This window comes from Cantharellus anzutake, assembly GCF_015039405.1.
Source record: "Cantharellus anzutake strain C23 chromosome Unknown EI90scaffold_88, whole genome shotgun sequence".
NCBI classification, from domain to species: Eukaryota; Fungi; Basidiomycota; class Agaricomycetes; order Cantharellales; family Hydnaceae; genus Cantharellus; species Cantharellus anzutake.
Window position 1 is genome coordinate 1 of NW_024067038.1, and position 141926 is coordinate 141926.

A 141926-nucleotide genomic window follows, 5' to 3' on the forward strand; every position below is an offset into this window, starting at 1 on the left:
GTGCCCTGACAGTGTGCTCCCTCCACTTCCCCTGGACATGGCCATCCCGTGCACCATACCCATTACTTGCACCGTCGTCAAGACGAGGATTCATCCATGAATGACGCTGATGTCTGTCATATCCGTGCATACCCGACCCCGACCCGACTTCCGGACCTCCACCGTCTTCACCTCCGGAGTCATAACCTACCGCTGCCGTTCCGATACTCACCTTCGGTCCTGGCAACACACCTCCTCCTACTACTCCGCTCCCCCTTCACAACACCTCCACCCTCCTGTTAACCTCCTATGCTTCCCCCGTCCGCTCCGATACTCACCTTCGGACCTGACTACTCTCCTTTCCGCCACTCTCTCCTCCCTCCGTTACTCCTCCACCACCCTTCCGCCAAGTTACGACCTTCTACCGTTGTTCCGTACTTCGCACTCGGACACCGCTCGTACCTTACTCCGAGCCTCCGTCATAGTCCCTACCTCGGACTTTGACTCCACCTCGGCCTTAGTCCATTGCATTGGTGACCTCATACTACGTAAACACCATTGCCAATATTCCTCGGACTTCCAACCCCGCCTCCGTAACCTCCATAAGCTCCGCAACCCCCGAGCTTCGCGGACCGCCTTCGGCGCTCTCGCCGCCTGTAATGTATTTCTCGCATTTTCCCTTCATCCCTATTTGGACTACTGCTTCCTTCTATTCTAGCCAGTTAGTCATCATCCCCACTTCCCCTCATCCTCCTGCCCCTCTGGGCCTCGCCCTCTCTACCTCCTTTCGGACGTATCACAGGTCTTGCCCTATGACCTTCGGTACCGCTCCGCTCCCTCTACCCTTTGTTCCCGTTCGGACGTCTTCGTTCCGATTCGGTCACCCTTTGTTCTCTTTGTGCTTTTGCCCCTTCCATTATATATATCGGCGCTTGTACATACTCGTCTTGGTTTCAGTCCGAAATCGACCTGAAATGCCCCCAAGAGACTTCCTGCTCACCTACTGTGAAATTAAGGACCAAATGGACAAACAGCAATGGCACAGCGCTCCGCTTGAGTCGCTGAGGCCAAGGTCCCTCCACGCTAAGTCTCCGATTCCACTCCGGAGTCGTCCGTTTCCGCCCCATTCTAACAATGTCAAGACTTGTCACTACAACAACAACTATCTCAGCGACGATGTTGCTGTCGATGCAGCAAGGTCCATGATGACTTGTAGGACCACGTTGAAATCACCCATCCGGCTCTGGCCCATCCGGGTCCGCGCCCATAAACGGATGAGGAACTGATCCCTCATATCCCTACCTTCGTCAACGACAGGGCTGTCATTGATTATTAACTTTCTTACTTTCGTCAATGACAATGCTGTCATTGATTATCTGCGTTGTACCTTTCCTCTTTCGTCAACGACAACATCATTGATTATTCACTTTCCTCTTCATCGATGACCTCCACTGTCAACATCATCACTGTCAATGATGGTATTTAATGAACTCACAATGACAAGAAAGTCGTTTCATTGTCAACAACTCTGTCGTTGAGATCTGGGTGCATATGTTTCCAGCAGAAACTCTAAGTGGGCTTCACCTACAAACTACTATTATAGCCTCCTGCAATGAGTGTGCCCCCATTTGCATACATCTTTTTGTATGTAGAACATTAAAATTTTATTTCTTTAAAATGCTTGTTTTCCCCTTGTGTATTTGTGCTTGTACCCTGTCTGTGATTTAATATCACAAGGGAGGAGGATGTGAGGCCCCGGCCCATGTCTATATTCCGCCCACAACATCAATTTGTTTTGTTGTCTGATAATTATGTCGCGACACTAATTTAGCGTCGCGGAAGCTTCTCTATTTATTTGTGCCGAGAATGCATTAGAATGTATATAAACCCTCAGGGTAGCTGTAAAAGGCAGATCAGCCTTTACTTCTACCCCATTAATATACAGCCCATCAAAGCGTATACTTAGACGGACCAACTGAGGCCTGAGGTGAACGGGGGAACGGAACGTACTGTCCCCAAAACAAGTAAGATCCCTTTCACAGAGAAAGCTGACAGGGCGGATGGGTGGTGGGGACGTTGTAGGCAGGCACAGCCGGTACCATGCAAACAAGCCGATTATCGCGATTCTACCACCCACGTCAAGCACCCCACTCCCGAAACACATCTACCATTGTTCCATATATTCCTTCCACGTTTTTCATATTTCTTCCGATTTTTTCAAGCCATTCCGACCATGGACAACCATCAGTTTCCAAATTGGGCAACTGTCACCCGCACCGCTTCCTCCATATCTCCATCAATTCTCCACCAATCCGGACGAATTTGGTATCGTTGGAAAGCCTTGTTAACATGAGTCGAACGATGTTACGAGCGACGGATTTGGTTCAGCGGTTGAGGCGATTGCCATGTTTCTTTATTTCCTTAACAACGTCAATATTTCTTTGATATTGCTTTTTTCTTATTTGTTCCTTGTGGATCTGTTGCCGTCCTAAACCCGTCGGATCATTCAGATTTCCACGTATTTCTTTCATATTTATAGTTACCCTCTTCCTGTATTTACAAAAAGGACTCCCCCAACAGAGAGAGGTGCTCCCAACAAGAACATGAAGTTCTAGCAGACATTACCAGCGCCCAGAGCGGCAAATACGAAGCCAAAGAGGCTCAAGACATAGTGCAGGGACAGAGTTCCCATCAGTTTGATTTCTAGTGAGATTTACGAGTTTTCTCATTTTTATCACATCGCACCCAGACCATTTCTCCTCCCCCCTTCCTCTTCATCCGGACCTCCCCTGAGCACTCCCAACTCTGTGGCCCCTCTCTTTCTCGTTAGGGTGGTAGATCCCTTGCCCCTTACAACATAGGAGAGTGATCGCAGATGGGCACCTTTTGCAGGGCCGTGACATCAAGCCTGAGGACTTTCTCAATTAATGTGTGTTGTAATGTAGGGATTCCTGATAAGGCAATCCACTTACTTCAGCGGTTATACTCGCAAGACCAGAGGTAAGCTAGAAACTTTTCTGATGATTTTGCTCAATGCACATCTGTGCATATTTATACATACACGAAATGTATTACAATGATATTATACGTAAAATAAACTGTTGTGCAAGTGCGCATATGCAAGCACAGGCAAATGGGAATATTCTAGTGATTTCCCACAACAATCCAGAATGCCCCAGAAGGTTCCGGTGACTCGTGACTTCAACAATGTGTGCCCAGCAGGACTTACTGTACTCACACAACCAACAACCGGTTCCCACGGCCTCCAGTAATTGCCGGAGGCACCCAATCAATTCAGTTGTGTTGATTTTTAATTCAATCCAAGACCTTCGTGTGACGCGTGACCGGTTGTTGGTCGTGTTAGTACAGTATCACAAAATCCCTGCCTCAATCCTGAGGACTTTCTCAATAAGCGCGTGCCCAGCGGGACTTATCGCAAATTCTTGCCTCAAACTCGAGGACTTTCACCAACAGCCACAAAACCAGGGCTATGTACCACGAGAGTTAGGCGGATTTCCTTAATACCTCAGGTGTCCAGGCGAGCTGCCTGGGCTCATAACCTGTAGAAAGTACCAGGTCAACGGCGGTTGGACAACATATAGCAGTTAACTCTTGAATTATATAGAGTAATATAAACATGTGTAAATACATGCGCTGAGGGCCCTTCCTCCAACAGAAATTCCAGTCGTGAATATTGCAGCCTTGTAAGTCCAACGGAATTTTGCAGCGAACAACACAGGATTAGTACAGCGAAAATCTTCCTCTAAACGCAGTGACTGACTAGCCTAACCTGGTAAAATCACCTGACCCCTTGCTGTTGGCCATCAGAGTCACTATCTTGCCTTTCATCTCTCTTTTTAGCGCTGCACATCCATACCTTTGGATTGCTTGGCCCGTTTCAATTTTATTGCTACTCGAAAGCCGAATCAACAAGGTGCTCATGGGTCAAAGACATCAGCTCTATGTGGTAGCGCGGATCGGTGGGGCATACCGGCGCATTGTTGGATTGCATCATCAGTGGTACTACGGTAGGGTCTAATCGCGAGAGTTTTCGGGCTCTTTTTTTGTCCCCATCAATCATATTACCAGGGAAAGCTGCACTTGAAGGCGCCGTACGATTCATGAAGGCATGCCAACATCCTTTCAATATTCATTCCATACTTTCGGAATTATATCATGTGGACCTCGATTCAGTCCCTGAAGACCTGAATCCGTGCCCTTTTATAGCGTCACTGCTCTGGGGCTGCATATCGAACCGCGTCACTGCATCGGCACCTTCTCTGGGATGTCAGAATACGGATATGATCTCAGACAAGGGTGGGAAAGCCTCTTTGCGCCGCTGCTAGGCTCTCTACGAAATCTTATCGCCCTTTTCCAGACAATAATGATGGCATCACCGTATTCGACATCACAGACCCTTCCAATCCACGCTACTGCTTCGTTAGTGTCAGTGGTCTTGAGGCGGCGATAATCGATAAATGCGATGCATTCGTACCTCTGACTGGGAAAACTTATGGGAGGGCTTATTATCCATCCGGGCAGGTCCCCAGGACCGCTGGAGACCGGGGATGGGAGCAAGCAGTGGCTGCCGCTATCGGGTCGATTAAGGAGTTTGAAACAATTCCGTACGAAACTCTGAAGCTTTGTTGGCCCCACGAGTTTGGTCGTAACATTCCTGCCGGACACGATGGTGGATTAAGTGGGCAGCGAGAGCGAGCTGTCCCTCCGACCCTATCTCTTTATGCCCTCATGAAAATCCCATGTACAGAATGGACACAGGTCCCAGAGCAGGTGGTCAGGGCTTGTGCCAAAATTTCAGGTGCCCACAACCAATATCCTGAGCCACTCACGCAACGCCTGCTGTCGGTTCTCAAGGAGGGAGTGCTCGATCTAGGCGGCATCTCGATTACACTCACAGAAGTCATCCAAATAGTCCATGGTATCCCTTTCTTGGCACAGAACACTCTTTATCTCAACCTCTCGACCTGGATGAATCCCGAGGGAGGATTGGTAAAACTTTCTGATCTTGCAGCGCTGAGACAATGCTTCCCCCAGCTCCTCTGCGTGAATGCCATAGGGAATCAGCATTTCCATGCCGTATCAGTCTCGGAATGGTACGAAAGCGATTCTCCCTCGTTTGTCATATTTCGGTACGAGAAGCAGTTCGAGTGTAAGTTTGTCATTGTGGACTTTGCTTACTATTGAGCTGACACGGCGGGGCACAGTTGGTTCTTACAAGCCTCTTAGACTCTTCGGATCTCAGGCATCTCATCCACCCCCATTCCGCATTCTTACTCGGTTAAAGCCCTTATGGCCCGGAGAACAGGATTATGTCTTACGTTTTGGACAGCCATTCTTCCCCCCAGGACCAGTGATGTTCCGTGTCATATATCACTTTTTGAGGGCATTCGATGATCCGGAAGATTATGACCCTCGTAGTCTAGTGAGGAGGTGCATCATGCGGTCAATCCTAGCCATCGTGGATGATTCTGCGATCCCAGTTCTGATGCCTGCTGTGATTGTCGATCACACGCTTCCATGCACGGGTTGGACACTTGTGATGGACGACCCATTCCAGAAACTGGGGGGAAGAGATGATGCCTGGAAATATGCCTTTGTGCGGTCTACTTCAGAAGCTAGCGAACCCGAAGTTATGGGATTCGAAGGCTTTCTGTTGTCACTTGGTACCAACAAAGCGAACGACTCAAAGACGCTGAAGATTGTTACGGCTCTTCAAGATATATTTAAATCAATGGAATTACTTGCAGGAAGTCAGGTAAAGTGTCTCCTTGCCCGTCCAAATGGGGTAGGGGAGCCAGATAGAAGGGAGTAATGCATTCCGTGACTGTTACTCTTTTTCCACATCGATCTCTTCCCTCCACCATCCCATGGACTTGGGGTATATTACTGCGACAGTGTGGAATGTTCATGCCCAAGATCTTGACTTGCTAAGCGTGTAATCATCTCACCGCTATGCAGATGAGGTACATATGACATAATGGCGCCATCGGAATTAAGGTCCCTTGCAAGGTTCTGCAGGTCGACCACCTTTGTGCAACGTTCTTGCTCTCTTGCTGCCCATAGCGTCGTCTCCTTAATTACCTGGCACTTTTCAATTTTAATTGCTACTCCACAATTGAATCTGCGAGGTGCTCATGGGTCAAAGACATCAGCTCTATGTGGTAGCATGCATCGGCTTACCAGCGCATTATTGGTCCGCACCACCAGTGATACCACGGTAAGGGTCTGGTCACGAGAGTTATGTACCTTCCTGTTAACTGTGTTATACAGGGATCCGGGAGAAGGCACCGCACGATTCATGAGGGCATGCCAACACTCTTTCAATGTTCATTCCACACTTTCCATAATGTAAGGTCTCAGTTGATTGTGAGGAAGCTGCGGGGCTCCTTACTATTGAAATTTATGAACTAGCGTCGTGTAAGCGCTGGTAACACATTTGCACATTGTTAGTTATTACTACAGTGTGCAACAAGACTAAGATTATCTCACCTCAGTTCTAGATACGTGAACTGAGGGGAGAGAGAGTGAGAGAAATTTCGTCATCGTGGCTTTTAAGCCATCCATGACAGTGTGAGTTGTCCATCAACATAGACTCCAAAAACGGAAGCATCGGGCAATCTTTCAAGGGAATGTCCGTGCGCAAGAAATATGGTCCGACGGACTCAATGGACGGTCCACAGCGTACCAAGAAACAAGAGATTTCAACACTTAGGAAATCTCATTCGTCTTTTAAAGTTGGTATAACCGTATGTGATATCATAGACCCTTCCAATCCAAGCTAATGCTTCGTCAATGTTTGGGGGCAGTAGTAGAAGAATGCGATGAATTCATACCTCTGATCGGGGAAATTTATGTGAAGGCTCGTCATTATCTGGAAGAACCCCTCAAAACCGATGACGATGGGCAAGCAGTGTTGGGAGTAACAGCCCAACGCCACAGGCGGTCAGGGGAAAATCCACTCGGCTGGAAAACCTGGACCGTACAATCGCATTTTTGGGGGGAAGGCGTCGCGACGCCATAGTAACTTAAGGTTACAAGTGGCGCTGGGGCAATGTGCCCTTGTTCCTTTGTTCCAGTTCAGTTTCACGTTTCTCTCCTTTGTCTAGCATGTAGCCCTTGCTGCTTTGGCGGACGACGCAAGCGGCGTGAGCACTCATTGACTATGTATTTAAGGACTCGGCCTGTAGATGCGGATACCATACTACACGGTATCCGACTGCTGTCGCCGGTTCTCATGGAGGGAGTATTCGGTCTAGCTAGGCGATATCTCGATCAAACTTACGGGAGTCGTTCAGGCGGTCCATGTTTTAGCGATATGTTGCTCAGTTCCATAGTACGCGAATTGGGGAAAGACGTAAAGGGAATTTTCGCGCTTTATAAGCGAAGCACTTGCTTTGAATGGCGCAGCTGCCAACAGCCATAGCAGCGAGTTTACCAAGAAAGGTAACACGACGCCACAGACTCAACTCCGTGAGTCAGGTCACAGCGTACGTCGATATCTACACCATAATATCCCTGCTTTGTCACGGAAGACTCTTTACCTCCCTCTCGACCTGGGAGATCCGGAAAACTGTCTGTCTGGTCTTGGATGGTACGAAAGCAATTGTCTCTCATTTTTCATACTCCGGCATGAGACATGAGATGCCCGTTGTTGGACTTTGCTTACTCTCGAGCTGATAAGGCGTGGGGGCGACAGCCAGTTGCTACGAGCTTCCTTAACTTTATAGTTCTCAGGCATCTCGGATACCCCCATTTTGCATCTTCATTCGGTCAAAACTCAGGTGGCCCGACAAACAGGATTATGTCCTACGATTTGAACAGCCAGTTCCCCCCTTAATACTAGTGATATTGCAAGGAATTTATGACTATGTGAAGACTGGACCTCCGTGACCGGGAGTGGCACGGGTCAACCCTGGATAATCCCGCGATTCCAGTTTTCTGGTGCCTGCCAAGGGGTGTCGGATCGGCGAATGCCGAACACATGGTATGGGAGGGAGGGTGTCATCAAGGTGTGACGAACTTATTTTTGGCGGAAATTTTAGATTAGGTTATGGAGTGTATGTACAATGTAAATTGTTAGTCGGGTAATATCAAAAAGGGTGAATCAATATTTGCGTGGACGTTTGGGGGCTCTACCAAAATCGTGGGATCCACAATTCCACCCTGGGGAATATATGATCCAAGCCCTTGACAAGCTCGATGAAACTAACGAAAATAATGAGTATTTGTTGTCAAAGTCGAAGTATTCAAGTTGACTGACCCAAACTGTCTCACATCCTGGCTTCGGACAGCGTACGACATTAGACCCATTAGTGATTTCATCCGCTGTAACTTCCACATCACAGCACCTGTGGAGAGCAGTCACCAGCTGCTGTACCAAGCGCATAGGACGCCCACTTTGATGCACAGCAGGTAGGCTGGTTTGGATAGACTCGTTGGCAGATAACAGCGGGCCCGGGCTTGGATGGGGGACTAAGGGATCAGGGGGCAAGGGATTGGTATCATGGGCTTGTTGTAGACTATCTTCAACATTGGAATTCATCTGAGAGCTCGCTGCACTTGACCCTTCTAGATCGGTAGTCCGGAGAGCAAGTCGGGTGCTGTGAGCTTCGGATATCACAAAATGCGGCTTACGCTGCTTCCGACGCCTCACTTCCATGCGGTTTGCTGTATGGCGATTGTCCCAGAGTACCTTGAGTCCTTCTATTTCAAAATTAGTGATCGCAAGCTCCATAGGAGGGAGCGCAGGGGAATGCTTAGCGCGATAGTGAGCATCCTGATTGTATCTCCAAACTGCACTTGATCCTTTTGGACAGCGAGAACATTTAACTGGGACATTACCACATGGGTTGGCTTGGGATGGGGTGCTCGCAGGCCCATATGAGAATTTGGCAAGCCTAGCACAAGTTGACTTGGCGAAGTCGACACCGATTGTTCCCTTTTGCATCCGGAGAACAAACCGGCTGGGCTTGAGACAGAGACCAGTAAATGTAATAACAACCCCAGGCTGGATGGCGCAAGGGCACGTGAGATATCAAAAAAAGAATTTTTGATTTCGAAACCAACTAGAGAATTTTTTACCACGAAAATATCGGGGAAGAGTGAAGACCCTTAACTCCCTGAATCACGTGCGGCCGTTACTCCCCGAGTTTGAATTGATATTAACACTTTATAGAGAAATAAATTTGCACTGTGGTATCGGTGTCACTGGTTGCCTAGTGGCTAAATTGTTGTTCGGTGTTTGGAGTATTGAATGTGCTGGAGTTCGATTCTCTGCAGTGGAATTATACTTTCTTTTGCCTGCCTGCGGTTCACAAGTTGAAGTTGAACCATGATGATGCAATACTTATACAAAGTCATAGAAGGACCTTAATATCAATGAATCGACTTGAATGGGGAGGCCCAAAACAAATAAACAAACAAACAGACAAACCAACAAAACAAAACAAAACAACAACGACGAAAAATAACCCCAAGCGGGATTTGAACCAAAGCACCCCCATCCGATATAACAGACCAGCTACAGCCGAACCACTGGGCAACCAGCACAGGCTATAGCAATGTTGGAAATCATTTTCCCATAACACTTAAAATATCAATTCAAACTAAGGGAGTATGATCAGCACGTGATTCAGGGCCGTTCTCGCTTACTCCCTGATATTATCAAACAAATATCGGATTCAAACTCTGGGACCAAAAATAAAATCTATCTTCTTCACGTGCCCTTGCGCCATCCAGCTGGGGTTGTTATTACATTTACTGACAGAGACCACAAGGCTCACTAGAACGGTCGATGGAAGAGTCATAAAGGACATGAGCAGCAATGTGTGCAAGGAGTTTTGGAGTATTCTCGGTCAGCGCATGACAACGTGGGCATGAATTGGTGTTAGTATCCGAGGTTTCATGTTCCATTCCTTCAACTTCGCATGCAAAACACACTCTCCCTGTAAACCAGGTCAGAGAAATCCTTCTCAACCATTTTGTAACAGCGCACCTTCAATCTTATAAGGAAAATCCTCTGTCAGATGGGTTTCAACAAGTCCACGGATTTCTTCTGCTGTGAGACTTTGAAACATTTTTGCAGCAAGATCGCGCAGCTCACTGCTTTGGAATCCATATGCAATGGAACGTGGTAAGGCATCTCCATGTTCCTCAACAAGTCCTGGACTAATCTGTTGCAGATATCTTCCGGGAACATTGAGGCTCGCGTCATTTCCACTTGCCCACTTCCAATCACCCTCCTTCCCATCTGAAAATACGATATTTGCAGGCTTCAAACTGAGGATTTGGATGCCAATAGACACTGTACTTTCGGGGAGAATATCTTTGTCCACATATGTCTGAACATTTCCGTCCACTTTGATTGAATTGACCTGAGCAATTGCCAGGAAGGGGACTCCCTCACATTGTAGGATGGTTGCAACGGCATCCTGAACAAGGATGCAATGTGCTTCTGTGAGTGTACCATCTCCAACATGATGGCTTAGGATCGGTGTAGGTTGGGCAAATTTCGAGATGTTTGCCACCCTCCTCAATCGGTCCGTGGAACCTGACTCGCTTGAATACTTTGTGAACTCGCGCAGGACCCTTGCCTTGTGTACTCGCTTCCCATCAGGCAATTCGATGGTACAACTGAGCCCAATCTGGCATGCACATTCTTCATCTGCTAAATCCAATAACCCGAACATCGATGTTCCAGATGGGATAAGGCTTTTTTGACTTGGAGGTTGTGTTTGCGACATTTGGGTGAGCTCTTCTCCGTCGTCATCATGGTCCCCATGTGCTACTGATCCGAAAGGGTTCAACAAGTCGGCCCCCATTTGAGATTCCAGATTTCTGAACTTCATTGCCGGACTAAACTCAGCAAGATCGTCATCATTTTCCACAAGAAGACAGCCCGCTTTCCATGCTGAGGCTAGGTGCACGTTGGCAAGATGTACATTGCCTTTCCATGAGGCTGGATTGATGTGATCCACTTTTTGTTCAACACCCGCTGTGTCACTGATCCCCTGAAGCCTTAGTCGACATGGTCCTCGGTCCCATTCCAGGTGTTGGGATAATATCGCATGACATTCCACTGCACCAGAGACACGGTTAGAAAGGCTGTAAGTGCTAACATTCACGTTATAGCCATTCTCTGCCCGAATGAATCCAAATATCCATTCTAACCTGTCGGTGCCCAGAAGGACAATGAAGAATTTCCCATCCGGATCTTCAAGCTTCGCTTTTGCAACACAAAAGTAAGCATTTTTGACCATTATCTGTATGTCCCGATAGAGAGCCGCTGGGATGTATGCTGAACGCATGTTTTCATGCATGAAGAATACATATGCTACATGAGCCGCAGCACTGAGGCATTTTAACTGATCATGTAGGCTAAGCTCGACATTGATATATGGAAGTATGAGCCATCGGAGCAGCTTTGAATGCCGGTTCAAAGCAGTGCGGTCCTGGCGGTGAATGGGGTTATCCGTGGATGAAGGAGGTGAGAGTGACCAAATTAATTGCATCAAATTAATCATTGTTGTGACATCTTGCTTGTCTGCCACATTGAGAAGGTTATTGATGCGGTTTATGGGAATGCTTGCTGATTCAAGTTGTCTTCGGAGGAGTGAGGGTGTAATTTGGGTGGAACCGACTCTGATACCTTTGGGATGGAGGTGAGCATGCCGCAAACGTTTCATGACATGTTTGTAATCCTTATCGGATGTGATATCATCATCTCCAACCATCATGTTTAGAAGGTGGAGGTCGTGAAGGAGTGGGTATATGGGTGAGAATGCTGACAAGGGGGACTTTTCTGTGAGAGCTACAAGTGCTTTCCCACATCGCGATTCCCCATTGGATGCAAGACAATACACCCGGCCACCTATTAGAGACGTCTCCTCTTTGCATGCTCCCCATGCCAACCGAAGGAGATCTGCATGTTGTTCAGCTGTCTCGCTTTTGCATGTTGCACTGATGAGAAAGGGCCGTGCAATATATTCTTGGTGGCTTTTGGTGAGGGCACCAATTGCTCCAACTGTTGCCTAATCCCGCTGTCATCAGTTTCCCGCCTATGCCACCAAAACCTTCAACTTACCTCTGTCCCTAGGTGGATGCGCTTCTCTGACAGCTCTTCACATATAACTTGAGCATCATCCAAGTTGTGGAAGGTGTATGGGCAGGAGCTTGAATGTTCGCGGCAAAGGCCAATGACAGAATTGGTCCAGGGACACCAGTCCAGCCCTTCTTTGACTTTTATCTCATCAAACATACAGACAAGTCCAACTCTCCCTTTCCCTGTCAGAGTGCAGTGTTCATAGGCTGATTCAATGTTCCGTGTAAGCTCGTCCAGTTTTGGGAAAACTGCGGATGCAAGTATTGAAGTTATGCAATGTTTTCGGACTGTTGTTAGGCCTGGAGTCCCTAGGGCAGCGTGTGCAAACTCGGCAACTCTTGCTCCCCCTAGTCGATACAGCACAATGCTTATTAGGTGTTCTTCTTCTGTGTAAGCTGGACGGTAAGTTCCTAATGTCGCTCTTGTGAGAAGCTGAATTATCCCTCTAATTCCGTGCTTGTTTCGAAGTGCAGACTGCACAAGAATGTTGATATGAGGGACATTGCATTGGCTTACAGCCATAGCGAATCTCTTGTAATCCAAGTTTGATGTGGTGAGCACTTCCAGTTTGTGGTTGCGATTGAGACTGCCCAATTTGAGTTCATTAATTTGACGATCTTTTCGTCTAAGCAACTCTATGAGTCTCCTCATACCCAAGTACTTGTATGGAGTACTCTCAGGGACACCCTGGGAAATGCGGTCCTGTATGCATGCAATGGGCAGCTGCTGCTTCAATTTTCGACATTCGTGGCAAGGATTCCCATCCCTTGTGCAGGTTGCGGAGTAAATCGTGAGCATCCCATTGTTAATGAGCACAGTCATTGACATAGCCAAATGTTCATACTCTAGCCATGGCCACTCTGTGAACGGAGTCTGTCCTTCAGGCACTGTCACCTGAAATCCAGAGCAATAGTGGTGAGGGCCCAAATGTGTGAATGAATGCGGGCTATCCGAGGCTGAATCTGAATCTGAATCCAGTATGATAGGTTTCAAGCGTGCGCCTTCTTTCACTTGTGGCAACACAATTTCCGACTCGGAGTGGTTCCATGTATCACATGGCATTGGTGAAGAGTTCTTGGGGAACCTATAGTGGCCAAGTTGGATGCACATCTGGCAAAGGATGAGTCGGAACTTACAGTTTTTCTACTTCATTTAATAGAACTTTAATCCGTGTTTCAAGGAGGACCTCAGACACCAACCCATGGCCAACAAAGAATTGCAGTGTGCGACAAAGACCTGGTTGTTGATGTGGCAGCCCGACGCCACATGAGGACAAAGGGGAGGCGGAGCTGCAGGCAAAGCGTTGCCATGTGGCAAACCCTTAGTCGCACAAAGCGCCGGAGGCGCTAGTTTCACCTTTGTTATTCGCTTTGTTGTATAGTTAGATAGACATAAAAGAGCGAGGATTACCTGAGTGCGATGCTCAACCCCGTTTGACATCGCACTCTAGGTAAGTCCTCAACCTTATAGATTGTACATAGTTTACATCTTGCCTAACATAAAACCCCGTTTGACATCGCGCTCTAGACACCGCGCTCTAGTCTTCCTCCCGCTGATTTACAGGTTATCAGCTCAGTACAACTCTACCCCAGCACTGCGCAAAGCCTACCGCCCGGCACCGCTGAACTGTTGTCTGACACGACTGCCCACATCAGCAAAAAATTGTTATGCTCCTGAGTGCTCCGGAGTATCGAGAGCACTGGGAGAATCAGGAGGAGATTGGCCGGTCCAGGAACAGCCCATTTCCTCCGGAGTTGGCTAGGTACTCCAGGGCACTCCCAGGAGGGCCTGGAGCATTGCTTTGTGCACAAACATATCCAGTAAATACAATTTAAATGCTTCAAAGTGTATAGGGGTGAGAAGCTTCTGGGAGCTCCTGGAGCATTTGAAAATGAAAAGGAAAAAAAGAGGGAAGTTCCCCCATGAATACCTCCTACCACAAGACTAACACAACAAGACACTGCTTAACATTTAGATCAAACACTATACTATATATCAAGGACACTGAGACTCACCAATACACAATCAAAATTTATGGCCTGATATATGATTAATCTGGCAACTTAATCACTTTCGGGCTGGCAGAATATGGGGGAGGGGGAAATGGGGGAGAATGAGGGGGGAAATGAGGGGGAAATGAGGGGGAGAATGAGGGGAGAATGAGGGGGAGAATGAGGGGGAGAATGAGGGGGGGGAATGAGGGGGGAATGAGGGGGGGAATGAGGGGGGAATGAGGGGGGGATATAGAGGGAAATGAGGAAAATTTGAAAAATAGGGACTTCTAAAAAGTTGAAAAAAATAATTAGGGAAAAAATCAAAAAAATTCAGGAACTGTAGTGCCTTTGAAGTGCTTTCAGGATATATAATTATTTGCAAAATCGAGGAAGAAATGATGGAGAAAAATGGAAAATACTTTCGGAGACCCGAGAAATAATGAGAACTGAATTGATGGGAAAGTCTGAAAATTGAATAGGGAAGTGAGGGGAAGCCTTGTAGCATTGTTATTTTCTGCTGTTCTAATTTTTCCTGATTGTTCTTGGTCTCACTCCCAGCTGCTACTGGATACTCCTGGATACTCCTGGAAGCTCCTGGGAGGGTCCAGGAGCAGCTAATGGAAAATACTTTTGGAGACCCAAGAACTGAATTGATAGGAAAGTCTGAAAATTGAATAGGAAAGTGAGGGGAAGCCTTGTAGCATTGTTATTTTCTGCTGTTCTGATTTTTCCCAATTCTTCTTGGTCTCATTCCCAGCTGCTCCTCAATACTCCTGGAAGCTCCTGAAAGCTCCTGGGAGGGTCCAGGAGCAGCTGGGAGTGAGACCAAGAACAATCAGGAAAAATCAGAACAGCAGAAAATAACAATGCTTACAAGGCTTCCCCTCACTTTCCTATTCAATTTTCAGACTTTCCCATCAATTCAGTTCTCATTATTTCTCGGGTCTCCGAAAGTATTTTCCATTTTTCTCCATCATTTCTTCCTCAATTTTGCAAATAATTATATGTCCTGAAAGCACTTTAAAGGCACTATAGTTCCTGATTTTTTTTTTGATTTTTTCCTGAAAATTTTTTTTTCAACTTTTTAGAGACCAAAATTTTCCTCCCACTGCTCCTGGCACATTACATACTCCTCACCACTCCCAGCTGCTCCTGAACCCCCTCCCAGGAGAACACTATTGGCTCCAGGAGTGCCCAATCTGCTGTTTTGTCTCCCACATGCTCCAGCCACTCTTGATGCTCCGGAGCATAACGGACTTTTGCTGATGCAGTTCTGACTTGCCACACCCACCGCCCGGCACTGCTGAATTTTTTGTCTGAAACGACTGCCCAGTTCTGACTCGCCGCACTTCTATTCTGGTTGTAACACCGAAGAACCATGACTACCGCCCTGCTCAAAGATTCTGCCATTGACAAGGCTGTTCTTACCATCCCCAAACTAAAAGGACGAGATGACTGGATCCTGTGGTCTGGGAACCTCGAAATAGCCATGGACCACACCTGGGACTTCATTGAAGGCAGCAACACCACAGCTCCTGATGCGTCCAAAGTAACTGAACACCAAGATTGGGTAATTGGGGATCGGAATGCTTGTCGAAGGATCTGGCTCTCACTTGATGAATCAATCCAACGCAATGCCTTTCCACACAGGAAAAGCTCCGCTGCCGTCCTGTTCAAGGCCCTCAAGGATGAATATGAGGACTCTGGATCCACAGCGGAATTCTATGCCAGACAGAGCTATGACAACGCTAAGCTCAGCGACTACAACTCAGTTTCAGAATACCTGACAGCCCTTATCAATTTTGCCTACCTGGTCAACAAGGAAGTGACTGACAACGAGGACCGCATTGGAAATCGTTCGATCGCCATGCGCCTCATCCATACACTCCCACCCTGCATGCATACACTACAAACAATGCTCCTCGATACTCCTCTTCCAAAGGGTGTGAAGTGGAACTTGGATGATCTCAAGAGAAGGGTACAAGCCGATGAACGTCGCGCACGCGCAGCGGGAGAGAACCTGGGGACCAAATCCGACTCACTCCAAACCCCAAAGGCACTCGCTGCTGAGGGGGAACGACCTAAAGGGAAGAGGAAGGACCCAAATGACCCCATCTGGCTCTCCCGGCAGACTTGCTGGAAGTGTGGACAGACAGGCCACATTCGTTCTAAATGTACCGCAACGCAAGAAGAAAAGGATGCGTACCGGGAAAAGAAAGCCGCAGAACAAAATGGCAGTGCCAACGTTACTACTGTCAGTACTGTCAGTACCATGCCAGCAGGCATTGAGATGGCCATGTGTGCCACCGCATTGGGGAACGAACCTCCCACTGCCAGACCTAAGAACAGTGTTAGCTCCATTTGTGCTGAATACATCACTGACACTGCCCTGGTAGCGGACAAACCCACGGATACCGTAAAAGCGTGGATTGTGGATTCTGGCTGCAGCAACCATTTCTGCCCAAACAGGACGGAATTTCTTGATTACACACCTTTCACTACCCTGCGACACATCCGGCTTGGCAATGCCAGTACAATCCCCTCACTTGGACAGGGAACAGTCTTGATCCCCTGCACCGCAAACGGAAAGATTGTCCATCGCAAAGTCTTGGAAGTACAGTATGTGCCTGAACTGGCTTATGGTCTTCTCTCCTGCCGGGTCTTGATCTGCCGTGGAATACGAGTAACCTTTGATGAGGGAACCAACACCTGCAAAATCTCGAAGTCTGGAACCTTAATCGCCGAGTCGCTAACAGAGTTGGGGCCATTGTTCTACCTAAACCAACCACAGTTGTCATCTCCCAAGGCCTCTCAGCTAGATAATGGACCAGCCGCAATGACCACTGCACCTTCTTTTGACCTCTTGCACAAGCGACTGGCCCACCCAGGGAAGGAATCACTTCGCACCATGATCAAGGAAGGGGCTGTGCTCGGTGTTGATGGAACCCGGAATGAGTCTGAAGACTTTGATTGCGAAGCCTGCATCAGGGGGGAAATGGTGAGGGGTTCTTTCGCAAAGGGCCATGACATTGCGACCACACGCTTTGGCCGAGTACACTCGGATATTTGTGGCCCGATGGAAGTCCTATCACTTGGGAAGAAACAGTATTTTTGCACGCTGGTTGATGACAGGACGAACTTTACCTGGTTTTATCCCTGTGCGCTAAAGTCAGACTTTACCCCTTGGTTTGCCAAGATGGACACCTTCTTTGCGAACCAGTTTGGGACACATGTCAAAATACTGAGGACCAACCGAGGGGGAGAATATGTGAATGGAGCTCTGGAGAAGTATTGCGCAGAGAAAGGAATCGGTGTGGAGTTGACGGTCCCTCATACCCCTGAACAGAATGGTGTCGCGGAACGGACAAACAGGAGGATTCTGGACAAAGGGCGTACCCTGATGAAGGATGCACATGCACCCGATTTTCTCTGGGCAGATGCCCTCGCGACTGCTACCTATGCAATCAACCGCATGGTGGATAGTCGCTCTGATAGAATCACCCCTTTTGAACGACTCTATGGAAAGAAACCCAATGTCTCTCACATGAGGGTTTGGTATGCCGATGTTTTCATCCATAGACCAAAAGATCTAGGAGCGCTAAAGCTGGGGAGCACGGAAAATTGGTGAAGTTTTTGGGCTACCCCGAAGGCTGTAGTGGGTACAGGACATATGACCCGATCACTCACAAAGTTGAGGTTGTACGTGCGCCAATTTTCCGGGAAGAAGCAAAGGCAGCAGCACGTGTGTTCTTCGAATCGGCACAGAGTGACTTGGACAGCGATGCGGAGGTGAGTCCTGAGAGTCGTTCGACACCGGCAACCGCCGAGGACTCTCCTACAAGTCACGATGGTCCAGTTGACACAGCACCTGATGCATCACATGTTCCGCCTGTCCCTCCTACTCACCACAATCGACCAGCCAGGGTGCGTCGTCCACCACATCGTTTTGATCCATCCGAATACGGACCACATGGCTGACGAAAGGAACTGATTGCCAATGTCTACGAGGATCTCTGGAATGACGTGCCTGTGGCAGCAACTGTCGAGCTTGAAGATGTCCTGGACATAGCCCTAGATGAGGTCCATCTGACCAGCACAGTACTAGCTAACAATACAGATCTCCCAGATGCCCCATCTTTGCGCGAAGCACTTGCTGGGCCTGAATGTGATCTGTGGCACAAGGCCATTCTGGAGGAACTGGCGGCGATTAAAGAAGCCGGGACATGGAAGCTCGTTGAACCAACGCCTGATATCCGAAACGTCGTTGGGTGCCGTTTTGTCCTGCAGAAGAAGCGGGGCGCCAACGGGGAAGTCACTCGCTTCAAGGCGTGGTTGGTTGCCCAAGGGTTTAGCCAACGTGAAGGTATTGACTATTCTGAGACTTTTGCCCTGGTTGTCAAATCCGCATCGTTACGAGTCTTTCTTGCCATTTGTGCTCGCCATGGGTGGAGAGTCCACCAGATGGACATCAAGTCTGCATACCTGAATGGCACCCTATCTGAAGATATCTACATGCGGCAACCCAAGGGATATGAGGAAAAGGGGGAGGAACACAAGCTGGCCAAGTTGAAGAAGGGTCTTTATGGTCTAAAGCAAGCAGGAAGGGAGTGGTACGCCACGCTACATGATTTTCTCATCCAACTGGGTTTCCAACGGACACATGCTGACCATTCTGTCTTCGTCTTCAAACGAGGTCGATCAATCATCATTATCCCAGTATACGTCGATGACAAGCTCCTAGCCGGAAATGACGAAAACCTCCTGACATCCATCCAAGACTCAATAAGCTCGCACTTCAAAGTATCTAGTTGCAGTGAGGCCTCATGGATACTTGGAATTCGAGTCCACCAGGACATCGCAGCAGGGACACTGTCAATCGACCAGTCCCAGTACATCAAGGACATCTTAGCGCGTTTCAAAATGACCGACTGCCACATTGCCCTTACACCACTACCCACGAGAGCTCAATACAAACCCACCTCCATGGAAGACCACTCTAAGGTTTCCTCATACCCTTACCTCGAAGCGATTGGCTCACTAATGTATGCCGCTCTGGGAACTCGACCAGATATCTGTGCTGCTGTTCGGGCACTCTCTCCTTTCGTGGCGACATTCGGACGTGAACATATCAAGGGGATCAAACATATATTCAGGTATCTTGCGGGCACTATGAACCGGGGGATAGTATACACAGCAGGGGGAGGGGAACTCGTGGGGTACACGGATGCAGACTGGGCGAATGATGCAATGAACCGGAAGTTGATCTCAGGAAATGTCTTCTTGTTGTCTGGGGGAGCAATCTCCTGGATGTCGAAGCAGCAGACTAACATAGCTGACTCATCAACATATGCAGAGTACATCGCAGCAGCGGAAGCAGCAAAGGAACTGGTGTGGCTGCGACGACTTCTCGAGGAACTACATGAAGGCATCGCCAGGCCAACAATCTTACACATTGACAATCGCGCTGCAGATCTACTTGCTCGAAATCCCGTCAACCATGCTGCCACAAAGCATGTCGATGTACGATACCATTTCATCAGGGAATGTATCGCGGATGGGACAGTCAGCCTCAAGCTTGTAGGGACCAACGATATGACGGCCGATGTTCTCACCAAGTCCCTTGCGAAGGTGAAGCACGAACGCTTCTGCCTGATGATGGGGATGGAGTACGCGGCCTAGAGAAGGTGTGAACGTCAGGCTGTGGGGAGTGTTGATGTGGCAGCCCGACGCCACATGAGGACAAAGGGGAGGCGGAGCTGCAGGCAAAGCGTTGCTGTGTGGCAAACCCTTAGTCGCACAAAGCGCCGGAGGCACTAGTTTCACCTTTGTTATCCGCTTTGTTGTATAGTTAGATAGACATAAAAGAGCGAGGATTACCTGAGTGCAATGCTCAACCCTGTTTGACATCGCGCTCTAGGTAAGTCCTCAACCTTATAGATTGTACATAGTTTACATCTTGCCTAACATAAAACCCCGTTTGACATCGCGCTCTAGACACCGCGCTCTAGTCTTCCTCCCACTGATTTACACTGGTAAACCCAGATCACCATGCTTTATTGCGAATGGGATAAGACCTTGATTAGCCGCCCAGCTACCACAAATTTGATTCAGCTTGCGATCAAGCCATTCATATGGCTCCTCATCCTCCTGTCTGAGATTGAGAAGAATTGCCTCAGGATCGCCGCATAGTACTGCCACAGTATCTTCAACCTTGGCCACTGGAACAGATTTTGGAAGCTGTGCAGCAACAAGGGTAAGTTTCGAGAGAAGTGTCATTGGGGCTTCGTGTCAGGGCACACCTGCCTGACCCGGCTCCACCCGGCCCAACCTGACCCAGTACCCCGCCGGTCCACCCTTCCTTACCTCCTCCCCCTTTCCCTTCTTCCCCCTCATCCTCCCCTCTTCAGTCTCTCCTTATCTTACTTCTCCTTTATTCTCTCTTTATTCTACATGGACGACTTTCTCTGTATCAATGTACAACTGACCCATCTGCAGCGTGCCCACCATGTACCCAGCCCAGGCACCTCGGGCGACTTCCCGCTGTGCCCAGCACACGCGCCTGCACCGGATACCCTCGGGATCTCCCACGGAGACACCCGGGTGGTTACGGCTGTGTGCGAGGGTGACGTGGCATCCGTCATGTGATCCAAGCCGCATGTATATAAACGAACCTGAAGTGGGAACCGAAGAAGTAGCCTTCTTCTCAACTTTCCACTTCAGGTAAGTAGTACAATATTTCTCCTTTAATAATAATAACAACTTTCCACTTCAGTCTAAGTGGCCAGGGACCACTGTCCCACATCGGGCCTGTCAGTACGCATGCCCGATCCGCCCCCCGCCAGGCTCTCGGTCCCGGACGCTATACCCGGACCCCCTCAACCCCAGACGAGTCCCTGACAGCAGAAGAAGGCTTCAACTTCATCTCCCCCGCCTCCCCTACCTCTCCTGCCATGGTGACGGAAGAACAGTACGATGACCTCCTAGCCCGGTTCCAGGAACTGCAGGCTATTGTGGAAAACCAAGTCCTTAACCATCCCCCACCTGCTCCTGCGCCTGCACCCGCGCCTATCCCCGCACCCGCTCCCACACCCGCCCCCAGACCCAAGCCACCTAAGGTCGCCCTCCCCACGCCCTTCTCGGGAGCCAGTGAGGACCTGGACCGTTTCCAAGCCGAATGTGGAATCTACTTCCATGTCCGCGCGTCCGAGTTCCCCACCGCCCTCTCCCAGATTCTCTTCGTGTTGTCCTACATGAAGGGAGGGCCGGCAGGAGCATGGGCAACGCAACGCACGATCTCGCTGTTGACGGCAGGGTCCCCGGCACTCACCATGGACGAGTTCAACACGGAACTCGACGACATGTTCCAGGACCCAAATCGGGAAGCCACCGCCCGACAGAAGCTGGCGGCCATCCGACAGGGGAGCGACTCCGTGGACAAGGTCATCCAGGAGTTCGAGATATTAGGGCCTGCCTCAAGACTGGGTGACGTAGGGCTGGTCGACCGCTTCGAGCAAGCGATCAACGCCCGGCTCCGCGAGAGCATTTACCGCTCCGCCCTATGCCCACCACCTGGGCTGAATGGAAATGCGAGGCCACCCTCCTCGACAACCAGTGGCGACGTTTCCAGGCCACCCAGCCACGAGCACCCCCACCTAGACCCCCACTCCCACCAACCAGACCCCCTCTAGCCACCACCCCCCCTACGCGCGGCCCACACCCACCACCTTGCGACCTATGCCCGCACCCGCACCCCCAACCCCCGCAACCCGTCCCACACCAGGAACAGGTCCACAGCCAATGGACCTCGACCGATCGAGGACTGACCAAAGACGGAAGGGGTTGTGCTACAATTGCAACGCCCCAGGCCATGTCGCACGAGAGTGCCCGCACCCTAAGGTCCACCGAGTCCGATGCCTGCATCCGGAGGACCTACGAGCGTTGATGGAAGGGCTGAAGAGGCAATTGGGTGAGGGACCAGAGGCAGAAGAGGGAGAGACGGGGCCAGACCCCCAGGAGGAGGATTTTCAGGAAGGCGACTGGTGAGGGATGCACCCCGGCCGCCTGTAGAAGATAACCCGTGTAAATACCGCAACGTGCGCGAGTCAACGCCACTGCAGAAATTCCATCGAGTTATCGCAAAGAAAAAGAGGAAAAGCGCATCCTCTACCCACAGAAGTGAGAGACGCCCAGAGCTAACACCCGAAGTAGTGGTGTCTCCACCCGCCATTTACGTCCTTTCCAAACAATCCCCCAGGTCACTCAACCTCACAGTGACGTTGACCGCCCTGACCTCTCTCGCCCCCGTATCAGTGTCAGCCCTCCTGGATTCAGGGGCCACCGGGAACTTCGTGAGCCCTGAGTTCGTCCGGAAGCACAGGCTCGAGACCACCCCGCTCCCACAGCCCATACCCGTCCGCAATGTCGATGGCACCCCGAACGAGAATGGGGCCATAACAGAAGAACTGGAAGCCCTCCTGACATTCGGACGACATACAGAACGGGCCCGCTTTGCAGTTGCAAACCTGGGACACCAATCCCTCATCATAGGGCACTCGTGGTTGCTGCATCACAACCCAGAGGTGGACTGGGCACGACAGAAGGTCGTCATGTCCCGCTGCCCATCCTCCTGCAGGGGGTCGCGAGTGGGAGACGACCAAGACCTCACGGTAGAGCCCGGGGACGGGATCTATACTGCGATCCTCCCCCCGGGGTGGGGACATGACCTGAGAGCAACCACGACGCCATCCCAGCGGATGGCCCAGGAGGCCCACGACCCGGGGGCAGAGCCCGTGCCCTTCGAGATGTTGGTACCAGAGCACTACCAGGACTTCCGGGACGTGTTCTCTAAGGAAGCCTTTGACCAGCTACCCCCCCGGAAGCCCTGGGACCACGCCATAGACCTGGTGCCAGACGCGAAGCTACCCAGAGGAAAGACCTTCCCTCTCTCGCGACCCGAGCAGAAAGAACTGGACGAGTTCTTACGGGAAAACCTGCAGAACGGGCGTATACGCCCATCCAAATCCCCGATGGGGGCGCCAGTCTTCTTTGTCAAGAAGAAGGACGGGTCGTTGCGCTTAGTCCAAGACTATCAGAAACTGAACGAAATCACGGTCAAGAACTCGTACCCGCTCCCCCTCATCTCAGACGTTCTCACCCGCCTTCGCAATGCCAAGTACTTTTCGGCCCTGGACCTACGTTGGGGGTTCAACAACGTCCGGATCAAAGATGGGGACGAGTGGAAGGCAGCGTTCGCGACCAACCGGGGGTTATTTGAACCCATGGTGATGTTTTTCGGCCTGTGCAACTCCCCCGTGACCTTCCAGACCATGATGAACGACATCCTTCGGGATTTCATCGACCGGGAAGTCGTCATTTGCTACATGGACGACATCCTCATCTTCACCGCGACCCTAGAGGACCACCAGAGGGTAGTACGGGAGGTCCTGGAGACGCTGCGAAGGAGGAAGCTCTTCCTGAAGCCCGAAAAATGTAAATTTGAGCGGACACGGATTGAGTACTTGGGCCTCGTCATCTCGGAGGGCAACGTGGCGATGGATCCTGTGAAAGTCCGTGGAGTTCTTGACTGGCCGGTCCCAACCAAAGTGAAGGAGGTGCAGTCCTTCCTAGGGTTTGTGAACTTCTATCGCCGGTTCATCAAGGACTTCTCAGAGAAAGCACGCCCCCTCCACAAGCTGACCCGGAAAACCCAAGCCTGGAATTGGGGCCCGGATGAGGACGGTGCCTTCCTAGCCCTTAAAGAAGCCGTCACTACTGCACCCGTCCTCTCCTTCCCTTCAGACTCCGGCCGCTTCAAGCTCGAATGCGACGCTTCGAACTTCGCAACCGGTGCAGTCCTCTCCCAGCTCCAGTCAGATGGGGAGTTCCACCCGGTAGCGTTCATGTCCAAAAGCTTCACGGACGTAGAACGCAACTACGAAGTGTACAACAAGGAAATGCTGGCGATCGTCCGAGCCCTTGAAGAGTGGCGGCACTTCCTAGAAGGCGTTGAAGAGAGGGTTGAGATCTACACCGATCACCGCAACCTGAGCTATTTCCGGACGGCCCAAAGGCTGAATCGACGCCAAGCCAGATGGACCCTCTTCCTCTCCCGCTTCCACTTCACCCTTGTCCACCGTCCTGGGAAGCTCATGGGGAAGCCGGACGCACTCTCCCGTCGTGCTGACCACCCGAAGGGGAGAGACGACAACGAGGGGCTAACTCTTCTCCAACCCGCCTGGTTTGAAGCCCGCGCGACAGAGGCAGTTTCGGTAGAAGGTGAAGAGGCGGGTATTCTGGGAAGGATACGTGAGGCAAGGGACCATGACGAGAAGGTAGTGAAGGCCATGCGAGAACTGGGTGAAGGGATGTTAAGGTCGGACGAATGGGAGAAGCAGGGTGACCTGATCCTGTACCGGGGAAGGGTGTATGTCCCAAAAGATCCCCAGCTCCGCCATGATCTGGTACGGCTACACCACGACTCACAGGCAACGGGGCACCCAGGGCGATGGAAAACCCTGGAACTTGTCTCCCGTGACTACTGGTGGCCCCGGATGGCTGAGTATGTCGGACGATATGTACGCGGATGCAACACCTGCAATCGCGTCAAACCCTTCCCCTCACGAAAGGTTGGGAAACTTACCCCGAATAAGATCCCCACCCATCGTTGGCAGGTCATCTCAGTGGACATGATAGGGGAGCTCCCAGAGTCCAGAGGATATAATGCCATCCTGGTCGTAGTAGACCGGCTGTCCAAACGCATCCACGTGGTCCCCACCGTGATGACTGTGGACTCGGAGGGTATCGCACGACTCTTCTTGGAGCATGTCTGGAGACACCATGGGCTCCCGGAAGAGATCCTCAGCGATAGAGGGAGCACCTTTGTCTCCCGCTTCTCGAAGGAGCTCGCAGACCTCCTAGGTGTCAAGCTGACCCCCTCAACGCCCTACCACCCCCAGACGGATGGACAGACGGAGCGGGTCAACCAAGAGATCGAGGCCTACCTCTGGGTGTTCATCAACCACCGCCAAGACGACTGGGCGGACTGGCTCCCGCTAGCAGAATTCTCCTACAACAACCGCGTTCACTCCTCCACTCACCGAACCCCCTTTGAACTCGACACCGGCCAACACCCCAGGATGGGGACAGAACCCACGCGCACATCCGAGGTGGAAGCCGCCGATGCATTCTCGTCAAGGATGATGAAAATGCAAGAGGAGGCAAAGGCAGCCCTAGAGCATGCAGCGGACGAGATGGCACGATATTACGACCGGGACCGTGACCCGGCCCCTAAGTATCGAGAGGGTGACCAAGTCTGGCTCAATGCCTACAACTACACGACCGACCATCCGACTAAGAAACTGGACCACAAGTGGCTTGGCCCCTTTAAGATCACTCAAGTCATCTCCCCGGCCGCCGTTAAGCTCCAGCTCACCGCCCGACAGAAGGGAATCCACCCAGTTGTGTCCGTGACGAACGTCAGGCCACACCTCCCAGACAGTATCGCAGAAAGACCCGCTGACCCACGCCCAGGCCCGGAACTGGTAGAAGGAGAGGAAGAGTATGAGGTCGAGAAGATACTGAACTCTAAGTGGCTACGCCGGAAACTCTGGTATCTGGTAAAGTTCACTGGCTGGCCGAACTCTGAAAACCAATGGCTCCAGCGGGACCACCTAACCCATGCCCCCGACCGAATCGAAGAATTTCACAGGACGCACCCCCAAGCCCCAGGGAGAGAAAGGGAGAACCACCTGGCCGCTTCGAGGCGAAGCAGCTTAAGGGGGGGTGATGTCAGGGCACACCCACCTGACCCGGCTCCACCCGGCCCAACCTGACCCGGTACCCCGCCGGTCCACCCTTCCTTACCTCCTCCCCCTTTCCCTTCTTCCCCCTCATCCTCCCCTCCTCAGTCTCTCCTTATCTTACTTCTCCTTTATTCTCTCTTTATTCTACATGGACGACTTTCTCTGTATCAATGTACAACTGACCCATCTGCAGCGCGCCCACCATGTACCTGGCCCGGGCACCTCAGGCGACTTCCCGCTGTGCCCAGCACGCGCGCCTGCACCGGATACCCTCGGGATCTCCCACGGAGACACCCGGGTGGTTACGGCTGTGTGCGAGGGTGACGTGGCATCCGTCATGTGATCCAAGCCGCATGTATATAAACGAACCTGAAGTGGGAACCGAAGAAGTAGCCTTCTTCTCAACTTTCCACTTCAGGTAAGTAGTACAATATTTCTCCTTTAATAATAATAACAACTTTCCACTTCAGTCTAAGTGGCCAGGGACCACTGTCCCACATCGGGCCTGTCAGTACGCATGCCCAATCCGCCCCCCACCAGGCTCTCGGTCCCGGACACTATACCCGGACCCCCTCAACCCCGGACGAGTCCCTGACACTTCGGCAACTGATGTTGTGGGGCTGCTGGAATTGGCTTGGTGATTAGGGAGAGAGGTGGGAATCAAGGGGGGAGAATGTGCTGGGGAACTGGGAGATAGTGGCAAGGGGGGGGCCACTGTTGGCCGAACAGATTGGGGCTTCTTGAAAAAGGACTTCATCAATGATACTTGTGTATCTATTTTAGTCTGGTTTTTCTGTAATTCCTGGGCTTTGCGGCAAGCTTTCTTTCCTCTATGATTCAGCATATTCACAAGGCCACCAGAGCCTAGTAGGACTTCCTTCCCACAATCCGGACACACATCGCTGAAGCCTAGTCCTTGGGACTAGGCACACATCCGAAGTTAATGACTATATCATTACTGAACATGCAAGAGATACCTTCATTAAGTTGGTTTCCCTGGTTTAGATAGCTAGCAAAGCGAAGAAGAGCACGAAACAACAGTTCACATATTCCATATTTGGTCATCGGCATTCCCCGGCACTATGGCTACTGCCGATTGAATTAGGCATGGGAGGGAGGGTGTCTCACGTGGTGCCAAAACTTAAAAAGGGACGTGGTGTTTATGATTCATGTGATTGACACCCCTTGGTGCCTGCGGTGATTGTCGATCACACACTTTCACCGACTGGTTGGACACTTGCTGGATGGCTCACATCCGAAACCGTGGGTAGAGCCACCTCCGCGCATGCACTATGTTTTGCACACCATCTTAGATACTCAAAACATCTTAAAACTAATGGAAGCGAGGAGTCCTCTTTCAGGACGCAGTTGGGATCTGAACAAAGGGGAGCAATGCATTCCGTGACCATTGTCTTCCTAACGAGCACTCCGACATCAAATAAACCCTTTCTCCACCTCAATCTCTTCCCTCGTATACCTTAGGATATATTACTGCGACGAACTTAAACGCATTAAAATCCATCACATAGGGGATTTTCTCCAAGCAGCCTTCGAAGGGACCAGGTTCCTTGAATGATTGACCCCGTTCTACCACCAAATGAGAGAAACCCATTCCGCACGTTAGCGCCCCTTCTCAACACCAGTTCTAAACAAAGAACGATCCACGAAGCAAGTTGTCATCAGCAGCAGGACTCATCTGGTCGATAATACTTCAGGTGCCTAGAATTGAAGGCTAGTCGTGGTAGGCAGCTAATTCTCCATGCGAGCGCATGCCGTCCTAGAGGACGTAATCTGCTCCACCAACCGAAGTTTCGATACCGGAGATATCGCAAACCGCGATCGAGGAAGATGAATAACGAGGGTTCGTATTCTGCGAGTTATGGAGGGTCCAAGCAGATTCCGATGCCGTCGTTAAAATCCCTGAACACGTTGAGCCCCGAACTCCAGTTTTTAACTTTGAGTTCGAACCACCTTCAGTAATGATTTATGGCTTCACGCGTGGGGCCACGGCGTCGTTCTTCAGATTTATCCGTGTTTCCAAATATGGGTCGATCGTCTGATCAAGAAACGTTAATTGCGACTGTTTATTCTATGGACGGGGAACGCCCACATGGTAGGTCTTTAAATGTACGCCTTTCCGGTCTCCTCGTTGACAAGCTACCATGCTCGGCCCCTTTAGGCGTACAGTGAGACGCCGCCCGCGTTGGAACCAGGTCAGAAGAAACACCGCGGGAAATCATTGCGGGATGCACACCGGTAGAACGCATGCAGCAGTTTGGAAGTGTAAATTACTGCTCTTTGCAATTGTTTTTCGAACGAGCTCAGCCGGCGCCAATTGTTTTGAAAGCGCGGAAATGAATTGAACTACCTAATTGAATTCCGGAGTCGGGTGTTTCCACGTCGGCGCCCATCAGCTGAACAGTCGTGCAGCCTACTTGTCATATCTGCCCTTATCTTGAGGACTTTTGATACAACGGACAGTCGATCAATTCAACGCCATGTCTGTTCATGAATCACCGTGGCCGTTGTCCTCTAGAGCGAGTCAGATTTCCACTGACTCGACTTACTTTCAAGACCACATTTCGGATCATGAAGTGCTTACACCGAGTACAACAGCGACCTTTGGCACGACTTCCATACGTATAAATCCAGGGTCGGAACTACCCCATCATCCACCCTCTTCATCAGGGTCTCCCCCACCTAAGCCACGCTCTAGGAAAAACACCAGCACGAGCGCGTCAACTAAAGCCCCAACCGCAGCCCCCCCTCTTCTTTCATCGTCCAAAGTGATAAAGTCTACACCTCTTTCTGCTTCCCGGCCTGAAGAAATATGGAGGGAGATTTTGAAGACCGCATATGGGCGAGATAAAGCATTTGTGAGATTTTCTCACCTGCGACAGTGAAATTGACTTGTTCCTTATGTGATCCTCATGTTACAGAAAATCATACAATATACTATGCGGCTCATTCTGATGGTTCATACGCGCACTGCCTTCCTGTTCCGACAGCCGCGCGGAGGAGAATTAGCACGCAGACTAAACATTTCGATTGGTCACCTTTCGATCACAAGGTGCACTGTCAACAGCACTTCTCTTCTCCGCCCTCCCACTAATAAAGCAACTTCAGGAAATGCCTTATCATGTTCAACTGGCTGACGCCTCTGACTCATATTGTATCGCCACCCGAGTCCAATATCCCATTCGCCTCGGCCGCAACTATCACGTCCCCGACTCTTATGCACCGTTTCCTCCATGCTCCGCCACCCGTTTTGCTCGATTTGTTCAACGCAATTTCCGACGATGTTTCGACACTCTCCAAACTGGGGCTTCTTGGCGCGAGAATAGGCCACCGAGCTGGGAGGTTAGCCGATTGGTTCTGGTTCGCAAGCACCCTTGCTGGACTTGTCGAGGTCGGGGCAGAAAGGGCGATGGTTAAGGGGATGTTGCATGAATGTCGGTAACATGAGTTTCTTTTGATCAATGAATAGGCAACTGATCGTCCTCCCCATCAAGTGCAAGAGCGGATATACGACGCTGGATTAGAGATGGGAACAGACACTGCCGAAATTGAAGAGGATGAAGCGGAACTCAAGAAGCTCAAAGCACAGTATGGGTGGTTGCAAGTCACCAGGATGAAGCTCCTGATGGATCTTATTTTTGTTTGTGCGTTATTCATCTATTAAGCCCATCCCTGCTTGCTCATCCCAAAACTAGCCTACGATGTATTTAAATTGCAGAAAGCAAAAGATTCTGTCAAGACCTACGCAGGACTGGCATCTGCTCTTCTTAGGTTTGTGTGCTCTCGAGAGCCCCACGTTCGTGAACCTGATTCTCACATCATCACCAACAGCACGTGGAAGATGTATGACCGACATCGCAGCGAACTCGACAAAGCAAACGCATAAACAAGTCGAACGTCAGTACCTGACTATTCTCTGGTTATAATATTTGGTGATTTCTTTGCTATTATACGATTCTTCGAGGCCGTTGTGTTCTTGCATCCCTTTACTCTCGCTTATTACAGAGACACATTCATTCATGTAGATAGGAAATGCAAGCGGGGGACGTTGGACAGGGAGCATGGCACCTCAACCATAGATGTTTCCCTGAAGCAGTCATGTATGAGGCCCCAGTCAAGACGGTTGTCCGTATTGATGAATGCACTCCAACATACGAAAATCATTTCGTGTCCCCATCATAGCCTTTACGATGTGCTAAACCAAGTTCAACGTCAGTTTGCACTGAAACTCCACCATCGCTTCACGTTGATTGGGGAAGATGGCGTCGCCTGGGAGGCCGGGGAGGCTTGTGACTGTAGAATCTCGATGTGTTGCTTAAGAGAAGCAATTTCTGCCTTGGCCTCCCGCACGTATTTCTCATGACCCAGATAGTTGCGAGTTAAATGCAAGGACTAACATGTAACAACAATAAGTGAAACGAGTAACTTCCACAGCCAACACCCATAGACCTTACCATATACACAGCAGACCCAAGAATGAATATAGGTATCATAGCAGGGACGAGCTCTCGGTAGAACGTTGCATGCTTGGATGGTTTTTTGGTCGCAGGGTCCAAACTATGATTCATAGAGGCGTGGGATGTGGATATAGATCGATGAGATGAGGGGTCTACATGGCTTGGGTGTGGAGAGCGAGGCGAGGACGCCCTGAAAGCCCCAACGACTATCCTTCTCATGTCGCGGTGGCTGTTCAGCCTAACGACGTCACGCGCGCAACACCGTGGCGCCTATTCATCCCCGAAGAAGCTGGGAAGTAATTCTGACAATTGTGTTTCACCCACCCACATTTTCCCTCCCTGAAAGAAGGCGGCACCAGGTATTGCGGTCACATCGGCGATATCTTCACTCTCTGAGAAAATTCATTCGTCATAATCAGCAGGCCATCAGTGACCTTGCATCACGCTAAAAGGATGGATGGATTCGGTCTCTACACTTCACTATCACTTTTTTTTGGGAATATTCCGCCTAGTTTCTGGGAAACTCTGGCTAGTTTTGATATTTACGTTTACTTTACTTGGAGAACTGTTTCGGTTGGCCGCGAATAACCGTGTTCCCCGACCCCTGCGTACTAGTACCCCAGCCTGGAAACTTAGAGCTAGCTTTTCGGCACCCACCCAGCCTAGGTACCGCAAAGGACCGTCATCCCACCCTCTAGTACTGTGGAAAACATCGGTCCTTTGCCGTCATTCGCCATTTATAGTCTTCATACAAATGGAGATCTACTGGGAGCTCAAATAGTTACCCGTGGAAAACATTTCGGGGTCGACTGCGCGGCCAACGACGCAAGCAACTTTCTGTAGCTTGTTTGGATCTTAATAATGAAGTCTTGACGTTCAGAATTTACAGACTTCTCTGCCACCTGACCTTCACCTTTCCCTTCTCTACTAGTGTCTGGCCCATCTTGCGGCTGGCTGCTGAGCAGACCCTCCAAAGGAAACAATGTAGCTTTGAATTTGCTCGAGTATGGCAAACCCAGCGGGTGCATACGGCACTACCAGAGGATGGGCAAAACCCCTTTTTGCTCACTCTACATTTAAATCCCTTATCTGCATCGTGGTCTTCCCAAAAATGTGCGCAAGACGCTTTAGATAATTCAAAAACCGACGTGAGTTGTTATTATTACGTTAGGACGAAAAGTCCCTCGTGCCCATTATTTTACTTTCGTCCTTCTTTATTCGCAAACCACATTGGGAGATTCTTCATACGCTTTCGGATGAACAAATGGCTGAACATTCAACTACTGACTGGAAAGTGTCTGGATCTTCTAGATGAAATCCAAGTCTTTGCTAGAACTTTTCGTCTGCTCATTCTGATCACTTCCTTTCTAGACATTCGCCGCCACGATTAGCTAGCGAGCAGCTGCATGAACGATGATAATTTTCCCGAGTCATGGTCGAGGATTGCATTGCTGATACTGCATACTTGCTGCGCTGAACAGTCTTGGTACTTAAAGGAGCCAACAGCGTCAATTGACCCATGTTAATCGATCTACATAGAAACTGCGATCGATTCCTAACCATGGCATCACAATATATGACATCCAATTCTCCACATTCTCCACCACTCTCCCACCAATTCTACGCATGTATGCACCAGTTACCTGCCATTTCCGCTGATTCTCGCCCAATTTGTGGACCGGTAACAATTCTCAGCACAATGAAGAGTTATTTTCAAACAAAACGATATCAATTCATAACCCCCCTTCATACTCATTAAAACAGCACAACTCGGAAAGCTCGTGACGAATAGAAGATATCGAGAGATAGGTGGAAAAAAACGGCAGAGCAGAGACATGAGAAACAACGTTTATCCTCCCATGCTATCTCGGCCGTTCTTCAGTGGTATAGTGTCCGGCTGGTTAAAGGTAGCTGGTATCTGGGTCGCCGGTGCTGGAGGGGGCACTGTCGGTATGGACTCAGTAGACTGCAATATCACTGGAGGATCCGAAGAAAGGGGCGGTGTTGGAGGTGAGGATGTAGCTGGCGGTGCTGACTGGACAAGAGAAGGTGGCATGGCAGACGTAGGTGGCACGGCAGACGTCGGCGGCGACGTCGGCGCTGGCGACGCAGACTCATTCAATGCCGCCACCATTGCCTTGGCATACATCTTAGGATGAATTGTCCTACAATGGGACATCCATTCGTTCGGATCGTCCCCGACTCTCTCAGGCTCTTGTCCTTGAATGACCCGTTTCCTGGGAACGCAAATTGAGACAAACAATGCGTCTTGCTATCGTGCAAACCAACGCACCGGCAAAATGTACATTCATACTCGATTTTGGGTAAACCAGACACTTGTTCGAACATGTGATTAAATAATCGCAAGAATACAGGCTTCGACGCCAGCTCTGAAGAAGAAAGTTCGTTGGGTTTAACTTCACGACCTATAGGCGAGGTAGCGGAAGGTGTTCTCGACATGACAGTCGCAACGCCCTCTTGCGCCACTCCTTCTGCAACGACTGGAGATGTCAGGGGCACTGACTGAACAGACGGCGTTGTACTAGGAGTGTTCCCTTGTCCAACTATTCGAGCAGGTTGGGGACTCGGAGCCGTCAGAGAAGAAGCCTGAACAGATTTAGGCGCAGAAGAGTGAGCAGGAGCAGGAACGATGGTTACTGTTGGTGGCTGCTGGTTGTTTTGTACAAACGCTGCGTTTAAGTGGGTGTTGTGATCTTGTGATCGTGGCAGATGGGATAGAGGTTGATGGGGGTGAAATTGAAAGGCTGAATGGCGGGTTTGGCCTTCGGATTGCTATAATATAATCAGCCTTGAACGAAAGGCTTTAAGGGGGGCAGATACCAACCGTTGTTTGGGGTGTGGTAGGACTCTATTGACAGCGACAGTCAGGTACGCTGGACGGAGGAAGGCAAGCTCGCACTTACGTGAGCATGAGGACTCATGAGGAGCTGTTTCTTCATCTCTGCAGCAATATTAACGTGGCGGTACAGGGACTAGGTCGGCGCCGCATGATCCGTCAGTATCAGCTCACTGACGTCACTCTCAACGTACCTCCTCAGCCTTACGAGCCCGATCTCCTCAGACGAATGAGTGATACCTACTGTGAGAACAGAACATTCAACTCACCGCTCGTCGCCGCAATCTGATTCCTGAGGTTGCGATTCTCGTTAAAGATGAGGTTGAACTGATTCTCCCAATGAGATGCTCTCTTCAACGCTTCACCCTCTTGATACGCAGTCTTTGCTTGGCGCTGAGTAATGTTCTCAAGCTGAATTTTCAGCTCAGCGCTCAGCGCTCTAACTTTGTCAAGTTCCCGCGTCGCGTGATCTTTGGACGCAGTCATTTGCGAGATTTGAGTTTGAAGTTCAGTGCAGCGTCCCCTTAGCGCAAAGACCTCTAAAATTATGGATAATTATTGGAAGGTTCGAGCGTAAACGGAACGACGAGACCTTTGGCGGAGTTTGATTCCTGCATTTGCATGAACAGACTTTCCAAGATGTCCTGCCTGGCGCGATGATATGCAACGAGAGTATAGAGGCCTCCATGTGTCTATGCCAAAAAGGAACTGTCTAAGACGTGCCAAAGAGCGACTTGTACACAAACAAAGCACATACCAGGTAAGAACTCTCGTCCAGCACGAGTGTCATATATCTGGCCACTGCATCTTTCGCGGGAAGATATTGGCACAGGCATGACTCAAGTTCGTTCTAGGCAGAAGCATGTTTGGGAGCACCATCGCGTTGGGGGTCTTGCACCTGTGCTTACAAATTTAATTCTGGCCTCATTCGGAAACCTTTCACGCCACGTCGAGCTGATGCTACCGGTAAGCGACGCCAATAATTTGTGGGCCTCTGTGAGGCTTGGTGCCTTTGCAAGTGCATCGAGAATGTCACTGCGGTGAGCGCAGAAGTCGATGACAATGGAAAACAATTTGGTCACTCGATCACGGGCGGTAGGCTTGAGCCACCACAAAGGTTGTGCTCTTGGATCTCCACCAGAAAAAGCCTGATTAGATGGTGCAGTGTGACGTCCATCGTTGGACATAGAGCCGAGGCTAAAGTGCAGTTTGCGGGTTGAGGCTGCAATTCAAACCCTCGGGGTGATGCCGAATGTGTGTGACTCAATTGAATTGCAAGTCGAAGGGCGGAACAGCTGCCTACATTTGTCAATCAGAAGGAGCAACGACCTATATTGACGACAGCTATAAGCAAAGGATGATCCACTACAAGCTTAAGTAAATATCATTTGTAACATTTGTAGCTTCACATACAGTAATCAACGTCGCCAAATGCAGAGCATCGCGTGGGAGCGGAGATGCTTGCTAGCCCAGCCAAATGAAAAGGAGCCAGGTGGCCAACCATGTACATAACCCTTTCATAAGAATATGCTAAGCTTGGATGGGAGGCTTACTAAGCTAAGAAGACAAGACAAACTACTTCATACAACCTGCAGCCCCTCAAGCAGTAGTCAGCCGACAAGCCCAGTAACGCCTTGTACGGAGGCCCGTTCGACTCGGAGATCCGGGTAGGCCAACTTAATTACCCACCTTCCAGCCGAAACGGCATATAGCATTCTAGACGGGAAAAGGGGGTGGTCCGATAGCATCGAGAGACAAGAACATCACCTCCCACTACCAATTGCGAACCATCCGAAAGTTGTAGAGCGAAAGGGGACTGGCGTCCGGATTGGGTACAGATGTTATTATACTGTTATCAACGAGAACACAACGTATGGGAGCCAGGCACTCGACATGACAAGCAGGGAATCAATAACCGCAGCGACAAAACCCCCGACGGTCATGGAAAAGCCTTTGCTGTCTCAAGAGGAGTCTTGAACTCGCCATTTCCTTCGATGGTCGATCACGATTACAAACCTCGTTACTACAACGGAAGGCCATAATAGGACAATCGCCAGTGTTACCACTGTGTGGATTAAAAATAGGCAGCCCCCAACCACCTTGCATGGAGGCAATACAATGCGCCCATCGTGGTAACTGTGTATATGTACGCCAGCACGGCAAAAAGGAGAGTTATGGCTTATGTCAGAAGGGCTAAAAGCCGCAAGCCCACTGCGAGATCGAGCGGGTCCAACGGCCTCACCGATGGATTAGAAACGAAAAAGTTGCGCAAGAGCGCGATAATGTTACCATTCAGTAATAAAATTACCCTGAGGGCCATTCATATACGTGAATGCAGCCTGCTAGCAGGCTGCAAGATGTTGCAGCGGCAAGATGATAAAACAAAGCCGAGCCAAATGCCTAAGACGGCTCTAACGAGCATCAATCACGGAAGAATTGGCCTCACCAATAATGGGGCAATGCGCAAGATCTTAGACTTCTCAAAACGGGTTCCGCCATGTCCGCCGTGTCCGTCAGGGGTCGGGTTTCCGCAATCCGATGGTGCTGCCATCAGAGCCATCAGTTTCGCGCAGCAGTGTATCCAATTTCACGCTATAAAATCCAGATACTAGGCAGCCTCTTTCAGAAAGGTCCCTTCAAGAGGATCATGGAACCGAAAAAAGTTGTGTCCAGCTTGCGCAAAGAGGCAGGTGTTGAACACGTGGGGGAACCAAGTGCAATATTGACTCTCTGGCATGACGCTGATAATTAGAAAGAAAAAGAGTGCATCGATCGAGGGCATGTGCGCTTGCTTCCCCCTCATCAATCATCCCGAGAATATACGAGATGTTGTATGTGCTTACGGCCGTAGATGGCCCTTAAGCAGCACTAATGAATTGGGTGGAATCTCCCGAAGCGAACAACAACAACAACAACCACGCACATCACGGCCTCCGTGAACTGACCGCTCTTGCTTAGCTCGTTGTGACCTTTGACTGGGGAGAAAGTCTTTCGATATTTCCGCTTATCGCGGAACTGGTTAAAGATGCAATCGATCATAGCTCCTAGCTATAGGCAAGTCTGTCCTATTTTACGATCACCAACTGGCCATTTGGTTTTTTTTTTCCCACTCTTGGCGCCCTCGCTTCCATACAGGTTCCTCTCAAGACATGTGTGGACTACTTAATTGCTATACCCCATTGTAGCTAGGTGCTGTTTTCTCTCAGGCAACCAAGGACCCTGCGTCATCTCCGAGGACTTGCAATCATTAAAGGATCCTCTATTGTATTGCAGTCAGATCACCCACCCAATATATCGCCTATGTACTCATATCCCTGCTGATGGAACCAGGGTTTTTTACTGGGTCATTCCTTCCAGCATCTCTTCTTGGAAACTACTTCCAAACTATGTAAAATCCCAACCCCCAAGGACAATGTTTGCCACGGAATATGAGTCTCCGCTTTTCGCTGGGTGTGGCAAGTAATACGCGCATGTGTGTACTTGTTATAGTGTTGCATGGGAAGTATGTTACCCGCAAGCCGGGACTGCAGAACACTTCTGCCAGCTTTGCTCTCCCTAAATCTGCCAACCTGTGAACGCATCCTCAGATCGATGCGCCCTTCCCTGGGAGAATCCAGTCCCTACGCAACGGATTGAGATAGCTACCATACACGTGGACCTTCACCGCCAACGCAGTACAATATTGCTGTTCTATTATTCGCAAACTTTCTCCCCCAATCTTTACCCAGGCCCTCTCCCTGCTGCCTCTTTCTCATGCTCTTGGAGTGATACTATTGCTCACACCTTGCCTGCATTTAAGCATGGTTAACCATAACGTGCTAGAAAGAAATGTCGGCTCTTCGGCCCTGAAGCTCCACATAAGCCCAAAAAATACTCTTGAGCGTCCATCTCACGCGACGTGTCTCATTTGTGACGCACACGACCACTTCCAATGATCGTGTGTAGAAAGCCACTGTCATTTAACGATCTCACAGTGCGAAGCGAGTGACCACAGTCTTTGTTCACTCGCTTTCCTCTTTTTTACCTACGGTCGGTTCCGCATCCTAGGTTCTCATCGATTCGTTCATGCGAATCTTGCGATACATGGCAAGCAGTAACTACGACTTTTCGGTTGCTGGGAGTCTTCTCATTCGGGCCGACTGATTGTTTGATATGATTACTCCATGGTACAATGCGTGGAGATACCTCAGGCAGGTGGTTGCCTGTTAATTTCTTCGTTCCTCGCCACCCAACGCATCCTACGCCCCCGCTAGCATAAGTCCCATTGCAGAATTAAATTATGTCCAATGCACTGCTGGCAGTCTTACCTGTCTCCATCATTTGTTCGGAGTGGCGAATTGGATGTAGTGTATACGATCCCCCTGTATCTGACCCACGCACCCAATCAGGCGACTCCCTCACTCCTTCCCACACAACCACACATACCCACACATATGTCACACATGCGGCGTTGCCACCTAGTTACTCCCATAGTCGGCATGTGCGACCCCCTCATGCGGTTAACTCTCCTTGTTTGGAGATCGGCTCTTGCTCTTCTAGGCCCTATTTCATTTCTTACGTTTTGTGAATTGACCCTGGACCGCTTTGATACTACAACGGGAGCGTGACTGGGCCTGATGGTGCTTGCGCGTGTGAGAGAGAGCACGAGAGACCATTAATACTGTCCTGGAGGATGAAGGGAGTGAGAACTTGACTAAATGTGTATTTGTTAAACCCACGGTGCCAACACCAATTTGGTCACATTGTCGGGATAATACAAACAACCTGTGCTTCTTCGAAGACACAAATGCGAGACTTGGATCCAGATTTCTTGGAGCATCGCCGGCATCCCGACGATAGACATCCCCAAGCTCACGAACCCTAGCTTTCCGCCGCTTTCTCACAGTCACGACACCCCTCAGTGTCGCTAACGGCATGGAATAAGGAGTCCGATGTACCTCCGGACTTGTACTCACTCCTTTATCATTACCAAAACCCACAGTACTATGTTCCTGCACGGATGCATATCCGCCATTTGATTCCAGCATACAGCTTTCATAACCGTGCACTCATGCACTGCATGGCAATTATTGGCTAGTGGAACCCGAGTTTGGGCCACACGTTGAGGCCTTAGGGCCCATTCCTGATCCAGCCACGGTCGTCATCAACTTCCCACCATAAATATTCCAATATGACCACTTTAGTTCTAGTCAACTCTCAGGTCCAGTTTACAAAAGTAGATGTTATCCTGATCTTACTTGTTTATCCAGTTCGTCCGCCGTGTGATCCGTATCACACTACCACATAGGTCTTTGGCCCAGCCTCACGTGTAGCGCAACGCATACTGGCGACTTCATAGAATAGCCACAATAAGACAGGGTTGTTTTATCGCTGCATTTCAATATCCGCTGTCGGCCGACAGTTTACTCGACGTACACATGCATAGAGCTCATTCATATCCACGTTCCAATAGGGCACGTTGACTACACTATTATCTTGCGCAGTGCCGAGATATCTCCCTTACATTCCGGGGGCGGGTGCAACTGCTTACCAACCAGCCGGATCAATAATCAACCCATGAGATTGCTTTGGTACAATATCGTAAGTAGTACAATACCTACTATATAGCCTAGGTTGAGCAACACACATCTCCGATTGCAATGGTACGTCTATCGTAGAACCCGAGCAGGTTGAGGTGCTAAGTTATTCATGTGCGATCAATGTTTGTCCTTGCAGCAGCAGTTGTGAAGCTGATGTGTCCACCATACGGCCATCAGATTGTACCCGCTCCTCGCGAAGCATTCGAGGTAAGGATCAGGGCTCCACGACTGCACTTAACCGACAGTGACCGCTGCCATACGTGGCCATGGCTCATCCCATCCAGTCGCATCGACTGTGTAACTCGCCCGCCCGCTTCCGATGATGATAACCCTCAATCTCAACCAAGATGAATTCCTTATCCCGTTTTGAAATGCTCGGCATGGAATGCCTGCACGCACTTCTGCAACTGGCAGAGCACGCCATCAGTACGAGGGTGGGGTGGAAGATCTATCTTCCGCTGTTTTCCAACAGGCACTAGCCCCCTCTCTCACCTTCACCTTCCACAGTAAGAGGTGTTGCCCACTTTCTATGACTCTCCTTCTAATCCAGGGAGTTTTTCCCCCCCGGATCCAAGATGTCACAAACTCCAGCTACACGACCAGAGTTGTCAACCCAATTCGATCACTCCATTCACCCGCTTCATTCAGTATAAATCCAATTCATTTTTTTAGTTGTTATAATTCATTCATTTTTCCTCCATTCATCCAAAATTTCCGCCAAAATTTCCAATTCACTTCATTAGGGTAAACATATCATCCAGAGAGACGAAAAATATTTTAGGTTCCATGTAGAGGAAGGATATACATATGTAAAAGTTAAAAAGCAAATTTCGATTTAAACTGTCGGGTCGATTGGGGGATAACGATTTCGGAATTGTTCAACGATAACATGGCAATTGGATTGGCAACTGAAGCTTGACCTAAAAGGATTCATTGAGTTGTTGTAGGATGTATTACATAGTTGACATTTGTATACATAGCGAACTCAGATGACACATTGTCGTGACAATCACGTTCACAGACCCATGGGAGTATGTCACTCGTTCCGGCCCGCACGCTGGACGCACTGGGATGGATAATGAGACTCTAGTTCTGATTATAGCCCGCTCACATACTCATACAAAAGCGCGCGACGCATATCTATATTGTTGATACAGAGTGGGAAACTTAGCTTCCAAACCAAGCCAAACGAACGAGTGACCCGGTGCGGAGCGGCTCTGTTCAAAAAAGCAAACCACTTGCGATTGCGCCCGGGGTAGCTTCTTGCACCCAGTTGCACGCACGCAGCTGAATATTGCACAACGACCCCATTGCAGGACCCTCAATTCAGGGCTGACAGGGAAATTTTTGAAATACAAACGATTGAACTCCAGCTTTTTTTTTTGCTCCTTTTCCTACACGATTGATCTTGCACGGAACCATGTTGCATACTATATAAGCAGTTACTAAGTACGTTCCCCCCTTTTTTTGCGCATGAAAAGGGAGAGCGCGGAGAGGGGGGAGGCTGCGAGGAACCCGTTCAATTGGCCGGTTTCGTGAGTGCATATGCATATTATTCGGGCAAACCTGACCAGCTGGGCAAACGAGACATGAAATCAGCGGTCAAGAGTGATCACCGCCGATATGTACTCTTCAACAGGTGCCCATGCGCCTTCATTCACAGAACACCCTATCTGCCATCCAGCCACTCCATACTTGTACGTCTTGGAATCTTTTAGGAAAATGATTTACATTTGCCATCTCATTCAAAGATAGGAGGCATTAAGCTCAAATGGCTGTGAGTTGTTCGGAGCTCCCCAGCGCAGCTCGGTGCTGTTGTACCCCCAATAATGATTTTCCTTCCGCTTTTACTCGCTGATGGCGAGGACGAAGAAATTTTTGATAAATGACTGAAAAGGAATCGAAGCCAGATCCACTGTATTGATACAATTATTATTATTTTCCTCCTTTCCGGACGCGAGTTCTTTTTTCAAACCCTTCCTTCTGCGCCTTCTTTGATCTGCTCAACTGACATTTAATTTGCTTTTGACAGGAGCCCCGGGATAGTGACGCGTTGAGCAAAACGAGCTTCTGGGTCCTCCTGATCCGTGCTAGCGTGCCAGTAAATCTACGAGCGCTATGCACGTGTTGCTCTCAGTGTGGCCCAAGCGTTTATACCCTAGTTGCACACAGAAATAACTGTCGGATTCGGGATCGTCGAGGGGACGTGCTTCATACTGTACAGTCTGATTTCGATAATTGAACGGTACTAGCTAAGCACAGCTTGCCCAAGAAGTACCACTTGTACCATGCGCCTCCGCCTGTGATCGAAACCAATGCTATGCACACACTCTCACGCATTTCTTGGAAACCCTCTAAGCCATAGTCCGTGGCAAGACTACGCGGATCGTCAGGGTAAATGTGCAAATGCTTGCATTGCATTGGTTATCGTTTCGGGGACACACAACGAGGCGTGACTTGGGCAAATCTTCACTACTATAGTATAATGATAACCACAGGTGTGGTAGAGTGCAGTGTAATTCGCTTGCTCTAGCATGTGCTTGTGCTGACCAATCTGAACGGTTTGATTTACAAGGCTTTTCATTATTTGGTGCAAGATCCGATCGACATTCAACTTTCGGCTGTGTACACTAGTACATGCAAGTCCAAATACAAACACACGTTTGCATGGTTCCAACGTGAGTGCTTGACAGTTATACACATACAGCTGAACGTAAATCACTTTCCCAGTCTAGCACATAATTCAGTATGAATATCTCTCTCCTGGAATGATGATGCCACAGCCATAGCACAATCGGTGTTGAGTCCGACCCAATGATGGGGAGGCGTAAACAAACGGAAAAACGCGGAAAAATCGGAACACGTACAACATATCCCCAACGTCAGATAAAGGAAATTCCGCTAATAGATACATATGCATGCGAGTCTAGATTTGGAGATGATCACTCGCCGGACTCATCACTTTCTGATGCACAAAACTTTCTTGGTTCCCAAAACATTCAGAATAACTCCAGAACAATCCTTTGACTCACTCGTACTCTCACTCGTGTTTATCAAGATCATGAACATGACCCAAACCTATCAAATAGTTCCAGGCTCCCTGGTGCATGATCCATTTTCATCCGGTGACTCGAGAATTGCCGAGGCCGAAGTCCGCGGTCAACGCGCGCGATGATCTACAATATGCCAGCTAGGTATAATGACCAAAATCGTGAATGGTAGTAACTAGTCTATCCAGCCGCAAGGAAGATATGGATATGGTGCCAGAGTCGGCGGAGAGATGGGAAGCCCGAGTGTGCATGGAGGGAGGGCGCGAACAGAGGCGTCCAGTTGATTTATGTAGCTGTGCCTGCTGACTGTTTATGGTCTAGACCCGAAACCAAGGTGATCGAGCGGAACAAGTCCTGAGTGGTTCAATGACAAAATCCTCAAAGGACAAGCCACCACACCAATCGTAAGACCGTAAATTTCACTAGATGTAAGGAATGTAGGTAATTTATGTATGTACGTAGCTCTGCCGCAGCGGCCACTGAGGCCGCGCGTTGTAGCCCGTGTGCTCACGCAGTCAAACTAAAGCAGCGGTGACGGTGCGGAGGAGGCGCTCGGAAGGTATGATGTGGCCCTCCCCCGGTCGATGTCCGAGGCAAGACATTATGATGCAGGGTGTCACGTTAAATTCACCACACTTGATCCGCTTCCGATCTTCATCCAGAGACGTACGTATGTCAGCATGCTGAGAATGCATACCAGTCCAGCTACGAGGCATCATTCAAGCCTGCACGTCGACAAGCAAACCTTCGGGTACATCGCCGTGCGCCGCACTATGGCCACCATCAGATTACATTTCATTTCCACCTCTCCCTTTTTATTATATTCGGAAGAATTTCCAAAGTTGACGCTCCGCCCCCAGGCATAGCTTCTTCTTCATATATATGTATGAGTGTGATCGAGGCTGGAGGCGCGCATGCGCCAATCCACTCCACTTCCTTGAATATAGATACAAATATATCCAAGCAGAGTAACAGCCTGTGAAAAGAGGCCGTGGGCAAAGCGGGTCGGTGTTAGTGCATGTACCGTTGATCGAAATGGTAAGATGACGATTCCGATGCGTCGAGAAAGAGATGGAGTATCATATTGTGCTATGGAACGCGAAGCCTAGTAGTAGGGTTAAGGCTTAAGCTTGGGTGGTAGTATTGGGACATGGGAGATAGCAGTCAGCGCGGAGGCCTCGAGCAGGGAGTAGAAAGAAAGCCGGATCCACAGTGCGGTACCATTTCGCCAGTGAGAACTATCAAGTACATTGCCAACATATGCATGTCGCATCGTTCTGGCAATCGACCCGTGTTGTCTCAGGCAAGCTATATGGAGCTCCTCGTAGTCACCCATACATATCAGTTTGCCAAGTTGAATAGCCAAGTAAAGACACCGTAATGAATCCTTGCACATCCATGACAAAATCGGTCACCTGTGGGGAACACTGCACCATCAGGGAATGCCGTTGGAGTACGTTCGCAACCTCCCGGTGATAGTTCCATACACGACCGAGTGGGCAAGAAAAGCGATCATCGGCGTGAGCAGGTCACGGTGGAGCAGCCAAGTGCATGAAATGAATTTGAGTAGGCGAGTGAACAGCTTGATGGTGTCTTTAATGATGGGAATCCATAAAATATGGAGGTATGCATGCATATATTGATTAGCCGTCACTCTACATGGGAATGATTGAGTACGAGGACCAATGAATCGACGATGAGCTGAGAAAAAACTTCAACTTCAGGCCTTGAGTGTCACTAATTCGCCGGCGTCCCGTCGATCGATCATGCTCGATACTTGGTCATAGAGTCGCGGTCATGTTGTCGTATCATGAGTTCGTGGACCAATCTCGAGATCTTCTTTCAAGTCTGATTTTCTTGTTCTGCCTAGTCGCTAATATGGTTGATCGTTGTAATCCTAATTACGAAGGTAGCTAGCGCAGCCTTTCAGTCCTGCGCATGTACGTAGTTGATGTGCGCGGCATGAGAGTGGGCAATATCAATATTTGCCCAAGTGGCCACACCTTTCGAACGAGATCGGCAGCGAACGGGGGCGTGTGATGTGATACCATCACGGGCCTGCTCTCTCACTCTCCCAGATGTGACGTATCATCATGAACAGTAGCGGTAATTCCTACCCTTAGTTGACCAGCTTCTCACGAGCTTGCATGATAAAACCTACGTAACAGCCGTATTAATTGTCGCTCAGAATGAAGTGAAAGCGCCCAAAGGAAAACAGCTTAGAACACCGACTCCATTCGGTATCAAAGGGAACAAACAACCTTGTACTTTAGTCCAAAACCGAAATAAAAGCAGAAAAAGAAGACGAACAAACGGCCACCAGTGTTCATTTGAATGCAGCCCACCGGTAACAGCTGTGAGGAAAGAACAAGAGCGAGGGAATACTTGATGATGTCGAAGATGCTTCGCACCCTTTCAAATGATCGAGATCGAGGGGAGTAACTATCTGGTTGTTATGTTAACGACGGCGATGATGAACGATGAATGATGGATGAGTAAGTACTGCTGTGTGGTGATGATGCGAAGAGACAAGATCGAGAGCAAGCAGTGCAAGTATGTACATGAATAGGTATGTATACCATGTGCCAAGGGAAAAGATGTATGGGAGCAGAAAGGCTGAGTTGAAAGAGCACTAGTAAAATGTGGAACAAGGAGCGAGCGAGCTGGCAGTCTAGGGGCGAACGGTTGGACATGAATGCAAAATTTACGGTCTTAAAAAAGAAAAAGGAATAGCCAAATGGAGGATGGGGGACCGTGGGTTGTTGTTGGTGAACGGAGTCGAGAATTACTTCTTTTGAGATTGGTTTGAAGACCGGGGTTAGTGAGTGACTTGGCGTCGTTTTTGTATCCAGAACTTTGCGACAGCTAGGGCTTTTCACAAAGTGGTTCGAGGGAATGCTTTGTGGTTCCGCATTGTGGTAGGGGAAAGACGAAGGTCGAGGAGACTTTACGGAGGGGACGGGACGAAGTGGGGTCGAAGATAATCGACTAAATACGTGCAAATAAAATCAATTCGACAATGCGGGCACGGCGAGGTAGAAGCATGCATCCAAGAAGGTCAACGTGGGCCACGAACCCAAAAAGAAAGAGCCAAGGAAAGCAAAACACATCCTATAGAGGTAAACAAAAAAAAAAAACAACAAGGAAATCCGCGAGGGTGGTTGCTATAGGTCTGAACAAGTGGAACGACACTAATGAAGAGGGAAAAGTTTCGCAAAAAGGGTCAAATGGGGACCTCAAGCAGTGAGGCCGATATTGGTCTAGACCCATCTCCAACTGCGAAGGATAAGCGAGACAAGGGAACAAAGGGCACATGAGGATCCTTTTCTTTGTCTTCGAAATCATTTCCAATTATCACCCCCGCCCCCCACACTCTCAACGGCGCGAGTGGCTGTGGTGTAAAAGGAAATGGCTTACTTACAGTGAGCACCATAAGCATGTGCATGCTCAGGCTCCTCGAGTACGCTTTCCATCCCGTGTCCGGCAGCCGTGCTAGGCCTCGAGGAATTTCCATACGCTCCATAGTGTTGCTGTGGTTGCGAATCCGGTGGACCCGAAACGCTATACGCAAACGTTGCGTTGGGCGAAAGAGCGAGAGGCGAGTGAGCCGACGACGCGTCTGATGTTCCCGTCCCCGGAGGGACATACCCATGGCTCGACATTGTAGTGTGATGACCATGTGCATAATGAACAGGCGGTGTCAATCCCGAAGTCAACACTTCCATTCCTGCATTTCGTCTGCTGTCTGGCGCGGTAAAAGGCCTTCCCGTTCCCATCCCCATTGGAGTAACAGATGACGAGCTGGACGAGCTTGCACTTCCGGTCCGCTGCACTTGCGATGGATAAGGGGCCACACCGGCTAAATCACTCCGACCCCTCGGTCGCCGAATGAGTCCAGGGCCTTCTAAACCGGTTGAACTCGATGGCCTGTGCGTATGGTGGTAGTCGTTTCCATACCCACTGCTAGTCATACTGGATACGCTCACAGAAGAGTAACCGGTGGTAGGCCGACTAGCACTGTCGTCAGGTGAACCAGTTGCTCCCAAACCACGCGAGAAGCCACCGTTAGGGGGAACACTGCTAAAAGGGGAAGGATATGATGAATTCGGACCGCTTGTCGAATGCCCTTGGAGTTGTTGGTTTTGTGGGAGAGCGGGCGATCTGCTCGGAGTCTGAGTAGCGAAATTGGATGAGGGGTTGAGTAAAGCGGAGAGGCTAGCGACACCAGATGAAGGGCTCGTGTTTAGTGGGGGTAGTTGGGTCCCTTGAGCGTCGAATCCATTCCAAGACTGACTTTGCGGCGTTATGAAGCTCGAAGACGAACTATAGCTTGGTCCATTGATGGGACTGGCGGCTGTGGAGTCAGATCCATATGCGAAGTTGCCACCAAAGATCCCGGCTGAATCTCCACGAATCGGTTGCTGAGTAGATGGCTGATACACAGATGGCAAATAATTTGCATCATCTGTTGGGGTAATAGGGGGATGATTGTGTCTGCTGGCACCATTGGTATTGTTGTTGTTATTGTTGTGACCATATCCTGCCGCAGGGTATGGAGAATACGATGCGGGAGCAGGCGTACCTTGGAGGGAAGAAACGTCAGGGGGAATGGTCAATGGGGGAAGAGCATTGCGGCCATATGAATGGGACCATGCTTTGCTATTTTGGGGCTGGGAGTAAGGGTTGGAAAGGGCGGGGGTGGATATAGGGTGCAACGTGTATGGATTGGCATCAGCAGATGAAGCAGGTAATTGCGAAGAAAATTGACGAGGGATCTGTTGTGGTTGAGGGGACGAGACGTTTGGATGCATGGCTGCCGAGGCTGAGAAACCCCGTGGTCGACCATTTGTTGGCAAACGAACAGCAGGGTTGGTCAACGGGGGTGCAATTGGTTTGCTGATGGAGCCGACCAGTGGTTTGTAAGGAGACGAAGCTGTGGGGATGCCTTCCTGTTGCTTTTTGGCCTTTGGGATGCGAGGGGGGACGCGGCGTTTGAAGCCAGCGATCACCTCGGGGGGAGAATGACGGTTCAATGTAGGGTGGGCTGTCATGATCGGGGAGGCGGCATGTAAGAATGCAACGACATTTAGCACGTTCGACGTGGAATTAAGACTCACACCAAGTGGAAGCATCAGGGTCGTCTATGGCAGGATCTATGTTGCGAAGGTTGACCTTGCGCATGAACCCATAAATCTAGGGGGAACAGAGGGAATTGAAGTTGATCTCGGGCAAATAATTAGAGGCGGGAGACTAACATACATTAAGTTGTCTGGAGAAAGAAGCGAAACGAGATTGGCGGTAAACGCTTGGAAGAACATGCAATGCCAACTGTTCAGGGCGTTCCACGATGATCTGTTCACCCTTGGCATCCCAGCGTATCATATGATGGTACTCGGGTCTCTCGAGAAGACTATGGAAGGGAAGAGATATAGCATAAATAAATAGAACAACGGCAGGGACTCAACTCGTAAAGCTTGGTGAGGAAGGTGGTCTGCATCTTGCCATCGAGCCTGTCGGATGACTGCTGCTGTGGCTGCTGCTGGGGATGCTTGTTTGGGTCTGAAGAAGCATCGTCGGAGAACTGTTGAGGCTGCTGAGGGGGATCCATGGGAGGCTGGGTGGGAGTGATATGGTTGTTGGCGAAGGAGTTGGAGGAAGATGAAGAAGAGTTGTACATGATTGTATAAGAACTGGTGTCAGTCGGAACCATTCGGCCAAGGAAGGGTGGATTGCGTGACGTGAAGACCTCAGTCATGGGGAGAGATATATAAGTCGACGCCGTCGACGACGGAGACGATGAGTTGGGGGAACTTTGTGTGGAATGGTGAAGGAGTCAAGTCAAGTAATCGTTCTGCATTTTTGTCTGGTTATAACTGCGACTTACCGGCGGTCTTAATTCAATGGTCACGGATGCAAAGCCCAATTCAATCACTTACAGGGTTGATTTTTTTATTTTGAAAATAAAAATAAAATAAAATAAAAAGTTGATGAAAATAAGATTGAGATTTCCATTTTGGCAATTGGAATAAGATATTCCTATTTTCCAATTTTCTCATTCTTCCACTTTCCTATCCACTTTTTTTCCATACTTGGACGATTTTGCGCAGATGGCAAACTTCCTTTTCTGTCCATCCAATGCCATCAACTCCAAGCAGCAGAGGCTCTGCTTTGCAACGTTCACCGGACTCAGCCTTCGTCGCTAAGCCTTTCCCGACAGCTAGGCTAAAGGCACTTTAGAACTTTGGCCTTCTTAGAGTCCTAAACTAAGTAGACTCAGACCAGACTCCGCAAAATCACTAGTATCGCTCGAAATAAGCAGTACTTGTCCAATAATATTGCGCTCTTAGTGTTCCCCTGCTTCCGGGAAAGTGAAAGGAAGTGAGTCGATGGGGGTGATGACAATGGACCACAAATGAACACCTACTCGGCCCGGCCAAACTGGCTCTCACACCATCTGCTGTGCGTTGATCTTTTCCGAACGTCCAGGATCCACCATTCCCGGCTAAAGGGGCATAGTAGCTATGATTAAACCTTTGGTACAACTTGCTGCTAGCTTTCCGCGACTACGCTTACTCCGCATCTGCCCTGCTCAGCGCGCGGCGCCGGCGCGATATGACCGATGTATGTAGCTTGGCTCATACCGGTCTTTGCTGACCAATGTGTGCGCAAGCCTCCATCGATCATAAGCAGTCCCCAAATGATTTCTCATGCGACTTCTTTGCGAGTGAGTATGGTTATGGTGTGCACACTTACATGGATATTACATCCGGGCACCAGCCCAAAATCATCTATCATCCTTCCATAGTCACGGCTGAATTCCCATACCAAGCAACCTATGTCTTCACCTGTCCACATAACTTCCGAGAAAAATCTCCATATGGCGGGAGTCTTCTACCCAGAATTCCTGCGAAGAGGGCTCGGATGGATGAATGGACATGCCTCATGGACTCAACTTATACGCAGCTGTTTGACTTGGTCCTCATTGAATCATGCATAACTCGGTACGACACCCGTTCCTTCATTCCCCGCCGTTGCACTACGCCTCAGACTCAGACATCATCACATACCGACAAATGCACCTACAGCTTTCTCCCACTGTTGAGCATATTGCTTAAGGCTTTTCATTAAAGCACCGTCGTTATTATCCCAACTCTGTCCGTGGCAACCGTGCAGCAGTGTGCACCTGAACGGACCTTCACGCATAATATGTCGTAGCAAATGACAGTTCGGTTGATTACTCTCCCAGATTCGAAAGGGGAAGAGGGATTGATTTGTTGGTCAGATAGAAGGGCATGAGTCTATGACACGCCGGTGTGACTCTCCTCTGCAGTAGGTCAAGGCACATACGTATGTCTGACTGGCGTATAAGGTCGAGGAGAGTAGCTTATGCCTTTCTCTATGTTTGTTGTGTCGCACGTGTCTACACGTCCTGTTGCGGGCGCTTTAGCGTTGAATTAGCATCAACGACCAGATATTAGGAAGAGCTTCTGGCAAAGATTCATCTCAAACTGCAACATCACTCCCCTCCCCCAAAAATTGGGAATTACACATATACACATTCATCGCTCAAACCTTTAGCTCTTATCTCGTGTGATGCAAATCCAGTGACCCGATCACTCCACCGCACACCATGGTTCTTCAACTTATATACACGGGAGCCTAAAACTTTACGCATTAACACCTATCGATCACACCCCAAAAACACGCCGTACACACGCATTGTGCACACAGCCAGATCATGATCACATCCCGTGAACCGATAACCAAACCCATCAACTTCATGCATAGCCCCGGGCCCTAAAGGAGCATCACTTTAGCATCATGAAAAATACGTGTACTGTACACGTATCTTCGCATCTAATGCCAGGTGGCATCAACCACAGAAAAGCACTATAAACGTGGGTCCTGCCTATCTTGTTATCGCACCCCCACAATCGTGGGAAGGTCATGGCCAATAAAGAGATGAATTTGTTTCGTCCTTTTTTATAATACCTCCCCTACCTTTTTGTTTCCACACGAAAGAACCCTTTAGGCCCCCAGTTTCTGACAACCGTGGTGCTACACAGGAAGAAATTGAAGGGAAACGGGATCGCTTGGCCCAGGCGCCCGCCCGTTTTTCATGTTCGACTTAACCAACTCAATCAATACACGTATTATCAGCTTGATCCTGGACCCCCTCCATCCATAAGATCGCACTCACGCCATCTAACTATCCATCGATCTGTTCGCCTGTCCATCCAGCCATTCACCCAGGCAGAGCTCCCCATTTCTCGTGCACGCCGTTTCCAGTTTCCCTTTCTTAGCTAAGCTCAACTTCCAAGAAACAAACAGCCATAATTCGTGGCCAGATCCAAGCGGGGTAGAACACTAGTAGTAAATGAGATCTAAGCCCTCCTCGGATCTCATCATTTTTCAATAGGCGAAGTTGGTGCATTACCCACGCTCAAAAAGGCCAACTGGGTGAATGGGCGGGACAACAATAGACGTACATAGTTTTAGAAATACGGTCCTGTGGGAGAGATTTCATATTAAATCCTCACTACCAGGAGAGTTGCTAGTACGTACTAGTACTACGCACGACCTGCGAGCTAACTGTTAGATACCTGCACGCTGTCCGGACCCAAAACCCTACTTACTATACAGATAGGTGTCTGGGTGGCAGCTACTATAGCTACTATAGCTACTTTCGTACAGCGCCCAAGTAGTATATATACAGTCTGTAGCTCCTATAGCTAGTACCATTCATAGTAGTATTGAAAACGCAGTGCAACAATTGATTATCTTTGTCGTGCGCATTCAAGTGAAACTACCGCATTCAATAATACCCTACACTCTATCCACGAGCACCCCATCCCCCCGCCGTCTCAAACGTGCACACATACCCGCTTCCCTGCCCTTCAACCCTCTTGATGATAGGGAACCAACGGTATATCTTTGTTCGTTTCCGTCCCCAATCCCCATGCAAGGTACCCTGTCCATTCTATACAATGTTGATTTGCGCCATAAAAAAAAGTTGATCTAGGCCATGTCTCCGCCCATGTGTGGTCGGCTGCAGTGTGAATGTGAGCGTGGTGTAAAGAAGAAAAGAAAGGGAAAGGGAAATTGCAGTATTACACGTTCTACTTTATGCACGCCTTTTTCCCTTTGACCACAGTACCACATACATGTATCTCACTGCTCATCCCACAAACCCAAAAAATAGTCTTCTTCCCTTTTCCCCCTTTCCCCTGTGAGGGCTCCTCCCTATGATCCTGCCTTCACCCTTACCGTAATATTCCCTGTAACAGTGCCAACAATACCACCATCAGGCTCCCGGCCCCTTTTCGTCCATCAGTTCTCACGGGGCCGGGTTTCCCGCCATTGTGTACATAATGACACTTGAATACTGACACAGAGCCACAACACATCCCATGCAATTCCAATGCGAGTAGCCCCCTACCTCGCGCCCGAATTCACCGCGTGAGCAGTACTATGCAGTATTTCCAGGCAGTCTCATTGAACGAGGCCGGGAAACGAAACAAAACACATGAACAAAGCCCCTGTTCTCTCGTCCCCACTCACAATTTTCGTTTCGTAGACATAGATGAGAGAGTGATATGCGACCGAAAAGATTTTACCTGTTGTACGTAAACTCCGTTTATCTCGGTTGTTGATCTGTGCTTGCCCTTACGTTCCCTGACACACAACCACTCTCACTCGTTCACTCACCCTCACCTATCACACCCAACGGGTATACACAAGAGAAAGGAAGATTCTCTGTGTTGTCCCACCCGCAAACCCACATATATACCTGTTCCAGATAATTGGAGGACGTATGGAAATGATGATATCTCCTCCCCCACCCCCCAGCCTGAAGCGCTGACTAAGCGAATTACTTTAGGAATGTTGTGGGCGTGGGTTGATGAAACACGTGAAGTGCGAAATGTTCACGTCTGGAACTATTTCACCGCAAGCCGCGTGAGCGCCGACACCGCCGCCGTGCATTGCCAATAGATTTGGAGAAAGAGAAGGACAAGGGGAAATATGCGGCTGTTCCTCCACTCAGACCGTAAAATGGGAGAACAGTGACCGATCCCTTTGGGCAATATATATTTAGGAGCAAGAACGCGAGAGATTTTTTCCTTTCGACCCTCCCAGGATGACAACCAAGTTATTGAATGGACGTTGCACGTTAGAACAAATCATGATTGAATCGGATTATATAATGTTGATTGTACGAGTCTTGCTTGGCGGGCAATTCTGAAGAGCACGCCAGAAAAGGCTATGTCTCCGAAACCAGAGGTTCAGTGGGGCACGTGGAGGGTCACTTTCAGGCAGTTATTGTTACGACCCATCTCGGCAGCAGCTGGAGTTCGCCAACAGAAGCGAGATGAAAATTCCGGTGTTGCTCGCAGTTAGTAGAAACCCGTAGATCAGAATACGGACCATATTCCGGTACGGATGCGCGATGTTTCCCCCCTGTCATGAAGAGTGTGAGTTCAGGACGAAAAAATTTGGGACTGACGAAAATCATTTGTTTGATTTTTTTTCTCAGGCAAGTTGTTGAGTATGGAGAGAAAAAGGCTGGTTGGAGGCATGGTGACGGCACACTCATTGAAACCGTTCGGCATCAGCAACTTTTCCCGGACAAATGAACTACTTATGAGAGTCCAATGATTGCTGAGAGATAAAGTACGTAAGCGCAAAGGGTCTGGAAAAGCTTTCGTCCACCGCGAGTTCACAAAATGGATCAAAGATTCGAGTACCACCGCCCCGAGAATCTAGGGAAGTGACGACACGCGGATGTCACTAGCACTTGGGGGTCACCAGAAGGGCACGAGCCCCAGCGAATGGGTAATGAAGAAGCGCGGAAGCATTGTCGGGAACTGGTTCGCGATGACCAGGAACCTGAGTCAGTCGATGCATAGTCGACAACAGCCGCGCCTCGAAAGGTGCTTGCAGGCTTCTAATGGGGCAGAAGGATGGATTTGCACGAAGTGCAGATGAACCCTACTTGATCGATCGATCATGCCAAATTCGCAGTTGTCAATGGTACCAACAATCTGGTACGAATCCCTTGGGTGGGCACGTGCACAGGCGTGCATGTCAATGATAATCGTTATCTATTGAAGCGTGTAGGATCCAGTTGCACGCCTGAGACAGTGGGGGGTTCTGGATTCAAATTGAGCATAATTGAGTTTTGCGTGACTGAAGAAAAAGCATAAGATGATCTGGAGCTGTATCGGTTAGCTTTTGATAAGCCAGGCTGAAGCCTATGAACAAAAGGAGCAAACGAAATACGAATGCAAACATTGCAAAGCCTCATATGGCTGAATAAGCAACCCAATGGGAAAGACGGATCGGCGAAATGTACCTACATGATACTCATCTTTACTTTCCAGAGTCATCGTTAGCAGAAACTGGGCCTTTTGCTTACTGCGCAACAGTGGATTCGTCTTCAATGAATGAAGTAGCTGACACTCGCTCTTTGGATCGGACCAAACCGGAGACGGTGGAGAAAAGGGGCCAATGTTGCACTGGCAGTGTCTCGTGCCGTGCTTGTGTGACATGTCGCCTGATGGATGACCATTGCAAGCGCCTGTCAGGGGGAAGACCTTCATATTTCAATACAAACCACTGAGGCGGAGGCAGCGTCATTATCAGGTCGCCGAACTATTCGAGGCCAGGGGATGAGACGGAGGGTGAAGCATAATACCAGGCTCGTTGAAATTGCCAGACATGGAGCGAGACGAACTGGATCATGATCATGCAGCGGCATGTAGCAGTTATGTCGAGAATAGATGACGAACTGATCACTAAGCGCTCTGCGGTACCAACGATATTCCCAGTCATAGAGGCTGGAGTCCTGCCTACGATATTCCAACGATCTCTTCAAAAACCCGAAATGATATGACGCCTTGACGACCCCCAGGCGTCAAGCCGCAAGGTATTTGCATCCGACATGCATGTGAACGCCATTCAATTCATTCCAACCTTTTGCTCCCTCGATGGTGTGCCATTTTGGCTGTAACTTTTGGCGTGTGGAACTCACAAATGTTTTGTTTCATGTAGGCCAACGCCTCAGCTAAGAAGACAGCTGCTCAGAATGAAGTCGCAATCAAAAATCTTCAGATTGGCATGCTCATTGCAAACGTGAGTGTGCTGCAACATTTTTCTTGTCAGACCGTGATTTGCTTCGTCCACAGATCTCCTATTTCCTTCTTCGCCTGATTCTCCCTTACCGGACGTTCCCGCCAACATGGCGCCAACTGACACTGTACATTATGACTGCCATCCCTGAGTTTGTACTCTTCCGACATCTCATATCTACTGGGTCACCGAAACGGGAGCCTAATACCGGAGCCTTGATCGCCCCTGGGGAGGATTTATCTCAGGGGGGCATAACCGAATGGTGTTTTGATGTTATCTACATTACGTGGCTTTGTCAGGTTGGAAGTGCGTTGATCGGCGAGTTTGTTTGGTGGCTCTATCTCTCAGTGAGTCTGGTACACACGCGTCCTGGGGCTTTTCTCATTATTTTGGGCGCACCCGAATACTCTTCAGATCCCACTGTATGCGGGATTCAAAGCTTGGAGTACCTTCCTTTCACCATTGATTGCGTCTCGCTCGCCCCCCGGCTCAATAGTTCAGTCCTCGAATGAAGGAGCGGTAGAGGGAGCCACAAACTCGGCGGATGGCCTCAGCAAGAGACAAATAAAGCTACAGAAGAGAGCCGAGAAGCATGCGCAATCTCAAACCAAGATGAAGGGAAGACGGTGAGGAATCGGTAGAGCCGTATTCACGCAATGCACTTCCTTCTACTATTATGTTCTGTCTTTGCTTGGCAACATGAATCTTCGCGGTTTTGGTTCTGCGATGGTTGAGTGATCTTAACGATTTCTACTCTTTCGTCTTCTTGTCCGAGTGTCCCAGAGAGAGGTTTGGTTGGATCCTATCACGTATTCCTTGTTTCTAGGAGGCAATCACTGATACTTCAGTGTCTTTGGGGCCGAACTTAGGTATATAACCTCACCAGATCTTTTAGTTCCGGAAAACCCCCTTGGGTCTTCCTGTCCCAGATCAGCTCGATAAGGGGATCCTTTGAATGATTTTTGTTTTCAGTGGCAAGCCAGAGGCGGAAGCGTCCGCTGGCTTCTGGCGTGTCGTGAGGTATGGGAGTAATGGATTTCAGAACTGGAGGTGGAAAGGTAAGAAAGAGCTCCGTCTGGGTCCAGCTGGCACGGTGTAACCTGCAGATGGCGGGCAGGGGGATCATGAGAGTGTGGCAGGGAAGTTGATCATGGTCCGGTGTGTAAGCAGTGAGCAAGTACTCATTTATTGAACTCACCATCGGCACTGCATTTGGAAGAGGAGGGTGGAAGCACCCGTTATTATTTGAAGCTTGTGATTCAGTTAGCAGAGCATTCGAACACTTACTTTGTGGCAAAACTCTATCACCACACTCGGGGTAATCAATGGTACGTCTGGTGGCACAAATGCATTGGGTTCAGGGATGTCCTTGGTGGAGGGCTTGGTGTCTCTATCCGTTCCCGGTGACCCTAACTCTGCTTGGCAAGTTTCGCAAGTCTCGCAGGACTTCTCGACAGAAGCCATTGGTGGTGTGAGGAACGTTGGAAATTCGAACTGTTGAGGCGATGGTCATGTGCACAGTTTTCGCTTTGGGCAGACGTTTTGTGTGGCTACCTCAAAGTCTCTTGGAAGCCAATCTAGCTATCCTGCATTATCTCAAACTCGCGGGCCTTTTGACTTATGGATACCTTTGTTTCCCAGGTAATCGTGCCATTTGTCGAGACTCTGGAATTTCCATGCCCTGTTCCGCTGGAACTTTGCACTGTATCACGTCTATTGACTAGCTTAACCAAAAGATTGACCAGATCCCAAGCGTGGATATGCCCTGGTTGAACGATGAAAATAATTGGCCAGTTCTGCAGTATTGGCAGGCTCAGTTCCATCATTCGCGATGTGGCTGAATTGGGCGCTTGAGTTCCGTACCATGTTATCGACGGCATGATCTCTGTTGCGCTGACGAGGATGGTCAAAGGAAATTGTTCTCATTGCGCTCAGGTGGCTACAACTCGTGAAGATGAGGGAAGACGGAGAGCAGGACCCTTGCGACACCGGCGATCTCTTCTCTCGCCGCCAGGCCATAGTCAGGTGCCACAAATGTATCCAGGACTTATGTATGAGCATTCCTGTTGATATCGTGGCAGTCACTCGAGGATTCTGGGGCTGTCGATAGTTCATATTAGTGCATACTAAGGCATGCATGAGGACCTCTTGTCTTTGGGCCCCGTGTGGCCTTGTATAGATAGGGACAACGAACGCCAGTTCTCTGGCCACAATTGTGCCATGACCAAGAAGCACCGTTATTAATCGGCTTCTTCTACTATTCTCTCGGCCATGTTGCACACCAAGGGATCTGGGGTCTCAAGGGGCTTGTACTATCCCTGAAGTCGTGCCAGGAACCATCTTCTCACACACAAAGGTCTTTGTTGTGAGCTTCGGCCTCGTTGGGACGATCAGAACAGCCGCACAACCCGTTGATGTTTATGGTATGCTGCTTTGGGTTCGCATGGGAACCTCTCCTTGGATTGGAGCCTTTATTGGTCTACGAATAGGCCACTCCTCCACCTTTTAAGAAACGTCCGTTCATTGCTCTTATATACGGTACCAAAGTTGTAGTATTGACATTTCTTTTCGCAGTCATTCCGGATTTGCTCTTTCTGCTAGTATGTGTGGTCCTGGTGCATTACGGCGTGCAATGACGATATGAAGGGCTTGTGTTTCCAAGAATTGAAGCCAATAACGAGGCCTCGACCCTACAACTAGCCCGCCGATCACGAGTGATGGGGACAGGAGTGGAACGTGTGGCCGCAATCGACTTCATCAGAAAATACAAAAACATTTCTGTGAGATGATTGGGGTGATCATTTCGGAAAGGCATTCATAACGTATCGGACTGATAGTGTTGCGGGTCTTTCTTTCTCGTTCCCTGCAGTCGATGGCCAAACTTCCATTCACGGGGTAGTCACGTATGTATTCATACGACTACCTTAGGCCAATTCCCCTCGGCATTCATACAACGACTATTTCTGGTTGTGTGCATATATCGGATTGGGTCCGTGAAAGACGATGACCATATACTTGCTGATTCTTGAATCATATGCATCAGCGCCGACCTCCGAGCAATTTTAGGCATTCCTTTTAGAGATCAAATGCTCGTTGTTTTAATGCAGCCCAGTGAACTCCTGGGGATATCAGAAACATGTTTTATTGCAGCGTTGTGGTGCCGCTTCCTGCATCTTATATGCGCGGACGGATCAGGGAACAGGCACATTGTTTCTGATTATACTATCTGAATCGCATGAAGCCACTTCATTCCAGCGCTCCAATGCCTGATGGCTGCTGGAAGGGAATTCATACTTTCGTGATAGCATTGCTGTGGTTGTCCAATATCGCAGTCTTCCTGCTTCTCCGAGTGTCACATGTATCACTAAGGGACTCTATGTAGACCAGTGCTGTCCGTGATAAGTAGCTCATTCGTAGTGGAGGTTGCTGGACTGCCGGTAGGTGTTCCTGGACTTCATCCCTCTCAGTGGGCTCTTGAAATCCTACTAAGTGCGTAGGCCCCATCCTAGTGCACCGGGAGGGGGGACAGGGCCAAAACGCTGCCTGGTGAGTTTTACAGCCACCTGAAATTGTTCCTCCCTGATTCTGCAGTCACCCCTTGGGGTTTTCCGTTACTGCTAGCTGTCTCTCCGGAACTTGTTTTCTTCCCTAGTTTAATGACTTTGCGGTCGTCCGAGGGAGCGTTCTTCTGACTGTCGAGGAATATCCCTACCCCACGCCGAATCCGTGAAGGTGAGAATCACCTGGTTCAATCTTTCATTCGCAACTGGTTTACATAAATACTGATCGCCCATCGAGCAAGTGAATTTGGGCGTATCAATTGCATACGAAATTGTGACACCACGACTGTTTTGTTCTCACTTACTACCATAGTGGCAGGGAACAGCGTGGCTCACACCCACCGTATATGCAGAACCTAAGAAGAAGTCCATGCCAACATCCTACACCCACCAGATCTTACAACTCGTAGCTTTGTGTTCTGTTTTTGAACATATTAAGGCCTGATAGTAACCTCAAGGATCGGTTGCATTGTCTTTCACGTCGAAGGGAATGACATGAGTACATAACTCTTTCTGATTGATCACGTCCGCGGAGTTAGGGTCATGCTTTCAAGTATTTCCCTAGACCGATTCATTACTTACATTTGACCCAGCGCGGTGAAAGTAAACCCGCCGGTTTTTCGATACCGCTGCCATTTATTTCATTTGACCACTGCGTTATCATTTAATCTGGGAGCACGCATCCTGCGCAGCATAGCCAAACACTACGCGCACAATAATGTAATAACCTGATGTGGCTCGGAGAGGCTGTTTGTCCACATGAGAGGGTCCCAACTTTGAGTTCACGACACACTGAATGCAGTATTTCCCAAGCCCCTCCTGTCAATCGCCAGTTGACATATCACGCATATAAAACCGTAGATCCCGATCGGAAACGGTAATTTACAAGGATGGAGATTGGGGAAGGAGGAGGGCAACGCGAAAAAACAAGGACGAGGAAGAACAAGGAGGAGAAGAACAGAGGTTACAAAAACAAGGGAACAACCGAAAATAAAGAAACCTAGAAAAACTAGAGTAAGCACTCGGGATCCAACCCACCGAGAGTAACCGGAGGTCACAACACCCCCCCTGCTCAGTGAGACCGAAACGCTTACCGGAAGTAAGGGACTCCGAGAGAAAACTACGTCAAAAATCGCTTTTCAGGCTAAAAGAAATGAGACTAAAAAAGAAACAAAGAAAACGCCTTCAGCAGAGGATGAGGAATAAGAGGGCCAGAGCCCAGAAGCATGAGCGGACGAATAAACACGTACGGAATTCGTCCGAGGAAATCGACCCAGGTATGCAGCGGCAATAAAACCTGAATCGGCATGACTGTAGCCTCGGAAGACACAGTATGCGTAAGGCCGACAGCGGGTACGGCGCATAAGATGAAGGCATCACCGGGTAATGTGCCAAGCGCGAAAAAAGAGCGCTTAGTCCAACCGCACACAAGTCTAATTTAATCTCGTACCTCCATTAAATAACAAGAGGTCAGTCCCTGGTTAAGATTCTCGCGGCCCGGCACTATCCTTGAAGGCTTAAGCAATGGCAAATTTACTCCGCTCAGCCAAGTCTGGCAGTGACTGGGGAGAGAATGAACTCTATGTTTTCAATATTGGAATAGCCAATGAAGACACATATGAGTTCTTTGGGCACCCCCTTCCAGACCAACTCGATGTCTCACCGGTAATCTTGAGCAACATTGATGAACCGCCCGACGCAACCAAGGCAGACATCGATTTTTTCGCATATTTGGAGGATGCCATTGCCGTTCCTCCTGATGAAGAGTCTTTCGTGGATGATTTCGCATCTATTGTTCTTAAATTGATGGGATATGACTCTGGTCGCCGTATCATTCACCAACAGAAGGAACTCTCTTTTGAGATGTGCGGACAGCGGGTGTCTGCCAAGACGGATGTTTGTGTTATGGAATGTGGGGGAGCCGCGAGGTATTTATTGCTTGTACAGAAGGACAAAGAACATGATGTCCAGCCATGTCGTTTTCAGCGCCTAAATCAACCCAATAGCGCCATTTATCCAGCGTCAACCCAGAACCTCAGCTTGTGGCCGAAGCGTTTTATCAGAATAACAAAGGACGAGAACGCATAGGTCTTGCCACAATTGCACATGCTGTGATTCCCGGCATCACGATGATCGGAAGGGCCCCAACTTTCTTTAAGATTCCTGTCTCAGAAGCCCTGGTCAAGGCAATTGTGACCGGCCAGTACCCTGCATTCGCTATGACTGTGCAGAGACTTGTGCCTCCTGTCCCAGATCGTTTGAACTATATGATTCAAGGCATGAAGCCCTTGGAGAATCGCCGTGTCGTTTTTCAGTGTTTCCAAGCTTTCAAAGCATTGGTGTATCAACTTGCTGGCTCTGTAGCTTGTTATCAGCCGGCAGGGGTCTGAGCGCGATATCAAGTCGATAGTTAGATATCGTGCTCTGGCCAAGTCGTGGACCCTTATGTACCTATTTGGGTGCACAACATGAAGTTAAGAGAAGTCCTTTCCGCTGCCTGAGCGGGTGGTTACGATATGTGTGCCCCGGCGCGCCACGTCGGCAATAAGGTGCCTAGTGGCCCGTCCTCGTCACTGCGCTACGTCGGGTTGCCATGTCAACACAGCTTGCACTAAGGATTTTTTCTGGGCCTTAAACCAATCAACGTGCCACTTCTCCAATCACTCGTGAACTCTCTTTGGATCAGATGAGTGTGTAGTATTACGGGCTGAGTCAGAACAAAGCATGTGCTCTCCACAATAGAATAACTGGTGGACGCCGCCTGACGCGGCAGGTCCTGCCATTCTTCCGTCCTCCGTTGTTGCAAAATATATATGGGTTGAAGATCCAACTACGTATAAACACCCCACCCTTCCCCTGTTACAACATATGCTGTTGTGTCCGGAGGGTGCGCGACAATGTCTCCCTCCAGCGTTACGCTTTAGGTTTGTTATAAATGTCATCACAGAGGAGAGCAAAAAGGTAAGTACATCATGAAGATATATGTCATAATCCGGAAATCGGGTGCAAAGGTGGACACACACAGGGAAAGGGGCAGGCCTGATGGGAATTTGGTAACAGTCACCAAACAGAATATGCGCAAGTAAATGGTCACGAATATGCGACACAGTGCAAATGTTGAAAGAAACACCGTGGTTTTCGGCAAGGGGAATCAACTGGTGAGAAGATGCCAATTCAGCAGGTGGTGAAAGGCTGTAAGACCAGGGAGCGAAGGATATTCTGTTAAGAGAAAGAGCAAGAAGAAATTGAGTTACTCACTGGTGACGTCGGTGGAGGAACGGGAAGGTAGTGGTGGTCCGGAAAGCATGAGAGAAGCAGTGAAGTGAAACAATAGTACAAAGAGGAGGAGAGTACTTACAGCGCTTTTGAGGGAATCTGTCTGATAAAAAGTGAAAGGGGTATCAATATGTTTCACAGGAAATCACCCTCGGAAATTGGCCATTCAGTGGAATTTTTATTATCAATACAGTTAAATTATATTGCAATACAGTACGTTAGTGCCCAGCTATTCTGTGTTCCTCGTTGAGTTTGAGTTGGGGGAACACAAGTTGAACACCTCTGCAATATTGGGGTTGAGCTTGAATGGCTACAAACTGGTCAGCACATGTTTCTTCAAGCTCGTCGGATCTATGGATTGACGGGTTATACATACTGAGAAGAGACTGAGGGAGGGCAGGGGGGTCAGTTATGGAAATCCTAAACATCATGTCCCTTTTTGGGATATAGGGCAATGTGTGAGACCCCCCCCCCTTCAATTCAATCGGCAGTATCCATCATTTCAGGAGATGCCGGTTCCCAAATTTAGGAATTTGGTATGGAGCAAGAATTGAAATCCCAATTCATCCAAAAACTTCTTAAATTCCTGTATGGGCCCAGCAAGCACTCCATCTCAAATGAACACATGTGGAAATGTCCCAGTAAAGTGTATTGAAATTATGAACTAGCTGCATATAAGCACTCAGTTTAAAGTACATGAACTACAATGTAACTACAATGTAATTGATAATTACCTAACCAATCAGACCTTCGCCACCAGCCAACCCTTTTCTGTGTCCAGCCTCTTGCCTTCAACCAGCCCTTTGCTGCTGACTGACCTTTTTCTGCTGACCAACCCTTGTAAATGTGGCATTCCAAATATGGCAACCCGCTTCAGCAGTTCACTTGCAGTCCAGATGTAAAATATAACTAAAATACACATGGCACTCCAGTGCCCATATTTATACTCCTCAATAACATTCCAGGCTCTTCTATGCCCAGCACTTATGCAAGTGCCTAGTAACCTGTAGAATATTCCCGGTTTAAGTAGTCTAATCATGTGACTTGTATTCCAACATTCCTTCTCATAACATACACTCTTCACTTAACAATCGATTTCTCACTGTACATAACTTAATCTAAAATGTCGTCTGAAAATAGGTTTTGCCCTCTCTCATGAACCCCCCCTGTACCCTGTGTTTGGCATTTCCCAAAATGACACCCCTTGAGGGAGGGGGAACAGATTCATGTGAGGAGAGATAGAATGAATGAAATTGTTGAATGTAACTGCTCCCTCCTGAATATTGACATGGAGTATGCCCTCAACACTGAGGGTAGGGAGCATAGAGGTGTTATGGTTTCAGCCACGAAAGCAAGCTGTTCTGCAGTATGATGCTGACTTGTATGTGTCAGGGGATGTGCGTGCTCATGCAAGTTGCTCCGATAACCTAGTTGTGATTAAAGCCAGGGGAAATGTCATATCCATACAATCCCAACCTCCGCTCCGGGCTCCCGGAACTCCGAAACTGACTCTGGAGCCCTACTTCCCTTCTGTCACCTTCTCCTTGCCAACTGTCAGGGGACAGACCCCGGGTCCCCATGACCCCTCTCTCTATAGCCCACAGCCCTGTGTGTAAACAGCCTATCCTAAGGCACAACCTACTGTGGGTAAGAAAGTGTATAAAAGATAGAAAGGCAAGTAAGATACACTTGCCTACTGTGGGTAAGAAAGTGAGAAGAAGGTTAACTTCTCACTTTCCCACAGTGGCCCAATATGGCAAAAACTTCCAGGGATACCTGGAAGTCACATGAGAAGTGGGGACCGGGCCCGGAGCATGCGGCGCATGGAGCATGCAGGGCGGAGCACACATGCGGGTCTGGGTCCGGGCTAGTCAGGGTGTGTGCCCTGACACCAACTTCCAAGAGGTTATCCCACCTCCAGCTCTGACACCACCTTTGGTCCGACTCTGGAACATTCTGGGTCCGACCTCAACCTCGACACCTTCCAGATGAGAGCACACAACACCTATGCTCCCGACTCCGGAATCCTGTTCGCATCTCTGTCTCCGGAACCTCCGGTCTTAGCTCCGACCTTGGACTTTGACCCCACCTCCACTTATACCCATTGTATTGGTTAGCTCATTCCATTTAATTACGTTTGCCAATATTCCGGAGTTTAACTTCCAAGTTCGGACTTTCTGGACTTATTTCGGACCTTGCAACTATTGCATTGCTCCATTCAATTCTGCTATACTCCCTCATTCCTATTTGAGCTGCTGCTTCCTTTCTATTCAGTCAGCTGGCCATTCCCCACTCTGTCAGGGCACACCTGCCTCTCCACCTGGTCCGACCCCACCTGATCCCACTACCCTCACCCAGTGTCCCCATCCTCCCTCCTCCCTTCTCTCTTCCCTCCTCTCTCCTTCCTCCTTTCCCTTCTTCTTTCTTCTTTCCTTTCTTTCTCCTTCTTTCCTTTTCTACTACACAGATGACTTCCTTGCTCGATGTACCATTAACCAGGCTGCACAACATGCCCGGACCCTGTCAGAGACCAGGTTCGAGATGAAGGAAAGTCTCCGTGGCGGAGGGCTTCGGCCTCAGTGACTTATGCCAAGAGCGCTGTGCCTAGTAACATGTTGTAGGTGGGCACAGCCGGTACTGCACAAACGAACCGAATATCGCGATTTCCCTACCCCTGCACATCTTCACTTCACTAAACACGTTGTACACATCCTCATATACTATTCCTACCCTTCCATGATTTTTCCCTATTTTTTCAGACACATTCCCAGTCCCCACAGACCAAATTCCCACGCCCACCCAGCAGCGCAGCCACACTCAGACTGGATTTCACTTATCTCAGCAACCACTGCACCGATTTGGACGATATTGGTACCGTTGGAAACGTGTCATTTAGGAGTATTAGGATCCATGATTAGCGGGAGTTCATTGGCGATGGATAGAGTTGGGTATTTTTTGGCTGGAAATCATTTATTGCTTTATTGTTTTCTTGATTATTGTTTTCCCTTCTTTTTTTCCGATATTGTTTGTTGCCCATATGATCCACCTAAGCACATGGGACTCATCGGATATTTTCCTTCATTTTTATTTGATCATTTCTCATATATACCTGTACATGAGGATGTATCTACTTTTCCCCTGGGATTAGAAACCACCGAGTTTGCCCCTCCCAAGCTAGTAGGGAGTAGTACGACATAGAAGAACATCAGTAAGAAGACCTCTAGATCAGTCCTCGCTTTAGTGTCACCCAGAGAGGTGGGGTGAGAGATTGATTAGAGCCACCCACGCACCGCACCGGACCATTATCACCATTACCCCCCTTTTCCCTGACCTGCTGGATACCAATCCGGTCCCCGTCCTTTCCTGTTTTCCTAGTGGGTTAGATCCCTAGCCCGCTTACAACGTCCGTGCCCTAACTTACTAACTGACAACCAGAACTGAAGGGGGGTAACTCTAGTCGATTTTACTGAAGTGTAACCTATGTACAAGTTGGATATATATATGGTTACAGCGAAGATGGGTCCGCAAATAGCGGAGCCGAACGGAGCGGAGCTAACGGGGTTAAACATTAGCCGACTGAATATTACCGACGAGTCGGGTCGCGGGGTTAACAGAAAGGCAGGCGATAACCCAGAAACGGAAAGGAGGGATAGGCCCGAAGGTGGGCTCTGCAGGGCAGGCAAGTGTATTGCCCAGCGGAGGCGGGAGTGCGCTAGCGGACGTCGGAGCTGTCCGGAAGTCTTCGGGGCTCCGTACTTAGGGAGGCATAGGTAATAAATTGAAAGGAGGGGGTGGTGACCATCGAGGGGTACCGAGAGGATTGCAGAATATGGGAGCTCCGAGGTTAGTAAAGAAGGAGCGGAGGGATCGGAGGGGCCGGAAGTTGATGGCCAGGAATGGATATGACAGACCCAGACACACCGGGTGACGCCCTACACACCGGATGCTCCTGAGATCTCTTACAGAGATACCCAGGCAGATACAGCTGTGCACGTAGATGATGTGGCACTCCCCACATGACCTTCGACTGCATGTACATAAACACAGCCTAAGTGGGAACTGAGAAGTAACCTTCTTCTCACACTTCCCACTTTAGGCAAGTAGCTTACATTCCCCTGCTAATAATAATAACACACTTCCCACTTTAGCCTAAGTGGCCAGGGATGCCCTTTTGTGCCGGGCCCGTTAGTATGCACGCCCATGCTACACCCTACCGGGTCCTCAGTGCCGGGTGACACACCCGGGCGCCCTCGACCCCAGGTTGCTCCCTGACAGCAGAAGAAGGTTTCAACCTTACTCACCCTCCCTACCATGGTGACGCAAGAGCAATATGATGACTTGCTGGCCCGGTTCCAGGAGCTGCAGGCCATCATGGAAAGCCAGGCCCGGAACCGGCCCACATACACACCTGCACCCGTGCTGCAAGTGGGCTAGAGATCTAACCCCCTAAATGCGAGCAAATTCGTGGGGAGGAAGTCTGGGATTATCCTAAGCTCATCCTAGGTTTGGTCCGGGTCCTAACAAAACAAAAACAATCACAAAACTCGCTGAGAATTACATACCCCTGGTCCATCTTGGACAATCGTCAGGGATTTCCTTATAATACTCAAAGAGTCAAGCTTAGAATTTCTCTCTTTTTCTTGGATCTCTCAGTGCTACAGTCTCTTGTAGTCAAAAAGGGAGGTCTCTTTTCTGTCATATCCATCCCCGGCCATCGACTTCCGATCCCTCCGATCCCTCCGATCCCTCTGGTCTACTTCCGCTCCTTCTTCACTAACCTCAGAGCTCCCATATTCCGCAATCCCCTTGGTACCCCTCGATGGTCACCACCCCCTCCTTTCAATTTATTACCTACACCTCCCTAAGTACGGAGCCCCAAAGGCTTCCGGACAGCTCCGACGTCCGCTAGCACACTCTCGCCTCCGCTGGACAATACACTTGCTTGCCCTGCAAAGCCCACCTTCGGGCCTATCCCTCCTTTCCATTTCTGGGTTGTTGCCTGCCTTTCCGTTAACCCCATAACCTGACTCGTCGGTAATATTCAATCAGCTAATGTCTAACCCCGTTAGCTCCACTCCGCTCGGCTCCGCCATTTGCGGACCCGCCCTTGCTGTAACTATATATACTCAACTTGTACATAGGTTACACTTCAGTAATAAAATTGACTAGAGTTTACCCCCTTCAGTTCTGGTTGCCAGTTTAGTAAGTTAGGGCATGGACGTGTTACTTGGCACAGCGCTCCTGGCACAAGTCGCTGAGGCTGAAGCCCTCCGCCATGGAGACACTCCTTCGTCTTGACCAGGTCTCTGACATTTTCCATTCCTACATGTACAAGCTTTTAAACACATGGAATGGCAATAATGTGGAAAAACAAATGAAAGAAAAAATATAAAACAAAGGATTGTTGTTACGGGCACGTTAAGTACAGCCAATAAGTCCAACGGCCGACGTGGAAGTTCAATAAAAAGAAACAGGAGTGATAAGTGGGCCATATCCGCTAATAATTGCCATTCTCCACCAATTTCCACCATCACACTACACTCATCCATCTCTTCCTACCTGTAGCATCCTTTCCTGACCTCTCCATTCGATTCCCCAGGTTTGCAGCTTTCTCTCGATACTAAATTTCTCCCAAATGGTTGAGATTTGACCGAGTGGTGGGCATGAGAATTGTAAAATTGGCCCGTGCACAGGGTTAGACGTCCCGAAAAGTGTTTGCGAGAGTCCCCGTGTCAATTGGATCTTCATATGCATCCTTTGTGATTTTTCTGAGTTTTTATGAGCACTCTGGAGTGCATTTTGGCTGTTTGTTTGCTTTGGTACAGCTTGTGGTTTCCATATTGGGCCGAAAACCAGTTTCGCGATCTCCCGAAGTATGGATCTCGGCTCCACCACATGGGACTTTCGACACTGCCACCCTCACGTGCCTTTTGACATCATGTGGAACCTGTTAGAGATGGGCGGAAATGGACGACTCCGGAGTGGAATCGGAGACTTAGCGTGGAGGGACCTTGGCCTCAGTGACTCAAGCGGAGCGCTGTGCCATTGCTGTTTGTCCATTTGGTCCTTAATTTCACAGTAGGTGAGCAGGAAGTCTCTTGGGGGCATTTCAGGTCGATTTCGGACTGAAACCAGACGAGTATGTACAAGCGCCGATATATATAAGGAAGGGGCAAAAGCACAAGGAGAAACAAAGGGTGACCGAATCGGAACGAAGACGTCCGAACGGGAACAAAGGGTTAGAGGGAGCGGAGCGGTACCGAAGGTCATAGGGCAAGACCTGTGATACATCCGAAAGGAGGTAGAGTGGGCGAGGCCCAGAGGGGCAGGAGGATGAGGGGAAGTGGGGGTGATGACTAACTGGCTAGAATAGAAGGAAGCAGTAGTCCAAATAGGGATGAGGGGGAATTGCGAGAAATACATTACAAACGGCGAGAGTGCCGGAGGCGGTCTGCGAAGCTCGGGGGTTGCGGAGGTTACGGAGGTTACGGAGGCGGGGTTGGAAGTCCGAGGAATATTGGCAATGGTGTTTACGTAGTATGAGGTCACCAATGCAATGGACTAAGACCGAGGTGGAGTCAAAGTCCGAGGTATGGACTATGATGGAGGCTCGGAGTAAGGTACGAACGGTGTCCGAGTGTGAAGTACGGAACAGCGGTGGATGGTCGTAACTTGGCGGAAGGGTGGCGGAGGAGTGACGGAGGAAGGAGAGAGGGGACAGGTAAGGAAGAGTAGTCAGGTCCGAAGGTGGATATCGGAACGGATGGAGAAAGCGTAGGGGATGACGGGAGGGTGGAGGTGTGGTGAGGGGGGAGCGGAGTTGTAGGAAGGGTGGCGAGTAGGGCGATGTTCGGTCCGAGATGAGTATCGGAATGGATGGAGAAGGGGTCGGAGAGGTAAGAGGAGGGGTGTGTTGCCAAGACCGAAGGTGAGTATCGGAGAGGCAGCGGTAGGTTATGACTCCGGAGGTGAAGAGGGTGGAGGTCCGGAAGTCGGGTCGGGGTCGGGTATGCACGGATATGACAGAACCTCACGGTAAGATGAGAAATTGTCACCACCATTGTTCCACAACGGCTGGGTCGATCTGGACGAAATTCGGGGAATCCATATTTATGATTTTTCTCTATTTTCTGAGCTTTTGATCGTCTTCTGGCGGCCAGTAGTGCCAAGTGTAGTTTTTGGGCTGAACCAATTCAGTACCAGCACATTATGTGCAATTGTACCCCGTATTAAATGAAATAAAATATTCTTATGCACCATTGGCATTGGTAGGTGATCAGAGCATATGGGAAATCCTTAAGGAACGTAAAACCACAAAAATACTGGCGGTGTAGGGTATAGTAGGTTATCCTGCCTACAGCACCCACCCTCAGACCACCTAAGGTTGCCCCCCCCACCGTCAGCGAGGACCTCGATCGCTTCAGGGCTGAGTGCAGAATTTACCTCTATGTCCATGTGGCCGAATTCCCCAGTACCCTCTCCCAAGTCCTGTTTGTCCTCTCTTACATGAAGGAAGGGACTGCAGGGGCATGGTTGACACAGCGCACCATGGCACTGTTGGCAGCAGGCTCCCCTACACCCACCATGGACGAGTTCAACATGGAACTCGATGCCATGTTCCAAGACCTGAACCGGGAGGCCACAGCCCAGCAGAAATTAGCAACCATCCGGCAAGGGAGCGACTCTGTGGACGAGGTACTCTCCAAAAGTGTAATCCTGCGTCATGAAATCATGAGGAGTCATGACATGTCACGAAATTTCATAACCCCTCATGACATGTCATGACAATTGAATTGAATAAGACATTTTTTACATTGAAAAATTTGGATTTCATGAACCGTCATGAACCATCATGTGCTGACAAGGTTCATGACTGCTGGTGACACAATATGGCATGATGCCTCATGGAGGTTCATGAGTGGTCATGATGTTCATGAACCTTCATGACCTTTCATGACCTGTCATGAAGGTTCATGGAGTGTCATGGAGTGTCATATGTTTATTTTGACCTTTCCCCATCATGTAAAATGCTATAATGTCCCATGATGCATCATGGACATTCATAATGCTCCCTGAACATGTATGATGAGTCAATGCATGAGATGTCACAAGCACTTATGAACTGTCATGTGACAGACCTTATTTGTGACAGCACTGACTGATCAACCTCCAACTCATGGACTTGTGTCAGCACTGCACTGAACTGTGCTTTTCCTCCAGCCACCTTTGCTGCTTGGTGTCAGAAACAGTGCTTGAGGGTATTCATGGGAAGTGGAGCAGAGTATGGCAGTGTGAGTGATCACTTAGCTGATAGGTTACTCCATTGCAAGGCACCAGGGGGTTGGGATGTTGGTTTCAACAACTCAGGGGAGTGTCAGGGCATACACCCTGTGTGAGGCCCCAGCCCATGTCTATATTCCGCCCACAACATCAGTTGATGTTGTGTTGTGTAATAATTATGTCGTGACGCTAATTTAGCGTCGTGGAAGCTTCTCTATTTATTTGTGCCGAGAATGTATAAGATTGTATATAAACCCTCGGGGTAGCTGTAAAAGGTGGATTAGCCTTTACTTCTACCCTGTCAATATACAGCCAAATCAAGCGTATACTTAGACGGACTACTGAGGCCTGAGGCGAACGGGGGAATGGAACGTTACCGTCCCCAAACTAGTAAGATAACCTTTCACCCTGACCTAGCCCATACCCGCATCCACACCCAGACTCACACCTGCACCTGCGACTGCACCCAGCTGTTGCACTCCCCATGCACGCCCTGTGCTGGATGCTCAGTGCGGCCGGATGGCCCGGACCTTGGGTCTCAGGCCTCATGTGACTTCCGGATATCTCCGGAAGTTTTCGATGTATTGTGGCCACTGTGGGAAGATGAGAAGTTAACTTCCTTCTCATCTCTGACCCACAGTAGGATTGTGCCCTGGATAGGGCTGGCCAGACTTGAGGCTGTGGGCCATAGGGGAGGGTCATGGGGACCCGGGAGTTGTCCCCTGACAGGGAGTGTTGTGCCACACACTCTAGGCTATCCTGTATTTCAGGTGTAGTGGAGGGAACTGTCAGGGGATGACTCCTGGGTCCCCATGACCCTCCCCTATGGTCCACAGCCCTATGGTGTAACCAGCCCTATCCAGGGCACAACCTACTGTGGGTAAGAAGGTGAGAAGGAAGCTAACTTCTCATCTTCCCACAGTGGCCACAATATCAGGCAAACTTCCGGGGATACCCAGAAGTCACATGAGGGCAGGATCCAGGGCCGGATCATGCGGTGCATGGAGCATGCAGTGTGGGAAGTCCGTGTGGGAAGTGTAGCAGGTCCAGATGCAGGTCCGGGTCCGGGCTAGTCAGGGTGTGTGCCCTGACAGGAACCTGGTGGTGATGTAGGCTCAAGTGAAGACAAAGTCAGAGGTGAACTATGGACAAGAGGACTTGGGGGGTATTCTAGTTGACATTCAAACTGGGGTACATAGGTAGTATACAATCTACAATGCATAAATACAAAAGGGAGAACAGAAGAGGGGCTGGTCAGTCTGGCACCTGAATGGGAGGCAGAGTGGTGAACATGACAAACTAAATGAGGGATGAGAACCAGGGAGACATAGAGTGAGAGAATGAATGAGAGTGGAATGAACAATTAAACAAAGAGGCAAAGTAGGGAGGCAACTGACAACCTGGGTGCCAATATAGTAGCATCAAGTGTCAATATTTTACTTATTGATTCTTCACCTGGGTTCTTGTCTTTGATTCAATTTAACAATCCCCACTCATTTCTGCACTGGACTGACTGGTCCTTCCCATGATTTCTCTCCCTTATTTATACCTTCTAAATACTTTCAGGGACCTTAGTCTGGAATCAACTAGAGCAACCCCCCTCTTGTGTGATGCTTTCATATCACTTTCAACTTAAGGGTAACATGTAATTAACCATTATGCCCCCAATTGTCATTGTTGTACCAAGAATCCTAATCTATGATCAATCACAATGATTCTTGGGAAGACTCATAGTGATTCATGAAGGTCCATGAGGGTCCATGATCCTTTATGAAGCCCCATGAAGGCTCATGACACTTCATGACACTTCATGTAACCACTCAAAACCTGCCTGGAACCACTTAAGTCATGAGCAATCATGACCCCCCATGCAGGTTCATGACATCTCATGAAATTCCATGATGGTTTGTCATGAACCAGCATGACTGTGTATGACACTTCATGCTGCTTCATGAAGTTTGGTGACTATTCATGAAATGTCATGACTTCCATGACAGTTCATGAACTGCCATTACACTTTTTGCAAGTTACTGCCATGGACAGAGTCATCCAGGAGTTCGAAATACTGGGACCTGTCTCACGGCTAGGAGATGTAGGACTGGTCGACCGCTTCGAGCAGGCAATCAACTCCCGGCTCCACGAGAGCATCTACTGGCTTCGCCCTATGCCCACCACCTGGGCTGAGTGGAAGCGTGAAGCCACACTCCTTGACAACCAGTGGCAGCGCTTCCAGAGGACGCAGCTGCGCATGCCCTCACCCGGACCCCCTCCCCTACCAACGCCACCTGTAACTCCTGCAACCTGCCCCAAGGCAGAGACAAGCCTGCACCCCAAGGTCCGCCAGACCCAATGCCTGCACCCTGAAGACCTTCGAGCCCTGATAAAGGAGCTGAAGGGCCAGGTGATGAAAAGGCCAGGAGCAAAGGAAAAGGAGCCAGGGTCAGACTTGAGAGGATGCTCAAAGAGCCAGCCCACAAAGGATGCACACCGGACACCTGCAGAGGGCAGCCTGTGCAGACGCTGTGACGCACATGAGTCACCACCAGCACCAAAGCTCCACCGAGTCATTGCAAAGAAAAGGAGGAAGGATGCGCCCTCAGCCCGTAGAGGCAAGGAAATCACAGAAGCGGCCCCGGAGGTGGCAGTCTCCCCACCCGCTATCTATGTTCTCTCTAAACACTCCTCAACCTCTCTGTGAAGCTGACCACCCTCACCTCCCTCGCATCTGTATTGGTATTGGCTGTTAGAACTGTGCAGATTCGGATGACTCCGGAATGGAATCGGAGACTTAGCATGGAAGGACCTTGGCCTCAGCGACTCAGGCGGAGTGCTGTGCCATTGCTGGTTGTCCTAGGGGTCCCTAATTTCGGATCTAGCAGAGGGAAAGTCTCTTGGGGGCATTTCAGGTCGATTTCGGACTGAGGTTACAAGTTACTAGGTACATTGTATATAAGGAGGGGTCCGGAATCAAAAGGAACAAGGGTAGGACAAAAGGAGACAAAGGGAGATGGAAAGAGGAGCAACACCGAGGGTCAAGTGTTTGACTCAATGGTGTTTCCCAAAGGAGGAATGAAGGGCCAAGGCCCAAGAAGGAAGGAAGGAGGATGGGAGTCGGGAATGGCTAGCTGACTGAATAGAAGGAAGCAGCAGCCCAAATAGGAATGAGGGAGAATAGCGGAATTGAAATGGACAATGCAATAGTTGCAAGGTCCGGAGTAAGTCCGGAAAGTCCGAACTCGGAAGTTAAACTCCGGAATATTGGCAAAGGTAATTAAATGGAATGAGCTAACCAATACAATGGGTATAAGTGGAGGTGGGGTCAAAGTCCGAGGTCGGAGCTAAGACCGGAAGTTCTGGAGACAGAGACGCAAACGGGATTCCGGAGCGGAGGTCCGGAGTCAGGAGCATAGGTGTTGCATACTCATCTGGAAGGTGTCGAGGTTGGGGTCGGACCCGGAATGTTCCAGAGTTGGACCGAAGGTGGTGTTGGAGCCGGAGGTGGGATAACCTCTTGGGAGTCGGCAAGGAGAAGGTGACGGAAGGGAAGTAGGGCTCCGGAAGTCAGGTTCGGAGTTCCGGGAGCCCGGAGCAGAGGTCAGGATTGTATGGATATGACATCGGCACTCCTAGACTCGGGAGCCACTGGGAACTTTGTGAGCCCTGAGTTCGTCCGGAAGTACAACCTCGAGACCACCCCACTCCCTCAGCCCATCCCTGTCCACAACGTCGATGGCACCCCAAATGAGAACGGAGCAATAACTGAGGAACTAGAGGCCCTTCTGATGTTCGGACGCCATACAGAGCGGGCCTGTTGTAGGAGAAATAACGGTCACACTATGGAAACCCATTATGGAAATATGCCAGATAAATCACAAAACCTCATACGACAAGTAGATATGAGAAAACAGAAGGACACGAATTTTTACGAATTATTATGACTATACGCAATAAATTGAAAGAAAGAAAAATAGCAAAAATACTTCAAGCTTACCATCAATGAGACAGAATTCCCAGGGGAATTTATAGCAAATATTAAAACAAGAATTAGGACAATCGACCAAGATTTGACTATAAAAACAATCAGAGAACCTCCATGGAAACTACTTTCCCACGTCCGCACACATAGCCAAGGATGGAAGTACCACGGACAAGGATTCCTCAGGAACTAATGCAAAATTCAAAGTCGTGTTTATAATAGGAAATGTAGATGTTCCCCAAATGGACCCAATGAAAGTAATTACAGGGAAAACTATCCATAAATGACGGAGATATAACTAAAACTCCTGCAAAACAAGGACAACGCTTAAAAAGCAAGCGCAAAGAATAACCAGTAACGGCCAAGACGAGCTTGATAGCCCATTAAAAAGGAAGGGATCTAATCTCAATCCACCCAAATTTTCATAATAAAAGGATCACGCATTAACGAGATATCCAATAACGGGAATAGCAACATCAAAAGTCCAAGCTCAGGGAAAAAACGATGTTTACAAAGGATCCATAATTAAAACATACAACGAAATTTACACGGAAATTATGAAAAATAAGAAACTATCGTTATGCATATTTTCAGCCCAAACGGTCCAGCCGTTGTAAAGTTATACCAATGATGGGAATATAGAAATCTGCATCATGTTTAATGACATGTGAGGGTGGCAATGCGAAGGGAACTGGCCGTCGGAACCGAGATCTGCACTTCGGCAGATCGCGAAGACCAATTTCCATCCAAATAAGGAAGAGCCCGGTCAAAACAAAGCACGGAAAGTGCAAAACAACCTTAGATCATGAGGGAAAAATCTGAAATAAATCACAGAAGCCCATATGAAAGAAATAAAAACCCGCGCATATCATAAATCCTGAACAATTAAACGGAAATGGTGCCTGCATACAAATGACTATGGGAACGATGCATGTGATTACCGAATGTGCGTGCGAACTTTTGCTAACTCAACGAATACCAGGAAATAGGACACAACCTTAGTACCATTGGAAAGGTGGGAATAAATGAAAATTTATGATACCAAGAACGTGAGAAAACATCCAGAAATGAATGAGATATAGGGACATGAAGTTAGAAACCTGAAAACGCGCGGGAAAACAGCTTCAAGAGGTCCAGAGTCCTAAATAAAATACATAAAAATATGATATCTTCAAGGACGACCTACTATAACAACGAACAATACATATGGAGGATTAGGATGTGATAATACAAAGGGGAATCAGGGAATATGAACGAAATTCACGAAAACCACTAAACTACGACGGACCATGGCGGGAAGTTTAGGGAACGATATTCTAATGAGGTGGAGAGCTATAACACATTTGTTTGAGTAATTCTTGACTACTAGCAACTTTTTCTTTCAGTTTTAAACCTGAATAATTCACTCATTTACCATTTCAGTCTCATTTTAACTAAATGTCACTAAATAAAAATGGAATAAATCAGCTGAAGGTCTCAGCACAGCCATACGCATAGTAATGCGAAGTTTGAATCAGAATCATCGAGTCATAGCAAATTTAATGGTATATATAGGGAATTTGAAATAGGTAACTGCGGCAAATGCAGCACAGCCAAGTTCTAATTAACCATTAAAATAGCTTAGGTGAGGGAGGACAATAAGGATTCTAGGTGCAGTCTGACCACAGTAGAACCGCAGTTCAGCACAGCAAAAGCGCAGTAGAACTATAGCGTGAAACTTCATTTTTTATTCAGTTTGAGAAAAATACACTGTAAATAGGTCCTGTAAATAGGAGGTAGAGTGTGAAAAAGGAAGGCGACCCAAGGAGTATAAAAGGGAGACCCTTTCTGCGACTTTTTGCCCCCCCCAGAGAAGTAAGAAAATAGAGTATTATTTTTCTCAAGCATTTCTGGTTGTCACTCCAGTGCGAAAAAGTGATATACAGTTAAGATTGCCACTGTAGTAAAAGGCAGCAATTAAGGAGAGAAATATTAAGTAGATATTTCAACAGGAGAGCTGGTTAACACTCCAGATTTCAAAGTGTAAACACAAAACAGTTATCTTGCTACTGTTAAAACAAGCAATAAAATAAGACAAAAATAAAACAAACCCAAGGGACACTCCAGACACAATCCAAATTCATTAACTGAATAGAATCTTTGAAACTTCACCAAGTAGAAGATTAAATTCAAGTTTAAATCCAAATTAAACAACGCTACACAGAATTACACCTAGACAAATTAATAAATTTCAATAAAGAAACAGCTCCGCAGGGCTCGGTTTATCTGTAAGTCAATTCCCAGGAACTTTAAAACTAACCCATAAAAATAGAATTAGCCAAAACACTCGGATTGGTACTATATTTACAATAAATAACACTAGTACACTTCCCCATCCTAACTAAAGAACCAGGGAACAGCTTGGTGGTGGTCTCGTTTGAACCTCCCAACTGACCTTCCTTTGTTCTCTCCTTCACCGTTTTGCGGTTGCAAACCTCGGGCGACAGTCCCTCATCATAGGGCACTCATGGCTGCTGCACCACAATCCGGAAGTAGACTGGGTACAACAAAGGGTTACCATGTCCCACTGCCCATCCTCCTGCCAAGCACCGCAAGCACGAGGCGATCAAGACCCCATGTTGGAGCCTGGGGATGGAATCTACACCGCAATCATCCCCCCAGAGTGGGGACATGAGCTGAGGGTGACTACTACACCCTCTCAGTGGATGGCCCAGGAGGCCCACAACCCGGAGGAGGAACCCGCATCGTTCGAAACACTGGTCCCAGTGCAGTACCAAGACTTCCGTGACATCTTCTCGAAAGAAGCCTTCGATCAGCTACCCCCCCGGAAGCCCTGGGACCATGCCATCGACCTGGTACCAACTGCTAAACTCCCCAGGGGGAAGACCTTCCCACTCTCTCAGCCAGAGCAGAAGGAGCTGGACGAGTTTCTGTGTGAGAACTTGCAGAACGGACGTATACGACCGTCCAAGTCCCCAATGGGAGCCCTGGTCTTCTTTGTCAAGAAGAAAGATGGGTCACTATGCCTGGTCCAAGACTACCGGAAGCTGAATGAGATCATGGTGAAGAACTTGTACCCGCTCCCCCTCATCTTGGACATCCTCACCCACCTCCATAGTGCCAAGTACTTCTCGGCACTGGACCTGCGCTGGGGGTTTAATAACGTCTGGATCAAGGATGGTGACGAGTGGAAGGCTGCATTTGCGACCAACCGGGGGTTGTTTGAGCCCATGGTGATGTTCTTCGGGTTGTGCAACTCTCCCGCAACCTTCCAAACCATGATGAACGACATCCTCCAGGACTTCATCGACCGAGAGGTTGTCATCTGCTACATGGATGACATCCTCATCTTCACTGCTACCCTGGAGGAGCACCAGAGGGTCGTCCGGGAGGTCTTGGAGACGCTGCGGAAGAGGAAGCTTTTCCTGAAGCCAGAGAAGTGTAAGTTTGAGCGGATGCAGATCGAGTACCTTGGACTCATCATCTCTGAGGGAAGCATTGCGATGGACCCTGTGAAGGTCCGGGGAGTCCTTGACTGGCCAGCTCCAACCAAGGTGAAGGAAGTGCAGTCCTTCCTAGGGTTCGTGAATTTCTACCGCCGGTTCATCAAGGACTTCTCAGAGAAGGCACACCCACTCCACGCGCTGACCCAAAAGACCAAGACCTGGAGTTGGGGCCCAGATGAGGACCGTGCCTTCCATGCCCTTGAAGAGGCCGTCACCACTGCCCCTGTCCTCTCCTTCCCCACCAATTCCGGCTGCTTCAAGCTCGAATGCGACGCCTCCAATTTCGTGACCAGTGCAGTCCTTTCCCAGCTCCAATCGGATGGGGAGTTCCACCCAGTGGCATTCATGTCTAAGAGCTTTACGGACGTAGAACGCAACTACAAGGTGTACAACAAAGAAATGCTTGCAATTGTCCGAGCCCTCGAGGAGTGGCAGCACTTTCTAGAAGGTGCCAGAGAGAAAGTCGAGATCTACATGGACCACCGCAACCTGGGGTACTTCTGCACAGCTCAGAGGCTGAACCGACGCCAAGCACAGTGGTCCCTCTTCCTCTCCCGCTTCTATTTCACCCTCGTCCACCATCCAGGGAAACTTATGGGGAAACCGGACGCACTCTCACAACGGGCTGACCACCCAAAGGGGAGGGACGACAACGAGGGGTTAACCCTCCTCCAGCCAACCTGGTTTGAAGCCCGGTCGACAGAGGTGATCTCAGTAGAAGGTGAAGAGGCAGGCATTCTGGAAAGGATACGTGAGGTGAAAGACCATGATGAGAAGGTAGTGAAAGCCATGTGGGAACTGGGAGAGGGGACACTGAGGTTGGATGAATGGGAGAAGCAAGGAGAGTTGGTCCTGTACCGGGGGAAGGTATACATACCAAAAGACCCACAGCTCCACCATGACCTGGTACAGCTACACCACGACGCATGGGCGACGGGACACCCAGGGCGGTGGAAAACCCTGGAACTCATCTCCCGTGACTACTGGTGGCCCCGGATGGCAGAGTATGTTGGGTGGTATGTACATGGGTGTGACACCTGCAACCGGGTCAAATCCTTCCCTTCCCGAACGGTTGGAAAGCTCATCCCCAACAAAGTCCCCACCCACCGCTGGCAAGTAATCTCAGTGGACATGGTAGGAGAGCTTCCAGAGTCGAAGGGCTATAACGCCATCCTGGTTGTAGTGGACCGCTTATCCAAACGCATCCATGCGATCCCCACAGTGACAACAATGGACTCAGTGGGCGTCGCACGGCTCTTCCTGGAACATGTCTGGAAACACCACGGACTCCCAGAAGAAATCCTCAGCGACAGAGGGAGTGCCTTTGTCTCCCACTTCTCAAGAGAACTCACAGATCTCCTCGGAGTCAAACTCACCCCCTTGACGCCCTACCACCCCCAGACGGATGGACAGACTGAACGGGTCAACCAGGAGATCGAGGCCTACCTCCGGGTATTCGTCAACCACTGTCAGGACGACTGGGTGGATTGGCTCCCACTAGCAGAGTTCACCTACAACAACTGCATCCACTCATCCACCCACCGGACCCCCTTCGAACTCGACACTGGGAAACACCCCAGAATGGGGTCAGAACCCACCTGTACATTTGAAGTGGAGGCTGCTGATGCCTTTTCATCGAGGATGATGAAGATGCAGGAGGAGGCAAAGGCAGCGCTGGAGCATGCAGCGGACGAGATGGCCCGCTACTACAACCGAGGCTGCGAGACAGCTCCCAAGTACCAGGAGGGTGACCAGGTCTGGCTCAGTGCCCAGAACTATACAACTGACTGCCCCACCAAGAAACTAGACCACAAGTGGCTAGGCCCCTTCAGGATAGTTAAAGTTGTCTCCCCTGCTGCAGTCAAACTCCAACTCCCTGCGTGACAAAAGGGAATCCACCCAGTCGTATCTGTAACGAACGTCAGGCCATACCACCCAGATGAAATCGTAGGATGACCTGTCGACCCCCACCCAGGCCCGGAACTCATAGACAGGGAAGAGGAGTACGAAGTCAAGAAGGTATTAAACTCCAAATGGCTACACCGGAAACTCTGGTATCTGGTAAAGTTCACAGGCTGGCCAAATTCAGAAAACCGATGGCTCCCCCATGACCACCTAGTCCATGCCCCCGACCAGATTGAAGAGTTCCACCGAATGCACCCCCATGCCCCAGGGAGAGAGAGAGAGAACCGCCTAGCCACTTCGAGGCGAAGTGGCTTAAGGAGGGGGTGATGTCAGGGCACACCCGCCTGACCCCACTCCACCCGGTCCGACCCCACCCGATCCCACTACCCTCACCTGGTGTCCCCATCCTCCCTCCTCCCTTCTCTCTTCCCTCCTCTCTCCTTCCTCCTTCCCCTTCTTCTTTCTTCTTTCCTTTTCTACTACATGGACGACTTCCTTGCTCGATGTACCATTAACCAGGCTGCACAACACACCCGGACCCGGACACACTGGGTGACGCCCTACACACCGGACGCTCCTGAGATCTCTTACAGAGATACCTGGGCGGATACGGCTGTGCATGTAGATGACATGGCGCTCCCCACATGACCTTCGACTGCATGTACATAAACACAGCCTAAGTGGGAACTGAGAAGTAACCTTCTTCTCACACTTCCCACTTTAGGCAAGTAGCTTACATTCCCCTGCTAATAATAATAACACACTTCCCACTTTAGCCTAAGTGGCCAGGGATGCCCTTTTGTGCCGGGCCCGTTAGTACACGTGCCCGTGCTACACCCTACCAGGTCCTCAGTGCCGGGTGACACACCTGGGCACCCTCAACCCTGGGTCGTTCCCTGACACACTCCCATCCTCCTTCCATCCTCCTTGGGCCTTGGCCCTTCACTCCTCCTTTGGGAAACACCATTGAGTCAAACCCTTGACCCTCGGTGTTGTTCCTCCTTCCAGCTCCTTTTGTCTGCTTTCGGAGTACCCTTGCTCCTTTTGATTCCGGACCCCTCCTTATATACAATGTACATAGTAACTTGTAACCTCAGTCCGAAATCAACTTGATTCCCCCCTAAGAGACTTTCCCTCTGCTAGATCCGAAATTAGGGACCCCCAGGACAACCAGCAATGGCACAGCGCTCCACCTGAGTTGCTGAGGCTGAGGTCCTGCCACACTAAGTCTCTGATTCCATTCTGGAGTCATCCGAATCTGCCCAATCTAACAGGAAAGGTATGTCCCCATCTTAGGGTCAGCTATATACATGTAGAGTCCGGCAATAAGGAAACCAAACAGATCGCCGATAGAATCACATGATCATAGAATGTTCCAGAACAATGCCGGATATGATCCGGGCCACTGGGGCTTAGGTAAGCGGAGTAGATGGGAATTGCTGGCATACTTCCCATGTGCATATGCGCAGCCGGCATAGGGTCCAGGGTTGTTGCTGATCCCTGACAGTATGTTGCCTGTATGCAGTGCATAATTCCTCATTGCACTCGAAAGCCGGCTTTTGTAACTGTCATAATAACCTTGTCGGAATGTTGAATAAGTGGAATCAACTTGTCATATCCATCCATGGCCATCACCCTCCACTACCTCCGGTCCTTCTGGATTTCCTCCACTCCTTCATCACTAACCTTGGAGCCTCCAGATTCCGCAATCACCTCCGACTCCCCCGATGGTCATCACCCCCTCAATCCAATATATTACCTATGCCTCCCTAAGTATGGAGCCCTGAAGGCCTCCAGACAGCTCTGACGTCTGCTAGTGCACTCCCACCTCTGCTGGGCAATAGCTTACCTTTTCTCAGGGCACACACCCTGACTAGCCCGGACCCGGACCTGCATGTGTGCTCTGCCCCACACGCTCCAGGCCCGGTTCCTATTCCTCATGTGACTTCCGGGTATCCCCGGAAGTTTTGCTGATATTGTGGTCACTGTGGGAAGATGAGAAGTTAGCTTCCTTCTCATCTCCTTACCCACAGTAGTTGTGCCCTGGATAGGGCTGGTTACACCAGAGGCTGTGGACCATAGGGGAGGGTCATGGGGACCTGGGAGTCATCCCCTGACACCTTTGGGCCGATCCCTCCTTTCCATTTCTGGGTTATAGCCCGTCACTCTGCTAAACCCGCAACCTGACTTGTCGGTAATATTGTCAGGGATGGTGCAGGAGAGGTAGGGGCAGTGGTGTAAAACCTGGCACTGGCGGCTCGGGCCATAGTGGGGTAGTGGGGCGGTATAGTGGACAGCCCTCCCTTGGACTCACGTCCCTCCATGGCTTCTTAGGCTGAAGCAGAAAGTGTATTGTTATTAGGATGAAGGGCTAAACTAAGTTAGGGTACTTGCCTGAAGCAGAAAGTGAGAAGAAGGTTACTTCTTCGGTTCTGCTTCGGCTCGGTTTATATACAGGTGGGAATCAGTCATGTGAGGGTGCCATGTCACTCCTGGATGGAGCTGGGATATCGCGGGTGGCTCTGTGGGTGATCCTGAGTGTCAGAGAGAAGAGAAATACAAGTAGAGGTGTGCGGCATGTCCGGTGGCATGGTACCCCTGCAGGGTACCTGGCATCGGACATGTCCGGGCTACAGGTATGAAGGAGAAGGTTGTCCATGTGGAGAAAGAAGGGAAGAAAGAAAGAGGGAAAGGAAAGGGAGATGGAAAGCAAGGAAGACAGACAGGAGAGGGAGAAGGAGGCGGTGCAGGGCAGCGTGCCCTGACAAATATTCAGTTGGCTAACATGTAACTCTGTTAGCTCCGCTCTGCTCAGTCCTGTCGTTCACGGGCCTGGCCCCCATGTAACTATATATACATAACTTGCAGATAGGTTACACCCTAGTGATAAAATCAACTAGAGTTATCCCCCTTTTAAGTTCTCATTGCCAGTTAGTAAATTAGGGCATGGATGTGTAGCTAGGCACATGTCAGGGACGGTACAGGAGAGGCAGGGGTAGCGGCATAGCCCCTGGCACTAGTGGCCTGGGCAGCGGTGGAGTAATGGGAATGTATGGTGAGAGGCCCTCACTCGGGCTTGCATCCCTGTCTGGCTCCTTAGGCTGAAGCAGTAGTGATTTATTTACAGTGTATTTTCCTCAAAGTGAATAAAAATGAATTTTTCATGCTATAGTTCTACTGTGCTCAGTTGTGCTGAACTGTGGCTCTACTGTGGTCAGACTGCGCCTAGAATCCTTATTGTCCTTCCTCGCCTAAGCTATTTTAATGGTTCAATTAGAACTTGACTGCACTGCATTTGTCGCAGTTTTCTATTTCAAATTCCTCTTATTTACCATTAAGTTCGCTATGACTCGGTCATTCTGAATTCAAACTTCACATTACTGCGTGTATGGCTGTGCTGAGACCTTCAGCTGATTTATTCTATTTTTATCCGGTGACATTTAGTTGAAATGAAACTTGAAATGATAAATAAGTGAATTATTCAGGTTTAGAACCAAAAGAAAAAGTTGCTAGTAATCAAGAATTGATCAAATGAATGTGTTATAGCTCTCTGCTTCATTAGTATATCGTTCCCTAAAATTCCCACCATGGTCCATCATAGTTTAGTGGATTTTGTGGATTTTGTCCATCTCCCCTGATTCCCATTTGTATTATTGCATCATAGTCCTTCGTATGTATTGTTTGTTGTTATAATACGTCGTCCTCAAGATATCAAATTTTTATGTATTTTATTTGGGGCTCGGGACCTCTGGAAGCTGTCTTCCCATGCGTATTCAGGTTACTAGCTTCATGTCCTTGTATCTCATTCATTTCTGAATGGTTTTTCACGTTCTCGGCATCATAAATTTTCATTTATTCCCACCTTTCCAATGGTACTAAAGTTGTACTCTATTTCTCGGTATTCGTCGAGTTAGCAAAGGTTCACGTGCACATTCAGTAATCACGTGTGTTGTTCCTGTACTCGTTTGTATGTGGGCACCGTTTCTGTTTGATTGTTCGGAGTTTATTGTATGTGCAGGTGTTTGTATCCTCAATATGGGCTTCCATGATTTATTTCAGATTTTTCCCTCATGATCTAAGGTGGTTTTGTACTTTCCATGCTTTGTTTTGACCAGGGTCTTCCTTATTTGGACAGAAATTGGTCTTCACGATCTGCTGAAGTGCGGATCTTGGTTCCAACGGCCGGTTCCCTTCGCATCGCCACCCTGACGTGTCTTTAAGCATGATGCAGATTTCTATATTCCCGTCGTTGGTGTAACTTCACAACGGCTAAACCGTCTGGGCTGAAACTTTGCATAACATTAGTTTCCAATTTATGATATTTTCCATGTAAATTTTGTTATGTGTTTTAAATATGGATCTTGTGTGAACGTCGTCTTTTCCCTGAGCTGTGACTTTGATGTTGCTCATCCCGTTAATGAATATCTCATTGATGCATGAACCCTTTATTATGAAAATTAGGGTGGATTAAGAATAGATCCCTTCCTTTCTAGTGGGCCATCAAGCTCGTCTCGGTCGTTACAGCTTGTTCTTCACGCTTTCCTTTTGAATGTTGTCCTCATTTTCCGAGAGTTTTGGTCATATCTCTGTCGTCTATGAGTATTTTTCCCTGAAATTACTTTCATTGGGTCCGTTTGGGAGACATCTACATTCCCTATTATAAACACGACTTTGAATTTTGCATTGGTTCCTAAGGAATCCTTGTTCTGTGGTACTTCCAGCCTCGACTACAAGTGCAGGCATGGGAAAGTAGTTTCCATGGAGGTTCTCTGGTTGGTTTTATAGTCAAATCTTGATCGATTGCCCTAGTTCCCTGTTCAATATTAGCTATAAATTCCCCTGAGCATTCCGTCTTGTTGTTGCTAAGCTTGAAGTATTTTTATTAATTTTGTTTCTTCCAATTTATCATATGTAGTCGTAATAATTCGTAAAAATTCGTAGAAATTCAGGTTCTTCTATTTTCTGATATCTACTTGACGTATGGGGTTTTTCGTGGTTTATCTGACATATTACACTGTAGGGAATGGATGTGTGGTGATGCGTGCTGTGCACGCTTTCTTTCTTTCATTGTTTATTACTCTTTATTTCTCGATGTAAACAATGTATATAAATTGCGGGGAAGGGTGAAACAGGTTTTCACTCTTCTCCTCCCCTGTCGAAATTACAGCTCTATACTGCCTAATTCCTGACAGCTTGAGGATAGCAGGAGTCAACACCAAGGTCGGAACCTCAACCGACCTTACATACACCCAGGCCTCCTTGACCCCAGATGAGTCCCTGACAGCAGAAGAAGGCTTTAACCTCATTTCCCCCACCTCCCCCACCTCCCCTGCCTCCCCCACTATGGTGTCAGAAGAACAGTACAATGACTTACTGGCCTGGTTTCAGGAGCTGCAGGCCATCGTGGAAAGCCAAGCCTGCAACCACCCCCCACCCCCATCTGTGCCTGCACCTGTGCCTGTGCCTGCACCCGCTCCTGCACCCAGACCCAGACCCAAACCACCCAAGGTTGCCCCCCTGACGCCCTTCTCAGGAGCCAGCGAGGATCTCGACCGTTTCAAAGCTGAATGTGGAATTTACTTCCATGTCCGCACATCTGAGTTCCCCACTGCCCTCTCCCAGATCCTCTTTGTGTTGTCTTACATGAAGGGAGGACCTGCAGGGGCATGGGCAACGCAATGCATGATCTCACTGCTGACGGCAGGCTCCCCTGCGCTCACCATGGATGAGTTCAACATGGAACTTGACAACATGTTCCATGACCCGAACCGGGAGGCCACCACCTGGCAGAAGCTGGTGACGATCCAACAGGGGAGTGACTCCGTGGACAAATGTCAGGGCACACCACACTGCACTGTGCCACCACCATCTCCATCTCCATCTCCATCTCCTCTCTTGCACCCTTTCTTTCTTTCTCTCTTTCTTCCCTTCTTCTCTATCTTTATATGGATGGCCTCTCTTTTTCTCCTACACCTGTAGCACAGACATGTCTGATGCTGAGCACCCCACATGGGCACCCCGATGCCAGTGTAGGAGAAATAATGGTCACACTATGGAAACCCATTATAGAAATATGCCAGATAAATCACAAAACCCCATATGACAAGTAGATATGAGAAAATAGAAGAACCTGAATTTTAATGAGTTTTTACGAAATATTACGACTACATACAATAAATTGGAAGAAAGAAAATTAGCAAAAATACTTCAATCTTAGCATCAACAAGACGGAATTCTCAGGGGAATTTATAGCAAATATTAAACAAAGAATTAGGACAGTTGACCAAGATTTGACTATAAAAACAACCAGAGAACCTCCACGGAAACTACTTTCCCACACCTGCACACATTGTCAGAGACCAGGTCGAGACGAGGGAGTGTCTCTGTGGCGGAGGGCTTCGGCCTCAGCGACTTATGCCAGGAGTGCTGTGCCAAGTAACACGTCTGTGCCCTAACTTACTAAACTGGCAACCAGAACTGAAGGGGGGTAAACTCTAGTCGATTTTATTACTGAGGTGTAACCTATGTACAAGTTGAGTATATATATAGTTACAACGAGGGTGGGCCCGCAAATGGCGGAGCTGAGCTAAAGGGGTTAGACATTAGCGGATTGAATATTACTGACGAGTCAGGTTACGGGGTTAACGGAATGGTAGGCGATAACCCAGAAATGGAAAGGAGGGATAGGCCCAAAGGAGGGCTTGCAGGGCAAGCGAGTGTATTGCCCAGTGGAGGTGGGAGTGCGCTAGTGGACGTCAGAGCTGTCTGGAAGCCTTCAGGGCTCCATACTTAGGGAGGCATAGGTAATAAATTGAAAAGAGGGGGTGGTGACCATCGAGGGGTACCGAGGTGATTGCAGAATATGGGAGCTCCGAGGTTAGTGAAGATGGAGTGGAGGTAGACCGGAGGGATTGGAGGGAGTGGAAGTCGATGGCCAGGGATGGATATGACACACGTAGCTGAGGATGGAAGTACCACGGAACAAGGATTCCTTAGGAACTAATGCAAAATTCAAAGTCGTGTTTATAATAGGAAATGTAGATGTCTCCCAGACGGACTCAATGAAAGTAATTACAGGGAAAACTACCCATGAACGACGGAGATATGACTAAAACTCCCGGAAAATGAGGACAACATTTAAAAGGCAAGCATGAAGAACAAGCAGTAACGACCGAGACGAGCTCGATAGCCCATTAGAAAGGAAGGGATCTAATCTCAACCCACCCAAATTTTCATAATAAAAGGATCACGCATCAATGAGATATCCAGTAAAGGGAAAAGATGACGTTTACATAGGATCCATAATTAAAACATACAACGAAATTTACACGGAAATTATGATAAATAGGAAACTATAGATATGCCAATTTTCAGCCCAAACAGTCCAGCCGTTGTGAAGTTATACCAAAGACGGGAATATAGAAATCCGCATCATGTTTAAAGACACGTGAGGGTGGCAATGCGAAGGGAACTGGCCATCCACACTTCGGCAGATCGCGAAGACCAATTTCCGTCCAAATAAGGAAGACCCCAGTCAAAACAAAGCATGGAAAGTACAAAACAACCTTAGATCATGAGGGAAAAACCTGAAATAAATCACGGAAGCCCATATGAAGGATACAAACACCCAAGCATATCATAAATCCCGAACAATTAAACAGAAAGAGCGCCCACATACGAACGACTATGGGAACGACGCATGTGATTACTGAATGTGTGTGCAAACTTTTGCTAACTCGACGAATACCAAGAAACAGAACACAACTTTAGTACCATTGGAAAGGTGGGAATAAATGGAAATTTATGATACCAAGAACGTGAAAAACCATTCAGAAATGAATGAGATACAAGGACATGAAGTTAGAAACCTGAAAATGCGTGGGAAGACAGCTTCTAGAGGTCCAGAGCCCCAAATAAAATACATAAAAATATGATATCTTCGAGGACGACCTACTATAACAACGAACAACAAAGGGGAATCAGAGGAGATGGATGAAATCCACGAAAACCACTACACTATGACAGACCATGGCAGGAATTTTAGGGAACAATATACCAATGAAGCAGAGAGCTATAATACATTCGTTTGAGCAATTTTTGACTACTAGCAACTTTTTCTTTCGGTTCTAAACCTGAATAATTCACTCATTTATCATTTCAAGTCTCATTTCAACTAAATGTTACTGGATAAAAATAGAATAAATCAGCTGAAGGTCTCAGCGCAGCCATACGCATATTAATGCGAAGTTTGAATTCAGAATGACCGAGTCATAGCGAACTTAATGGTAAATATGAGGAATTTGAAATAGAAAACTGCGACAAATGCAGCACAGTCAAGTTCTAATTAACCATTAAAATAGCTTAGGTGAGGAAGGACAATAAGGATTCTAGGTGCAGTCTGACCACAGTAGAGCCACAGTTCAGCACAGCTGAGCGCAGTAGAACTATAGCATGAAAATTTCATTTTTTATTCAGTTTGAGGACAATACCCTGTAAATAAATCCTGTAAATACGAGGTAGAGCATGAAAAAGGAAGGTGACCCAAGGAGTATAAAAGGGAGACCCTCTCTGCGACCTTTTGCCCCCCCCCCCCTCAGAGAAGTAAGAAAATAGAGTATTATTTTTCTCAAGCATTTCTGGTTGTCACTCCAGCACGAAAAAGTGATATACAGTTAAGATTGCCACTGTAGTAAAAGGCAGCAATTAAGGAGAGAAATATTAAGTAGATATTTCAACAGGAGAGCTGGTTAACACTCCAGATTTCAAAGTGTAAACACAAAACAGTTATTTTGCTACTGTTAAAACAAGCAATAAAATAAGACAAAAATAAAACAAACTCAAGGGACACTCCAGACACAATCTAAATCATTAACTGAGTAGAATCTTTGAAACTTCACCAAGTAGAAGATTTAATTCAAGTTAAAATTCAAATTAAACAACTCTACACAGAATTACACCCAGACAAATTAAGAAATTACAATAGAGGAACAGCTCTGCAGGGCTCGGTTTATCTATAAGTCAATTCCCAGAAACTTTTAGGCTAACCCATAAAATAGAATTAGCCAAAACACTTGGATTGGTACTATAATTACAACAAATATTACTACTACACTTCCCCATCCTAACTAAAGAACCAGGGAACAGCTTGGTGGTGGTCTTGTTTGAACCTCCCAACTGACCTTCCTTTGTTCTCTCCTTCACTGGATGTGCCGCACATTCCTACTTGTATTTCCCTTCTCTGACACTCAGGATCGACCATGGAGCCACCCGCAATAACCTGGCTCCACCCAGGGCTGATGTGGCACCTCCATGTGACCTATTCTCACATGTATATATACTAAGCCGAAGCAGGACTGAAGAAGCAACCTTCTTCTCATTTCCTGCTTCAGGCAAGTACCTTAGTTTAGTCTAGCTTTTCATTCTAATAACAATACATTTCCTGCTTCAGCCTAAGAAGCCATACAGGGACGTAAGCCTAAGTGAGGGCTGCTGTTAGAGATGGGCAGAAACGGACGACTCCGGAGTGGAATCGGAGACTTAGCGTGGAGGGACCTTGGCCTCAGCGACTCAAGCGGAGCGCTGTGCCATTGCTGTTTGTCCATTTGGTCCTTAATTTCACAGTAGGTGAGCAGGAAGTCTCTTGGGGGCATTTCAGGTCGATTTCGGACTGAAACCAGACGAGTATGTACAAGCGCCGATATATATAAGGAAGGGGCAAAAGCACAAGGAGAAACAAAGGGTGACCGAATTGGAACGAAGACGTCCGAACGGGAACAAAGGGTTAGAGGGAGCGGAGCGGTACCGAAGGTCATAGGGCAAGACCTGTGATACATCCAAAAGGAGGTAGAGTGGGCGAGGCCCAGAGGGGCAGGAGGATGAGGGGAAGTGGGGGTGATGACTAACTGGCTAGAATAGAAGGAAGCAGTAGTCCAAATAGGGATGAGGGGGAATTGCGAGAAATACATTACAAACGGCGAGAGTGCCGGAGGCGGTCCGCGAAGCTCGGGGGTTGCGGAGCTTACGGAGGTTACGGAGGCGGGGTTGGAAGTCCGAGGAATATTGGCAATGGTGTTTACGTAGTATGAGGTCACCAATGCAATGGACTAAGACTGAGGTGGAGTCAAAGTCCGAGGTATGGACTATGACGGAGGCTCGGAGTAAGGTACGAACGGTGTCCGAGTGTGAAGTACGGAACAGCGGTGGATGGTCGTAACTTGGCGGAAGGGTGGCGGAGGAGTGACGGAGGAAGGAGAGAGGGGACAGGTAAGGAAGAGTAGTCAGGTCCGAAGGTGGATATCGGAACGGACGGAGAAAGCGTAGGGGATGACGGGAGGGTGGAGGTGTGGTGAGGGGGGAGCGGAGTTGTAGGAAGGGTGGCGAGTAGGGCGATGTTCGGTCCGAGATGAGTATCGGAACGGACGGAGAAGGGGTCGGAGAGGTAAGAGGAGGGGTGTGTTGCCAAGACCGAAGGTGAGTATCGGAGAGGCAGCGGTAGGTTATGACTCCGGAGGTGAAGAGGGTGGAGGTCCGGAAGTCGGGTCGGGGTCGGGTATGCACGGATATGACAGCTGCCCACTATACAGTCTCACTGCCCTGCCATCATCCAGGCCGCTAGCACCGAGCGTTATGCCACTACCTCTACCTCCCTCGAGCCATCCCTGACAACAAAGTGATCCAGGAGTTCGAGATACTGGGGCCAGCCTCAAGGCTGGGTGACATAGGGCTGGTTGACCAATTCGAACAAGCGATCAACGCCCGGGTCCATGAGAGCATCTACAGGCTCCGCCCCATGCCCACTACCTGGACCAAATGGAAGTGTCCAGCCATGCTCCTTGACAACCAATGGTGGCGCTTCCAAGCCACACAGCCATGAGCACCCCTACCCAGCCGACCACGACCCCTCTCCACACACGACCCACACCTACTCCCCCACGACCCACACCTGTGCCTGCACCCCCAGCTCCCGCAGCCCGCCCCATGTCTGGGACAGGCCCACAACCGATGGACCTCGACTGACCAGAGGAGGAAGGGGTTGTGCTACAACTGTAACGCCCCAGGCCATATTGCATGAGAATGCCTGCATGTCAGGGCACACCCGCCTGACCCGGCTCCACCTGGCCCAACCTGACCCGGTACCCCGCCGGTCCACCCTTCCTTACCTCCTCCCCCCTTCCCTTCTTCCCCCCTCATCCTCCCCTCCTCAGTTTCTCCTTATCTTACTTCTTCTTTATTCTCCCTTTATTCTACATGGACGACTTTCTCTGTATCAATGTACAATTGACCCATCTGCAGCACGCCCACCATGTACCTGGCCCAGGCACCTCGGGTGACTTCCCACTGTGCCCAGCACGCGCGCCTGCACCGGATGCCCTCGGGATCTCCCGCAGAGACACCCGGGTGGTTATGGCTGTGTGCGAGGGTGACGTGGCACCCGTCATGTGATCCAAGCCGCATGTATATAAACGAACCTGAAGTGGGAACCGAAGAAGTAGCCTTCTTCTCAACTTTCCACTTCAGGTAAGTAGTACAATATCTCTCCTTTAATGATAATAACAACTTTCCACTTCAGTCTAAGTGGCCAGGGACCACTGTCCCGCATCGGGCCTGTCAGTACGCACGCCTGATCTGCCCCCCGCCAGGCTCTCGGTCCCGGATGCTACACCCGGACCCCCTCGACCCCGGACGAGTCCCTGACACTGCACCCCAAGGTCCACTGGGTCCGATGCCTACACCCAGAAGACCTGTGAGCACTGATGGAGGGACTGAAGAAGCAGCTGGGTGAGGGATCTGAAGCAGAAGAGGGAGAGGTGGGGCTGGACCCCCAAGAGGATTTTCAGGAGGGTGACCAGTGAGGGATGCGTCCCAGCCACCAGAAGATAACCTGTGTAAATACCACAACATGTGCAAGTTAGCACCATTGCAGAAATTCCATCGACTTATCGCAAAGAAAAGGAGGAAAAGTGCATCCCCTGACCATAAGAATGAGAGACACCCAGAGCTGACACCTGAAGTGGCAGTCCCCACCCGCCATCTATGTCCTCTCCAGACAATCCCCCAGGTCACTCAACCTCACAGTGAAGCTGACTGCTGTCATATCCATACAATCCCGACCTCTGCTCCGGGCTCCCGGAACTCCGAAACCGACTCCGGAGCCCTACTTCCCTTCTGTCACTTTCTCCTTGCCGACTCCCAAGAGGTTATCCCACCTCCGGCTCTGACACCACCTTCGGTCCGACTCCGGAACATTCCGGGTCTGACCTCAACCTCGACACCTTCCAGACAAGCATGCAACACCTATGCTCCCGACTCCGGACCTCCACTCCGGAATCCCATTCGCATCTCCGTCTCCGGAACCTCCGGTCTTAGCTCCAACCTCGGACTTTGACCCCACCTCCGCTTATACCCATTGTATTGGTTAGCTCATTCCATTTAATTATGTTTGCCAATATTCCGGAGTTTAACTTCCGAGTTCGGACTTTCCGGACTTACCTCGGACCTTGCAACTATTGTATTGTCCTATTCAATTCCACCATTCTCCCTCATTCCTATTTGGGCTGCTGCTTCTTTCTATTCAGTCAGCTGGCCATTCCCCACTCCCATCCTCCTTCCTTCCTCCTTGGGCCTTGGCCCTTCACTCCTCCTTTGGGAAACACCATTGAGTCAAACCCTTGACCCTTGGTGTTGTTCCTCCTTCCAGCTCCCTTTGTCTCCTTTCATCCTACCCTTGTCCCTTTTGATTCCGGACCCCTCCTTATATACAATGTACATAGTAACTTGTAACCTCAGTCCGAAATCGACCTGAAATGCCCCCAAGAGACTTTCCCTCTGCTAGATCTGAAATTAGGGACCCCCAGGACAACCAGCAATGGCACAGTGCTCCGCCTGAGTTGCTGAGGCCGAGGTCCTTCCACGCTAAGTCTCCGATTCCACTCCGGAGTCGTCCGAATCCCCCTGTTCTAACAACTGCCCTAACCTCCCTCACCTCTGTGTCAGTGTCAGCCCTCCTGGACTCAGGGGCTACCGGGAATTTCGTGAGCCCTGAGTTCATCCGGAAGCACAGACTCGAGACCACCCCGCTCCCACAGCCCATACCCGTCCACAATGTTGATGGAACCCTGAACAAAAATGGGGGCATAACTGAAGAACTGGAGGCCCTCCTGACGTTTGGGCAACACACAGAACAGGCCGCTTTGCAGTTGCGAATTTGGGACATCAGTCCCTCATCATAGGGCACTCATGGTTGCTGCATCACAACCCGGAAGTAGACTGGGCATGACAGAAAGTTGTCATGTCTTGCTGCCCATCCTCCTGCAGGCATCCATGAGTGCAGGATGACCAAGATTTCGCAGTAGAGCCTGGGGACAGGATCTACACTGCGATCATTCCCTCAGGGTGGGGGCATGACTTGAGGGCAACTATGACACCCTCTCAGCAGATGGCCCAGGAGGCCCATGACCCAGGGACAGAGCCTGTGCCGTTTGAGACACTGGTGCCAGGGCACTACCAAGACTTCTGGGACGTGTTTTCAAAGGAGGCCTTTGACCAGCTGCCCCCCCGGTACTGGATGCGAAACTACCCAGAGGGAAAACCTTCCCCCTCTCACAACCCAAACAGAAGGAGCTGGACAAGTTCTTACAGGAGAACCTACAGAACTTCTCAGCCTTGGACCTGCACTGGGGGTTCAACAATGTCTGGATCAAGGATGGGGATGAATGGAAGGTGGCGTTTGCAACTGACCAGGTGCTGTTCGAGCCCATGGTGATGTTCTTTGGCCTGTGCAACTCCCCTGCAACCTTCCAAACTATGATGAACGACATCCTCTGGGACTTCATCGACCGGGAGGTCATCATCTGTTATATGGACGACATCCTCATCTTCACTGCAACCCTGGAAGAACACCAGAGGGTCGTCTGAGAGGTCCTAGAGACACTGTGGAAGAGAAAGCTCTTCCTGAAACCTGAGAAGTGTAAATTCGAATGGACAGATCGAGTACTTAGGTTCTGAGGGTAGTGTGGCGATGGTCCCCATGAAGGTTCGTGGAGTCCTTGACTGGCCGGTTCCAACAAAGGTGAAGGAGGTGCAGTCCTTCCTAGGGTTCGTGAACTTCTATTGCTGGTTCATCAAGGACTTCTCAGAGAAGGCATGCCTGCTCCACAAGCTGACCCAGAAGACCCAACCCTGGAGCTGGGGCCCAGACGAGGATGGTGCCTTCCAGGCCCTTAAAGAAGCCATCACTACTGCCCCCATCCTCTCCTTCCCCTCAGACTCTGGCTGCTTCAGGCTCGAATGCAATGCCTCCAACTTCATGACTGGTGCAGTCCTCTCCCAGCTCCAGTCGGATGGGGAGTTCCACCCAGTAGCATTCATGTCCAAGAGCTTTACAGACGTAGAACACAACTATGAGGTGTACAACAAGGAGATGCTCGTGATCATCCAAGCCCTCAAAGAGTGGCGGCACTTCCTGGAAGGTGCCAGGGAGAAGGTTGAGATGGAGTTCCACCTGGCAGTGTTCATGTCCAAGAGCTTTACAGACATAGAATGCAACTATGAGGTGTACAAGGAGATGCTTGCTGTTAGAACTGGGTGAGGGTGGATGATTCTGGAGGGGAACCAGGGACTTAGCAAGGAGGGACCTTGGCCTCAGTGACTCATGCGGAGCGCTGTGCCATTGCTGTTTGTCCATTTGGTCCTTAATTTCAGAGGCATTGAGCAGGAAGTCTCTAGGGGGCATTTCAGGTCGATTTTAGACTAAGGGCCTAAAATGAGTATGTACAAGCGCCAATATATAATGGAGAGGGCAAAAGCATGAGGAAACAAAGAGGGTCTGAATCAGAACAAAGGCATCTGAACAGGACAAAGGGAAGATGAAAGCGGAGCGGCACCGAAGGTCATAGGTTTAGAACCTGTGGTACATCCGAAAGGAGATAGGGAGGGCAAAGCCCAGAGGGGCAGGAAGATGAGGTGAAGTGGGGATGATGACTAACTGGCTAGAATGGGAAGAAGCAGCAGTCCAAATAAGGATGAGGGGAAAGCGCGAAAGATACATTACAAACAGTGAAAGTGCCAGGTATGATCTGTGGAGCTTGGAGCTTACAGAGGTTACGGAGGCAGGGTTGAAAGTCCAAGGAATTTTGGCAATGGTGTTTATATAGTATGAGGTCACCAATGCAATGGACTTAAGCTGAGGTGGAGTCAAAGTCTGAGGTCGTATGATGGAATCTCGGAGCGAAGGTACGAGCGGTGTCCGAGTACGGGGTACGGGACAGTGGTGGAAGAGGGTCAGAGGGAGGAGAGAGAAGAGAGGAGCGGGGAGAGGAGTGGAGGAGAGGAAAGGTGTCAGGTCTGAAGGTGAGTATCGGAGCAGATGGAAGTAGGGTAGGAGAGTGATGGAAGGGTGGAGGTGTCATGAGGAATAAGAGGAGGAGTAAGAGGAGGAGGGTGGCGAGAGGAGTGATGTTCGGTCCAAGGTGAGTATTGGAGCAGACGGAGATAGGGTAGGACTCCGGAGGTGGTGAAGTTGGGGGTCCGGGAGTCGGATCGGGATCGGGTATGTATGGATATGACACTCGCGATCGTCCAAGCCCTCAAAGAGTGGCAGCACTTCCTAGAAGGTGCCAGGGAGAAGGTTGAGATCTACACCGATCACCGCATCCTGAGCTATTTCCGGATGGCCCAGAGGCTGAATCGACGCCAAGCCTGATGGACCCTCTTCCTCTCCCACTTCCATTTCACCCTCGTCCACCATCCTGGACAGCTCATGGGGAAGCCGGACGCACTCTCCCATCGTGTGGACCACCCAAAAGGGAGGGATGACAATGAAGGGCTGACTCTCCTCCAACCTGCCTGGTTTGAAGCTCATGCAACAGAGGCAGTCTTGGTGGAGGGTGAAGAGGTGGGTATCCTGGGGAGAATACGTGAAGCGAAAGACCATGACGAGAGGGTGGTAAAGGCCATGTGGGAGCTAGGAGAAGGTTGGATGAGTGGGAGAAGCAAGGTGACCTAGTCCTGTACTGGGGAAGGGTGTATGTCCTGAAAGACCCCCAACTCTGCCACGATCTGGTACAGCTACACCATGACTCACAGGCGATGGGGCACCCAGGGCGATGGAAAACCCTGGAACTCATCTCCTGTGACTACTGGTGGCCCCAGATGGCAGAGTACATCGGGCAATACGTATGCAGGTGTGATACCTGCAATCGCATCAAGTCCTTCCCCTCACGAAAGGTCAGGAAGCTCACCCCAAACAAGGTCCCCACCCATCATTGGCAGATCATCTCAGTAGATATGATAGGAGAACTCCTAGAGTCAAAGGGATACAATGCCATCTTGGTCGTAGTGGACCATCTGTCCAAATGCATCCATGCAGTCCCCACTGTGATGACCATGGATTCAGAGGGTATCGTGCGACTCTTCCTGGAGCACATCTGGAGACACCACAGGCTCCCTGAGGAGATCCTCAGCAACAGGGGGAGTGCCTTTGTCTCCTGCTTCTCGAAAGAGCTCGCAGACCTCCTAGGCATTGTAAGCGGGCTAGGGATCTAACCCAGCAGCAAACAGGAAAGGGACGGGGACTGGATTGGTATCCAGCAGGTCAGGAAAAAGGGGGGTTTTGGTAATGGTAAATATGGTCCGGTGTGGTACGGTGCATGGTGTACTCCAATCAGTCTCTCACCCCACCTCTCTGGGTGACACTAAAGCAAGGACTGATCTAGAGGCTTCTTCTTACTGATCTTCTTGGTCGTACTACTCCCTACTAGCTTGGGAGGGGCAAACTCGGTGGTTTCTAATCCAAGGGGAAAGGTAGATACATCCTCATGTACAGATATATATGAGAAATGATCAAATAAAAATGAAGGAAAATATCCGATGAGTCCCATGTGCTTAGGTGGGTCATATCAGCAACAAACAATATCGGAAAAAGGAAGGGAAAACAATAATCAAGAAAACAATAAAGCAATAAATGATTTCCAGCCAAAAAATATCCAACTCTATCCATCACCAATCAACTCCCGCTAATTATGGATCCTAATACTCCTAAATGACGCGTTTTCAACGGTACCAATATCGTCCAAATCGGTGCAGTGGTTGCTGAGATAAGTGAAATCCAGTCTGAGTGTGGCTGCGCTGCTGGGTGGGCGTGGGAATTTGGTCTGTGAGGACTGGGAATGTGTCTGGAAAAATAGGAAAAAATCATGGAAGAGTAGGAATGGTATATGAGGACGTGTGTGATGTGTTTCGTGAAGTGGGGATGTGCTGGGATGGGGAAATCGCGATATTTGGTTTGTTTGTGCAGTACCGGCTGTGCCTGCCTACAGCATCAAGTTGACCCCTTTGATGCCCTACCACCCCCAGACGGATGGACAGATGGAGTGGGTCAATAAGGAGATTGAGGCCTATCTCTGGGTGTTCATCAACCACCATCAGGACGATTGGGCGGACTGGCTCCCACCAGCGGAATTTTCCTACAACAACCACGTCCACTCCTCCACCCACCGAACCCCCTTCGAACTCGACACCGGCCAACACCCTAGGATGGGGACAGAACCCACACACACATCCAAGGTGGAAGCTGCTGATGCATTCTCATCAAGGATGATGAAAATGCAGGAGGAGGCAAAGGCAGCACTAGAGCATGCAGCTGTCAGAGACCAGATTCGAGACGAAGGAATGTCTCCGTAACGGAGGGCTTCGGCCTCAGCGACTTCTGCCAAGAGCGCTGTGCCTAGTGACACGTCCGTGCCCTAACTTACTGACTGGCAATTAGAACCTAGGGGGGTAACTCTAGTTGATTTTACTACTGGGGCGTAACCTATGTACAAGTGGGATATATATATGGTTACAGCGGAGACGGTTCCGCAATTGGCGGAGCCGAACGGAGCGGAGCTAATGGGGTTTAACATTAGCTGACTGAATATTACCGACAAGTCGGTTCGCGGGGTTAGCGGAAAGGCAGGCGATAACCCAGAAACGGAAAGGTGGGATAGGCCCAAAGGTGGGCTCTGCAGGGCAGGCGAGTGTATTGCCCAGCGGAGGCGGGGGTGCGCTAGCGGACGTCGGAGCTGTCCGGAAGTCTTCGGGGCTCCGTACTTAGGGAGGCGTAGGTAATAAATTGAAATGAGGGGTGGTGACCATCGAGGGGTGCCGAGAGGATTGCGGAATATGGGGGCTCCGAGGTTAGTGAGGGAGGAGCGGAGTTGGAACGGAGGGATCGGAAGTCGATGGCCAGGGATGGATATGACAGCAGCAGACGAGATGGCCCATTACTATGACCAGGACTGTGACCCGGCCCCAAAGTATCAAGAAGGTGACCAAGTCTGGCTCAATGCCCAAAACTACATGACCGACTGCCTGACCAAAAAACTGGACCACAAATGGCTTGGCCCCTTCAGAATCACTAAAGTTATCTCCCCAGCTGCTGTCAAGCTCCAGCTTACCACTCGACAGAAGGGAATCCACCCGGTCATGTCCATGACGAACATTAGGCCATACCACCCAGATGGCATTGCAGAGCGACCCGCTGACCCACACCCAGGCCCAGAACTCATAGAAGGAGAAGAAGAGTATGAGGTCGAGAGGATACTGAACTCTAAGTGGTTACACCGGAAACTCTGGTATCTGGTAAAGTTCACTGGCTGGCCAAACTCTGAGAACCAATGGCTCCAGCGAGACCACTTAGCCCATGCCCACGACTGGATCGAGGAATTCCACAGGGTGCACCCCCAAGCTCCAGGGAGAGAGAGGGAGAACCACCTGGCCGCTTCAAGGCGAAGTGGCTTAAGGATGGGGTGATGTCAGGGCACACCCGCCTGACCCGGCTCCACCTGGCCCCACCTGACCCGGTACCCCACTATCCACCCCACCTCACCTCCTCCCCCTCCTCCTCTCCCTTGTCTCATTTCTGTTTCCTCACTTTCTTCCTATTTCTACTTCCTCTTTATTTTCTCTTTATTCTACATGGACGACCTTCCTTTGTATCAATGTACCATTGACCCATCTGCAGTGTGCCCATGACACACCTGGCCTGGGCACCTCAGGTGACTTCCCACTGTGCCCAGCATGCACACTCGCACCAGATGCCCTCAGGATCTCCCATGGAGACACCTGGGTGGTTACAGCTGTGTGTGAGGGTGATGTGGCATCTGTCATGTGACCCAAGGTGCATGTATATAAATGTGCCTGAAGTGGGAACCAAAGAAGTAGCCTTCTTCTCAACTTTCCACTTCAGGTAAGTAGTACAGTATTCCCCCTTTAATGATAATAACAACTTTCCACTTCAGTCTAAGTGGCTAGGGACTACTGTCCTGTATTGGGCTTGTCAGTACACATGCCCAATGTGAGGTCTTTGGGGTTGCTCAGCACACAAAGCCGTAAGTGATACAAGATGATGTATTTTACGGTGGTGTGTAAGCGGTTACCCGGAGGTTCCCGCTTGTCCACGTGACTATATCTATCTAGTTTACATGTGACTCGGGGTTCGGGGCTATTGCCCTGACATTCTCCCCCCTTGCGTTGCATATGCGACGCATACAAAGTTGATAGTGAATAAAAACAGAATTTTGATAGTTGGTTTACATTGAGTTTGGAATTATCAATGAGTGTTTCTGTTGTCGCCACTTTAAAGTGGGCGATTTTGTACATGTTGGTGAAAGGAAGAGAAGGGGTTTGAATGAGTGTGGGCCGTTACTTTGAAGTGAACGGCGATACATTGGTATCGCAGGGAGAGAAGAAAGAAGTGGTGGAGTTTGTCGAAAATGGATTTCGACCCAAAGGTTGTATTTCTTTGGTGTTCCTCACTTGTTCTGTGAGGGTTCGTGTGTAAGTGGTGTTTACACACGAGCGGTGGTGGGTGTGGGTCTTTTGGCGGAGTGGAGATTTCCGCAATTGTTACTTGCGGTTCCTCGCATACAGTATTGTGTGCGGGGCCTCGAGTTGGGGGGGGTGTTTTCACGGGCGCCTCGATGGCGTATTACCGTGTCACTCTCCCTTCTCTCAAGGGTGGATTCATTGCCCCGGAGGAGGGTTTTCCTCCGGGTTGTTCATCTGGACATCCGATTGCTGCGTCGGATGCGATGACGTAGCCTGGGCTACATTGTCGGGCTGTGGGCTCGACGAAGTGGGTGCTCCCTGGGTGGGAGCGGGTTGTTGTGTTCCTGAGCTGCTTGGCTCAGGTGTAGAGTACGGTAGGTTTACCGTTCTTCCCGTGGGGAAGGATGGTCGTTGGGCTGGTTGTCCAGCTCGGAGACTTGCGTCTCTTTCCCGGTATTTGGAAGCTTTCGCTTCCCGCTCCGCCGTTTTTGCGGCACGTTCCTCAGGAGTCCTGAGTGGTTTGAACTGGGACTTTAAGTAGGCAGCTTTGCCTAGACTTTCCCAGGAGATTTTTCCCTTGTTCTCCGGGGAATTATATTCCTCCGCGAGTCTTGCGATGCTCGGGAGTCCCAAGAAGTATTTCTCGGTTTCCTTCGCTTTTTCGCGAAGGGTTCTGTGTACCTTGCCGCTTTTGAAGGCGGCTTCAGCCTGTTCGTACCAGTGTACGAATTCTTTCCCACTCACGCTTGTCCACCAAGCGTATGCGGCGTCATGCGCCGCTTCTGACCCCACTATTCTCCTCATGGGGAAGTTGGGGTCGATTGTTATGTCGACTGGAGCTTCGACTTTGCCGAACTCGTTGAGTTCGGCGGTCTCGTATAGCATGTGGACACTTCCCTGCAGGGTGGCTTGCCCATAGGGTGCTGAGGTACTCAGTGGCCCGCCGCCTCTGGCAGTGGTCCCCGTTTTAGGGTCTGCCGTCGGTTGCCTACCACTCTCCCTCTTCCCCTCGACATGGGTTTGCCCCTCTGAGGGCGGGCCTTTATGCAACCCGGACAGGGTCGCCTGCCCATGGGGTGGCGGGATAGTCGGTGCCCCACCCCTTGATGCGCTAGTCCCCATTTGGGGTCGCGCCTCATGAGGCCCGGAACCGTATCCCCTCCCCCTGACCTGGGAGGCCCCCGTCATGATGGGTTTGGCAGCGAGGTCTGCCAGTGCGCGTGCCTCTCTGAGCTCGCGTTTCAGTAATTCGATCTCCCTTTTTTGGAGATCGACTTCTCTCTCTGCGTCTTTCAGAGAGTCAAAGATGCCCTCAGCATCTCTTCGTGCTCTATTGTATTCGCGCCTCCAGTGGGCGCAATGGTCGCAGGCGTCTTCTGACGCCCTCGAGTTATTAGACCGTGCCCGCTTGGACGGTCTGGACGAGGAGCCGCTGTCGCTCCCTCGTCTCCCTCCTACGAGGGACTTCATTTCTTTCAGCTCCTCACGGAGTTGACCTGTCTGAGCAGCTACCGCTGACGCGATGGCTGATTCCCAGCCTGCATTTGGCTGGGGCGTTGTTGGACCTGGGCCGAATTGGCTAAACCAGGGGTTGATCTGGCCAGGGAAGTTCCCTGGGGAGTATGCCTGGGGCTGCAGCAGCAAATGCTGCCCCTGGAATGGCGCTTGTTGCGCCATCGGTGCAGTTTGCACCGCGTATGGTTGGAAGCCTCTTTGGGGAGGCTGGGGGTGTGCGATGCCTGTTGGCAACGCGGATGGTTGATGGTTCGCAGCACTCATTTGTGCTGCGTGCGTCGTGTAATCCATGGTGCTTATCTGCGCCTGGTGTTGTTGTTGTTCCGGGGAGCCTTGCTCCCCGGGTTGTCGTATTTCAATATCCGGCGGTTTGTTTGGATCGAACCGAGGGTTGCCTCCCCCAGAGAACGACATCTCGTCGTTATGTTACTCGTGGCGGTGGGATGGGTCTTCGTTCTTGTGTGCGTGGGATTCGCCGCGGTTGTGTGTTCTTTTGCACGTGAGCCTGTGGTTCACGTGGTCTAGGCGAGTTGCTTGCCTAGCCCATGTGATTTCTTGTACATGGTGTGGCTGTCCGGGCGAGTTACTCGCCCAGAACTTTCCCACGCTCTTGGCTGTGGGCCATCGTCCCTCGGCTTTACTTCTTCCGCCTCCGTTTTTGGGGGCGTAATAATGCCGAGAGTTCCCTGTCTTCTTTGATAGGGAGTTTTTCTGGTTCCCTTACATTTTGTAAGGTGAGGTACTCGTCCAGGTGGACGAGGTCGTCGCAATTTCCTAGGGGTTCCCATGTGGTGTCCCCTAGTTCCCATTTAACCTTAAACCAGAGTTCGTTGTGAACCCACGCGTGGTTTAGGATTTCGCGAACTACTGCTTCGCGATCAGGGTCTTCCCCGAAATCGTAGAATATGTTTACTTCCCTATTTGGGAAGGTTTCCTGGTCATTCGGCTCGTGAGGTGCTAGCCGGGATACATGGAATCTTGGGTGGATTCCGTGTTGTTCAAGTTGTGGTGGCAACTTGAGGACGTAGTTGGACGTTTCTGGAAATGTTTCCAGGATTTCATAAGGCCCTATGTATAGGGGCTTTAGTTTTCCTGCCCTGCCTTTGGGTAGGTTCAGCTTATCTGTGGATAAGTATGCGAGCTCGCCTTTTTTCAAAGGCGGGTCCGGGCGTCTTTTCTTATTCGCCTGGATTGTTTGAGCAGCGCGATTATGTATTATCGCGTCGTGTGCTGCCATGAGGTTTTCCTTCGCTTTTTGAGCAAAGTCGTTTATTCCCGGGTAGTCCGAGAGTGGTGCTGTTAGGCACATTTTTGGCATATGGCCGTAGATTAATTCGAATGGGGCAAATCCTGTCGATGTGTTCGAGCTCGCATTGATCGCGAATTCCGCCATCGACAGTTTCGCTGCCCAGTCGCGTTGGTCTGGTCTAACCATCGCGCGTAGTATTTGTACTACTTTTTGTATCATTCTTTCCGCTTGGCCGTCGCCTTGCGGGTGGAATGCAGTTGTGAATTTCAACTGTATACCGAGTATTCGGTGTAGTTCGCGCCAAAATTTTGACGTGAATTTCGAGTCTCGATCTGATATGATCGAGTGTGGTAGACCGTGGAGTCTTACAACTTCACGAAGAAATACGAATGCTAGTTCTAGTGCGTTCGTTGTTGTTTTTATTGGAATTAGGTGGACGTTGGACGTCAACCTACAGATGATTACCCAGAGGTAATCATATCCCAAGCTTGTTGGGAATGGACCTGTGAAGTCCATGGCTATTGATGACCATGGTGCCTCGGGGGTCGGGAGTGGGTGAAGCATTCCGGGATTTCTCCTGGTGCTTTTCTTGGTTGTTTGGCAAGTTCCGCAAGACCTGCAGAACTTGTGGGTGTCTTTTCTCATCGACTTCCACCAGAAGTGTCGACGGAGGGTTTCCACTGTTTTCTTGGATCCTAGATGTCCAAGTGTTTCGTGGATGCTCTCGAGGATTATTCCCCGAATGGACTTCCTTTCGTAGTTTCCTTTCGGGACTACTATCTGGGTCGTTCCTCCTTCTCCAAGTCGGGTTATCAGTCCGTCTTTTACGGAGAAGTTTTGGAAATTCCCCGGGTTCTCTAGGATTTCCCGGTGGATCTGGCTTTTCAAGTATCCAGATTTTATTGCCTCAATGAGGTCTTTTTCTTCGAATTGTTTTCGAAGGTTCTTTTCTGGAGTTATGATTTCTTCCAGATTTTGGGCGCTCCCCCTAGAGTTTCCTCTAGGTTATCGCTCCCCCCTAGAGCTTCCTCTAGGGTGTTTTTCGCGCGTATCGCTGCGAGTCTCTTTTTCTCTGAGTTTTTACTCAGGGTACTGCTTAGTAGCAGTTCTTCGTATTCCTCGATTCTGTCGGGAATGATATCTTCTGCATTTTTGTCCAGGTGGATGTCCGCCGACACATAGTCGTCGAAATGCAGATCCTCGTCCGTTGACGAGTCGTAGTATCTTGAGAGTGCATCTGCCACTTTGTTTTTGTGGCCTTCCACGTATTTTATTTCGCAATTAAAGCTTGCGAAAAAGGCTTGCCATCTCAGGTGTCTTCCTGAGTTGTGGTTTTTCGCTTTGAAATATTCCAAAGCTTTGTGGTCCGTGATTACTGTGAATTCACGGCCTCCCATGAGGTCGTCTTGCCATCTCATGAGCGCTTCGAGGACACCCAGTGCCTCGAGCTCGTAGGCGAAGTACCTACGTTGTGTGTTGGTGAACTTTTTGGACATGAATGCGGCCAGGCGGCAAGTCTGCCACCTTTCGCCTTGTCCAATTAATGCACCCATGCCTGCTGGGCATGCGTCTGTTATGACCCAGACGTGGAGTTTGGTCCTCTCTTCTTCTGAGAGGCTTTCCGGTGGGTTCCACTGGACGGGCTTCAGGATCGGAGCCCTACATGCTAGACGTTTGATTTCGTCGAAGCATTTCTGGTGGAGTGGTGTCCACCTGAATGTCTGCTTGTTTGAGCAGATTGTTTGCAGTGGTCCTGTGTAACCGCTGACGTTTGGCATGAATGTCGATAGATATTCTACCATTCCCAGGAATCTTAGGACTCCTGTGTGGTCTACTGGCTCTCGCCAGTTGCGGATTTTTTCCATTTTATCCGCTTGAGCGTGGATGCCCTGTTCGTCCACTCGGCTTCCTAGAACGTCTAGGATTGGGGCAAATGGCTGGAATTTTTTCCGGCTTATGTAGAATTTCGCCCCTTTTAGGCGAGTGAATAACCACAATAGTGCTTTATTGTGGTTTTCCACCGAGCTTGTGCTGGTGAATATATCGTCGAACCAGACGTGTAGGCGTCTGCCTACTTCTCCTCGTAGTTCCCAGGTCAGTGCGCGCTGGAAGGTGCAGGGAGCGTTGCAGTCTCCTTGCTGCATCGTGTTCGAGTTATACGTCCCGTGGGGCGTGGAGAATGTCGTCCTATGGACGTCATCTGGATCCACGCGTATTTGTTCGTACGCGTCCGACATATCGATCTTTGATCGGTATGTTGCTCTGGCAACTGATTCCTGGATCAGTCGCATGTCTGGCATTGGTGTGACGTCGAGGATCGTGTTTGAGTTACGGTTCCTCGCGTCTATTACCGTGCGCAAAGATCCATCTGCTTTGCGGATGCACAGTAGCGGGCATGCTCGCTCGCTGTTCGCGGGATACCACCATCCTGCTTTTACATAGCGATCTATTTTGGTCGCTAGTGCTTCCTGCAGTGCTGCGGGACATCTCGGGGTGTTTTCCCGAAATTTCTTGTTCGGATCCTTCAACGGGATTCGATGGTTCACTTCCCTCAGGGGAGGCATTTCTAATGGCGCTGGCGCCATTACGGTTTCAAATTTTTCTCTCCACCACTCCCTGAGTATTTCGAACTCGGGGTTGTTCATGGAGAGACCTTCCAGGTGTGGTACGTCTGGAAGTTCTAGTCCTTCCGGACTAGGATTGGGCCAACCTTCAGGGTATTTTCTTGTGATTACCCTGAGGTGTGTTTCAGTCCCGCCTCCCTGTCAGGGGGGCTTCTTTTTTGGTTGTTCTCGGGCTCTTGCTCGAGTTTTCCCTCCGTGTGATCTCGTCACACGGTCTTCGCTTATTCCAAGGGTGTCTATGTTGCCCTTGTTCGCCGTTCTCACTTTGTGGGACCGGAAGTCTAAGCTTACCTGGTTTTTGTTTAACCAGGGGGCGCCGAAGATGGCGTCGTACCTGTCGATGTTAATTACATCGAAGTAGTGTTTTTCTACGTGGCCGTTGATCTCAACGTCCACGTTAGTTCCGAACAGGATCTGTGATCTTGTTCCTTTCGTCCCCATTTGGAGGACGACTGGGTTCTCCAGTTGAAGGATTGGGATGTGGACCGCGCGGACAAAGTCCGGCGATAAAGCGTCCGTTTCGGCTCCACTATCGAATAGCGCATAGGCTTTTATGCCTGCTATTTTTATGTGAGCCGTTAGCGTTCTCTTTGTTGAGAGCGGTCTGTTTACGGGGTATTTTCCCGCGTCTTTTGAGATGCGGAATTTCGCATCAAATAAAGGGGACTGGGTTTCGATGGACTTTTGGTCCTTCTTCCCTTTGTCCTTGTTTTCCTTGGGTACTTTGGTGTATTTCCCCAAGGCGTCTTTTCTTGGTGCTTCCACCAAGGCTTCGGCGACTTTTTCGTCTGCCGTGTTTTCTAACTGGTGTGCTACAGCCAGTTTGATTTTATAATTTATGTCATCGTGGTCGACGACTGACATTGGGCCCATTCTTATGGTCCCAACGTTGACTTCCTCACCCTCTGAGTCAGGTGAGTATTGAGGTCCTTCGTATGGGTCCTCCACTTCGAAGCTTGATGCTTCGGAGTTACCAGAGTTGTTCTCTGGTTTCTCATCTGATGAGCTTTTTGACTCTTCGTCTGTTGAGTTCGCGATTTCCATGGCAGCTATACGCCTTGGTTTTTCATCGCTCGTTATATTGTGTCTTGGGCAATCTTTCGTTTGCCCTATTTTGCCGCATTTGCCGCAAATTGGAACTGACTTTTGGTCGGTTTTCCTCGAGTTTTTCGAGGATGTATCCTCTTTCCATCTGGGTTTCAGCTCTTCCGCTTTCTTTCCTGACGGGAGGGCTTTGCCGCGGCTCGTTGTTGCCGTGGTGGTTGTTCGGGTATAGTACCCTGATTTGTAGGCTGAAGACATCTTCAGCCCGTCAATTATCTCGTCTACACGAGATATTGCTTTTAACATCTCCTCGTTTGAGGAGAAGTCTGCTCTGATTCTATCATGAGCAATCATTTCCCTCTTCCATTCGAGGGGAATGTAGTTTAAGAACCTGGCGTTAAAGGACGCCTGGTCTGGCGGCGTCACCATTTGGGACACTGCTTTTGACAGTTCTAAGTAGAACTGTTTTAGGCCTTTTTCCGCTTCGTATTTGACGTTGCGGTATTTCTTTGTCGCGTTCAACGCGGCGGAGGCTTTGATGAAGGTTCTCATCAATATGTTGAGAACCTCGAGGAACATGCCCTCGTCTCCTCTGAGGAGAGTTTCGTCTCGGAGTCTAATTCCGAGGTCAAATGCGGGTCCCCCTAATCCACGAATCAAGCAGTCCAGGTGGACTTCGTTGAATTGGGGACCTTTGCATCCTCGCGAGGCGAGGAATCCCAGTAGTTCTGTGAACCACTGCCAGAACGATTCCATGTCGTTCTCCCCTGACCATTTCTTGTCAGGGAATGCCGGCCCATTCTTTAGGGCTTCTGGCTTCACTCCTTCTGGGTAGGGAGTGAGTATTCTCACTTCGGCCATTCTTATGGCCTTTTCGTACCATTTCTCCAGGTACTCTTCTTGCTCCCCTGCCTTCGCGGGGTCGCTGTCCAATGGAGATCTCTCCTTTGGGGGGTTTTTGCTGGGGGGAATCTTTCTCGCAGCATTTCTTTGGTTTCAGGCGAATTCGCCTGAAGTTGTATTTGTATTCTCTCATTGTTTTGAGAGGGTATGAATGCGTTACCTCTCTGTTCGAGAGGTCCGTCATAATTGGATGTTTGGCCGAACCTTTGGTACGTGCCAATTCTCCTTCTGATCTCTGAACGATGTCTTCTCTCGGCATCGTCTTCTCCTATCCTTGGGAGAAGGATCTCCTTAGCGTCTCTGTCGAGTCGCTGGTGATATTCCAGTGTGCTTTCACTGGTGGTTCTTTTCGTGAATTTTTCACGAGTTCTATTTATGTCCTGGACCGTGGTCCAGGGGTGTTTATTTGTTTCCTCACTTTTTTGTGAGGAGTTTATTTCCTTCAGCAAATCTGTTTGTTCGCTGATTTTTTCTGTCAACGCGTCGATTGCGTTGGCCATTCTTTCTAGAGTTATCTCTAGACGAGCCGTGCTATTATGGTTCGTTTCCTCGATCTTTTTCTGGATCGAGTTTATCGCGTTTATTATGCGCGATTCCTGGTTTTCCAGGAGGAAGTTTGGTTGGGCGAGCAGTGACTCTCCCCAGTTGACATTTCCGCTTCTGGGAGTTCCAGAATGGGTTCTTGGAGTGAACACTCCACGCTCGCTTTGTTTTGGCGAGGCCGTTGCGGAGGGTGCTTCCCTTTCATAGAGGGGTCTATTCGCTGGTTTCTCCTTATTTTTACGTAAGGCTTCCTCAGCGAACTCCCTCATTTCAGTTCGCCTCCTCCTCATTATCTCGGAGACCTCCTCCGAAGTTGGCGACCTTGCCTTGTCTGGCATGGTGCATGGGGGTGTAAACAGCAGAGGCTCTTTTGGAGCTTCCGCGCTCTGAGAGATCCTGCTCTCAGGGCGTATTTTCGCGCCTTCTCGGGCTTTCAGCCTGAGAAGAAGTTGATCTTCACTTTCCGTCCTCCATTCGGACGGAACCTGGAACAAGTCCAGTAGTTTTTCGGATAGCCGACGCGGGGTTTCTTCCCTTTGTTTCCCTTTGTCTGCCTTTAGGGCTTGACTTGGGGACGTGATTGGGAACTCTAGGGGATAGTGGGGCCCTGGGGTTTCCTGCGGCTCTATCCGATCAGCTTTTTGGGCTGATCGTTCGGCGCTTACGCGTTTTTCGCGCAAGTCGATTACCTCGTGAGGAGGTAAGGGATCTTCCTCAGCTTGGGTTAGATCGGTTTGTTGTGGAGTTCTGGGGGTATTTTGCCCCGCACTTACTCCACGTAAGTTTCTAAAGTCTTCAGGGACCAGCCCTGAAGTGGTTGCTTTTCCCGGATCGCGTTGATCCTCGTCGTCATCTGACGACGGCTTTTGGTTTGAATCTCCCATGATGGGAGATTGCGGTTTCTTAATAAACCGCTCGCTTCTTTTTAACGTCGCTGCAGATGCGACCTTGCCCTTGCGGGCGTGTTTAGGCGCCATAAGCGCTTCCGAATCAGATGTTGAGATTTTATAGTTGTGGGTTGTGTTGTAAAACACACCTCATGCACTTAAAAAAGTGTGAGGTCTTTGGGGTTGCTCAGCACACAAAGCCGTAAGTGATACAAGATGATGTATTTTACGGTGGTGTGTAAGCGGTTACCCGGAGGTTCCCGCTTGTCCACGTGACTATATCTATCTAGTTTACATGTGACTCGGGGTTCGGGGCTATTGCCCTGACACCCAATCTGTCAGAGACCAGATCGAGATGAAGGAATGTCTCCGTGGCGGAGGGCTTCGGCCTCAGCGACTTATGCCAGGAGCGCTGTGCCAAGTTACATGTCCATGCCCTAACTTACTGACTGGCAACGAGAACTAAAGGGGGTCAACTCTAGTCGATTTTATTACTGAGGTGTAACCTATGTACAAGTTGAGTATATATAGTTACAACGAGGGCAGGCAACGGAGTTAATCATTAGCCAATTGAATATTACCGACAAGTTGGGTTATGGGGTTAGCGGAATGGTAGGCAATAACCCAGAAACGGAAAGGAGGGATATGCCCGAAGGTGGGCTTGCAGGGCAAGCGAGTGAATTGCCCAGCGGAGGCGGGAGTGCGCTAGTGGACGTCGGAGCTGTCTGGAAACCTTCGGGGCTCCATACTTAGGGAGGTGTAGGTAATATATTGAAAAGAGGGGGTGGTGACCATTGAGGGAAGCGGAGGTGATTGCGGAATACGGGAACTCCCAGGTTAGTGAAGAAGGAACGGAGGTAGTCTGGAGAGTTCGGAGGTAGTGGAAGTCGATGGCCGTGGATGGATATGACACAATCTGCACCCCACCAGACTCTCAGCACCAGATGCTATGCCCAGGCCTCCTCGACCCTGGATGAGTCCCTGACACGTCCGCATCATGTCTGGACCTCCACTACCACACCTCCACCTCCTCAGACCCCTTGTTCAAAGGAGATGGACCTGCTCATTGTTGATAAACCTCAACTTGCCTATCCACCCTCCTTCTTACTTCCAGTCTCTGCACCTCTGGTCCTCTGGTACCTCCCCATTCCTACCTCACCTCCGGTCTTGATAATGTTTATTGTTTTATTATTTGATATTTTCTACAACCCCAATCTTCCAGACTACAACTTCCGGGCTCCGGACCTTTCCGGACATCTTCCTCTGTAGTCCCTTGCTTATTCTTAGACGGTTCCAGGTCTTGCCATTCAGTTGGCCTTTAATTCTCCCACTCCACAAACCTCAGATGTAATTCAGGCTTTTTGCCTATTCCTTATTTGTCCTGTGGATTCATTCTATTTACTTCTCCTTCCCCTTGGTAACCTTTGCTTACCTCCAGATCCAAATTGTTCTGCATCAGCAAACCCAACCAGGAGGTATGAGAGCTCATAGAGCTCTCAGAGCTCACAGAGCTAAGAACTTTGAAAATTGCAGGTCCCCCTCTCTGAGAGCTCATAGAGATATATTTGCCCACAGAGGACTATTAGCTCTATGAGCACCCTGAGCCCATGTTTAATTCGCAAAATATTCAAAAAATTAGAAAGCTTGACTACACTATCATGTGACTGGCCACAGTCAAGTCCCTACCCCAGGGTCAACTGGAACAGTCTACTTAACTTGCAACCCTTCATGTGGCACTGCACACCAAGGCCACACAACCCAATTGATATATACACTGAATTTAGGGTTATAAAATAGGGTTAATCCGAAATTACTTAGGGAAAAATGAGGGGGAAAATAGGGGGGAAAGGGGGGGGAATGGGGGGGAATGAGGGGGAAAATGAGGGGGGAATTGGGAGGGGGAATGAGGGGAAAATTAAAGGGGGGAAATGAGGGGAAATGGAGGGGGGAATGGGGTGACATTTAGGGAAAATTCAGAAATCTTGGGAAATGTTAGGGAGAGACATTTCAAGACATTTAGAAATAATTTTAAAAAATTGAAATCACCTTTCTATCATAAAATTTTTGCTGTCTGAAAATTTCAAGGCAAACTCCAAAATCCAAAAATTTACACTATATATTTCATCTCCTTTCTCACCCAAAACTCAACCAATTTTGACAATTCAAAAGGCTTGGTATGGATGTATGGATGATATCTGAAGGATACATCAGCTTTCTGTTTGCTTTATTTTAAATTTACTCTTTTTGGGACACTTTTCAAAACTGATTTATACCCTACATAACATGCATGGTTACATTGCCACTGTCATATCCGTGCATACCCGACCCCTACCCGACTTCCAGACCTCCACCCTCTTCACCTCCGGAGTCATACCCTACTGCTGCCGTTCCGATACTCACCTTCGGTCCTGGCAACACACCCTCCTACTACTCCTCCTCTTCCTACTCCGCTCCTCCTTCACAACACCTCCACTCTCCCGTCACCCTCCTATGCTTCCCCTGTCCGCTCCGATACTCACCTTCGGACCTGACAACTCTCCTTTCCGCCACTCCTCCTCCCTTACCTTTCCCCTCTCTCCTCCCTCTGGTACTCCTCCGCCACCCTCCTGCCAAGTTACGACCTTCCACTGCTGTCCCGTACTTCGTACTCGGACACCGCTCGTACCTTTGCTCCGAGCCTCCATCATAGTCCCTACCTCGGACTTTGACTCCACCTCGGTCTTAGTCCATTGCATTGGTGACATCATACTACGTAAACACCATTGCCAATATCCCTCGGACTTTCAACCCCGCCTCCGTAACCTCCATAAGCTCTGCAACCCCTGAGCTTCGTGGACCGCCTTTGGCACTTTCGCCGCTTGTAATGTATCTCTCGCGTTTACCCCTCATCCTTATTTGGACTACTGCTTCTTCCCATTCTAGCCAGTTAGTCATCATCCCCACTTCCCCTCATCCTCCTGCCCCTCTGGGCCTTGCCCTCCCTACCTCCTTTCGGACGTATCACAGGTCCTGCCTTATGACCTTCGGTACCGCTCCGCTTCTTCTACCCTTTGTTCCCATTCGGACGTCTTCGTTCCGATTCGGTTACCCTTTGTTTTCCTTGTGCTTTTGCCCCCTCCATTATATATATCGGCACTTGTACATACTCATTTTGGTTCAGTCCGAAATCGACCTGAAATGCCCCCTAGAGACTTCCTGCTCACCTACTGTGAAAAGCGCTCCGCTTGAGTCGCTGAGGCAAAGGTCCCTCCATGCTAAGTCTCCGATTCCACTCCGGAGTCATCTGTATCCGCCCGGTTCTAACAGCCACACTTAAGTGCTTTCCAATGCACATAGATAGAATCATCAAAATTGGATGAGTTTTGAGCAAGAAATGAGATGAAAGATAAAGTGCAAAGTTTTGAGTTTTGGAGTTTTCCTCAAATTTTGCAAATAGCAATAAACAAGGTGCTGTATCTCAGCATATTCCATGGATACATCAGTAAACACAAAAGGTCTATGAGGTCTATGAGCCTGCTGAGATCATAGAGCTCATAGAGCCTTTGGAGCCTTTGGAGTGATGAGGATGGCTATTTTCCACACATTTACAGAAACATATATCCATATTACCATTGCACTACTGGTGCCAAGATAACTCAGCAGATTCCATGGAGACATGAAGACCATTCATTAGTAAAAAAACACAAAGCTCTATGAGCTCATAGAGCTCATAGAGCTTTTTGAGTGATGATGATGGCTATTTTACATGCATTTCCAAAAATGGATATCCATATTATCTTTGCACTTCTGCATCCTTATGAGAACAAAATCATATATATATTTCATTTTCTTGACTCTATGTGTAGAGGGTGCACAGCAAAAGACTCAATTTGCTCACAGAGCTCTGAGAGCTCTGAGAGGTCCATACCAGGTTTGCTGATGTGATATATGTATGTGCATACCCCTCCAGTAAATAGTTCCCCCCAGTTATAATATAAAAAGTCTTAAGTCCTTGAATCCAAACCTCCTCCAGGATGTCTATTGCATCCCACTCGTCTGCTGCTCTACCCTGAACTAAGAACTGAGTAACAGGCGCATCTAAAGGTGCCTTGGTATAAAACCCAAATAAATCACATGACGAATGATTGACCCTCGCTAACACCTCCATTGTTAAGTAGTGAGGGGGGGCCTCAGTTCCTCCATCGCCAGCTCCCCTGACAAATTGGGGATAACGAGAACATAACAGGTGCAGCGCTCCATTCTGAGTTGCTGAAGCCGAGTCCCTTCAACACCCCATCACCCTCAGAGCTCCGCCCCACCTCTGGTCTGTCTCCGACCCACCATCGGATGACCTGGAATACCAAGCTCCACCAGACAGTGTTGCCTGGATAGTGATCAGACCTATCCAAGGAACATTCTTTTGACAGAAGGACTCTCCATGAATAGCCCCGAGGTTGAAATACTCAGGGAATGGTGGAGAGAAAAGTTTGAAACTGTAATGGTGCCAGCACCATTAAAGATGCCTCCCCTGAGGGAGGTTAACCATCGGATCCCATCAAAGGATCCAAACAAGAAATTTCGGGAAAATACCCTGAGATGTCCTGCAGCACTGCAGGAAGCACTAGCAACAAAAATAGATCACTATGTAAAAGCAGGATGGTGGTATCCTGCAAGCAGTGAGTGAGCGTGCCCACTACTGTGCATCCGCAAAGCAGACAGATCTTTGCACAGAGTAATTGACGTGAGAAATTGAAACTCAAACACGATTCTCGACATCACCCCAATGCCAGACATGCGACTGATCCAAGAATCAGTTGCCAGAGCAACATGCCGATCCAAGATTGATATGTCGGACGCATTGTAATGGGGATTTGCTGGCGTACCATAAGCAAGCCAAATCCTGCGATTCTACCACCCTTAGCCAATGTTCTCTCCTGCATATTTCTTATTTTTCCTGATTTTTCTGACTCCATTTCTAGTCACTAGAGCCCGATGTTTCCTTTTCTTATTGTTCTTTCCTTATTTGTCATTTTCGGACTCTTCCGTGATACCGTGACCAGCTGTATAGTTAGCTAGGCAGTGAGGAGTAGTGGAATTCACTCCCAGTTAATGAACCTGTGTATGCGACCACTCCAACCCTCCCCCTCTCTTCTGTCTCGAGTCTAGTGGTGATAGACCCATTACAGCATATGAACAGATACACATGGATCCAGATGACATCCACAAGACAACGTTCTCTATGTTGTAGGAGGGACGAGCCGGTAGTACCCAAACAGCACCATATAACAGTCTACTGGGACCCAACACACAATCCCCCAGCCCCCCAAAGCCCGTTGTACTTCCCCCATCATCTCTGTATTTTTTAATATTTTTCCAGACCAGGTTACGGCCACTTTCATGGTATTTTCACCATATCTCCCCCAGTTCTTCTCCAATCCAGATGCATTAGGTATTCTCCGCCTTACCTCCGCTCCACTCTGCCACCATTCCGGTCCACCTCCGGTCCATCCTCCCCCCTGCTTACCCTCCGGTTCACCTCCAGTTCACCTCCACCTCCGATCTCCGGTACCTCTTATCCTCACCTTATACATTTATTAATATTTCTACCTACCCAATATTACTACAGACCTCCTAGGACCTCCACCCACTCTGCAAAGGTTTTCCCACTCCCCAGTAGCTGTCGCTAATTCCATCCTTCACCTACCCACTCCACAATGCTCAATAAGGCAATTCTCTCACAAGCTCGCTGACCCAGCAAGTGGGTAAGTCCCCCTTGTGTCAGAGACCAGATTCGAGACGAGGGAGAGTCTCCATAGCAGAGGGCTTTGGCCTCAGCGACTTATGCCAAGAGCGCTGTGCCTAGTGACACATCCGTGCCCTAACTTACTGACTGGCAATCAGAACCGAAGGGGGGTAACTCTAGTTGATTTTATTACTGGAGTGTAACCTATGTACAAGTTGGATATATATATGGTTACAGCGAAGATGGGTCCGCAATTGGCGGAGCCGAACGGAGCGGGGCTAACGGGGTTAAACATTAGCCGACTGAATATTACCGACGAGTCGGGTTGCAGGGTTAGCGGAAAGGCAGGCAATAACCCAGAAACAGAAAGGAGGGATAGGCCTGAAGGTGGGCTCTGCAGGGCAGGCGAGTGTATTGCCCAGCAGAGGCGGGAGTGTGCTAGCGGACATCGGAGCTGTCTGGAAGTCTTCGGGGCTCCGTACTTAGGGAGGTGTAGGTAATAAATTGAAATGAGGGGGTGGTGACCATCGAGGGGTACCAAGAGGATTGCGGAATACGGGAGCTCCGAGGTTAGTGAGGAAGGAGCGGAGTTATACCGGAGGAATCGGAGGGGCCGGAAGTCGATGGCCAGGGATGGATATGACACCTTGGGTTTTCCCCTATGTTCCCATTTGTCTTCTATTATGTATATAAGTCCTGTACTGTAGTTGATGGCACCTTAGTGCAAAATCGACAAGACTATCCCCCCAGAGTTCGCGCCCTCTTGTTCTGAAGTTAAGGACCAGACTCCTAAGCATTACTGAACGTAGGCACAGCACTCCTCTCCGAGTCGCTGAGGCCACAGTCCTTCCACCCATTCTCTACCTCCAGCCTCCTTCCAGGGAAAGGTCCAGGGACACTGCCCTCCTCGCCATGTGCTTGACAGAAAGCTACCATCAAGACGAGTCGAACAAGTCCAATATCGGGAGATTTGGTGCAGCCATTGTGGAGATCATCAAATTCTATCGATTGTCTGGCCACACCCATATATTTATCATGTTTTCTGTTGTTTTCTTTGTTCTATGTTGTTCTGTCCATTTCTGTTCGTCCCTAACACTGTCGGATTGCTCGGACATTAGCTTTGGTTATATACAAACATGTATCTGGTATGAAAAGAGATCTTCTCCTCCTTCCCGCTTTAGTGCCAGTCTGACAGTACCGCATCTGGGAGCGTGTGAACGAGTTCAGTCAGGTTTAGGGTGACATTGAGAAGGCCAGATGCCTTGCTCAGCCCTAGGGAAGGTCCACCAGGAAGTCTAGTTGGTTTTTGACAGAAGTTTGGTTTCCGGACCTAGTAGTAGGAAGGTCCACCAGTGAGTCTGTGTCAGGGACCGGTCTGGGGTCGAGAGCATCCAGGTATATCGCCCAGGGCTGAGGGCCCGGTGGGGTATGAAGCGGGTGCATACAGCAACGGGTCCGGTGCAGGCAGATGTCCCTGAAGTGGGAATGGTGAGAAGAAGACTGCTTCTCTGGTTCCCACCCCAGGTATGTTCACATGGGGATTGCCATGTTGTCCTCATGCACAGCCCCAGCCATCTGGGTATCCCCATGGGGGATCCCAAAGAGATCCGCTGCAGGTGTGCATGCTGGGTGCACCCAGGGGTTGTCCAGAGCATCCGGGGCTGGGTGTGTCATGTGTGGACTGTGGATGGGTCAATGGTACATCGATCAAGGAAAGTCGTCCGTGTAAATAGAAATAAAGAATGATACAGAGGGAGAATGGAAAGGGGGGAAGTAGAGGGAAGAGGGAATAGGAAGGGGGAGAAGGGGGTAGCGGGTGGAGTGGAACTGGGTGGAGCTGGGTGGGGCAGGTGTGCCCTGACAGTCTGTCAACACTGTGGTTTCGCTCCTCCCCTTTCGTTACCTGTGTGTGTGTGTGAGGGTGGTCTGGTTAGGTTCAGAGGTCTGTGCCCCTGCAGGCCTTCAGCCATCCTCCCCACTTGCAACTGTGAGGTCTCAGTGGGTAGCTCAGCACACAGAGCTGTAAGTGATACAAAGATGTGTATTTTACAGTGTGTGTAAGCAGTTAACCAGAAGTTACCCACGTGACTATATGTATCTTGTACTTACATATGGCTCGGGGTTTGGGGCTATTGCCCTGACATTCCCCCCCTTGCATTGCATTTGCGACGCATACAAGGTTAATGATGAAGAGAATAAAATTAAAAAATGAATTACATTGAGTTTGAGATTATCAATGAGTGTTTTATTGTCACCACTTTAAAGTGGGTGATTTATACATGTTGGTGAAAAAATTGAGGGAATAAATGAGTGTGGGGCTGTCACTTTGAAGTGAACGGCAATACATGGGTATTGCAGAGAGGAAAGAGAAGGAGTTTTTCGAAAATGAATTTTGACCCAAAGATTGCATGTCTTTGGTGTTCCTCCTCACTTGTTCCGTGAGGATTCGTGTGTAAATGGTGTTTACACACGAGCGGTGGTGGATGTGGGTTTTTTTTGATGGAGTAGAGATTTCCACAATTGTTACTTGCAGTTCCTCGCATACAATATTGTGTGCAGGGCCTCAAGTTGGGGGAAGGTGTTTTCACAGGCGCCTCAATGGCATATTACCATGTCACTTTCCCTTTCCTCAAGGGTAGAGTTATTGCCCCGGAGGAGGGTTTTCCTCCGGGTTGTTCATCTGGACATCCCATTGCTGTGTCAGATGCGATGACATAGCCTGGGCTACATTGTCAAGCTGTGGGCTCGACAAAGTGGGCGCTCCCTGGGTGGGAGTGGGTTGCTGCATTCCTGAGCTACTTGGCTCAGGTGTAGAGTACGGTAGGTCTACCGTTCTTCCCATGGGGAAGGGTGGTCGCTGGCCTGGTTGTCCAGCATGGAGACTTGCGTCTCTTTCCCGGTATTTGGAAGCTTTCGCTTCCCACTCCGCAGTTCTTGCAGCACGTTCCTCAGGAGTCCTGAGTGGTTTGAACTGGGACTTTATATAGGCAGCTTTGCCTAGTTCCCAGGAGAGATTTTTCCCTTGTTCTCTGGAAAATTGTACTCCTCCATGAGTCTTGCAATACTCGGGAGTCCCAAGAAGTATTTCTCGGTTTCCTTCGCTTTTTTGCGAAGGACTCTATGTACCTTGCCGCTTTTGAAGGTGGCTTCGGCCTGTTCGTACCAGTGTACGAATTCTTTTCCACTTACACTTGTCCACCAAGCATATGTGGCGTCGTGCGCCGCTTCTGACCCCACTATTCTCCTCATGGGGAAGTTGGGGTCAATTGTTATGTCAACTGGAGCTTCGACTTTGCCGAACTTGTTGAGTTCAGCGGTCTCATATAGGACACTTCCCTGCAGGGTAGCTTGCCCATAGGGTGCCGAGGTACTCAGTGGCCTGCCGCCTCTGGCAGTGGTCCCCATTTTGGGGTCTGCTGTTACAAAAATGGGGCCGGAGGCACCCATTTTCGTCCATCCTGGCGCAGGAATAGGGAATAGAATGGGGAAGGGGATTCATATGGTTGTACAGGTGGTTTCACAGATGTTTAGACATGATAGTGTGGCAGCAGGTTTTTATGGTTGTAATTGATTGGATTCAACTTAATTACTATACAAATCATGTGATACAGAACCCATAAGAGTCTAAAATGGGAAATTCCCATTTCCATAACATCTGCCGTCGGTTGCCTACCACTCTCCCTCTTCCCCTTGACATGGGTTTGCCCTTCTGAGGGTGGGCCCTTATGCAACCTGGACAGGGTCGCCTGCCCATGGGGTGGTGGGATAGTCGATGCCCTGGCACTGTATCCCCTCCCCCTGACCTGGGAGGCCCTTGTCATGATGGGTTTGGCAGTGAGGTCTGCCAGTGCATGTGCCTCTTTGAGCTTGCGTTTTAGTAATTCAATCTCCCTCTTTTGGAGATTGACTTCTCTCTCTGTGTCTTTCAGAGAGGCGAAGATGCCCTCGGCATCTCTTCGTGCCCTATTGTATTTGTGCCTCCAATGGGTGCAATTATTGCAGGCATCATCTGATGCCCTCAAGTTATCAGACCATGCCCATTTGGACAGCCTGGATGAGGAGCCACTGTCGCTCCCTCATCTCCCTCCTACAAGGGACTTCATCTCTTTCAGCTCCTGGTGGAGCTGACCTGTCTGAGCAGCTACTGCTGATGCGATAGCTGATTCCCAGCCTGCATTTGGCTGAGGTGTTGTTGGTCCTGGGCCAAATTGGCCAATCCAGGGGGTGATCTGGCCAGGGAAGTTCCCTGGGGAGTATGCCTGGGGCTGCAGCAGCAAATGCTGCCCCTGGAATGGCACTTGTTGCACCATCGGTGCAGTTTGCACCGTGTATGGTTGGAAGCCCCTTTGAGGAGGCTGGGGGTATGCGGTGCCTGTTGGCAGCACAGATGGTTGTTGGTTTGTGGCACTCATTTGTGCCGCGTGCATTGTGTAGTCCATGGCGCTTATCTGCACCTGGTGTTGTTGTTGTTCCGGGGAGCCTTGCTCCCCAGGTTGTCGTATCTCGATGTCTGGCGGCTTGTTCAGGTCAAATTGAGGGTTGCCTCCCTGTTAGAATGCGGGGATTCGGACGACTCCGGAGCGGAATCGGAGACTTATCATGGAAGGACCTCAGCCTCAGCGACTCAGGTGGAGCGCTGTGCCATTGCTGGTTGTCCTGGGGTCCCTAATTTCGGATCTAGCAGAGGGAAAGTCTCTTGGGGGAGTTCATGTCGATTTCGGACTGAGGTTACAAGTTACTAGGTACATTGTATATAAGGAGGGGTCCGGAATCAAAAGGAACAAGGGTAGGACAAAAGGAGACAAAGGGAGATGGAAAGAGGAACAACACCGAGGGTCAAGTGTTTGACTCAATGGTGTTTCCCAAAGGAGGAATGAAGGGCCAAGGCCCAAGGAGGAAGGAAGGAGGATGGGAGTCGGGAATGGCTAGCTGACTGAATAGAAGGAAGCAGCAGCCCAAATAGGAATGAGGGAGAATAGCGGAATTGAAATGGACAATGCAATAGTTGCAAGGTCCGGAGTAAGTCCGGAAAGTCCGAACTCGGAGGTTAAACTCCGGAATATTGGCAAAGGTAATTAAATGGAATGAGCTAACCAATACAATGGGTATAAGCGGAGGTGGGGTCAAAGTCCAAGGTTGGAGCTAAGACCGGAGGTTCCGGAGACGGAGACGCGAACGGGATTCCGGAGCGGAGGTCCGGAGTCGGGAGCATAGGTTTTGCGTACTCATCTGGAAGGTGTCGAGGTTGGGGTCGGACCCGGAATGTTCCGGAGTCGGACCGAAGGTGGTGTCCGAGCCGGAGGTGTGATAACCTCTTGGGAGTCGGCAAGGAGAAAGTGACGGAAGGGAAGTAGGGCTCCGGAAGTCGGAGTTTGGAGTTCCAGGAGCCCGGAGCAGAGGTCGGGATTGTATGGATATGACACTCCCCCCAAGAATGACATTTTCATTGTTTTGTTTCTTGTGGTGGTGGGAGGGGTTTAGGTTCTTGCATGCATGGGATTCGCTGCAAGTGTGTGTGGTTTTACATGTGAGCCTGTGGTTCACATGATCTAGGTAGGTTACTCCTAGCCCATGTGATGTCTAGCACATGGTGTGGCTATCTGGGTAAGTTGCTCACCCCGAATTTTCCCACGCTCTGGGCTGTGGGCAATCGCCCTTCAGCTTTACTTCTTCTGCCTCCATTTTTGGGGGCATAGTGATGCCGAGAGTTCCCTATCTTCTTTGATAGGGAGGTTTTCTGGTTCCCTCACATTTTGTAATGTGAGGTACTCGTCCAGGTGGACGAGGTCGTTGCAATTTCCTAGGGGTTCCCATGTGGTGTCCCCTAGCTCCCATTTAACCTTAAACCAGAGTTCATCATGAACCCACATGTGGTTTAAGATTTTGGGAACTACTGCTTTGCCATCGGGGTCTTCCCCAAAATCGTAAAATATGTTTACTTCCCTATTTGGGAAGATTTCTTGGTCATTCGGCTCATGAGGTGTAAGCCGGGATATGTGGAATCTTGGGGGGATTCCACATTGTTCAAGTTGTGGTGGCAACTTGAGGATGTAGTTTCATGTCTCTGAAAATGTTTCCAGAATTTCATAAGGCCCTATATACAGGGGCTTTAGTTTGCCTGCCCTCCCTTTGGGTAGGTTCAACTTATCCATGGATAAGTATGCAAGCTTGCCTTTTCTCAAAGGTGGGTCCAGGTGTCTTTTCTTATTCACCTGGATTGTTTGAGCGGCGCAGTTGTGTATTATCGCATCATGTGCTGCCATGAGGTTTTCCTTCGCCTTTTGGGTGAAGTCGTTCACTCCTGGGTAGTCCGAGGGTGGTGCTGTTAGGCACATCTTTGGCATGTGGCCATAGATTAATTTGAACGGGGCAAATCCTGTTGATGTGTTCAAGCTCGCATTGATTGTGAATTCTGCCATTGACAGCTTTGCTGCCCAGTCATGTTGATCTGGTCTGACCATCGCGTGTAGTATCTGTACTACTTTTTGTATCATTCTTTCCACTTGGCCATCGCCTTGTGGGTGGAATGCAGTTGTGAATTTCAACTGCACACCGAGTATTTGGTGTAGTTCGTGCCAAAATTTTGACGTGAATTTCGAGTCTCAATCTGATATGATTGAGTGAGGTAGACCGTGAAGTCTTACAAGTTCACGAAGGAATACGAACGCTAGTTCTAATGTGTTTGTTGTTGTTCTTATTGGAATTAGGTGGATGTTGGACATTAACCTGCAGATGATTACCCAGAGGTAATCATATCCCAAGCTTGTTGGGAATGGACCTGTGAAGTCCATGGCTATTGACAACCACAGTGTTTCCAGGGTCAGGAGTGGGTGAAGCAGTCCGGGATTTCTCCTGGTGCTTTTCTTTGTTGTCTGACAAGTTCTGCAAGACCTGCAGAACTTGTGGGTGTCCTTCCTCATCGACTTCCACCAGAAGTATTGATGGAGGGTTTCCACTGTTTTCTTGGATCCTAAGTGTCCAAGTGTTTTGTGGATGTTTTTGAGGATTATTCCTCGAATGGACTTCCTTTCATAGTTTCCTTTTGGGACTACTATTTGGGTTGTCCCTCCTTCTCCAAGTCAGGTTATCAGCCCATCTTTTATGGAGAAGATTTTGAAATTCCCCGGGTTCTCTAGGATTTCCTGGTGGATCTGGCTTTGCAAGTATCCAGATTTTATTGCCTCAATGAGGTCTTTTCCTTCGAATTGTTTTCGAAGGTTCTCTTCTGGAATTATGATTTCTTCCAGGTTTTGGGCGCTCCCCCCTAGAGTTTCCTCTAGGTTATCGCTCCCCCCTAGAGCTTCCTCTAGGGTATTTCTCATGTGTATTGCTGCGAGTCTCTTTTTCTCTGAGTTTTTACTCAGAGTACTGCTTAGCAGCAGTTCTTCGTATTCCTCAACTCTGTTGGGGATAATATCTTCTGCATTTTTATCCAGATGGATATCCACCACCACATACTCATCGAAATGCAGATCCTTGTCAGTTGACAAGTTGTAGTACCATGAAAGTGCATCTGCCACTTTGTTCTTGTGGCCTTCCACATATTTGATTTCACAATTAAAGCTTGCAAAGAAGGCTTGCCATCTCAGGTGTCTACCTGAGTTGTGGTTTTTTGCTTTGAAATATTCCAAAGCTTTTACTGTGAATTCACAGCCTCCCATGAGATCATCTTGCCATCTCATGAGTGCCTCAAGGACACCCAGTGCCTCGAGCTCGTAGGCAAAGTACCTATGTTGTGTATTGGTGAACTTCTTGGACATGAATGCAGCCAGGTGGCAGGTCTGCCACTTTTCGCCTTGTCCAATTAGTGCACCCATGCCCACTGGGCATGCATCTGTTATGACCCAGATGTGGAGTTTGTTCCTCTCTTCATCCGAGAGGCTTTCCGGTGGATTCCACTGGACGGGCTTCAGAATTGGAGCCCTGCATGCAAGATGTTTAATCTCATCAAAGCATTCTGGTGGAGTGGTGTCCACCTGAATGTCTGCTTGTTTGAGCAGATTGTTTGCAGTGGCCCTGTGTAGCCACTGATGTTCGGCATGAATATCGATAGATATTCTACCATTCCCAGGAATCTTAGGACTCCTGTGTGGTGTACTGGCTCTCACCAGTTGCGGATTTTTTCCATTTTATCCGCTTGAGGGTGGATGCCTTGTTCATCCATGCAGCTTCCTAGAACATCTAGGATTGGAGCGAATGGCTGGAATTTCTTCTGGCTTATATAAAACTTCGCCCCCTTGAGGCGAGTGAACAACCACAATAATGCTCTATTGTGGTTCTCCACCGAGCTTGTGCTGGTGTCAGGAATCGCTCGTCAGTCCGAGTCGAATATCGCCCGAAAACCTAGTCGTAGACAAAGCTGAAGTTCCAACCCTCAGCGGCACATAGAGCTATATACACGAGTGACATCAAGGTGAGGGATTTACGATATATGAGGGCCGATGCGGCTACATGCGGTGATATAGTCTTACGCAATATCGATAGGGTAACAGAGAACCGCTTACGCTATGTCCCCTGACAGCTGGTGAATATGTTGTCAAACCAGACGTGTAGGCATCTGCCTACTTCTCCTTGTAGTTCCCAGGTCAATGCATGCTGGAAAGTACAGGGAGCATTGCAGTCTCCTTGCTGCATCATGTTTGAGTTGTACATCCCATGGGGCGTAGAGAACGTCGTCCTATGGACGTCATCTGGATCCACACATATTTGTTCATATGCATCCAACATATCGATCTTGGATCGGTATGTTGCTCTGGTGACTGATTCTTGGATCAGTTGCATGTCTGGCATTGGTGTGATGTCGAGAATTGTGTTTGAATTATGGTTCCTTGCGTCAATTACCATGCCCAAAGATCCATCTGCTTTGCAGATGCACAGTAGTGGGCATGCTCACTCGCTGCTCGTGGGATACCACCATCCTGCTTTTACATAGCAATCTATTTTGGTTGCTAGTGCTTCCTGCAGTGCTGTGGGACATCTTGGGGTGTTTTCCTGAAATTTTTTGTTCGGATCCTTTAGCGGGATTCGATGGTTCACCTCCCTTAAGGGAGGCATCTCTAATGGTGCTGGTGCCATTACGGTTTCAAATTTCTCTCTCCACCACTCCCTGAGTATTTCGAACTCAGGGCTGTTCATGGAGAGTCCTTCCAGATGTGGTATGTCTGGAAGTTCTAGTCCTTCTGGACTAGGATTGGGCCAACCTTCAGGGTACTTTCTTTTGATTACCCTGAGGTGTGTTTCAATCTTGCCTCCCTGTCAGGGGGGCTTCTTTTTTGGCTGTTCTCGAGCTCTTGCTCAAGTTTTCCATCCATGTGATCTTGTCGCATGGTCTTCACTGACTCCAAGGGTATCTATGTTACCCTTGTTCACCATTCTCTCTTTGTGGGACCGGAAGTCTAAACTTACCTGGTTTTTGTTTAACCAGGGGGCACCAAATATGGTGTCATATCTATCAATGTTAATTACATCGAAGTAGTGTTTTCTACATGGCTGTTGATCTCAACATCCATGTTTGTTCCAAACAGGATCTGTGATCTTGTTCCTTTTGAAGGACAACTGGGTTCTCCAATTGGAGAATTGGGATATGGACCACGTGGACGAAGTCCAGTGATATAGCATCCGTTTTGGCTCCACTGTCAAATAGCACATAGGCTTTTACACCTGCTATTTTTATATGAGCCGTCAGTGTTCTCTTTGTTGAGAGCAGTCTGTTTGCAGGGTATTTTCCCGCATCTTTTGAGATGCGGAATTTCGCATCAAACAAGGGGGTCTGGGTTTTGATGGACTTTTGGTCCTTCTTCCCTTTCTCCTTGTTTTCCTTGGGTACTTTGGTGTATTTCCCCAAGGCATCTCTTCTTGGTGCTTCCACCAAGGCTTCAGCGACTTTCTCGTCTGCCGTGTTTTCTAACTGGCACGCTACAGCCAGTTTGATTTTATAATTTATGTCATCATGATCAACGACTGACATTGGGCCCATCCTTATGGTCCCAACATTAATTTCCTCACCCTCTGAGTCAGGTGAGTATTGAGGTCCCTTGTATGGGTCCTCCACTTCGAAGCTTGATGCTCCGGAGTCACCAGAGTTGTCCTCTAGTTTTTCGTCTGATGAGTCTTCTGACTCTTCTTCTGATGTGTTCGTGATCTCCATGGCAGCTATGTGCCTTGGTTTTTCATCTGTCATATCCGTGCATATCCGATCCCGACCCGACTCCCGGACCTCCTTCCTTCACCACCTCCGGAGTCCTACCCTACCGCTGTCCGTTCCGATATTCACCTTCGGTCCTGACACCACACCTCCTCTCACCCCCCCATGCCACCTCCACTCCTCCATCCCTCTCCTGCCCTATCTCCATCCGCTCCAACACTCACCTCGGACCGAACACCACACCTCTCGCCACCCTCCTACTCTCCTCCTGTCCGCTCCAATACTCACCTTCGGACCTGACACCTTTCCTCTCCTCCACACCTTACCTCCTTCCTCCTTCCTCTCTCTTCCCTCTGGCCCTCTTCCGTCAACCCCCCGCCAAGTTACGACCTTCCGCTGCTGTCCCATACTTCGTACTTGAACACCGCTCGTACCTTTGCTCCGAGCCTCCGTCCTAGCTCCTACCTTGGACTTTGACTCCACCTCGGCCTTAGTCCATTGCATTGGTGACCTCATACTACGTAAACACCATTGCCAATATCCCTCGGACTTTCAACCCCGCCTCTGCAACCTCCGTAAGCTCCGCAACCTCCAAGCTCCACGGATCACCTTCGGCACTTTCGCCACTTGTAATGTATCTCTCGCGTTTTCCCTTCATCCATATTTGGACTGCTGCTTCTTCCCATTCTAGCCAGTTAGTCATCATCCCCACTTCCCCTCATCCTCCTGCCCCTCTGGGCCTCGCCCTCCTTACCTCCTTTTGGACGTACCACAGGTTCTGCCTTATGACCTTTGGTACCGCTCCGCTTCGGTCTTCCCTTTGTTCCCATTCGGACGCCTTCGTTCCGATTCGGATCCCCTTTGTTTCCTTGTGCTTTCACCCTCTCGTTATATATATCCGTGCCTGTACATACTCGTTTTAGGCCTTAGTCTAAAATTGACCTGAAATGCCCCCTAGAGACTTCCTGCTCGTCCCCTATGAAATTAAGGACCAAATGGACAAACAGCAATGGCACAGCGCTCCGCTTGAGTCGCTGAGGCCAAGGTCCCTCCTTGCTAAGTCTCCGGTTCCCCTCCAGAATCGTCCGCCCTCGCCCAGTTCTAACATCATCGCTCATTGTGTTTTGGGCAATCTTTCGTTTGCCCTATTTTGCCGCAAATTGGGACTGACTTTTGGTCAGTTTTCCTCGAAAAATTCGAGGATGTATCCTCTTTCCATCTGGATTTTGGCTCTTCAGCCTTCTTTCCTGATGGGAGGGCTCTACCATGGCCTGTGGTTGCCGTGGTGGTTGTTCAGGTATAATATCCCGATTTGTAGGCTGAAGACATCTTCAGCCCATCAATTATCTCATCTACACGAGATATTGCTTTTAACATCTCCTCATTTTGAGGAGAAGTCCACTCTGATTCTGTCATGAGCGATCATTTCCCTCTTCCATTCGAGGGGAATGTTGTTTAAAAACCTGGCATTAAAAGATGCCTGGTCTGGCAGCGTCACCATCTGGGACGCTGCTTTAGACAGTTCTAAGTAGAACTGTTTTAAGCCTTTTTCCGCTTTGTATTTAATGTTGCGGTACTTCTTTGTCACGTTCAATGCAGCAGAGGCTTTGATGAAGGTTCTCATCAGTATGCTGAGAACTTCGAGGAACATGCCCTCATCTCCTCTGAGGAGAGTTTCGTCTCGGAGTCTTATTCTGAGGTCGAATGCGGGTCCCCCTAATCCGTGAATCAAGCAGTCCAGATGGACTTCGTCAAATTGGGGACCTTTGCATCCTCGTGAGGCGAGGAATCCCAGTAGGTCTGTGAACCACTGCCAGAACAATTCCATGTCGTTCTCTCCTGACCATTTCTTTTCAGGGAAAGCCAGCCCATTTTTTAGAGCTTCAGGCTTCACTCCCTCTGGGTAGGGAGTGAGTATTCTCACTTCAGCCATTCTTATGGCCTTTTCGTACCATTTCTCCAGGTACTCCTCTTGCTCCCCTGCCTTCATGGGGTCGCTATCCAATGGAGATTCTCCTTTGGGGGGGTTTTCACTGGGGGGAATTTTCCTTGCAGCGTTTCTCTGGTTTCAGGCGAACTCACCTCAAGTTGTATCTGGATTCTCTCATTGTTTTGAGAGAGTGTGGTTGTGTTACCTCTCTGTTCGAGAGGTTCATTGATGTCATATCCATCCCCGGCCATCGACTTCCGGTCCCTCCAATCCCTCCGGTCTAACTCCGCTCCTTCCTCACTAACCTCGGAGCTCCCGTATTCCGCAATCCTCTCGGTACCCCTCGATGGTCACCACCCCCTCATTTCAACTTATTACCTATGCCTCCCTAAGTACGGAGCCCCGAAGACTTCCGGACAGCTCCGACGTTGTAACGGGTCTATCGCCTAGACTCGAGACAGAGAGAAGGGGGAGGGTGGTAGTGTGCGCAGGTGTGGTTCGTTGGGCCGGGTTTTGGTCCGTGGGTGCTACTGAGTCTGCAAAAACCTCAAACAAACACTCACCTACGTCTCTCTTGGACGTCAAGGCTGAGTATTATGATGTGAGGGGTCTTAGACGTGAGCAACTAGCTCAGAGGGGGCGTTAGGGTCATGGATGGCGTCTTTGCCACTTGGATGCAACTTCTGCTTGTCCCTTCATGGGTCTATTCAATACTAACTTGTTATGTACAAGTTGTTATCTAGTTTTTATATGTTTGAATGAAATGAATGGACTGGGGGAATGTAAACGGGCCGTTAGGCAACCGTAAATGATGAATATCCAATTGGGAACAAAGAAACAATAAAAGAAATATGAATGAATGGGGAATATATCATAACGGGTCCGAAATGGGAAATGTAAAAGTTAACTCCGCAACGCTTCGCCACAGCGCCCGCCTATCCTCCCGTCAGCAACCTCCTCGTCTCCAGCTTTCCAATGAGCCCCTATTCGTCCCATTTGGTGCAGTAGTTGTTGAGATGTGGCCATTGACAGGTGCTGTCAAGACCACGTGAGACTCTACTCCGTGCTGAACCATCCAGGCATGGGATTGCCATTCTGGGAAATGCTCCGGGGGTGAAGAAGGAAGGTAGAGCATCACTATCGGGTGGAAAAACGGCTGGGTTGTATGTGTAGGTATGGAGATCTGGAGAGGGGGTGAAATTGGCGGCATGGTTGGGCGTGGGAATTTTGCTTGGGGTTGTCGGGAATGATGGGGAAAATAGGGAAAAATAAGGAATGAGTTTGTGGAGTGTTGGATAGTGATAGAATGAACATCGGGAGCGTCAGAGGGTATGTGGTATATGTTGGTGGCCAAATTCCGCAGAATCCGACTTTTTGCGGTACACGGAGTTGTCCCCACAACAACGTCCGCTAGCGCACTCCCGCCTCCGCTGGGCAATACACTCGCCTGCCCTGCAGAGCCCACCTTCGGGCCTATCCCTCCTTTCCGTTTCTGGGTTATCGCCTGCCTTTCTGCTAACCCCACGACCCGACTCGTCAGTAATATTCAGTCGGCTAATGTTTAAACCCCGTTAGCTCTGCTCCATTCGGCTCCACCAATTGTGGACCCGTCTTCGCTGTAACCATATATATATCCCACTTGTACATAGGCTACACTCCAGTAATAAAATCAACTCGAGTTACCCCCCTTCGGTTCTGATTGCCAGTCAGTAAGTTAGGGCACAGACATGTCACTAGGCACAGCGCTCTTGGCATAAGTCGCTGAGGCCAAAGCCCTCCGCTATGGAGACTCTCCCTCGTCTCGAACCTGGTCTCTGACAGTTGAAGGTAGATGTTTGGCCAAACCTTTGGTACATGCCAATTCTCCTGATTTCTGAACGGTGCCTTCTTTCGGCATCATCTTCTCCTATCCTTGGGAGAAGGATCTCCTTTGCGTCTCTGTCAAGTCGCTGATGATACTCCAGTGTACTTTCACTGGTTGTTCTTTTCGTGAATTTTTCACAAGTTTTGGTTTTGTCCTGGCCCGTGGCCCAGGGGTATTTTTTTGTTTCCTCACTATTTTGTGAGAAGTTTATCTCCTTCAGCAGGTCCGTCTGCTCGCTGATTTTGTCAGTCAATGTGTCGATTGTGTTGGCCATTCTTTCTAGAGTTATCTCTAGATGAGCCATGCTATTATGGCTTGTTTCCTTGATCTTTTTTTGGATCGAGTTTATTGTGTTTATTATGTGCAATTCCTGGTTTTCCAGGAGGAAGTTTGGCTGGGCAAGCAGTGACTCTCCCCAGTTGACATTGCCGCTTCTGGGGGTTCCAGAAGGGGTTCTTGGAGTAAAAACTCCATGCTCACTTTGTTTAGGTGAGGCCGTTGCGGAGGGTGCTTCCCTTTCATAGAGGGGTCTGTTCGCTGGTTTTTCCTTACTTTTCCATAAGGCTTCCTCAGTGAACTCCCTCCTTTCGGTTCGCCTCCTCTTCATTATCTTGGAGACCTCCTCCGAGGTTGGCGACCTTGCCTTGTCTGGCATGGTGTGGGGTAGTGTGAACAGCAGAAGTTCTTTTGGAGCTTCCGCACTCTGGGAGATCCTGCTCTCAGGGCGTTTTTTTGCGCCTTCTTGGGCTTCCAGCCTGAGAAGAAGTTGGTCTTCATTTTCCATCCTCCATTCGGACAGAACCTGGAACAAGTCCAGTAGTTTTTCAGATAGCTGATGTGGAGGTTCTTCCCTCTGTTTCCCTTTGTCTGCCTTTGGGGCTTGACTTGGGGACATGGGGGAGGACTCCAGGGGATAGTGGGGCCCTGGAGTTTCCTGCAACTCTATCCAATCAGCTTTTTGGGCTGATCGTTCAGTGCTTACATGTTTGTTGTGCAAGTCAATCACCTCCTGAGGAGGTGAGGGATCTTCCCCCCTTGGGTTAGATCGATGTGATGTGGGGTTCTAGGGGTATTGGGCCCCACACTTACTCCACATAAGTTTCTAAAACCTTCAGGGACCAGCCCTGAGGTGGTTGCTTTTTCTGGATCGTGTTGATCCTCATCGTCTGACAATGGCTGTTGATTTGAATCTCCCATGATGGGAGATTGCGGTTTCTTAATAAACCGCTCGTTTTTTTTATTGTCGCTGCAGACGCGACCTTGCCCTTGCAGGGGTGTGTTTAGGCACCATTCACACTACCAAGTCAAATTGTTAAGATGTGATAGGTTTGGTGGGTTGTGTTGTAAAACACACCTCATACACTTAAAAAAGTGTGAGGTCTCAGTGGGTAGCTCAGCACACAGAGCCGTAAGTGATACAAAGATGTGTATTTTAGGGTGTGTGTAAGCAGTTAACTGGAGGTTCCCGCTTACCCATGTGACTATATGTATCTTGTAATTACATATGGCTCAGGGTTCAGGGCTATTGCCCTGACACCCAGGGAGCGCCCACTTCGTCGAGCCCACAGCTCGACAATGTAGCCCAGGCTATGTCATCGCATCCGACACAGCAATTGGATGTCCAGATGAACAACCTGGAGGAAAACCCTCCTCCAGGGCAATAACTCTACCCTTGAGGAAAGGGAAAGTGACATGGTAATATGCCATTGAGGCACCCATGAAAACACCTTCCCCCAACTCGAGGCCCCGCACACAATATTGTATGCGAGGAACCACAAGTAACAATTGCAGAAATCTCTACTTCATCAAAACCCACATCCACCACCACTCATGTGTAAACACCATTTACACACGAATCCTCACGGAACAAGTGAGGAGGAACACCAAAGACATATAATCTTTGGGTCAAAATTTATTTTCAAAAAACTCCTCTTCATCACTTTCCCCTCTGTGATACCTATGTATTGCCATTCACTTCAAAGTGATGGCCCCACACCCATTTATTCCCTCAATTCCTCTCACCGACATGTATAAATCATCCACTTTAAAGTGGCAACAATAAAACACTCATTGATAATCTCAAACTCAATGTAACTCATTTTTTTAATTTTATTCTCTTCATCATTAACCTTGTATGCATCGCAAATGCAACGCAAGGGGGGAGAATGTCAGGGCAATAGCCCCGAACCCTGAGCCATATGTAATTACAAGATACATATAGTCACGTGGGTAAGCGGTAACTTCCGTTAACTGCTTACACACACTGTAAAATACACATCTTTGTATCACTTACGGCTCTGTGTGCTGAGCTACCCCACTGAGACCTCACAGATCAGTTGTCATTGGTGAATGGTACACCACGGAATCGTGCACCCCTGCAGCATCCACAAATGGGGTACATCTCTTTTATTCGTATTGGGATCTGTGGCAGTTCTGTAGCGCAACTCGGGATGTCCCATGTCCACTGTTCAGCTTGAATTCCGTGATACACACATAAGAGACTATAGCGAGTTGTAAATCGCCATATGGATGCATCCTCAGACAGTCAGACTGGTGAAAAACTGGGATTGTAACTCGTTCACTTGTACAGATGCGTACTTTATTTAGAATGGAAACATGATGAGTGTAACGACTTGTCGAGTAACATAACAAACAAGAAGGATACTAATCCTCAGACTCGTGAATGGGAACTGAGGGGAACGAAGTTTTAACAAGCTCCGTTCGTGGAACATCAGTGTCAGACAAGCCAACAATAGAGTCCATCAGTCAAACAGAATAATTAGCCTCAGAGATATGAGATGGTCATGCTAGTGGAAGAGGTGATGTTAGTGGAAGTAAGGGTTGTCCCGTTAGGTGCAACGATGTTTTGAATGAACGCTTCCCCTAGACCACTTCTCCCCCCCCTCTCTGCGTGAACAGCGAACGTGTTGAAGAATTTGATACTGCCCACAAAAGACTGAGAGCGGGGTCCCTCGATACCCCATGATGCCACGACACAGTCGAGATTGTTAACTGGGGGGATGTATCCGCTCGTCGCGCGGCCACTGGTTAAATTCTCAACAGTTGCGTTGTATCCGATCTGCAACAATTCTACAGTTATCCTAGCCATATCCCCGGCAATGAAGGATACTGCCGGGGGAATGGGTCCCAGTGCTGGTCAGGGTACAGTAACGAATAAGTAATCAACACACTGTACGAAAGTCAGCCTCATTGGGTACGTACCAAAGACTTCAGTCCCATTGGGACTAATTGAGAAACCGACAAATGCGGAGATACGAACATGAACACCGCACTGAAGGCGAACTACTGCATTCAAGTACTGGACGCTATCCGCGGTCAAATTGGTCGGGCCAAATTCCGGAATGACAAAGCTCGAGGTAACAAGACCATAATAGGTCTACAAGTACGAGGAAGCGCACGGTTGAATGGTGAGATCCCGGGTTATACGCATATGAGTATTAAGCCTGAGGCGCGATAGCTTACGTTATTGAGGATCGCACCAGCGAATCCCTGATTGCTCTGAACCAATCCAGGGGTGTCCCTTAGCTCTCGGATGAGATTGGCAGTGGGATGGGCCGTGACAGAGGCGGCGAAGGAAAGAAGGGTCGCGATGAAGCTAGTTGTTGCGAAGTTCAGAAACATCTTGTAATTGTTTAGGTTTTCAATCCGTCGGAGGGTCTCCATTCTTTACATCCTTTGTGCAACCCCTATATACTGCAGCCAGAGTCGCAAGCCGTAGCTCAATTAGTACATGGTGATATTCATAGACATTGTGTTGATATATGGTGTATTGACGATACATTTGTGCATGCTACAATCATTGTGATTAACGAAATCTTCATGTTTATTGGTTTGTCTGATGCGGTGTTGATGCGAACATCACTGATACCTTCTTCCGGTTACCATTTTTCATACATTGATCCTTGCTGACCACCACATGTTATGGCTGCAAGCGATATTATTGATATGGGGGTAGGGCTCCTAGCGGATCGGATAACACACGGATATCCGCAGATTTGGCTTTTGACAGGATAATATCCGCGGTTTCTAATCCGCGGATGGGCGGATTATCTGCGGATCTATTGTCGCTACTGTTCTAGATACCCCACCTATGTTTCTATATTTTCTTCCAATTTTTTCAAGTCTTATTTGACCACCCAGGCCTGTTATTCCCAAATTAGGCATTTGACCTCCAAGTTTTCCACCATTCTCCCCATATTTCCATCAGTTCTCCACCAATATGGACAAATTTAGGATTGTTAGAAAGCTCTCGTCAAGGACAATTCTGACGAAATGCAATGCAACTTTGGAACATTTTATCTACAATCTGCAGTTGATCCGCATATCCGCGGATTTCTAACCGCCGGATACGGATTTTATTTCAAACCTCTAAAAATCCGCGGATTCTGTTCCCGATCCGATCCGATCCGATCCGCTAGGAGCCATATATGGGGGTTGGCAGCACAAGTTGGAAGCCTTCACTAGCATGCTTGCCTTGCTTTGCCAAACCTGCACAGCATGCACGCATTTCAGCAACAGAATGTGTCCAATGCAAGATGTAGTTTGCCAGAAAGGATGTTGTTGTTGTTATATCAAATTTGTTACCCCCCCGGTCTTGTTAGCACGTGACAGAGCGGCACATCCCACTGCATTACATCAGTAGGGACCTCAGGACGTTTGCATGGGGCCTAAAAGGCCTTTTTCACTATAAATGTCCCAGGACATCCTGGCCATTCAGTTTCATTCATTTGTTGCAAACATCCTCAGATGTCCTAATTCAGTTTGATTCAATGGTTGCAAATTGTCCTGGAATGCCATACTCGTCCATCCCATGGTCTGTGCACATGCTGACCACTGTCTAGAGGGATGTCAACACTGTTTCCCACGGCCCCAACACACTTTACACAGATAGATAGCCCCTTTGAATAGCTTCCAGAATATATATTTTGAGACTGAATTGACCAATAAATCATCGAGAAAAACGCAAAATACTTTTTTGGACGCGAGTCTTGGGTTAGTGTGGCTGTCCACCTCATGTCTGTGCACAGTGCTGGTCATTGTCTGGAGGGGTGTCCAGACTGTTTCCCACGGTGTCAACACACTTTGCGTAGTTGGATAGCCCCTTCAAATAGCTTCCAGAATATATAATTTGAGACTAAATTGACAAGCAAGTTATTGAGAAAAATGCAAAATACTTTTTTGGACACGAGTCTTTGGGATATCAGTGACCTGGGAATTTCAATGACTTCAATGACTGTCAGTGAAATTTAGGCTTCGTTCGGTATGAAGAAACAGGTTTCTTTGGCCTGTTTCTTCCAGTTTTTCAATTCAATATTTACCCATTTCTTTCTCATTTTTTCTACCTAAAGAAACACGCAATTTTTGTATTAAGAAACAGGCCAAAGAAACCTGTTTCTTCATACCGAACGAAGCCTTAGTGGCCCAAGCACTATCCCAAAGACTTGCATCCAAAAAAGTATTTTGCATTTTTCTCAATAACTTGCTTGTCAATTTAGTCTCAAATTATATATTCTGGAAGCTATTTGAAGGGGCTATCCAACTACGCAAAGTGTGTTGACACCGTGGGAAACAGTCTGGACACCCCTCCAGACAATGACCAGCACTGTGCACAGACATGAGGTGGACAGCCACACTAACCCAAAAGACTCGCGTCCAAAAAAGTATTTTGCATTTTTCTCGATGATTTATTGGTCAATTCAGTCTCAAAATATATATTCTGGAAGCTATTCAAAGGGGCTATCCATCTGCGTAAAGTGCGTTGGGGCCGTGGGAAACAGTGTTGACACCCCTTCAGACAGTGACCAGCATTGTGCACAGACAGTTGAGCAGCCTGAGGATTGTCATGGGAAATCAGATTCAATTGTGGCATTATGTTTTGAATGTCTACCCTGAATAATACAAATTTGATTGAATCACAGAAGCATTTGATTGAATTTGATTGAATTATAGAATCATCCCAGGACATCCCAGGACATCCACTAGTAAATACCCCCTTTTAGGCCCATTTGGAGGCCAAATGGCCCCCCCTCTATAGGCTGTCATTAGATGGCTGACTAGGCTGAGTGTCCATGGGTTGGTAGGGTCGGGGTGATGGTGTCCTCTGGTGTCTGGTTTCTGGTTGTGTATGGTTCATCTGTGGATGAGGTTACTCCCCGGGCTCAGTCACTGCGTTTAAGAGAAGATTATTCATAGCTGAATAGTACAGAGAATATTTGTATTATTCTCTGTTATATTGCACGCTTAGTGATTGCAGAGCAAGTGCAGAATATTTCTGAAAACCCCACATACTTTGACAGAGGATAGCACAGTGATAGCACAGACCGGATTTGGTGGGGCAACAGCCACGTCTGGCCATGTCTGGTGGTAACCCGTGACGGAATACTTCTCTGAATATTACAGACTCGGAATAGACGTCCGAAAAAAAAATCATGGGGCTTTTAGATCCGAACCCGACATAATATTAATTGTCCAATTATTAATTACTATTTGCACACCAGCTGCTTGCCCCTTTGTGCATCCCCCATGGAAGAACGAGTGATGAATACATCAACCACTATGACTAATCCTGAGGGAAATGAACCGAATATCCCATCCACCTCCCCCCCCCCAGTGGGCAGAGCCAACTCCGCCCCTCAGCTTGATCCATATGGATGTGCAACCCATGCCAGCACATACGGGCCCCTGACCGCATTTCCCCCCTCACCATCACCACTTGCATGGACAGGATTGAGTTATTATGGACTAAATCTTGGTGAGTGTTAACAGATAAACAAATAGGATAAAAAAGATCGTTAAAAAATCCACACCGAGCATATTTTAGGTATCCCAAACACTGCTAGTTGTCAGGGACTCATCCGGGGTCGAGGGGGCCCGGGTGTAGTGTCTGGGACTGAGAGCCTGGTGGGGGGCGGATCGGGCATGTGTACTGACAGGCCCGATGTGGGACAGTGGTCCCTGGCCACTTAGACTGAAGTGGAAAGTTGAGAAGAAGGCTACTTCTTCAGTTCCCACTTCAGGTTCGTTTATATACATGCGGCTTGGATCACATGATGGGTGCCACGTCACCCTTGCACACAGCCGTAACCACCCGGGTATCTCCGTGGGAGATCCCGAGGGCATCCGGTGCAGGTGCATGTACTGGGCACAGCGGGAAGTCGCCCAAGGTGCCCGGGCTGGGTACATGGTGGGCGCGCTGCAGATGGGTCAATGGTACATTGATACAGAGAAAGTCGTCCATGTAGAATAAAGAGAGAATAAAGAAGAAGTAAGATAGGGAGAAACTGAGGAGGGAAGAATGAGGGGGGAAGAAGGGAAAGGGGGAGGAGGTAAGGAAGGGTGGACCAGCGGGGTACCGGGTCAGGTTGGGCCGGGTGGAGCCGGGTCAGGCAGGTGTGCCCTGACACTAGTACTCCTCTTGCAAACCACCATCAAAATATTGGAGGACCTGTGTACGGCCAGAATCCACCTGGTCAGTCATCCCAAACCATTGAGAAACCAGCACTTACGTGATATGCTCTCAGGGACGCTAACCCCCGCTGCAGGCAACATCACAATGCAACAGCATTCCATCAGCCAGAGTCTCGCAAGCCCTGGAACTCACTTCCAGGATGCGGGTTTAGTTAATAACATTAACCCTATGCCATATGGACCTCCACTCACCGAGGAAGCGTTGAAACTGATCAGCAATCTTGTCCAAAAGCAGGTAGAGGAAAAAATGGCAGCTATGACACAGCAATTAGAACAAGTATTTCAACAAATGGAGGCAAATACCGCTAACGCCCAGCCAAGCAACCAAAGCGGTGGGAAAGGCCAAACTAGGGACAAGTGGCCAGCAAATGGATGGGTGAGTTGCACGTACCAGTTGTGGGGCGGCCCAACTGATCCAACACTGGGTGTCCAGGACCCGGTGCGAAAGGCGCTGTGTGATGTCATCAGCTGTAATGTAAAGGTGCCAGAGGCCGGAGATCTTCCTCCACCTTTGCGAGAGGGTGCTCCACCACCGTGCAGAGAAAATGGGGATCCACTCCTGATCCCAGACTGGAGGTTGGGGCTTAAGGACAAAACTAATCAATGAGTGATCAATGAAACAGTTAGGGTCAGTGTGAATGATCTGGTGCGTGGAAGTGACCCAGCGTACCCTTGCACAAAGCACTCCTTACACCTAGCGCAGACAATCAAGGCCTACATCGCCGAAAAAAAGATTGATCAGAGGGATGTTCATGACGCAGCAGAGCAATATTTCACTTCCCTCAAATCGAAGTGGACAAAATCACAGACTGAAGCTGGTCATCAAAATCTGGAAAACACTCGACTAAGAAAGACGATTATGGCACGATTGAAAGCAGTATGTTGATCCTTGCCTGATGATTGGCATTATTGATGTTAATCGAGTTTCTCTCCAGAAAGCCACCAGGCGATGTGAGGGCATAGCAGGGTTAGTGGGTAAAGTCGGTGCCACAGAGGATGAGATGGAGTCGGTTGTACTTACAGACCACATGTCTTCCAACAATGACATGGAAGCCGAAACCTCAACCACTGAAGGCCTGAGGCGTGAAAGGTTCTGATTCGCAGACAAAACCTGTGGAGAAGCTCTAAGGTGAGTCATAACCCAAAAGTTTGAAACCTATACACTATGCTAACTCATGTGCCAAGTTCGTTAAGTTCCTTTATGCATCAGATAAAAGTCGCAGGCTGGAGATGGAAGCAAGGGCGCATGCGAAGCGCAAGAGAATGCATCTCCAAAATACCCACAAACCTGCAAAACATGGAGATTACAATGGAGATACATTATCACAGTGACTTCCAAGGCTGCCAGTCCCAAGGTCCTTAATCAGCCCAGCAATCAAGGCAGAAGTGGAGGACAAGACGACAATCACTGAAACCTTGCCCTGGTGGGATGCTGTGGATGTCGCAGATGCACTAGTGGATGCACCGGATTTGGAAATCATTCGACAACTTGAAGAACAAGAATGCCAATCTGCTCCCAGTACTAGTACTACCATTAGCTGAGTATGTGTTCAAAGAAACTGCTGTAACATATCTCAATTCTTACCTACACACTGTGTGAAATTCAAACGTTGGGATGCTGATTAATGGTCAGAAGCACACACCAGTGAGCAATATTTGTCACATGCAGGGCTGTCGGCTGCATGCCTCTTGAGCCAAAAAAAAAAAAGGTTGCAAGGACAAAAACTCTTCATGAAGGGGTTATGCTGGCAGGATGTGGTTGGTCGAACATCAAGTCAAAGTGACAACATAAACAAACAACAACATGTATTGAGTGACAAGATTTTTATGTTTACTCGACATGTACTCTATATACCTTCCCCATGGAAAAGAGCATTAGCTATTAGAGCTCAAGTTTAGATATCGAACTCACAGGGTCAATGGTGATGGTCACCCAGAGTTTGACACCTTCAACCTCAACCTCGAGTCACACGAGATGGCTCTTTGTGCAGTCTAAGGCAACTATGGTCAATGCGCCATCATTCCACCACTTCCCAGCAAGCCATTGTTTAATATGGACGTCCTTTTCGCTGTTAAATGGGTTTTTTGAGTGAGGAGAAATGCAAACAAAGTCCCAACATACAATGGTGTCCAAATGGTTGGCTTCTGAGGTTGATATGGAACGAACCATTTGACATACCCAAAGGATACTCTTTTGCCACCGAGGCCCAAGTCCTCATCAAATGATAAAACTTGAGTGAGCTCCCCACAATAACACTGGCCTACAACTTCCACCTCAACCAGTGAGCTTCGAGGGTTCTTTGCTGACAATGATGCAAGGTATCTTCTTGATCTGACCACAATGTAGTGATGATTCCAGCAATGAGTTGGCAGTGGGATGCTATTCGGTTCGGAGTTCAGTGCAGTGTACTGATGCAGTTGCAGAGTGGAATTTCGGCGTTTAAGGTGATTGATTATTGAGAGAGACTCAGAGATGGTTAGTTCAACCTTTCTCTTCGGAGCAGGGCCCAACATGACCATCTGGAGCGGTACTTCCTCTGACATTCAAAGTTGGTCAAACACAACAGGGCTGGTGGTCTGGCAAACCTTACCATCTATCCTCTTATCTTCAAGCTCCCTGTTAGAACCGGGCAGAAACAGACAACTCCGGAGTGGAATCGGAGACTTAGCGTGGAGGGACCTTGGCCTCAGCGACTCAAGCGGAGCGCTGTGCCATTGCTGTTTGTCCATTTGGTCCTTAATTTCACAGTAGGTGAGCAGGAAGTCTCTAGGGGGCATTTCAGGTCGATTTCGGACTGAACCAAAACGAGTATGTACAAGCACCGATATATATAATGGAGGGGGCAAAAGCACAAGGAAAACAAAGGGTACCGAATCGGAACGAAGACGTCCGAACGGGAACAAAGGGTAGGAGAAGTGGAGCGGTACCGAAGGTCATAAGGCAGGACCTGTGATACGTCCGAAAGGAGGTAGGGAGGGCGAGGCCCAGAGGGGCAGGAGGATGAGGGGAAGTGGGGGTGATGACTAACTGGCTAGAATAGGAAGAAGCAGTAGTCCAAATAGGGATGAGGGGAAAACGCGAGAGATACATTACAAGCGGCGAAAGTGCCGAAGGCGATCCGCGAAGCTCGGGGGTTGCAGCGGTTACAGAGGTTACGGAGGCGGGGTGGAAAGTCCGAGGGATATTGGCAATGGTGTTTACGTAGTATGAGGTCACCAATGCAATGGACTAAGACCGAGGTAGGGACTATGATGGAGGCTCGGAGCAAAGGTATGAGCGGTGTCCGAGTACGAAGTACGGGACAGCGGTGGAAGGTCGTAACTTGGCAGGAGGGTGGCGGAGGAGTACCAGAGGGAGGAGAGAGGGGAAAGGTAAGGGAGGAGGAGTGGCGGAAAGGAGAGTTGTTAGGTCCGAAGGTGAGTATCGGAGCGGACAGGGGAAGCATGGGAGGGTGACGAGAGGGGCGGCGTTCGGGAAGGAGGAGCAGAGGTGGCGTGGGGGGTGAGAGGAGGTGTGTTGCCAGGACCGGAGGTGAGTATCGGAACGGCAGCGGTAAGGTATGACTCCGGAGGTGAAGAGGGTGGAGGTCCGGAAGTCGGGTAGGGGTCGGGTATGCACGGATATGACACTCCCTTGCTAAAGCTTGCACAGTACCACGATCATCGTGGCTTGCATTTATCAATAGCATTGCAGCTGAACTCTCAACCGCATTGGGTGACTGGGATGCCTCATTAAGCTGAAGGGATTCCGTCAGACTGTGGCTGGTGAGGATATATGTATATATCAGGACATACTGTTTGTGACACCTGGTTTGCACAGTGAAACTCACGAAAGAAGGAAACCTCCAACTGTCCACATCCGTGATTGTTGGACTTGTAACTTTATTGAGACGTTTGAAGAGGAATGTCCAGAAGCCGTATACAGGACCAAAGTCATGAATGAACTCGGCTGTGTGAACCGCATAATGATGGTTGGGTTTAATGATATCAGGACCGAAAATCTATTGTATAAGGTGGGATTCAGCATTCCAATTCCACAAGTAATTACGTACCTCCAGAATGCCTTTGAGGTAACTCAGCATGTATTTTTCGCCTTCAATGATCTGTGCCTCAGTAATTCTGCGAGACAACCAACACTTAAGAGCCATTGTGAGATCAAGAAAGTTTGCTGGCTCATCGGGATGTAGATTTGAGTGTGAATTGCCTGCAGCGGCAGCAGAAATTTTCTTATTCATGCATCCACGCGATTTTCCTGACTTTGTGGAAGATGCAGTTGTAAGCAGAATCGAGGCAGCCTCACGCGATGAAAGCTCTTGGTGGGGTTGAGTAACAGCAGACTAGCGTTGAGGTTTATACTAGTACTCCATTCCAAAATTCGAATTCGTGACATACTGATGACTCTTGTGCCATTTCCTTCAATAATTTGGCTTGGTCACATCTCTCTTTGGCATCCTTCTTCTCCTGAGCCTTCTTGGCAAGACGATTATTAATTAAATGCATGCGGGCTTCTCGTGCGCGATCAGCATCCTGTGATAGATGTGTGTCCCATATCAGAGGGACCTAGCTGAAGGATTAGTGCAAAGCATCCATGAAGCGGCATACTAGAAATGCACCATAACTGGTCCGAACACTGTTACCATGAGCAACCACTGGTCAGCCATCAGTGAGCCTCCTGCTGGTTCACCAACAGCAGTCGGAAGTGTGGCCATGTGTCCTGGAACCGTGAACTGAGGCACATAGGCACATCAGCACCTAACCCAAATCTTTGAGGTGTTGAAAAGGGTGGGTGCACACCTTGGAAAGCAGGGCATGAAGTTGAACAAGCTCGTGTTTTGGCTGGATGATGTTTTGAGCAATCCACATATGATAGAAATGGTTTTTGCTAAGACCTAAATTATACATGGTCAGCATGAAGACAGCGCCATGGCTTCCTTGCATCATACCAAGAATAAGGTTATGCATTGGATCGATTACTATCATCCTGCACAAGTCGAAATATGGGAGACGTGACAACTCTGACCACCAGCTAGAGTACTGTGTAGCATGTTTCTCCTTTAAAGCTCCCATTGGCAGATCACGGTATAACTCTCCCATTCTGCGGTGCTCTTCATTAGAACGACGCTGGAAACCTAAGACAACAATTCAGGCACAGAGATGAGACTCCTGACAGTGCGTACCTCTGACAAGAAGAGCCTCTAACTCATTTTTTTGAGACAGTGTCACCCAGCAGCGAGTGCAGAACATGGTGTGGCTATGGGAGCCAAAGCCTCCGAGCTTATGTGCTGCAGGCACATCACAAACAACGCACAGTAGCACAGCATGGACACGCCTGCCTTGAGGACATTTGCCAGTCTCAACCATTATTCCTTCCTCCCACAAGTGCAGGAGATCATTGACCAATGGTCTCATGTACTGTTGGACCTGGTTGAGGCTCGGCTCCTTGGGACCAGGAATGATACCTGCAAGGAAAAGATTGGATGTTTTATACCTGCAGGATCCTTAGAGATACATCGAAAGCGATAGGAATTGATAATTACTTAACATGAGGAGGGAGATTCGCTACACATAGCACCATGATGAATGAGAGGCAGACTGCTGGGATCGCCGATATGAGAACCTAAGACGCTTGTTTTGGTTCAATCCAACCATGGCAAAAGGGAAATACTTGCCAGTCAGTACCGAGTGTGAGGCCAATGTGAAGTTCTCCATTAGGACCCATCTTGCGATCTTCTGGTTCATTGCGAAAGAAAGGGGACTGATCATGACCCAAAATTGAGCAGGCAACGCAGCCATCAAAGATATCTTGATATACGCCCAGCTCCGGATGCCGGTCAGGTAATTTGCGCCACTGATCAAGGAGATCCTCCATCCTGGGTTCCTGCAATAACTCACGAAGCTGTTCACTGACGGATTTGAAGGCAAACTGCATTTTCGGCTCATGTCTCTTCGTGCTCTTCTCTTTCGTGTGTGTGTTTTCATTGTTTTCGAACAGGGGAACGGTCCCGTTGCTGTGTTTGCATTTGGTACAAAGTGCTGGTGTAGTGTCGAGTGCGGGGTAGACTTCTTGGCATGTGGGACATATTGGAAGAACTTGAAAGGAAGGCTCGATAGACATGTGTGAATGGACGGTCATTAAGGTCGAGGCAGAGACTGTGGAAGGATCGAAATGAAAGTTTGTGGCACTGAGGATAAGTTGAACTATAGACAAAATGGCCCCTATGACTCGGAATGGGACATGGTGATAGGAATGGAGCCAGATGGCCAAGAGGTAAAGAATTCGAATGGGCACTAAATAATGCGTTTGAGAATAAGGTGTCCAGGGCAGTGTGTTAGCTTGAGACAAGAAAGGGTCTGGGGAATTCTCATCCACACTGCCTGACCTAGGGATAGAGTGGACCAGGGGAATGGGAGAAAGGACAGTAGATGAAGGCCTGGCCTGAAAATCGGCCTTGTCCAGAGGTGCAGGCCCAGAATCGATGTCAATGCTGCTGGAATCCGACTTCTCGTTACTGGATGTTTGGGATCCATCTTCATCTTCAGCTACGCCATCATCATCAGGCTGTATGGCCTCGAAATTAACAAATCCAGGCAAGGGTGGTGCCAGAAATACATCTGGCTCCGAATTGTCAGAATTAGGCTGCTGGAGAAATAGGCCACTTCCAGACTCCTCAAATGCCGGTTCGATATTAGAGCCATAAGCCGAGATCGATGGGCCAGCTGTTATCGATAGGCCACTTTCAGACTCATCAAATGTCAGTTCAATATTGTCGATATTTGAGCCAGAAGCCGAGATCAATGGGTTGGCCGTTATCAGTGAGCCAGATGCAGATGCTGTTAAAACATTCAAGGAGTAGTGCTGGTGACTAACCCGTCGCTTTTCAGCGTTCTGATGGTCTTTCCATGTCTTGTTGTGGAGCACCTTTCCCTCGGTCCCACATTTGCTACAATGACACTGCTAGAGTTTCGAAACCTACATGTATCAGATCCCTCAGCACGAACTAGTCAGTTACCTTATTTATGGGCATTATGAACTTGTGCTCATGGGTTGACAATAAATCTGTGCTGCAAGGACATACTGATCGAGAGGGTCTCAGCAATGCCCGAGAACCACTTTGAATCCGCATGAATTCCGATCAATGTGACAAGCGTTCCTCTAGAACAGCGAAGTAAGTATTAATTTGGAAAAGGCTTCCCAACATCCCTCATCCTCGCAGATGCCCACAACGTTGATCGTGCGAAACAAATTGAGCTTGAGTGTATGACAGCGGGGGTTTGAATAATTAAGTGAGCAGGCTTCATTGACAGCTCATGTCTTTTTTCAGGCTGAACAAGAACAAGAAGAAGCTTGCCAAGAAGTATGACACATTCTTGTCCTCAGGAAATTTGATCAAGCAAATTGCTTGACTGCTTGGTCCCCATCTCTCTAAGGGTAAGTAGTGTCGCTTAAAAAAATAGTACCATTTTGTTCCTTACCCTCTGTATTCCTTTCTAGCTGGCAGTTGCCCACCCCAATTTCGCCTGCTGACAATCTCGCAATTGAAGTTGAGTCGACCATCAAGTTCCAGTTGAAGAAAGTCATCTGTTTGGGTGTAGTTGTCACTGGTCAGGCAAGATGACGGAAGATCAAATTCTCATATGTATGTTCGTTGTTACACTTCATCTAATTCCATAACCTCCAGGCTGCCCAATCCACCTCTGGGTTGTGGTGCAACAGCCACG

The 141926-nt window shown here is 49.2% G+C and overlaps 13 protein-coding genes across 13 annotated transcripts in view; 4 read left to right on the forward strand and 9 right to left on the reverse strand.

The window, feature by feature from the left end:
• Positions 1–3919: 3919 nt before the first annotated feature.
• On the forward strand, positions 3920–5812 carry EI90DRAFT_3132404 (uncharacterized protein; the record flags this gene model as incomplete). Its single annotated transcript, XM_039064473.1, has 4 exons — positions 3920–4007; positions 4069–4296; positions 4358–5149; positions 5205–5812. The coding sequence occupies 4 exons, from the start codon at positions 3920–3922 to the stop codon at positions 5810–5812; spliced, it is 1716 nt and encodes a 571-aa protein (XP_038910103.1).
• A 2264-nt stretch (positions 5813–8076) lies between these two features.
• On the reverse strand, positions 8077–8947 carry EI90DRAFT_3132405 (uncharacterized protein; the record flags this gene model as incomplete). The annotated part of the gene is made up of 2 exons (XM_039064474.1): positions 8077–8205; positions 8261–8947. The coding sequence occupies 2 exons, from the start codon at positions 8945–8947 to the stop codon at positions 8077–8079; spliced, it is 816 nt and encodes a 271-aa protein (XP_038910104.1).
• A 1948-nt stretch (positions 8948–10895) lies between these two features.
• EI90DRAFT_2940187 (uncharacterized protein) lies at positions 10896–12898 on the reverse strand (the record flags this gene model as incomplete). The annotated part of the gene is made up of 2 exons (XM_039055237.1): positions 10896–12029; positions 12083–12898. Coding segments are annotated over 2 exons (1950 nt in total), but the record flags the coding sequence as incomplete, so codon positions are not given.
• A 15381-nt stretch (positions 12899–28279) lies between these two features.
• On the forward strand, positions 28280–29907 carry EI90DRAFT_2629500 (uncharacterized protein). Its single transcript, XM_039053360.1, has 6 exons — positions 28280–28771; positions 28835–28965; positions 29022–29347; positions 29408–29557; positions 29609–29684; positions 29745–29907. Exons 1-6 carry the CDS (start codon positions 28394–28396, stop codon positions 29797–29799), a joined length of 1116 nt encoding a protein of 371 aa, XP_038910106.1. The 5' UTR covers positions 28280–28393; the 3' UTR covers positions 29800–29907.
• Positions 29821–30481, reverse strand: EI90DRAFT_2978467 (uncharacterized protein; the record flags this gene model as incomplete). The annotated part of the gene is made up of 2 exons (XM_039055935.1): positions 29821–30305; positions 30353–30481. 2 exons carry the CDS (start codon positions 30479–30481, stop codon positions 30126–30128), a joined length of 309 nt encoding a protein of 102 aa, XP_038910107.1. The 3' UTR covers positions 29821–30125.
• A 1827-nt stretch (positions 30482–32308) lies between these two features.
• On the reverse strand, positions 32309–33410 carry EI90DRAFT_2629450 (uncharacterized protein). Its single transcript, XM_039053359.1, has 3 exons — positions 33295–33410; positions 33216–33239; positions 32309–33163 (listed from the first exon to the last, which is right to left on the reverse strand). The coding sequence occupies exons 1-3, from the start codon at positions 33328–33330 to the stop codon at positions 32489–32491; spliced, it is 735 nt and encodes a 244-aa protein (XP_038910108.1). The 5' UTR covers positions 33331–33410; the 3' UTR covers positions 32309–32488.
• Positions 33411–45186: 11776 nt separating this feature from the next.
• On the reverse strand, positions 45187–47308 carry EI90DRAFT_2629997 (uncharacterized protein). Its single transcript, XM_039053362.1, has 3 exons — positions 47116–47308; positions 46974–47049; positions 45187–46900 (listed from the first exon to the last, which is right to left on the reverse strand). The coding sequence occupies exons 1-3, from the start codon at positions 47236–47238 to the stop codon at positions 45270–45272; spliced, it is 1830 nt and encodes a 609-aa protein (XP_038910109.1). The 5' UTR covers positions 47239–47308; the 3' UTR covers positions 45187–45269.
• A 6342-nt stretch (positions 47309–53650) lies between these two features.
• On the forward strand, positions 53651–54733 carry EI90DRAFT_2630279 (uncharacterized protein). The gene is made up of 4 exons (XM_039053363.1): positions 53651–53846; positions 53908–53988; positions 54042–54332; positions 54400–54733. The coding sequence occupies exons 1-4, from the start codon at positions 53844–53846 to the stop codon at positions 54613–54615; spliced, it is 591 nt and encodes a 196-aa protein (XP_038910110.1). The 5' UTR covers positions 53651–53843; the 3' UTR covers positions 54616–54733.
• Positions 54734–54735: 2 nt separating this feature from the next.
• EI90DRAFT_2940328 (uncharacterized protein) lies at positions 54736–55186 on the reverse strand (the record flags this gene model as incomplete). The annotated part of the gene is made up of 2 exons (XM_039055243.1): positions 54736–54807; positions 54869–55186. The coding sequence occupies 2 exons, from the start codon at positions 55184–55186 to the stop codon at positions 54736–54738; spliced, it is 390 nt and encodes a 129-aa protein (XP_038910111.1).
• A 3883-nt stretch (positions 55187–59069) lies between these two features.
• On the forward strand, positions 59070–59935 carry EI90DRAFT_3254488 (uncharacterized protein; the record flags this gene model as incomplete). The annotated part of the gene is made up of 2 exons (XM_039066589.1): positions 59070–59510; positions 59552–59935. 2 exons carry the CDS (start codon positions 59070–59072, stop codon positions 59933–59935), a joined length of 825 nt encoding a protein of 274 aa, XP_038910112.1.
• A 33729-nt stretch (positions 59936–93664) lies between these two features.
• On the reverse strand, positions 93665–94233 carry EI90DRAFT_3132424 (uncharacterized protein; the record flags this gene model as incomplete). Its single annotated transcript, XM_039064475.1, has 2 exons — positions 93665–94071; positions 94128–94233. 2 exons carry the CDS (start codon positions 94231–94233, stop codon positions 93665–93667), a joined length of 513 nt encoding a protein of 170 aa, XP_038910113.1.
• Positions 94234–129274: 35041 nt separating this feature from the next.
• Positions 129275–130418, reverse strand: EI90DRAFT_3081807 (uncharacterized protein). The gene is made up of 3 exons (XM_039061962.1): positions 130245–130418; positions 129942–130116; positions 129275–129872 (listed from the first exon to the last, which is right to left on the reverse strand). Exons 1-3 carry the CDS (start codon positions 130359–130361, stop codon positions 129505–129507), a joined length of 660 nt encoding a protein of 219 aa, XP_038910114.1. The 5' UTR covers positions 130362–130418; the 3' UTR covers positions 129275–129504.
• Positions 130419–139824: 9406 nt separating this feature from the next.
• The window catches only part of EI90DRAFT_3132437 (uncharacterized protein), a gene marked incomplete at both ends in the record, with an annotated part of 2385 nt that continues 283 nt past the window's right edge, over positions 139825–141926 (reverse strand). The window contains 2 exons of the mRNA XM_039064476.1: positions 139825–141038; positions 141284–141360. Of these exons, the coding sequence (XP_038910115.1) occupies positions 139825–141038; positions 141284–141360 (1291 nt within the window). The remainder of the gene's footprint in view (positions 141039–141283; positions 141361–141926) is intronic.

Bases quoted from the DNA above. Each gene is read 5' to 3' on its own strand.
- EI90DRAFT_3081807 (XM_039061962.1), bottom strand. From the start codon at position 130,361: ATGTTTCTGAACTTCGCAACAACTAGCTTCATCGCGACCCTTCTTTCC. The intron at 130,117-130,244 runs GTTCAGAGCAAT...TCGTACTTGTAG, and splicing joins TAAGGGACACCCCTGGATTG to ACCTATTATGGTCTTGTTAC. The intron at 129,873-129,941 runs GTACGTACCCAA...TACCCTGACCAG, and splicing joins CAATGGGACTGAAGTCTTTG to CACTGGGACCCATTCCCCCG.
- EI90DRAFT_2630279 (XM_039053363.1), top strand. The intron at 53,989-54,041 runs GTGAGTGTGCTG...CTTCGTCCACAG, and splicing joins TTGGCATGCTCATTGCAAAC to ATCTCCTATTTCCTTCTTCG. The intron at 54,333-54,399 runs GTGAGTCTGGTA...AATACTCTTCAG, and splicing joins TTTGGTGGCTCTATCTCTCA to ATCCCACTGTATGCGGGATT.
- EI90DRAFT_2629997 (XM_039053362.1), bottom strand. From the start codon at position 47,238: ATGATACGCTGGGATGCCAAGGGTGAACAGATCATCGTGGAACGCCCT. The intron at 47,050-47,115 runs GTATGTTAGTCT...TGTTCCCCCTAG, and splicing joins CTTTCTCCAGACAACTTAAT to ATTTATGGGTTCATGCGCAA. The intron at 46,901-46,973 runs GTGAGTCTTAAT...CGATCATGACAG, and splicing joins CCCTGATGCTTCCACTTGGT to CCCACCCTACATTGAACCGT.
- EI90DRAFT_2629450 (XM_039053359.1), bottom strand. From the start codon at position 33,330: ATGAAGAAACAGCTCCTCATGAGTCCTCATGCTCAC. The intron at 33,240-33,294 runs GTAAGTGCGAGC...CGCTGTCAATAG, and splicing joins TCATGAGTCCTCATGCTCAC to AGTCCTACCACACCCCAAAC. The intron at 33,164-33,215 runs GTTGGTATCTGC...ATTATATTATAG, and splicing joins CTACCACACCCCAAACAACG to CAATCCGAAGGCCAAACCCG.
- EI90DRAFT_2629500 (XM_039053360.1), top strand. From the start codon at position 28,394: ATGTCTGTTCATGAATCACCGTGGCCGTTGTCCTCTAGAGCGAGTCAG. The intron at 29,348-29,407 runs GTCGGTAACATG...CTCCCCATCAAG, and splicing joins TAAGGGGATGTTGCATGAAT to TGCAAGAGCGGATATACGAC. The intron at 29,685-29,744 runs GTTTGTGTGCTC...CATCACCAACAG, and splicing joins CTGGCATCTGCTCTTCTTAG to CACGTGGAAGATGTATGACC.